At 30.6% G+C, this 144179-nt stretch overlaps 5 long non-coding RNA genes across 7 annotated transcripts; 3 read left to right on the top strand and 2 right to left on the bottom strand.

The window, feature by feature from the left end:
- Nucleotides 1-34110: 34110 nt before the first annotated feature.
- On the bottom strand, nt 34111-35046 carry LOC126927539 (uncharacterized). Its single transcript, XR_007715580.1, has 3 exons — nt 34972-35046; nt 34822-34911; nt 34111-34721 (listed from the first exon to the last, which is right to left on the bottom strand). It is a non-coding gene; the product is annotated as an uncharacterized LOC126927539 (long non-coding RNA).
- A 99-nt stretch (nt 35047-35145) lies between these two features.
- Nucleotides 35146-115105, bottom strand: LOC126927542 (uncharacterized). The gene is made up of 3 exons (XR_007715585.1): nt 114909-115105; nt 35303-35382; nt 35146-35230 (listed from the first exon to the last, which is right to left on the bottom strand). It is a non-coding gene; the product is annotated as an uncharacterized LOC126927542 (long non-coding RNA).
- On the top strand, nt 70962-79658 carry LOC126927540 (uncharacterized). Of its 2 annotated transcripts, none has more exons than XR_007715583.1 (4): nt 70962-71060; nt 78749-78850; nt 79012-79217; nt 79297-79658. It is a non-coding gene; the product is annotated as an uncharacterized LOC126927540 (long non-coding RNA). The 2 variants fall into 2 exon arrangements; XR_007715582.1 differs by lacking the exon at nt 70962-71060 and adding an exon at nt 78454-78678.
- Nucleotides 74901-75719, top strand: LOC126927541 (uncharacterized). The gene is made up of 2 exons (XR_007715584.1): nt 74901-74985; nt 75086-75719. It is a non-coding gene; the product is annotated as an uncharacterized LOC126927541 (long non-coding RNA).
- LOC126927543 (uncharacterized) lies at nt 106007-118010 on the top strand. Of its 2 annotated transcripts, none has more exons than XR_007715587.1 (3): nt 106007-106242; nt 106529-106611; nt 117952-118010. It is a non-coding gene; the product is annotated as an uncharacterized LOC126927543 (long non-coding RNA). The 2 variants fall into 2 exon arrangements; XR_007715586.1 differs by lacking the exon at nt 117952-118010 and adding an exon at nt 106898-106956.
- The last annotated feature ends 26169 nt before the right edge of the window (nt 118011-144179 follow it).

The following is a 144179-nucleotide window of genomic DNA, read 5'->3' as shown; positions in this document are numbered from 1 at the left end:
ATTTACAACGTTATATTGCATTACTATATGACGTATAACGTCATATACTGTTACGTTATAACGAATAACGATATATTGCACCACTATATGACGTATAACGTTATATACTATTACGTTATAACGTATGACGTTATATTGCATCACTATATCAAGTATAACGTTACGGAGTATTACGTTATAACGTATAACGACCTTATGCATTACTATGTGACGTATAACGTTATATACTATTACGTTATAACCTATAACGCTATATTGCATCTCTATATAACGTATAACGTATTATTGAATCACTGTATGACGTATAACGTTGATACTACTACGTTATTACTTATAACGTTATATTGCATCACGATATGACGTATAACTTTATATTGCACCACTATATGACTTATAACTTTATATTGCATCACTATATGATGTCTAGCGTTACATAATTTTACGTTATAACGTATAACGCTATATTGCATCACTATATGACGTATAACGTTATATACTATTACGTTATAGCGTATAACGATATATTGCACCACTATATGACGTATCACTTTATATTGCATCACTATATGACGTATAACGTTATATTGCATCACTATATCAAGTATAACGTTACGGGGTATTACGTTATAACGTATAACGACATTATGCATTACTATGTGACGTATAACGTTATGTACTATTACGTTATAACCTATAACGTTATATTGCATCTCTATATAACGTATAACGTATTATTGAATCACTGTATGACGTATAACGTTGATACTACTACGTTATAACTTATAACGTTATATTACATCACTATATGAAGTATAACCTTATATACTATTACGTTATAAAGCATAACGTTATATTGCATCACTATATCACTTACAACGATATATTGCATCACTATACTACGTATAACGTATACGTAGTATACTGTTACGTTATAACGTATAACGTTATATTGCATCACTATATCAAGTATAACGTTACGGAGTATTACGTTATAACGTATAACGACATTATGCATTACTATGTGACGTATTACGTTATAACCTATAACGTTATATTGCATCTCTATACAACGTATAACGTATTATTGAATCACTGTATGACGTATAACGTTGATACTACTACGTTATAACTTATAACGTTATATTGCATCACGATATGACGTATAACTTTATATTGCACCACTATATGACTTATTACTTTATATTGCACCACTATATGATGTCTAACGTTATATAATTTTACGTTATAGCGTATAACGCTATATTGCATCACTATATGACGTATAACGTTATATACTATTACGTTATAGCGTATAACGATATATTGCACCACTATATGACGTATCACTTTATATTGCATCACTATATGACGTATAACGTTATATACTATTACGATATAACGTATAACGATATATTGCATCACTATATGATGTCTAACGTTATATACTATTACGTTATAACGTATAACGCTACATTGCATAACTATATGACGTATAACGTATTATTGCATCACTATATGACGTATAACGTTGATACAATTACGTTATAACTTATAACGTTATATTGCATCACTATACGAATTATAACCTTATATAATATTACGCTATAACGTATAACGTTATATTGCATCACTATATGATGTCTAACGTTATATAATTTTACGTCATAACGTATAACGCTATATTGCATCACTATATGACGTATAACGTCATATACTGTTACGTTATAACGCATAACGATATATTGCGACACTATATGACGTATAACGTTATATACTATTACGTTATAGCGTATAACGATATATTGCACCACTATATGACTTATAACTTTATATTGCATCACTATATGATGTCTAACGTTATATAATTTTACGTTATAACGTATAACGCTATATTGCATCACTATATGACGTATAACGTGATATACTATTACGTTATAGCGTATAACGATATATTGCACCACTATATGACGTATCACTTTATATTGCATCACTATATGACGTATAACGTTATAATGCATCACTATATCAAGTATAACGTTACGGGGTATTACGTTATAACGTATAACGACATTATGCATTACTATGTGACGTATAACGTTATATACTATTACGTTATAACGTATAACGCTACATTGCATAACTATATGACGTATAACGTATTATTGCATCACTATATGACGTATAACGTTGATACATTTACGTTATAACTTATAACGTTATATTGCATCACTATACGAATTATAACCTTATATAATATTACGCTATAACGTATAACGTTATATTGCTTCACTATATGATGTCTAACGTTATATAATTTTACGTCATAACGTATAACGCTATATTGCATCACTATATGACGTATAACGTCATATACTGTTACGTTATAACGCATAACGATATATTGCGACACTATATGACGTATAACGTTATATACTATTACGTTATAGCGTATAACGATATATTGCACCACTATATGACGTATCACCTTATATTGCATCACTATATGACGTATAACGTTATATACTATTACGTTATAACGTATAACGTTATATTGCATCACTATATGATGTCTAACGTTATATAATTTTACGTTATAACGTACAACGCTATATTGCATTACTATATGACGTACAACGTTATATAATATTACGTTATAGCGTATAACGCTATATTGCATCACTATATGACGTATAACGTCATATACTGTTACGTTATAACGCATAACGATATATTGCACCACTATATGACGTATAACGTTATATACTATTACGTTATAACGTATAACGTTATATTGCATCACTATATGATGTCTAACGTTATATAATTTTGCGTTATAACGTATAACGCTATATTGCATCACTATATGATGTATCACGTATCACGTTATGGAGTATTATGTTATAACGTATAGCGTCACATTGCATTACTATGTGACGTATAACGTTATATACTATTACTTTATAACGTATAAAGATATATTGCACCACTATATGACGTACAACTTCATATTGCATCTCTATATGACGTATAACGTTATATACTATTACGTTATAATGTATAACGATATATTGTCCTAGTATATGACGAATCACTTTATATTGCATCACTATATGACGTATAACGTTATATACTATTACGTTATAACGTATAACGATATATTGCATCAGTATATGATGTCTAACGTAATATAATTTTACGTTATAACGTATAACACTATATTGCATCACCATATGACGTATAACGCTATATACTATTACGTTATAACGTATAACGATATATTGCCCCACTATATGACGTATCACTTTATATTGCATCACTATATGACGTATACCGTTATATACTGTTACGATATAATGTATAACGATATATTGCATCACTATATGATGTGTAACGTTATATACTATTATGTTATAACGTATAACGCTACATTGCATAACTATATGACGCATAACGTTATATTGCATCACCATATGACGTATAACGTCATATACTATTGCCTTATAATGCATAACGATATATTGCACCACTATATGACGTATAACCTTATATTGCATCTCTATATGACGTATAACTTTATATTGCATCTCTATATGACATATAACGTATTATTGCATCACAATATGATGACTAACGTTATATACTATTACGTTATAACGTATAACGCTATATTGCGACACTATATGACGTATAACGTTATATACTATTACGTTATAGCGTATAACGATATATTGCACCACTATATGACGTATCACTTTATATTGCATCACTATATGACGTATAACGTTATATACTATTACGTTATAACGTATAACGTTATATTGCATCACTATATGATGTCTAACGTTATATAATTTTACGTTATAACGTATAACGCTATATTGCATTACTATATGACGTACAACGTTATATAATATTACGTTATAGCGTATAACGCTATATTGCATCACTATATGACGTATAACGTCATATACTGTTACGTTATAACGCATAACGATATATTGCACCACTATATGACGTATAACGTTATATACTATTACGTTATAGCGTATAACGATATATTGCACCACTATATGACGTATCACTTTATATTGCATCACTATATGACGTATAACGTTATATACTATTACGTTATAACGTATAACGTTATATTGCATCACTATATGATGTCTACCGTTATATAATTTTACGTTATAACGTATAACGCTACATTGCATAACTATATGACGTATAACGTATTATTGCATCACTATGAGACGTATAACGTTGATGCTATTACGTTATAACTTATAACGTTATATTGCATCACTATACGAATTATAACCTTATATACTATTACGTTATAACGTATAACGTTATATTGCATCACTATATGATGTCTAACGTTATATAATTTTACGTTATAACGTATAACGCTATATTGCATCACTATATGACTTACAACGTTATATACTATTACGTTATAGCGTATAACGCTATATTGCATCACTATATGACGTATAACGTCATATACTGTTACGTTATAACGCATAACGATATATTGCACCACTATATGACGTATAACGTTATATACTATTACGTTATGACGCATAACGTTATATTGCATCACTATATGATGTCTAACGTTATATAATTTTACGTTATAACGTATAACGCTATATTGTATCACTATATGACGTATAACGTCATATACTGTTACGTTATAACGCATAACGATATATTGCACCACTATATGACGTATAACGTTATATACTATTACGTTATAGCGTATAACGATATATTGCACCACTATATGACGTATCATCTTATATTGCATCACTATATGACGTATAACGTTATATACTATTACGTTATAACGTATAACGTTATATTGCATCACTATATGATGTCTAACGTTATATAATTTTGCGTTATAACGTATAACGCTATATTGCATCACTATATGATGTATCACGTATAACGTTATGGAGTATTATGTTATAACGTATAGCATCATATTGCATTACTATGTGACGTATAACGTTATATACTATTACTTTATAACGTATAAAGGTATATTGCACCACTATATGACGTACAACTTCATATTGCATCTCTATATGACGTATAACGTTATATACTATTACGTTATAACGTATAACGATATATTGTCCTAGTATATGACGAATCACTTTATATTGCATCACTATATGACGTATAACGTTATATACTATTACGTTATAACGTATAACGATATATTGCATCAGTATATGATGTCTAACGTAATATAATTTCACGTTATAACGTATAACGCTATATTGCATCACCATATGACGTATAACGCTATATACTATTACGTTATAACGTATAACCATATATTGCCCCACTATATGACGTATCACTTTATATTGCATCACTATATGACGTATACCGTTATATACTATTACGTTATGACGCATAACGTTATATTGCATCACTATATGATGTCTAACGTTATATAATTTTCCGTTATAACGTATAACGCTATATTGCATCACTATATGATGTATCACGTATAACGTTATGGAGTATTATGTTATAACGTATAGCATCATATTGCATCACTATATGATGTTTAACGTTATATACTATTATGTTATAACGTATAACGCTACATTGCATAACTATATGACGCATAACGTTATATTGCATCACTATATGACGTATAACGTCATATACTATTGCCTTATAATGCATAACGATATATTGCACCACTATATGACGTATAACCTTATATTGCATCTCTATATGACGTATAACTTTATATTGCATCTCTATATGGCGTATAACGTATTATTGCATCACAATATGATGACTAACGTTATATACTATTACGTTATAACGTATAACGCTATATTGCATCACTATATGATGTATAACGGTATATTCCATCACTATGTGAATTATAACGATATAGACTATAACGTTATAACGTATACCGTTATATTGCATCTCTATATGACGTATAACGTTATATTGTGTCACTATATAACGTATAATGATATGGTGTATTACGTTATAACGTATAACGACAGAATACATTACTATGTGACGTATAACGTTATATACTATTGCGTTATAACGCATAACGATATATTGCACCACTATAAGACGTATAACGTTATATTCTATTACGTTATAACGTATAACGTTATATTGCATATCTATATGACGTATAACGTATTATTGCATCACTATATGACGTATAACGTTATATACTATTACGTTATAAGGTATAACGATATAGTGCATCACTATATCACTTATAACGTTATATTGCTTCTCCATATGACGCATAACGATATAGACTATTACGTTATAACGTATAAAATTATATTGCATCTCTATATGTCGTATAACGTTATATAGCATCACTATATGACGTATAACGTTATATACTATTACGTTATAACGTATAACGTTATATTGCATCACTATATCAAGTATAACGTTACGGAGTATTACGTTATAACGTATAACGACATTATGCATTACTATGTGACGTATAACGTTATATACTATTACGTTATAACCTATAACGTTATATTGCATCTCTATATAACGTATAACGTATTATTGAATCACTGTATGACGTATAACATTGATACTACTACGTTATTACTTATAACGTTATATTGCATCACGATATGACGTATAACTTTATATTGCACCACTATATGACTTATAACTTTATATTGCATCACTATATGATGTCTAACGTTATATAATTTTACGTTATAACGTATAACGTTATATTGCATCACTATATGACGTATAACGTTATATACTATTACGTTATAGCGTATAACGATATATTGCACCACTATATGACGTATCACTTTATATTGCATCACTATATGACGTATAACGTTATATTGCATCACTATATCAAGTATAACGTTACGGGGTATTACGTTATAACGTATAACGACATTATGCATTACTATGTGACGTATAACGTTATATACTATTACGTTATAACGTATAACGCTACATTGCATAACTATATGACGTATAACGTATTATTGCATCACTATATGACGTATAACGTTGATACAATTACGTTATAACTTATAACGTTATATTGCATCACTAAACGAATTATAACCTTATATAATATTACGCTATAACGTATAACGTTATATTGCTTCACTATATGATGTCTAACGTTATATAATTTTACGTCATAACGTATAACGCTATATTGCATCACTATATGACGTATAACGTCATATACTGTTACGTTATAACGCATAACGATATATTGCACCACTATATGACGTATAACGTTATATACTATTACGTTATAGCGTATAACGATATATTGCTCCACTATATGACGTATCCCTTTATATTGCATCACTATATGACGTATAACGTCATATACAGTTACGTTATAACGCATAACGATATATTGCACCACTATATGACGTATAACGTTATATACTATTACGTTATAACGTATAACGTTATATTGCATCACTATATCAAGTATAACGTTACGGGGTATTACGTTCTAACGTATAACGACATTATGCATTACTATGTGACGTATAACATTATATACTATTACGTTATAACGTATAACGTTATATTGCATCACTATATCAAGTATAACGTTACGGGGTATTACGTTCTAACGTATAACGACATTATGCATTACTATGTGACGTATAACATTATATACTATTACGTTATAACGTATAACGTTATATTGCATCACTATATGACGTATAACGTTATATACTATTACGTTATAACGTATAACGTTATATTGCATCACTATATGATGTCTACCGTTATATAATTTTACGTTATAACGTATAACGCTACATTGCATAACTATATGACGTATAACGTATTATTGCATCACTATGAGACGTATAACGTTGATGCTATTACGTTATAACTTATAACGTTATATTGCATCACTATACGAATTATAACCTTATATACTATTACGTTATAACGTATAACGTTATATTGCATCACTATATGATGTCTAACGTTATATAATTTTACGTTATAACGTATAACGCTATATTGCATCACTATATGACTTACAACGTTATATACTATTACGTTATAGCGTATAACGCTATATTGCATCACTATATGACGTATAACGTCATATACTGTTACGTTATAACGCATAACGATATATTGCACCACTATATGACGTATAACGTTATATACTATTACGTTATGACGCATAACGTTATATTGCATCACTATATGATGTCTAACGTTATATAATTTTACGTTATAACGTATAACGCTATATTGTATCACTATATGACGTATAACGTCATATACTGTTACGTTATAACGCATAACGATATATTGCACCACTATATGACGTATAACGTTATATACTATTACGTTATAGCGTATAACGATATATTGCACCACTATATGACGTATCATCTTATATTGCATCACTATATGACGTATAACGTTATATACTATTACGTTATAACGTATAACGTTATATTGCATCACTATATGATGTCTAACGTTATATAATTTTGCGTTATAACGTATAACGCTATATTGCATCACTATATGATGTATCACGTATAACGTTATGGAGTATTATGTTATAACGTATAGCATCATATTGCATTACTATGTGACGTATAACGTTATATACTATTACTTTATAACGTATAAAGGTATATTGCACCACTATATGACGTACAACTTCATATTGCATCTCTATATGACGTATAACGTTATATACTATTACGTTATAACGTATAACGATATATTGTCCTAGTATATGACGAATCACTTTATATTGCATCACTATATGACGTATAACGTTATATACTATTACGTTATAACGTATAACGATATATTGCATCAGTATATGATGTCTAACGTAATATAATTTCACGTTATAACGTATAACGCTATATTGCATCACCATATGACGTATAACGCTATATACTATTACGTTATAACGTATAACCATATATTGCCCCACTATATGACGTATCACTTTATATTGCATCACTATATGACGTATACCGTTATATACTATTACGTTATGACGCATAACGTTATATTGCATCACTATATGATGTCTAACGTTATATAATTTTCCGTTATAACGTATAACGCTATATTGCATCACTATATGATGTATCACGTATAACGTTATGGAGTATTATGTTATAACGTATAGCATCATATTGCATCACTATATGATGTTTAACGTTATATACTATTATGTTATAACGTATAACGCTACATTGCATAACTATATGACGCATAACGTTATATTGCATCACTATATGACGTATAACGTCATATACTATTGCCTTATAATGCATAACGATATATTGCACCACTATATGACGTATAACCTTATATTGCATCTCTATATGACGTATAACTTTATATTGCATCTCTATATGGCGTATAACGTATTATTGCATCACAATATGATGACTAACGTTATATACTATTACGTTATAACGTATAACGCTATATTGCATCACTATATGATGTATAACGGTATATTCCATCACTATGTGAATTATAACGATATAGACTATAACGTTATAACGTATACCGTTATATTGCATCTCTATATGACGTATAACGTTATATTGTGTCACTATATAACGTATAATGATATGGTGTATTACGTTATAACGTATAACGACAGAATACATTACTATGTGACGTATAACGTTATATACTATTGCGTTATAACGCATAACGATATATTGCACCACTATAAGACGTATAACGTTATATTCTATTACGTTATAACGTATAACGTTATATTGCATATCTATATGACGTATAACGTATTATTGCATCACTATATGACGTATAACGTTATATACTATTACGTTATAAGGTATAACGATATAGTGCATCACTATATCACTTATAACGTTATATTGCTTCTCCATATGACGCATAACGATATAGACTATTACGTTATAACGTATAAAATTATATTGCATCTCTATATGTCGTATAACGTTATATAGCATCACTATATGACGTATAACGTTATATACTATTACGTTATAACGTATAACGTTATATTGCATCACTATATCAAGTATAACGTTACGGAGTATTACGTTATAACGTATAACGACATTATGCATTACTATGTGACGTATAACGTTATATACTATTACGTTATAACCTATAACGTTATATTGCATCTCTATATAACGTATAACGTATTATTGAATCACTGTATGACGTATAACATTGATACTACTACGTTATTACTTATAACGTTATATTGCATCACGATATGACGTATAACTTTATATTGCACCACTATATGACTTATAACTTTATATTGCATCACTATATGATGTCTAACGTTATATAATTTTACGTTATAACGTATAACGTTATATTGCATCACTATATGACGTATAACGTTATATACTATTACGTTATAGCGTATAACGATATATTGCACCACTATATGACGTATCACTTTATATTGCATCACTATATGACGTATAACGTTATATTGCATCACTATATCAAGTATAACGTTACGGGGTATTACGTTATAACGTATAACGACATTATGCATTACTATGTGACGTATAACGTTATATACTATTACGTTATAACGTATAACGCTACATTGCATAACTATATGACGTATAACGTATTATTGCATCACTATATGACGTATAACGTTGATACAATTACGTTATAACTTATAACGTTATATTGCATCACTAAACGAATTATAACCTTATATAATATTACGCTATAACGTATAACGTTATATTGCTTCACTATATGATGTCTAACGTTATATAATTTTACGTCATAACGTATAACGCTATATTGCATCACTATATGACGTATAACGTCATATACTGTTACGTTATAACGCATAACGATATATTGCACCACTATATGACGTATAACGTTATATACTATTACGTTATAGCGTATAACGATATATTGCACCACTATATGACGTATCCCTTTATATTGCATCACTATATGACGTATAACGTCATATACAGTTACGTTATAACGCATAACGATATATTGCACCACTATATGACGTATAACGTTATATACTATTACGTTATAACGTATAACGTTATATTGCATCACTATATCAAGTATAACGTTACGGGGTATTACGTTCTAACGTATAACGACATTATGCATTACTATGTGACGTATAACATTATATACTATTACGTTATAACGTATAACGTTATATTGCATCACTATATCAAGTATAACGTTACGGGGTATTACGTTCTAACGTATAACGACATTATGCATTACTATGTGACGTATAACATTATATACTATTACGTTATAACGTATAACGTTATATTGCATCACTATATCAAGTATAACGTTACGGGGTATTACGTTATAACGTATAACGACATTATGCATTACTATGTGACGTATGACGTTATATACTATTACGTTATAACCTATAACGTTATACTGCATCACTATATGACGTATAACGTTATATACTATTACGTTATAACTTATAACGTTATATTGCATCACTATATCAAGTATAACGTTACGGGGTATTACGTTATAACCTATAACGTTATACTGCATCACTATATGACGTATAACGTTATATACTATTACGTTATAAGGTATAACGATGTATTGCATCACTATATGACGTATAACGTTATATACTATTACGTTATAACGTATAACGTTATATTGCATCACTATATCAAGTATAACGTTACGGGGTATTACGTTATAACGTATAACGACATTATGCATTACTATGTGACGTATAACGTTATATACTATTACGTTATAACGTATAACGTTATATTGCATCACTATATCAAGTATAACGTTACGGGGTATTACGTTATAACGTATAACGACATTATGCATTACTATGTGACGTATGACGTTATATACTATTACGTTATAACCTATAACGTTATACTGCATCACTATATGACGTATAACGTTATATACTATTACGTTATAGGGTATAACGGTGTATTGCATCACTATATCACTGATAACGTTATTTTTCATCACTATATGACGCATAACGTCATGTACTATTATGTTATAACTTATAACGTTATATTGCAACACGATATGACGTATAACTTTATATTGCACCACTATATGACTTATAACTTTATATTGCATCACTATATGATGTCTAACGTTATATAATTTTACGTTATAACGTATAACGCTATATTGCATCACTATATGACGTATAACGTTATATACTATTACGTTATAGCGTATAACGATATATTGCACCACTATATGACGTATCACTTTATATTGCATCACTATATGACGTATAACGTGATATACTGTTACGATATAACGTATAACGATATATTGCATCACTATATGACGTATAACGTTATATACTATTACGTTATAAGGTATAACGATATATTGCATCACTATATCACTTATAACGTTATATTGCTTCTCCATATGACGTATAACGATATAGACTATTACGTTATAACGTATAACATTATATTGCATCTCTATATGACGTATAACGTTATATAGCATCACTATATGACGCATAACGGTCTAGACTATTACGTTATTACCTATAACGTTATATTGCATCACTATATGACGTATAACGTTATATAGCATCACTATATGACGTATAACGTTATATACTATTACGTTATAACGTATAACGTTATATTGCATCACTATATCACTTACAACGTTATATTGCATTACTATATGACGTATAACGTCATATACAGTTACGTTATAACGCATAACGATATATTGCACCACTATATGACGTATAACGTTATATACTATTACGTTATAACGTATAACGTTATATTGCATCACTATATCAAGTATAACGTTACGGGGTATTACGTTATAACGTATAACGACATTATGCATTACTATGTGGCGTATGACGTTATATACTATTACGTCATAACCTATAACGTTATACTGCATCACTATATGACGTATAACGTTATATACTATTACGTTATAAGGTATAACGATGTATTGCATCACTATATCACTGATAACGTTATTTTTCATCACTATATGACGCATAACGTCATGTACTATTATGTTATAACTTATAACGTTATATTTCATCACGATATGACGTATAACTTTATATTGCACCACTATATGACTTATAACTTTATATTGCATCACTATATGATGTCTAACGTTATATAATTTTACGTTATAACGTATATCGCTATATTGCATCACTATATGACGTATAACGTTATATACTATTACGTTACAGCGTATAACGATATATTGCACCACTATATGACGTATCACTTTATATTGCATCACTATATGACGTATAACGTTATATACTATTACGATATAACGTATAACGATATATTGCATCACTATATGATGTCTAACGTTATATACTATTGCGTTGTAACGTAAAACGTTATATTGCATCACTATATGACGTATAACGTTATATAGCATCACTATATGACGTATAACGTTATAAACTATTACGTTATAACGTATAACGTTATATTGCATCACTATATGAAGTATAACCTCATATAATATTATGTTCTAACGCATAATCGTTACATTGCTTCACTATATCACTTACAGCGTTATATTGCATCACTATATGACGTATAACGTCATATACTGTTACGTTATAACGTATAACGTTATATTGCATCACTATATGACGTATAACGTTATATAGCATCACTATATGACGTATAACGTTATAAACTATTACGTTATAACGTATAACGTTATATTGCATCACTATATCACTTACAACGTTATATTGCATTACTATATGACGTATACCGTCATATACTGTTACGTTATAACGCATAACGTTATATTGCACCACTATATGACGTATAACGTTATATACTATTACGTTATAACGTATAACGTTATATTGCACCACTATATCAAGTATAACGTTACGGGGTATTACGTTATAACGTATAACGACATTATGCATTACTATGTGACGTATAACGTTATATACTATTACGTTATAACCTATAACGTTATATTGCATCTCTATATAACGTATAACATATTATTGAATCACTGTATGACGTATAACGTTGATACTACTACGTTATAACTTATAACGTTATATTGCATCACTATATGAAGTATAACCTTATATAATATTATGTCGTAACGCACAATCGTTATATTGCTTCACTATATCACTTACAACGATATATTGCATCACTATACTACGTATAACGTATGCGTAGTATACTGTTACGTTTAACGTATAACGTTATATTGCATCACTATATCAAGTATAACATTACGGAGTATTACGTTATAACGTATAACGATATTATGCATTACTATGTGACGTATTACGTTATAACCTATAACGTTATATTGCATCTCTATACAACGTATAACGTATTATTGAATCACTGTATGACGTATAATGTTGATACTACTACGTTATAACTTATAACGTTATATTGCATCACTATATGAAGTATAACCTTATATAATATTATGTCGTAACGCACAATCGTTATATTGCTTCACTATATCACTTACAACGTTATATTGCATCACTATATGACGTATAACGTCATATACTGTTACGTTATAACGTATAACGATATATTGCATCACTATATGATGTCTAACGTTATATACTATTACGTTGTAACGTATAACGCTACATTGCATAACTATATGACGTATAACGTATTATTGCATCACTATATGACGTATAACGTTTATACTATTACGTTATAACTTATAACGTTATATTGCATCACTATATGAAGTATAACCTTATATAATATTATGTTATAACGCATAATCGTTATATTGCTTCACTATATCACTTACAACGTTATATTGCATCACTATATGACGTATAACGTCATATACTGTTACGTTATAACGTATAACGTTATATTGCATCACTATATGACGTATAACGTTATATAGCATCACTATATGACGTATAACGTTATATACTATTACGTTATAACGTATAACGTTATATTGCATCACTATATCACTTACAACGTTATATTGCATTACTATATGACGTATAACGTCATATACTGTTACGTTATAACGCATAACGATATATTGCACCACTATATGACGTATAACGTTATATACTATTACGTTATAACGTATAACGTTATATTGCATCACTATATCAAGTATAACGTTACGGGGTATTACGTTATAACGTATAACGACATTATGCATTACTATGTGACGTATGACGTTATATACTATTACGTTATAACCTATAACGTTATACTGCATCACTATATGACGTATAACGTTATATACTATTACGTTATAAGGTATAACGATGTATTGCATCACTATATCACTGATAACGTTATTTTTCATCACTATATGACGCATAACGTCATGTACTATTATGCTATAACTTATAACGTTATATTGCATCACGATATGACGTATAACTTCATATTGCACCACTATATGACTTATAACTTTATATTGCATCACTATATGATGTCTAACGTTATATAATTTTACGTTATAACGTATAACGCTATATTCCATCACTATATGAGAGTATAACGTTATATACTACTACGTTATAACCTATAACGTTATACAGCATCACTATATGACGTAAAACGTCATATACTAATGCGTTTTAACGTATAACGATATATTGCATCACAACGTGACGTATAACGTTATATACTATTACGTATAATGCATAACGTTCTAATGCATCACTATATGACGTATAACGTTATATACAATTACGTTATAACGGATAACGATATATTTCATCACTATGTGAAGCATAAAGTTATATTCTATTACGTTATTACCTATAACGCTATACTGCATCACTATATGACGTATAACGTCATATACATTTATAACGTATAACGTTATATTACACTACTATATGACGTATAACGTTATATTACACTACTATATGACGTATAACGTTATGGAGTATTACGTTACAACCTATAACGTTATACTGCGTCACTATATGACGTATAACGTTATATACTATTACGTTATAACGCATAACGTTATACTGCATCACTATATCACTTATAACGTTACATTGCACCACTATATGACGTATAACGTCATATACTATAACGTTATAACCTATAACGTTGTACTGCATCACTATATGGCGTATAACGTTATATACTATTACGTTATATGGTATAACGTTATATCGCATCACTATATCACTTATAACGTTATACTGCATCACTATATGACGCATAACGTCATATACTATTACATTATAACGTATAACATTATAGAGTATTACGCTATAACGTATGACTACATATTGCATCGCTATTTGACAAATAACGCCATATACTGTTACGTAATAACGTACAACGTTATATTGCAGTACCATATGACGTATAACGTTGTGGAGCATTACGTTACAATGTATAACGACAAATTGCATTACTATGTGACGTATCACGTTATATGCTATTGCGTTATAACCTATAACGTTATACAGCATCACTATATGACGTATAACGTCATATACTAATGCGTTTTAACGTATAACGATATATTGCATCACTACGTGACGTATAACGTTATATACTATTACGTATAGTGCATAACGTTCTAATGCATCACTATATGACGTATAACGTTATATACAATTACGTTATAACGGATAACGATATATTTCATCACTATGTGAAGCATAAAGTTATATTCTATTACGTTATTACCTATAACGTTATACTGCATCACTAGATGACGTATAACGTCATATACTTTTATAACGTATAACGTTATATTACACTACTATATGACGTATAACGTTATGGAGTATTACGTTACAACCTATAACGTTATACTGCGTCACTATATGACGAATAACGTTATATACTATTACGTTAGAAGGTATAACGATATATTATATCACTATATGAAATATAACCTTATATACTATTACGTTATTAGGTATAACGATATATTGCACCACTATGTGACGGATGACGTCATGTACTGTTACGTTATAACGTATAACGTTAGATTGCATTACTATATGACGTATAACGTTATGGAGTATTACGTTATAACCTATAACGTTGTACTGCATCACTATATGACGTATAACGTTATATACTATTACGTTATAAGGTATAACGTTATATTGCATCACTATATCACTTATAACGTTATATTGCATCACTATATCACTTATAACGTTATATTGCATCACTATATGACGTATAACGTTATGGGGTATTACGTTACAACGTATAACGATATATTGCACTACTATGTGACGTATAACATTATATACTATTACGTTATAACCTATAACGTTATACTGCATCACCATGTGACGTATAACGTTATATACTATTACGTTCTTACCAATAACGTTATACTGCACCACTATGTGACGTATGACGTTATATACTTTTACGTTATAAGGTATAACGTTATATTGCATCACTATGTGACGTATAACGTTATATATTATTACGTTATAAAGCATAACGTTATATTGCGTCACTAAGGAACTTATAACGTTATATTGCACCACTATATGACGAATAACGTCATATACTGTTACGTTATAAGGTATAACGTTAGATTGCATTACTATATGACGTATAACGTTATGCAGCATTACGTTACAACGTATAACGACATATTGCATTACTATTTGACGTATAACGTTATATACTATTACGCTCTTACCAATAACGTTATACTTACCAATACACTGCACCACTATGGGACGTATGACCTTATATACTTTTACGTTTTAAGGTATAACGATGTATTGCATCACTATGTGACGTATAACGTTATATACTATTGCGTTATAATGCAAAACGTTATATTGCATCACTATATGACGTTTAACGTTATATACGATTACGTTATAACGCATAACGATATATTTCATCACTATGACGTTACATACTATTACGTTATTACCTATATCGTTATACTGCATCACTATGTCACTTATAACGTTACATTGCACCACTAAATTACGTATAACCTTTATACTATTACGTTATAACTTATAACTTTATATTGCACCACCTTATGACGTATAACGTCATATACTATTACGTTATAACCTATAACGTTGTACTGCACCACTATATGACGTATAAAGTTATATACTATTACGTTATAAGGTATAACGTTATATTGCATCACTATATCACTTATAACGTTATACAGCATCCCTATATGACGTATAACGTTATGAACTATTACGTTATAACGTATAGCGTTATAGAGTATTACCTTATATCGTATAACGATTTATACTATTACGTTATAACGCATAACGTTATATTGCATCACTATATCACTTATAACGTTATATTGCATCACTATATCACATATAACGTTATATTGCATCACTATATGAATTATATCGTTATATACTAGTAAGTTATAACGCATTACGTTATATTGCATCACTATATCACTTATAACGTCATATTGCATCACTAAATCACTTATAACGTTATATTGCATTACTATATGACGTATAACGTTATGTAGTATTACGTTATAAGGTATAACTATATATTCCATCACTATGTGAAGTATAACGTTATATACTATTACGTTATTCCTATAACGTTATACTGGATCACTATATGACGTATAAAGTTATGAAATATTACGTTATAACGTATAACGTTATAGAGTATTACGTTACAACGTATAACGACTTATACTATTACGTTATAACGCACAACGTTATATTGCATCATTATATCACTCATAACTTTATATTTCATCACTATATGACGTATAACGTCATATTCTGTTACGTTATAACGTATAACGTTATATTGCATCACTATATGAAGTATAACGTTATGAAGTATTACGATTTAACGTATAACGACATATTACATTACCATGTGACGTATAACGTTATATACTATTACGTTATAACGTATATCGTTATATTGCATCACTGTATGACGAATAACGTTATATGCTATTACGTTATAAGGTATAAAGATATATTGCATAACTATGTGAAGTATGACGTTATATAGCATACCTATATGACGTATAACGTTATGAACTATCACGTTATAACGTATAACGTTATAGGGTATTACGATATATCGTATGACGATTTATACTATTACGTTATAACGCATAACGTTAAATTGCATCACTATATAACGTATAACGTTATATTGCATTAATATATGACGTATAACGTTATGGAGTATTACGTTATAAGGTATAACTATATATTCCATCACTATGTGAAGTATAACGTTATATACTATTACCTTATTCCTATAACGTTCTACTGGATCACTATATGACGTATAAAGTTATGAACTATTACGTTATAACGTATAACGTTATAGAGTATTACGTTACAACGTATAGCGACTTATACTATTACGTTATAACGCACAACGTTATATTGCATCATTATATCACTTATAACTTTATATTTCATCACTATATGACGTATAACGTCATATTCTGTTACGTTATAACGTATAACATTATATTGCTTCACTATATCACTTATAATGTTATAATGCATTACTATATGACGTGTAACGTTATGGAGTATTACGTTACAAGGTATAACTATATATTCCATCACTATGTGACGTATAACGTTATATACTATTACGTTATATCCTATAACGTTATACTGGACCACTATATGACGTATAACGCTATATTCTATTACGTTATAAAGTATAACGATATATTGCATCACTATATGAAGTATAACCTTTTATACTATTACGTTATAACGGATAACGTTATATTGCATCATTGTACGACGTATAACGTTATATACTATTACATTATAACGTATAGCGTTATAGAGTATTACCTCATATCGTATAACGATTTATACTATTACGTTATAAGGTATAACGGTATATAGCATCACTATAAGAAGTATAACGTTATATACATGTAAGTTATAACGCATAACGTTATATTGCATCACTATATCACTTATAACGTTATATTGCATCACTATATGACGTATAACGTCACATTCTGTTACGTTATAACGTATAACGTTATATTGCATCACTACATGACGTATAACGTTATGGAGTATTACGTTATAAGGTATAACTAAATATTCCATCACTATGTGACGTATAACGTTATATACTATTACGTTATATCCTATAATGTTATACTGGACCACTATATGAAGTTTAACCTTATATAGTATTACGTTATATCGCATAACGTTTTATTGCATCACCGTATCACTTATAACGTTATACTGCATCACTACATGACGTATAACGTTATGGAGTATTACGTTATAAGGTATAACTAAATATTCCATCACTATGTGACGTATAACGTTATATACTATTACGTTATATCCTATAATGTTATACTGGACCACTATATGAAGTTTAACCTTATATAGTATTACGTTATATCGCATAACGTTTTATTGCATCACCGTATCACTTATAACGTTATACTGCATCACTATATGACGTATAACGTTATGGAGTATTACGTTATAAGGTATAACTAAATATTCCATCACTATGTGACGTATAACGTTATATACTATTACATTATATCCTATAACGTTATACTGGACCACTATATGACGTACAACGCTATATACTATTACGTTATAAAGTATAACGATATATTGCATCACTATATGAAGTATAACCTTATATACTATTACGTTATAACGGATAATGTTATATTGCATCATTGTACGACGTATAACCTTATATACTATTACGTTATAACGTATAGCGTTATAGAGTATTACCTCATATCGTATAACGATTTATACTATTACGTTATAAGGTATAACGGTATATAGCATCACTATATGAAGTATAACGTCATATACTAGTAAGTTATAACGCATAACGTTATATTGCATCACTATATCACTTATAACGTTATACTGCATCACTGTATGACGTATAACGTCACATTCTGTTACGTTATAACGTATAACGTTATATTGCATCACTATATGACGTATAACGTTATGGAGTATTACGTTATAAGGTATAACTATATATTCCATTACTATGTGACGTATAACGTTATATACTATTACGTTATATCCCATAACGTTATACTGGACCACTATATGAAGTATAACCTTATATACTATTACGTTATAACGCATAACGTTTTATTGCATCACTATATCACTTATAACGTTATATTGCATTACTATAGGACGCATAACGTTATGGAGCATTACGTTAAAACGTATAACGACATATTGCGTTACTATGTGACGTATAACGTTACAAACTATTACGTTATAATGCATAACGTTATATTGCACCACTATATGACGTATAACGGTATATACTACAACGTTATAACGGATAACGATATATTTCATCACTATGTGACGTATAACGTTATAAACTATTACGTTGTTACCTATAACGTTATACTGCATCACTATATGACGTATAACGTTATATACTATTACGTTATAACCTATAACGAGGTACTGCTTCACTATATGACTTATAACGTTATATTGCACCACTATATGACGTATAACGTTTATACTATTACGGTATAACTTATAACGTTATATTGCATTACAATATGACGTATAACGTTATGGAGTATTACCTTACAACCTATAACGTTATATTGCATTACTATATGACGTATAACGTTATACACTATTGCGTTATAACCTATAACGTTATACTGCATCACTATATGACGTATAACGTTATATACTATTACGTTATAACCTATAACGAGGTACTGCTTCACTATATGACTTATAACGTTATATTGCACCACTATATGACGTATAACGTTTATACTATTACGGTATAACTTATAACGTTATATTGCATTACAATATGTCGTATAACGTTATGGAGTATTACGTTGCAACGTATAACGATAAATTGCATCACTATTTGACGAATAACGTTATATGCTATTACGTTATAATGCATAACGTTATATTGCATCACTATATCACTTATAACGTTATATTGCACCACTATATGACGTATAACGTCATATACTATTACGTTATAACCTATAACGATGTACTGCATCACTATATGACGTATAACGTTATATACTATTACGTTATAACCTATAACGAGGTACTGCTTCACTATATGTCTTATAACGTTATATTGCACCACTATATGACGTATAACGTTTATACTATTACGGTATAACTTATAACGTTATATTGCATTACAATATGACGTATAACGTTATGGAGTATTACCTTACAACCTATAACGTTGTATTGCATTACTATATGACGTATAACGTTATACACTATTGCGTTATAACTTATAACGTTATACTGCATCACTATATGACGTATAACGTTATATACTATTACGTTATAATGTATAACGTTATATTGCATCACTATATGATGTATAACTTTTATACTATTACGTTATAACTTATAACGTTATATTGCATTACTATATGACGTTTAACGTTATGGAGTATTACATTTTAACGTATAACGTTATATTGCATCACTATATGACGTATAACGTTATATACTATTACGTTATAACGGATAACGATATATTTCATCACTATGTGACGTATAACGTTATATACTATTACGTTATTACCTATAACGTTATACTGCACCACTATATGACGTATAACGTTATGGAGTATTACCTTACAACCTATAACGTTATATTGCATTACTATATGACGTATAACGTTATACACTATTGCGTTATAACCTATAACGTTATACTGCATCACTATATGACGTATAACGTTATATACTATTACGTTATAATGTGTAACGTTATATTGCATCACTATATGATGTATAACTTTTATACTATTACGTTATAACTTATAACGTTATATTGCATTACTATATGACGTTTAACGTTATGGAGTATTACATTTTAACGTATAACGTTATATTGCATCACTATATGACGTATAACGTTATATACTATTACGTTATAACGTATAACGTTATATTGCATTACTATATGACGTATAACGTTATGGAGTATTATGTTATAACGTATTACGATATATTGCATCACTATGTGACGTATAACGTCATATACTATTACGTTATAAGGTATAACGATATAGTGCGTCACTATATGCAGTAGAACCTTATATACTATTACGTTATAAGGTATAACGATATATTGCATCACTATATGAAGTATAACATTATATACTATTACTATCATTGTACGACGTATAACGTTATATACTATTACGTTATAACGTATAGCGTTATAGTGTATTACCTCATATCGTATAACGATTTACACTATTACGTTATAAGGTATAACGGTATATAGCATCGCTATATGAAGTATAACGTTATATACATGTAAGTTAAAACGCATAACGTTATATTGCATCACTATATCACTTATAACGTTATATTGCATCACTATATGACGTATAACGTCACATTCTGTTACGTTATAACGTATAACGTTATATTGCATCACTACATGACGTATAACGTTATATACTATTACGTTATTCCTATAACGTTATACTGGATCACTATATGACGTATAAAGTTATGAACTATTACGTTATAACGTATAACGTTATAGAGTATTACGTTATAACGTATAACGACTTATACTATTACGTTATAACGCACAACGTTATATTGCATCATTATATCACTTATAACTTTATATTTCATCACTATATGACGTATAACGTCATATTCTGTTACGTTATAACGTATAACGTTATATATTGCTTCACTATATCACTTATAATGTTATAATGCATTACTATATGACATATAACGTTATGGATTATTACGTTACAAGGTATAACAATATATTCCATCACTATGTGACGTATAACGTTATATACTATTACGTTATATCCTATAACGTTATACTGGACCAATATATGACGTATAACGCTATATACTATTACGTTATAAAGTATAACGATATATTGCATCACTATATGAAGTATAACCTTTTATACTATTACGTTATAACGGATAACGTTATATTGCATCATTGTACGACGTGTAACGTTATATACTATTACGTTATAACGTATAGCGTTATAGAGTATTACCTCATACCGTATAACGATTTATACTATTACGTTATAAGGTATAACGGTATATAGCATCACTATATGAAGTATAACGTTATATACTTGTAAGTTATAACGCATAACGTTATATTGCATCACTATATGACGTATAACGTTATGGAGTATTACGTTTTAACGTATAACGACATTTTACATTACTATGTGATGGATAACGTTATATACTATTACGTTATAACCTGTAACGTTATACTGCATCACTATATGAGGTATAACGTCACATTCTGTTACGTTATAACGTATAACGTTATACTGCATCACTATATGACGTATAACGTTATGGAGTATTACGTTATAAGGTATAACTAAATATTCCATCACTATGTGACGTATAACGTTATATACTATTACGTTATATCCTATAATGTTATACTGGAACACTATATGAAGTTTAACCTTATATAGTATTACGTTATAACGCATAACGTTTTATTGCATCACCATATCACTTATAACGTTATATTGCATCACTATATGACGTATAGCGTCATATTCTGTTACGTTATATCGTATAACGTTATATTGCATCACTATATGACGTATAACGTTATGGAGTATTACGTTTTAACGTATAACGACATTTTACATTACTATGTGATGTATAACGTTATATACTATTACGTTATAACCTGTAACGTTATACTGCATCACTATATGACGTATGACGTCACATTCTGTTATGTTACAACGTATACGTTATATTGCATCACTATATGACGTATAACGTTATGGAGTATTACGTTATAAGGTATAACGGTATATAGCATCACTGTATGAAGTATAACGTTATATACTAGTAAGTATAACGCATAACGTTATATTGCATCACTATATCACTTATAACGTTATATTGCATCACTATATGACGTATAACGTCACATTCTGTTACGTTATAACGTATAACGTTATATTGCATCACTATATGACGTATAACGTCACAGTCTGTTACGTTATAACGTATAACGTTATATTGCATCACTATATGACGTATAACGTTATGGAGTATTACGTTATAAGGTATAACTATATGTTCCATAACTATGTGACGTATAACGTTATATACTATTACGTTATAACCTGTAACGTTATACTGCATCACTATATGACGTATAACGTCACATTCTGTTACGTTATAACGTATAACGTTATATTACATCACTATATCACTTATAAGGTTATATTGCACCACTATATGACGTATAACGTCATATACTATTACATTATAACCTATAACGTTGTACTGCATCACTATATGACGTATAACGTTATATACTATTACGTTATAAGGTATAACGTTATATGGCATCACTATATCGCTTATAACGTTATATTGCATCACTATATGAAGTATAACGTTATATACTAGAACGTTATAACGCATAACGTTATATTGCATCACTATATGAAGTATTACGTTATATTCTAGAACGTTATAACGCATTACGTTATATTGCATCACTATATCACTTATAACGTTATATTGCATTACTATATGACTCATAACGTTATGGAGCATTACGTTACAACGTATAACGACATATTGCAATACTATATTACGTATAACGATATGGAGTATTACGTTTTAACGTATAACGTTATATTCCATTACTATATGAAGTATAACGTTATGGAGTATTACGTTTCAACGTATAACGATATATTGCATCACTATGTGACGAATAACGTTATATGCTATTACGTTATAACGCATAACGATATATTGCATCACTATGTGACGAATAACGTTATATACTATTGTGTTATAACCTATAACGTTAAACTGCACCACTATATGACGTAAACGTCATATACTATTACGTTATAATGTATAACGTTATATTGCATTACTATATGACGCATAACGTTATGGAGTATTACGTTACAACGCATATCGATATATTGCATCACTATGTGACGTATAACGTTACAAACTACTACGTTATAATGCATAACGTTATATTGCACCACTATATGACGTATAACGTTATATACTACAACGTTATAACGGATAACGGTATATTTCATCACTATGTGACGTATAACGTTATAAACTATTACGTTGTTACCTATAACGTTATACTGCATCACTATATGGCGTATAACGTTATGGAGTATTACGTCCTAACGTATAACGTTATATTGCATTACTATATGACGCATAACGTTATGGAGTATTACGTTACAACGCATATCGATATATTGCATCACTATGTGACGTATAACGTTACAAACTACTACGTTATAATGCATAACGTTATATTGCACCACTATATGACGTATAACGTCATATACTATTACGTTATAACCTATAACGATGTACTGCATCACTATATGACGTATAACGTTATATACTATTACGTTATAACCTATAACGATGTACTGCTTCACTATATGACTTATAACGTTATATTGCACCACTATATGATGTATAACTTTTATACTATTACGTTATAACTTATAACGTTATATTGCATTACTATATGACGTTTAACGTTATGGAGTATTACCTTACAACCTATAACGTTATACTGCGTCACTATATGACGTATAACGTTATATACTATTACGTTATAAGGTAGAAAGATATATTGCATCACTATATAAGGTATAACCTTATATACTCGTACGTTATAAGGTATAACGATATATTGCATCACTATATGAAGTATAACCTTATATACTATTACGTTATAAGGTATAACGATATATTGCACCACTATATGACGTATAACGTCATATACTTTTATAACGTATAACGTTATATTGCATTACTATATGACGTTTAACGTTATGGAGTATTACATTTTAACGTATAACCTTATATTGCATTACTATATGACGTATAACGTTATACACTATTGCGTTATAACCTATAACGTTATACTGCACCACTATATGACGTATAACGTCATATACTGTTATAACGTATAACGTTATATTGCATTACTATATGACGTATAACGTTATGGAGTATTACGTTACAACGTATTACGATATATTGCATCACTATGTGACGTATAACGTTATATACTATTACTTTATAAGGTATAACGATATAATGCGTCACTATATGAAGTAGAACCTTATATACTATTACTTTATAAGGTATAACGATATATTGCATCACTATATGAAGTATAACATTATATACTATTACGTTACAAGGTATAACAATATATTGCACCACTATATGACGTATAACATCATATAATATGATATACTATTTATACGTTATAACCTATGACGTTGTACTGCATCACTATATGACGTATAACGTTACATACTAATACGTTATAAGGTATAACGTTATATTGCATCACTATATCACTTGTAACGTTATATAGCATCCCTATATGACGCATAACGTTATGAACTATTACGTTATAACGTATAGCGTTATAGAGTATTACCTTATACCGTATAACGATTTATACTATTACGTTATAACGCATATCGTTAGATTGCATCACTATATCACTTATAACGTTATATTGCATCACTGTATCACTTATACCGTTATACTGTATCACTATATCACTTATAACGTTATATTGCATCACTGTATGACGTATAACGTTATATACTATTACGTTATAACGTATAATGATATATTGCATCACTATATTAAGTATAACCTTATATACTATTACGTTATAAGGTAGAAAGATATATTCCATCACTATATAAAGTATAACGTCATATAGTATTACGTTATAACCTATAACGTTGTACTGCATCACTATATGACGTATAACGTTATATACTATTACGTTATAATGTATAACGTTGTACTGCATCACTATATGACGTATAACGTTATATACTATTACGTTATAATGTATAACGTTATATTGCATCACTATATGATGTATAACTTTTATACTATTACGTTATAACTTATAACGATATATTGCATTACTATATGACGTATAACGTTATGGAGTATTACGTTACAACGTATTACGATATATTGCATCACTATGTGACGTATAACGTTATATACTATTACTTTATAAGGTATAACGATATAATGCGTCACTATATGAAGTAGAACCTTATATACTATTACTTTATAAGGTATAACGATATATTGCATCACTATATGAAGTATAACATTATATACTATTACGTTACAAGGTATAAGAATATATTGCACCACTATATGACGTATAACATCATATAATATGATATACTATTTATACGTTCTAACCTATGACGTTGTACTGCATCACTGTATGACGTATAACGTTACATACTATTACGTTATAAGGTATAACGTTATATTGCATCACTATGTCACGTCCCGCGTTCCGCACGTGACGCCACGAACCAATAACTTATGAATAATTAAACACGACCAATAATAATAAATTAACTAATAACTAACCAATCAAAATAAAAAGAATTATACGACAGACAATCAAAATGAAATAAATGAATCAATAAGAAGAAACACTACAACCAATCAGCAATGACATATAAAATACAAATAAAATGAAATAATTAAATGAACCAATAAATAAAACAAGCCGCGATTCAAATGTATGAGATTTCTCTGCGAAAACACATGTATATACACACACGTGTATGCATATCTGTGTGTGTGACCTACTTCGTGAATCTGAATAATTGGTAATCTAATAAAATATAAAAGAAATAAAATATACTACACTACACCAGCATTCTAATAAAAGTGAAAATTGTATACAAGATTACTCTGCGACACACACATATATAGATATACACATGCGTACGCGTATCTTTGGGAAAAATTCATAATATATATATATATATATATGTATGTATACGTTATTAAACCATTAAAACGCAAAGAAATAAATATATAGATTTACATTTCTACGAACCTAGAGAATTGTATACGAAATCCACATTATGGAATATTCAACCAATTAACGATCCGAGAAACAATGAGAATAACAATACGCGCACATATACATATGCATATATATATTTTACATAATGGAAAATTACATTGTGAAATGTATATATATATATACACATATTATTATATCGAACAACTACTCATCTAATATACAAAACCACCTTGTAAAAATTACATTACTGAACATTCAACTAAACCAACTGAAGATTTAGTATAATAATATATAATAATATAATAATATATATATATACATAGATATGTGAAATAGCGTTGTATATAACCGGAAACAATACAAATGTCACACGACTTCTTCAACAACTTCGACTCTTCGTTCCTGCCGACAACACCTCACACGATGACTGCGTCTTCTAGGGCCACTTACGGATTCTTTACAATTCTTCTTCTTCTTGCACTGAAATATCATATGCAGTGAATAAAACACGAAAGAAGCAGGATGAACTAAATAAAAGAAATCATAACAAGATACACACCGAGACAATCCGCATGGGAACCTCTGACAAAGTATCTATCATTAAATGCATAATAATCAAGATGCACAAACCTCATCTGGAAGTCGACACCACTCACAGCGTGCCAATGCAAGGGAGGAAAACGAATGAAATTGTATTTCGTGAAGACGTTTCACCACTTTCCATAGATCAGAAACTGGAGTTACACAACTAATAACCTAATAACAAGAAGGTAATATAAAATATACACGATTTAATATATAGCAAATATGGACATATAAATCTACAAGGAGCAAAATATATCTCATATTGTCAAATAAAACCAAATTGTCAAAAGATCATCAGGACACGACGCCAACGAAGGTGCCACTGTGCCTATTTGGATGGAAAACCGCCACTTCAGCATCATCCCTCGCACATATTCACACACGCACGTCGATCACGTCATCTCGTACCATTCACATATCTTCTTCCTCTTGCGCTAAAACAAATTCACAAGTTTAAGGAAACAAACAACATGCGAAACGAGATAGAATACTAAAAACACATACTCACACAGTTCGCACAGGCGCGGACGCTTTTGTGTCCATCACTCAACATAACCTGTAATCATCAAAATCCACGTTCTCTCATGGAAACTCTAAAAATCTGCAGCATTGCGATTCCCACCGGAACGAACTGTCACGTGACTGTCATCCCATTGGGGATGTCATTATAAAAAGCGTAGCGACACAATTCAAATGAGAGTAATTGTTAGCGGGTCAGTTGAATAAAGGAATAGAAGAGAGTAATTGTTAGCGTTAGCGTTAGCGATTAATTGTTAGTGGTTCAGTTAGAACAATCAGAGTAATTGTGAAAAGAGAGTAACTGCCATTAGTTGGTTCAGTTAGAATATAGTCAGAGAAATTGTTAGCGTTCGGGAGAATTTAGCGAAAAATAAAGAAGAGTCAGATTAATTGTTAGCGTTAGCGTTAGCGATTAATTGTTAGTGGTTCAGTTAGAACAATCAGAGTGATTGTGAAAAGAGAGTAACTGCCATTAGTTGGTTCAGTTAGAATATAGTCAGAGAAATTGTTAGCGTTCGGGAGAATTTAACGAAATTAAAGAAGAGTAATTCAGTTAGAATAAAGAAATAGGATAGAGCAATTGTGATTAGTTGGTTCAGGAGAATTTAGCGAAAATAAGGAGAGTAATTGTTAGTCGTTCAATTGAATTTGAGTGAGTCTGATTTAAGTTGAGTTGATTTAAAAGAATTCGTTCAGTTGATTTAATTAGAATTTAAGTTAGGATTAGAGAATAATTGTTCGTTCCAGTTCGAGTTTAAGAATTACGAGATATAAATGTTATTAGTCAGTTCGAATTATAAAATAATTGTTATTAGTCAGTTAGAATCAAAACAATAGTTGGCTCAAGTTTTTGTGTTAGAATTTCGAATTGTTAAACACGTCCGGACACACTGTTGTTTACACTGTTCAAATTAAATAAAGATTAAAACGAAAAATTATAGAAGTGTCGATCTTTGTAAAACCGGAATCACCCCAGCGGCCTGCCCGTTCATCAGCGGAGACCAACGTCAGGTGAGTTAACTTTAATTATTATTAATAACTAATAATTAAAATAATAAATAATATCAATGATTAGTATAATTCGTCATTAATTCCGCCTGTAATAATTATTTATAATATAATTGTTTATTCCAAACAATCCTCTCCCGTGCTAGTATTCCTGCGCATAGCAGGTTAGCCGAAACGTGGAGATTGTTGACCAGTAGCCTAAACTCCGATCAACGCTACATAATCTAACAAGAAATATCTAATTGAAACAGTCCTTAGACTGTTTCTGGTGGCAGCGACTACTACATTGTTTAAAATTTCAAAATTTGGATAGCGAAACGTAACAATATATATATATATAGATAAAAATTTTGGTGGCAGCGGTGGGATACGCTCCACGGAGGATTACAGTTGGTATAAACAATAACATACGCTCATAGGTTTAAAGTTTTTTCAATTTATTAACTGAAACATATACATAAACATATACAAAAAGAAAGAAAAAAAAAACATGGCGGTCGCACGAGACTCACTAAGCGAGGACACGATTACGTTGTTGTCGGAAAAATTGAAAGCGTGGGACGAGAATTTTCGCGTACTAACCGACATTAATGCAAGTCTAAGCAGAGTGGAAGAAGACCTGCGTGCAAGTAGGGAATCGAGAGATACCGAAATTCCCACATCGACGCCGTTAATTCCGCGAGGAATAAGACCCATTAATGACAATTTTCAATCAATTAAACTAAAAGACGCGATCGAGTCAGTGCCAGTGTTCGACGGCCATCGACCACCGGTATTTCAATTTTTAAGGGCATGCGAACGAGCTCGAAGATTCGTGCCGCCGACGCAGAATCGTCCGACACCTCCGAATAACTATAATGGAAACAACACTCGTCCCCTATACGATAGTAACAACATCAGAAACAACCGCCAGGATCGAAGATTCGTGCCGCCAACGCAGAATCGTCCGACACCTCCGAATAATTATAATGGAAACAACACTCGTCCCCTATACGATAGTAACAACATCAGAAACCACCACCAGGATTGGAGATTTGTATCGCCGTCGTGGAATCGTCTAAGCGAGCCGGGAATAGAGAAAGATATTAGGAAAAGAGCAAGAGCAATAACCTGGAAAGAAAAATGCGTAGATAAACATCTCAAAGGAGATCCAAGTCAAAGGAGGGATGCTGATTATTTGAAACAACCAACCTTCCAATACAAACACTGTTCCGTTGCTGCGATAAAAGACGATGTTACTTTAAGTAGCAAGAGGACGCACGGCACCACAGACAAAATCATGAGTGAAAAATCTCCCGAATCCCCAGCCAAAATAAACAACACTAATATCAAAGAACTTTCAGAAGAGGCAGAAACTAGGAAATTGAACGACGAAACGAAAGGCGACGTTTATCCCCTGCCTAATATCACGGTTGACTCGGCAAGAATACAAAAGCAAGGTTCCACGAATTTTGTGAACGTTTCAAATATAATACGAAAAGAGATAGCGAGCGTATCACCCTCAAAAACTTCTATAAAACCATCAGGAAGTAACTTTATCGAACTCAAAGTCAAGCCATTAAATTCTAAGAAAACTCAGACTATAGAGAATAAAAGTATAGCCATCCCTAAACCCAAAACAGAATCTATAAGCAAAAAGGTTTGTAATAAAAATTCAAAGAATAATTCTAAATCTACTGAAAATATTCCTAAACGTCCCATACAAGTATCACCGAGTCGATATCCCGCACCCAAGAGATTTGAACTAGACACACTAACCGAAGACTCCCCCACATTTGAAGTTAAACCACGCGAACTATCGCAACACAATAGACCAGGAAAACAAGAAAAAATTTCCATTCGAAAACACGTCACCATAGAAGAAACACCCACAAAACATTTTGACCACGCATTAGCCGAAATCGACGTAAACACAGACGAGGAAACAATCACTCAAGAGATAACCGACATCGATAAAACGAATGAAGAAGAACCCCCTATAACAATTTCCGAACCAATTCAGCAACAAGGAAAGGACGCAATGCCTGCGGTACTTTCAGAGCTAAGAATCTTGGAAACGCGAGACTCGATTACGAGAGTAAACGACCATAGAATAATATTCGTCGATATACATGGCACTTCGATAGATAAAGGGGCCTTAGAAATGAAGGAAGCAGGAAAACTGCCGTATTATAGAGATTTAATGTTGGGAAGAGTAATATTGAATCAAGATTCCGGAAAATACATCGTGTCCCTACCCGTAAAGGAAGATCGAAACTCTCCAATAACGCCAGAAAATATATTGAACACATTGAAATCTTTACTGGATGTGGTAAAAGAAAACCAATTAACGTCCTTTAGCATCAGCAAAACAAACCTGGAAGGAATACCTTGGCGATATACAATCAGGAAACTGAAAGAAGTATTCGTGGGAGAAACCATAGCTATTACCATCTGTACCGGGGAAATAATTATCCCACCGGTGGAAGCGCGAAGCAACATAATACGAGAAAAGCACGAATCACCTGTAGCAGGACATAAGGGAGTAACAAAAACTTACCAAAGAGTACGACAATACTACTATTGGAAAACCATGAAGAAAGAAATCCAGGAATACGTGAGAACATGCAAAGAATGCCAATTGAAAAAGTTAACCAGAATAAAAACAAGGCAACCCATGGTGCTCACAGACACACCAGGTAAAGCGTTCGATAAAATTAGTATGGATATCGTCGGTCCATTACCACAGATACAAAAGGGAAATAAATACATATTAACCATCCAAGACTTACTGACAAAATATTCAATCGGGATACCGATGGCAGGAATCTCTTCGGCCGAGATAGCTAACGTTTTCGTAAAACAATTCATTTGCCGATTCGGTTCACCGAGGGCTATCCTTACTGATCGGGGAGCAAATTTTACATCCTCGCTGATGAAAAAAGTAGCAAAAAGATTTCGCATAAAAAGATATACCACGTCAGCATACCATCCATAAAGCAACGGCTCCATCGAAAGATCTCACCACGTATTAACTGAATACCTCAACCTGTACATCGAAAATTCCAGAAACTGGGACGAATGGGTGGAATTAGCCATGTTCTCCTACAATACCTCCGTACACGAAGGAACAAAATTCTCCCCACACGAACTAGTCTTTGGGCACTTAGCCAGAGAACCTACTGGCGAGATGATAACCGAGGAGAATATGGAACCAACATATGCAGAGTATCTCAGAGACCTGTTCGATAAAATCGTCACCGTTCAACAAATGGCAAGAGAAAATCTGATAAAATCCAAATTAAAGTCAAAAGAATACTATGACAGACGAATCAACCCGCAAAATTTCAAAATAGGAGATCTAGTATATCTATTAAAGGAACCCAGAAGAGGAAAATTTTCCGACCAATATTCGGGACCGCATAGAGTGTTAGAAATTTTAGAAAACCAAAACGTCATGATTGAAGTGAAAGGGATTCCGCGAACAGTGCACTTAAATAAGTTAAAATTAGCGCATAACCGAAATAAACAATAAACGAAACGTTTTCAGAAGGTAACACAGTACAGTAGTATGTAGTGTAGTGCTGCTCGTCGAATAATGCGGATAATGGAAACCTAAAAAGAAAAGGAAATTACTATGTACTTTCTAAACATTACTCAAATATAAAATGTATTGATTCAATAAAGTGATTAAAACGGTGAAAGTGAAAAGTACCTTGTGAACAATTAACTATTGTAAAAGGAAGTGTATATGCAAAGACATGCCATAAGCCCATATTCGTAAAACATAACGTATGACAGCCATCTGAAACAAATGGAAGAATTAACCTCAATTACCTTAATACAAAATATAATAGTACTAAACGATTATAACAATATCGTGGTTAAACCAAAGTAAGTGCGACACTGCTTGTCGAATAGTGCAGATAGTGGAAACCTAAAAACAAAAGAAAGATTACTATTTGCGTTCTATAAAACGTGTTAATTCAATAACATAATTAAAGACAGTGAAAGTAAAAAGTACCTAGTCCACAACTAATCATTGTAGAAGGAAGTGTACATGCAGGAATTCCGCAGAGATAAATTATGGATCCACTCCGTAGAACATAGAATACGACTGCCAGCTGAAACGAATGCAAGAACTGGCCTCAATTGCCTTGACATATATGAAAAGAAATAATACTATTAAAACTTACAACAAGATTGCCAATTACGTCGGGTAGGTGTCTTGCGTGAGCGACGTAGCGTGTAGACTTGGAGAATAAAGACGAAGTAACTATGAACATTAATAATATAGTGTGCAAGTTCTAATCTATAATACATGAATTAGTCTCGACTTACATTACAGGATTATTATTATACCTCACATATAGAAACAGATTTGTAATGCACAATAGCGGTCGCTCACACAATGCACTACGTGCATATTGAATTAATTAACTAAATGATATGTTTATACTCACAAATATAGGATGAATAAAGGTATCTGTAGTAAGTATTTTGAATATAATGAAAACCGGATGATGCCTTACACACGGTAACGCAGCATCGAAGGAATAGGATTTGAGAAACTACAAATGGTAATAATTCAATAAACAAGTTTTAACCAATAATACATAGATTAGCTCAAAAAATTATACTATACAAATATGAAATAATAATAAATCACTAATAGTAAATCACATAATTACTAAGTAACAACAGATTAATAGGGAAGATATAGAAATAGCTAATAAAATAGAAATAGGCTAGAAATTAATCAAGATAGATTAGCCGAGCATTAATAATCAAACATGATTAAAATTAGGAATTATCATATTGTGTTAAGCTATTACAGCATTACTATATTAAATTACGTATAAAGAAATAAGGTTATACTACACAGTGGTGACTGGTGACACTATGCACGCATTAGATTAAACCAATTAAACAAAAGCTACATAAATATAAACTACCTTATAATTAAACAGTGAAACGATTCTATTAGTAATTAATATTTTCGACAACGATATAATCCACACGCTATTACATTAAAATAACACACAGTATATATACACATATTACAACAAATACAAAACAATGTTAAATTAAACATACACATTACGACGAACACAAAACTAGACATTGACACTTCACTAGATCGGAGTTGAAACTAAGTAACAAAATAATTATTACAATATCAAACAAATTTACAAAACACCACACTCTTATTTAAGACGTACACAAACATCCATTTTGGAAATCCGTCGCGAGCGTGAAGCAGTTCTCACGCATGCGCAATGAACTACATGCAATAATCATACATACTAAAATAAATACAGAATAATATTATTCCCACTTCAATTATACGTCAACTGCTAAAATAAAGTCACAAATAATTAACAAATAAATAACAAAACCGCATGAATAAAATTCACCATATACTAGAGACATTCATGAACGGCCATCTTAGATTGTCACGAATAGGGAATAGTCCTTACGCTCGCGCAATGAAGCACATATACATAAGTAATATTAATTTTATTTGAATTACACGTCACCTACTAAAATAAAGTTAAAAATAATTAACAGATAGATAATTAATTCGATATTGGCAAAAGTCATCACATATTAGGGACATCCACCACCAATCAACGCATGTATGTAGTAACTTTAATACCTTACAAATAAATTATATTTCTAATAAAAAATAATAAAAAGACGGGTACGATAATCTAGACTTAGGCTATCGCGACCCATACGAAGACCCTCCAACACGTTTTTATGCACACAAATCCAAAGAGCGCGTTGTAGATTGTGTGAAATACAAATAACAAAACTCCAACCCGCGATATTTTGTCTGCAATGCATAAATGTCAATCTTAACACGACACAATAACCCCAAAGAAATCTTTTGATGTAAGGAATTGTAGTTCGCGCTGTTGCCCGTTAGGATGGACCAACAACCAATCGCAACTATATCTGCTACGATCAGTCAAATTTCCTTCGGAAATTTGAACGCCAAGGGCGGGGGTGTCACGTCCCGCGTTCCGCACGTGACGCCACGAACCAATAACTTATGAATAATTAAACAGGACCAATAATAATAAATTAACTAATAACTAACCAATCAAAATAAAAAGAATTATACGACAGACAATCAAAATGAAATAAATGAATCAATAAGAAGAAACACTACAACCAATCAGCAATGACATATAAAATACAAATAAAATGAAATAATTAAATGAACCAATAAATAAAACAAGCCGCGATTCAAATGTATGAGATTTCTCTGCGAAAACACATGTATATACACACACGTGTATGCATATCTGTGTGTGTTACCTACTTCGTGAATCTGAATAATTGGTAATCTAATAAAATATAAAAGAAATAAAATATACTACACTACATCAGCATTCTAATGAAAGTGAAAATTGTATACAAGATTACTCTGCGACACACACATATATAGATATACACATGCGTACGCGTATCTTTGGGAAAAATTCATAATATATATATATATATATATGTATGTATACGTTATTAAACCATTAAAACGCAAAGAAATAAATATATAGATTTACATTTCTACGAACCTAGAGAATTATATACGAAATCCACATTATGGAATATTCAACCAATTAACGATCCGAGAAACAATGAGAATAACAATACGCGCACATATACATATGCATATATATATTTTACATAATGGAAAATTACATTGTGAAATGTATATATATATATACACATATTATTATATCGAACAACTACTCATCTAATATACAAAACCACCTTGTAAAAATTACATTACTGAACATTCAACTAAACCAACTGAAGATTTAGTATAATAATATATAATAATATAATAATATATATATATACATAGATATGTGAAATAGCGTTGTATATAACCGGAAACAATACAAATGTCACACGACTTCTTCAACAACTTCGACTCTTCGTTCCTGCCGACAACACCTCACACGATGACTGCGTCTTCTAGGGCCACTTACGGATTCTTTACAATTCTTCTTCTTCTTTCACTGAAATATCATATGCAGTGAATAAAACACGAAAGAAGCAGGATGAACTAAATAAAAGAAATCATAACAAGATACACACCGAGACAATCCGCATGGGAACCTCTGACAAAGTATCTATCATTAAATGCATAATAATCAAGATGCACAAACCTCATCTGGAAGTCGACACCACTCACAGCGTGCCAATGCAAGGGAGGAAAACGAATGAAATTGTATTTCGTGAAGACGTTTCACCACTTTCCATAGATCAGAAACTGGAGTTACACAACTAATAACCTAATAACAAGAAGGTAATATAAAATATACACGATTTAATATATAGCAAATATGGACATATAAATCTACAAGGAGCAAAATATATCTCATATTGTCAAATAAAACCAAATTGTCAAAAGATCATCAGGACACGACGCCAACGAAGGTGCCACTGTGCCTATTTGGATGGAAAACCGCCACTTCAGCATCATCCCTCGCACATATTCACACACGCACGTCGATCACGTCATCTCGTACCATTCACATATCTTCTTCCTCTTGCGCTAAAACAAATTCACAAGTTTAAGGAAACAAACAACATGCGAAACGAGATAGAATACTAAAAACACATACTCATACAGTTCGCACAGGCGCGGACGCTTTTGTGTCCATCACTCAACATAACCTGTAATCATCAAAATCCACGTTCTCTCATGGAAACTCTAAAAACCTGCAGCATTGCGATTCCCACCGGAACGAACTGTCACGTGACTGTCATCCCATTGGGGATGTCATTATAAAAAGCGTAGCGACACAATACAAATCAGAGTAATTGTTAGCGGGTCAGTTGAATAAAGGAATAGAAGAGAGTAATTGTTAGCGTTCGGGAGAATTTAGCGAAAAATAAAGAAGAGTCAGATTAATTGTTAGCGTTAGCGTTAGCGATTAATTGTTAGTGGTTCAGTTAGAACAATCAGAGTAATTGTGAAAAGAGAGTAACTGCCATTAGTTGGTTCAGTTAGAATATAGTCAGAGAAATTGTTAGCGTTCGGGAGAATTTAGCGAAAAATAAAGAAGAGTCAGATTAATTGTTAGCGTTAGCGTTAGCGATTAATTGTTAGTGGTTCAGTTAGAACAATCAGAGTGATTGTGAAAAGAGAGTAACTGCCATTAGTTGGTTCAGTTAGAATATAGTCAGAGAAATTGTTAGCGTTCGGGAGAATTTAACGAAATTAAAGAAGAGTAATTCAGTTAGAATAAAGAAATAGGATAGAACAATTGTGATTAGTTGGTTCAGGAGAATTTAGCGAAAATAAGGAGAGTAATTGTTAGTCGTTCAATTGAATTTGAGTGAGTCTGATATCAGTTCGTTCAGTTGATTTAATTAGAATTTAAGTTAGGATTAGAGAATAATTGTTCGTTCCAGTTCGAGTTTAAGAATTACGAGATATAAATGTTATTAGTCAGTTCGAATTATAAAATAATTGTTATTAGTCAGTTAGAATCAAAACAATAGTTGGCTCAAGTTTTTGTGTTAGAATTTCGAATTGTTAAACACGTCCGGACACACTGTTGTTTACACTGTTCAAATTAAATAAAGATTAAAACGAAAAATTATAGAAGTGTCGATCTTTGTAAAACCGGAATCACCCCAGCGGCCTGCCCGTTCATCAGCGGAGACCAACGTCAGGTGAGTTAACTTTAATTATTATTAATAACTAATAATTAAAATAATAAATAATATCAATGATTAGTATAATTCGTCATTAATTCCGCCTGTAATAATTATTTATAATATAATTGTTTATTCCAAACAATCCTCTCCCGTGCTAGTATTCCTGCGCATAGCAGGTTAGCCGAAACGTGGAGATTGTTGACCAGTGGCCTAAACTCCGATCAACGCTACATAATCTAACAAGAAATATCTAATTGAAACAGTCCTTAGACTGTTTCTGGTGGCAGCGACTACTACATTGTTTAAAATTTCAAAATTTGGATAGCGAAACGTAACAACTATATCACTTGTAACGTTATATAGCATCCCTATATGACGTATAACGTTATGAACTATTACGTTATAACGTATAGCGTTATAGAGTATTACCTTATACCGTATAACGATTTATACTATTACGTTATAACGCATATCGTTAGATTGCATCACTATATCACTTATAACGTTATATTGCATCACTGTATCACTTATACCGTTATACTGTATCACTATATCACTTATAACGTTATACTACATCACTATATGACATATAACTTTATGGAGCAGTACGTTACAACGTATAACGACATATTGCATTACTTTGTGACGTATAACGTTATATACTATTATGTTATAACCTATAACGTTATACTGCATCACCATGTGACGTATAACGTTATGTACTATTACGTTCTTACCAATAACGTTATACTGCACCACTATGTGACGTATGACGTTATATACTTTTACGTTATAAGGTATAACGATATATTGCATCACTATGTGACATATAACGTTATATACTATTGCGTTATAATGCAAAACGTTACATTGCATCACTATATGACGTTTAGCGTTATATACGATTACGTTATAACGGATAACGATATATTTCATCACTATGTGACGTATAACGTTATATACTATTACGTTATTACATATAACGTTATACTGCATCACTATATCACTTATAACGTTATATTGCATCACTATATGATGTATAGCGTTTATACTATTACGTTATAACTTATAACGTTATATTGCATCACTATATGACGTATAACGTTATGGAGCATTACTTTACAACGTATAACGATATATTGCATTACTATGTGACGTATAACGTTATATACTATCACGTTATAACCTATAACGTTATACTGCATCACCATGTGACGCATAACGTTATATACTATTACGTTCTTGCCAATAACGTTATACTGCACCACTATGTGACGTATGACGTTATATACTTTTACGTTATAAGGTATAACGATATATTGCATCACTATGTGACATATAACGTTATATACTATTGCGTTATAATGCAAAACGTTACATTGCATCACTATATGACGTTTAGCGTTATATACGATTACGTTATAACGGATAACGATATATTTCATCACTATGTGACGTATAACGTTATATACTATTACGTTATTACATATAACGTTATACTGCATCACTATATCACTTATAACGTTATATTGCATCACTATATGATGTATAGCGTTTATACTACTACGTTATAACTTATAACGTTATATTGCATCACTATATGACGTATAACGTTATGCAGCATTACTTTACAACGTATAACGATATATTGCATTACTATGTGACGTATAACGTTATATACTATTACGTTATTACATATAACGTTATACTGCATCACTATATCACTTATAACGTTATATTGCATCACTATATGATGTATAGCGTTTATACTATTACGTTATAACTTATAACGTTATACTGCATCACTATATGACGTATAACGTTATATACTATTTCGTTAGAAGGTATAACGTTATATTGCATCACTATATCACTTATAACGTTATCTTGCATCACTATATGACGTATAACGTTATGGAATATCACGTTACAACGTATAACGATATATTGCATCACTATATTACGTATAACGTCATATACTATAACGTTATAAGCTATAACGTTGTACTGCATCACTATATGGCGTATAACGTTATATACTATTACGTTATAAGGCATAACGTTATATTGCATCACTATATCACTTATAACGTTATATTGCATTACTATATGACGCATAACATTATGGTGCATTACGTTACAACGTATAACGACATATTGCATTACTATGTGACGTGAAACGTTATATACTATTGCGATATAACCTATAACGTTAAACTGCATCACTATATGACGTATAACGTTACATGCTATTACGTTAATACGGATAACGATATATTTCATCACTATGTGACGTATAACGTTATATACTATTACGTTATTACCTATAACATTATACTGAATCACTAATTGACGTATAACATCATATACTTTTATAACGTATAACGTTATATTGCATTTCTATATGGCGTATAACGTAATGGAGTATTACGTTACAACCTATAACGTTATACTGCATCACTATGTGACGTATAACGTTATATACTATTACGTTATTACCTATAACGTTATACTGCATCACTATATGACGTATAACGTCATATACTATTACGTTATAACCTATAACGTTGTACCGCATCACTACATGACTTATAACGTTATATACTATTACGTTATAAGATATAACGTTATATTGCAACACTATATCACTTATAACGTTATATACTAGTACGTTATAACGCATAACGTTATATTGCATCACTATATCACTTATAACGTTATATTGCATCACTATATGAAGTATAACGTTATATACTAGTACGATATAACGCATAACGTTATATTGCATCACTATATCACTTATAACGTTATATTGCATCACTATGTGATGTATAACCTTATATACTATTACGTTATAACGCATATCGTTATATTGCATCATTATATCACTTATAACGTTATATTGCATCACTATGTGACGTATAACGTTATATACTATTGCGTTATAAGATATGACGATATATTGCATCACTATATGAAGTATAACCTTATATACTATTACGTTATAGCCTATAACGTTGTACTGTATCACTATATGACTTATAACGTTATATACTAGTACGTTATAACGTATAACGTTATACTGCACCACTGTGTGACGTATAACGTTATATACTTTTACGTTATAAGGTATAACGATATATTGCATCACTATGTGACGTATAACGTTATATACTATTACGTTATAATGCATAATGTTATATTGCACCACTATATGACCTATAACGTTATATACTACTACGTTATAACGGATAACGATATATTTCATCACTATGTGTCTTATAACGTTATATACTATTACGTTATTACCTATAACGTTATACTGCATCACTATATGACGTATAACGTTATATACTATTGCGTTATAAGATATGACGATATATTGCATCACTATATGAAGTATAACCTTATATACTATTACGCTATAAGGTATAACGATATATTGCGTCACTATAAGAAGTATAACCTTATATACTATTACGTTATAAGGTACAACGATATATTGCACCACTATATGGCGTATAACGTCATATACTATTACGTTATAGCCTATAACGTTGTACTGTATCACTATATGACTTATAACGTTATATACTAGTACGTTATAACGTATAACGTTATATTGCATCACTATATCACGCATAACGTTATATTGCATCTCTATATGACGTTTTACGTATTATTGAATCACTATATGACGTATAACGTTGATACTATTACGTTATAACTTATAACGTTATATTGCATCACTATATGAAGTATAACCTTACATACTATTACGTTATAACGCATTGCGTTATATTGCATCACTATATCACGTATAACGTTACGGAGTATTACGGTATAACGTATAACGACATAATGCATTACTATGTGACGTATAGCGTTATATACTATTACGTCATAAACTATAACGTTATACTGCATCACTATATGACGTATAACGATATAGACTATTACGTTATAACCTATAACGTTATACTGCATCACTATATGACGTATAACGTTATATACTACTACGTTATTAGGTATAACTATATACTCCATCACTATGTGAAGTATAACGTTATATAATATTACGTTATAACGTATAACAATATATTCCACCACTATATGACGTATAACGATATAGACTATTACGTTGTAACGTATAACGATATATTGCATCACTATAAGACGTATAACGTCATATACCGTTAAGTTATAACGTATAACGTTATATTGCATCTCTATATCATGTATAACGTTACGGAGTATTACGGTATAACGTATAACGACATAATGCATTACTATATGACGTATAACGATATAGACTATTACGTTATATCCTATAACGTTATACTGCATCACTATATGACGTATAACGTTATATACTACTACGTTATTAGGTATAACTATATACTCCATCACTATACGAAGTATAACGTTATATAATATTACGTTATAACGTATAACAATATATTCCACCACTATATGACATATAACGATATAGACTATTACGTTATAACGTATAACGATATATTGCATCTCTATATGACGTATAACGTTATGGAGTATTACGTTTTAACGTATAACGTTATATTGCATCACTATATCACATATAACGTTATATAGAATGCCTATATGACGTATAACGTTATGAACTATTACGTTATAACGTATAGCGTTATATTGCATCACTATATCACTTATAACGTTATATTGCATCACTATATGACGTATAACATTATATACTATTACGTTATAACGGATAACGATATATTTCATCACTATGTGACGTATAACGTTATATACAATTACGTTATAAGGTATAACGATATATTGCATCACTATATCACTTGTAACGTTATATTGCACCACTATATGACGTATCACGTCATATACTGTTACGTTATAACGTATAACGTTAGATTGCATTACTATATGACGTATAACGTTATCGAGCATTACGTTACAACGTATAACGACATATTGCACTACTATGTGACGTATAACATTATATACTATTACGATATAACCTATAACGTTGTACTGCATCACTATATGACGTATAACGTTATATACTATTACGTTCTTACCTATAACGTTATACTGCACCACTGTGTGACGTATAACGTTATATACTTTTACGTTATAAGGTATAACGATATATTGCATCACTATGTGACGTATAAAGTTATATACTATTGCGTTATAATGCAAAACGTTATATTGGATCACTATATGACGTTTAACGTTATATACTATTACGTTATAACGGATAACGATATATTTCATCACTATTTGACGTATAACGTTATATACTATTACGTTATTACCTATAACGTTATACTGCATCACTATATGACGTATAACGTTATGGAGCATTACTTTACAACGTATAACGATATATTGGATCACTATGTGACGTATACCGTTATATGCTATTACGTTATAACGCATAACGTTATATTGCATCACTATATCACTTATAACGTCACATTGCACCACTATATGACGTATAACCTTTATACTATTACGTTATAACTTATAACGTTATATTGCACCACCTTATGACGTATAACGTCATATACTATTACGTTATAACCGATAACGTTGTACTGCATCACTATATGACGTATAACGTTATATACAATTACGTTAGAAGGTATAACGTTATATTGCATCACTATATCACTTATAACGTTATATTGCATCACTATATGACGTATAACGTTATGGAATATTACGTTACAACGTATAACGATATATTGCATCACTATATTACGTATAACGTTATATACTATTACGTTATAACGGATATCGATATATTTCATCACTATGTGACGTATAACGATATATACTATTACTCTATAACGGATAACGATATATTTCATCACTATGTGACGTATAACGTTATATACTATTACGTTATTACCTATAACATTATACTGAATCACTAATTGACGTATAACATCATATACTTTTATAACGTATAACGTTATATTGCATTTCTATATGGCGTATAACGTAATGGTGTATTACGTTAAAACCTATAACGTTATACTGCATCACTATATGACGTATAACGTTATATACTATTACGTTATAACGGATATCGACACATTTCATCACTATGTGACGTATAACGATATATACTATTACTCTATAACGGATAACGATATATTTCCTCACTATGTGACGTATAACGTTATATACTATTACGTTATTACCTATAACGTTATACTGCATCACTATATGACGTATAACGTCATATACTATTACGTCATAACCTATAACGTTGTACCGCATCACTATATGACTTATAACGTTATATACTATTACGTTATAAGATATAACGTTATATTGCAACACTATATCACTTATAACGTTATATACTAGTACGTTATAACGCATAACGTTATATTGCATCACTATATCACTTATAACGTTATATTGCATCACTATATGAAGTATAACGTTATATACTAGTACGATATAACGCATAACGTTATATTGCATCACTATATCACTTATAACGCTATATTGCATCACTATGTGATGTATAACCTTATATACTATTACGTTATAACGCATATCGTTATATTGCATCACTATATCACTTATAACGTTATATTGCATCACTATGTGACGTATAACGTTATATACTATTACGTTATAATGCAAAATGTTATATTGCACCACTATATGACCTATAACGTTATATACTACTACGTTATAACGGATAACGATATATTTCATCACTATGTGTCTTATAACGTTATATACTATTACGTTGTTACCTATAACGTTATACTGCATCACTATATGACGTATAACGTTATATACTATTGCGTTATAAGATATGACGATATATTGCATCACTATATGAAGTATAACCTTATATACTATTACGCTATATGGTATAACGATATATTGCGTCACTATAAGAAGTATAACCTTATATACTATTACGTTATAATGTACAACGATATATTGCACCACTATATGGCGTATAACGTCATATACTATTACGTTATAGCCTATAACGTTGTACTGTATCACTATATGACTTATAACGTTATATACTAGTAAGTTATAACGTATAACGTTATATTGCATCACTATATCACGCATAACGTTATATTGCATCTCTATATGACGCATTACGTATTATTGAATCACTATATGACGTATAACGTTGATACTATTACGTTATAACTTATAACGTTATATTGCATCACTATATGAAGTATAACCTTACATACTATTACGTTATAACGCATAGCGTTATATTGCATCACTATATCACGTATAACGTTACGGAGTATTACGGTATAACGTATAACGACATAATGCATTACTATGTGACGTATAGCATTATATACTATTACGTCATAAACTATAACGTTATACTTCATCACTATATGACGTATAACGGTATAGACTATTACGTTATAACCTATAACGATGTACTGCATCACTATATGACGTACAACGTTATATACTATTACGTTATAAGGTAAAACGTTATATTGCACCACTATATCACTTATAACGTTATATTGTATCACTATATGACGCATAACGTCATATACTGTTATAACATATAACGATATATTGCATTACTATAGGACGCATAACGTTATGGAGCGTTACGTTACAACGTATAACGATATATTTCATCACTATGTGACGTATACCGTTGTATACTATTACGTTATAACCTATAACGATGTATTGCATCACTATATGACGTATAACGTTATATACTATTACGTTATAAGGTAAAACGTTATATTGCACCACTATATCACTTATAACGTTATATTGTATCACTATATGACGCATAACGTCATATACTGTTATAACATATAACGATATATTGCATTACTATAGGACGCATATCGTTATGGAGCGTTACGTTACAACGTATAACGATATATTTCATCACTATGTGACGTATAACGTTGTATACTATTACGCTATAACCTATAACCTTGTACTGCATCACTATATGACTTATAACGTTATATACTCTTACCTTATAAGGTATAACGATATATTGCATTACTATATGACGTATAACGTTATACACTATTGCGTTATAACCTATAACGTTATACTGCATCACTATAAGACGTATAACGTTATATACTATTACGTCATAACCTATAATGATGTACTGCATCACTATATGACTTACAACGATATATTGCATTACTATATGACGTATAACGTTATACACTATTGCGTTATAACCTGTAACGTTATACTGCGTCACTATATGACGTATAACGTTATATGCTATTACGCTATAACGCATAAGGTTACATTGCATCATTATATCACTTATAACGTTAGATTGCACCACTGTATGACGTATAACCTTTATACTATTACGTTATAACTTATATCGTTATATTGCACCACCTTATGACGTATAACGTCATATACTATTACGTTATAACCTATAACGTTGTACTGCATCACTATATGGCGTATAACGTTATATACTATTACGTTATATACTATTACGTTATAACGCATAACGTTATATTGCATCACTATATGACTTATAACGTTATATTGCATCACTATATCACTTATGACGTTATATTGCATCACTATATGACGTATCACGTCATATACTGTTACGTTATAACGTATAACGTTCGATTGCATTACTATATGACGTATAACGTTCTCGAGCATTACGTTACAACGTATAACGACATATTGCACTATTATGTGACGTATAACATTATATACTATTACGTTATAACCTATAACGTTGTACTGCATCACTATATGACGTATAACGTTATATACTATTACGTTATAAGGTATAACGTTATATTGCATCACTATATCACTTATAACGTTATATTGCATCACTATATGACGCATAACGTCATATACTATTACATTATAACGTATAACGTTATAGAGTAGTACGGTATAACGTATGACTACATATTGCATCGCTATATGGCAAATAACGTCATATACTGTTACGTTATAACGTATAACGTTATATTGCATTATTATATGACGTATAACGTTATGGAGCATTACGTTACAACGTATAACGATATATTGCATCACTATGTGACGTATAACGTTATATACTTTTACGTTATAAGGTATAACGATATATTGCATCACTATGTGACGTATAACGTTATATACTTTTACGCTATAATGCATAACGTTATATTGCATCACTATATGACGTATAACGTTATATACTATTAGGTTATAAGGCATATCGTTATATTGCACTACTATGGCACTTATAACGTTATATTGCACCACTATATGACGTATAATATCATATACTATTACGTTATAACCTATAACGTTGTACTGCATCACTATGTGACGTATAATGTCATATACTATTACGTTATAACCTATAACGTTGTACTGCATCACTATTTGACGTATAACGTTATGAACTATTACGTTATAACGTATAGCGTTATATTGCATCATTGTAAGACGTATAACATTATATACTATTACGTTATAATGTATAACGGTATATTACATCACTATGTGACGTATAACGTTATATTGCATTACTATATGACGTATAACGTTATGGAGTATTACGTTATAAGGTATAACTATATATTCCATCACTATGTGAAGTATAACCTTATATACTATTACGTTATTCCTATAACGTTATACTGTATCACTATATGACGTATAAAGTTATGAACTATTACGTTATAACGTATAACGTTATGGAGTATTACGTTACAAGGTATAACTATATATTCCATCACTATGTGACGTATAACGTTATATACTATTACGTTATATCCTATAATGTTATACTGGACCACTATATGAAGTTTAACCTTATATAGTATTACGTTATATCGCATAACGTTTTATTGCATCACCATATCACGTATAACGTTATACTGCATCACTATATGACGTATAACGTTATGGAGTATTACGTTATAAGGTATAACTAAATATTCCATCACTATGTGACGTATAACGTTATATACTATTACGTTATATCCTATAACGTTATACTGGACCACTATATGACGTATAACGCTATATACTATTACGTTATAAAGTATAACGATATATAGCATCACTATATCACTTATAACGTTATATTGCATCATTATATGACGTATAACGTCACATTCTGTTACGTTATAACGTATAACGTTATATTGCATCACTATATGACGTATAACGTTATATACTACTACGTTATAACGGATAACGATATATTTCATCACTATGTGACGTATGACGTTATAAACTATCACGTTGTTACCTATAACGTTATACTGCATCACTATATGACGTATAACGTTATATACTATTACGTTATAATGTATAACGTTATATTGCATTACTATATGACGCATAACGTTATGGAGTATTACGTTACAACGCATATCGATATATTTCATCACTATGTGACGTATGACGTTATAAACTATCACGTTGTTACCTATAACGTTATACTGCATCACTATATGACGTATAACGTTATATACTATTACGTTATAATGTATAACGTTATATTGCATTACTATATGACGCATAACGTTATGGAGCATTACGTTACAACATATAACGACATATTGCATTACTATAAGACGTGTAACGATATGGAGTATTACGTTTTAACGTATAACTTTATATTGCATTACTATATGACGTATAACGTAATGGGGTATTACGTTGCAACGTATAACGATATATTGCATCACTATGTGACGAATAACGTTATATGCTATTACGTTATAATGCATAAAGTTATATTGCATCACTGTATCACTTATAACGTTATATTGCACCACTATATGACGTATAACGTCATATACTATGACGTTATAACCTGTAACGATGTACTGCATCACTATATGACGTATAACGTTATATACTATTACGTTATAACCTATAACGATGTACTGCATCACTATATGACTTATAACGTTATATTGCACCACTATATGACGTATAACGTTTATACTATTACGTTATAACTTATAACGTTATAATGCATCACTATATCACTTATGACGTTATGTTGCATCACTGTATCGCTTATAACGTTATATTGCATCACTATATGATGTATAACGTTTATACTATTACGATATAACTTATAACGTTATATTACATCACTATATCACTTATGACGTTATGTTGCATCACTATATGGCTTATAACGTTATATTGCATCACTATATGATGTATAACGTTTATACTATTACGATATAACTTATAACGTTATATTACATCACTATATGACGTATAACGTTATGGAGTATTACGTCTTAACGTATAACGTTATATTACATCACTATATGACGTATAACGTTATGGAGTATTACGTTACAACGTATAACGACATATTGCATCACTAGGTGACGTATAACGATATATACTATTGCGTTATAACCTATAACGTTATAATGCATCACTTTATGACGTATAACGTTATATACTATTACGTTATAACTTATAACGTTATATTGCATTACTATATGACGTATAACGTTATGGAGTATTACGTTACAACCTATAACGTTATACTGCGTCACTATATGACGTATAGCGTTCTATACTATTACGTTATAAGGTATAACGATATATTGCAACACTATATGAAGTACAACATTATATACTATTACGTTATATGTTATAACGATATATTGCATCACTATATGGAGTATAACCTTATATACTCTTACGTTATAAGGTATAACGACATATTGCATCACTATATGAAGTATAACCTTATATACTATTACGATATAAGGTATAACGATATATTGCACCAATATATGATGTATAACGTCATATACTATTACGTTATAACCTATAACAATGTACTGCATCACTATGTGGCGTATAACGTTATATACTATTACGTTATAACCTATAACGATGTACTGCATCACTATATGACTTATAACGTTATATTGCACCACCATATGACGTATAACGTTTTTACTATTACGTTATAACTTCTAAAGTTATATTGCATTACTATATGACGTATAACATTATGGAGTATTACGTTACAACCTATAATGTTATACTGCGTCACTATATGACGTATAAAGTTATATACTATTACGTTATAAGGTATAACGATATAATGCATCACTATATGAAGTATAACCTTATACACTATCACGTAATAAGGTATAACGATATATTGCATCACTATATGAAATATAACCTTATATATTATTACATTATATGGTATAACGATATATTGCACCACTATATGATGTTTAACGTTTTATACTATTACCTTATAGTGCATAACGTTATATTGCATTACTATATGACGCATAACGTTATGGAGCATTACGTTACAACGTATAACGATATATTTCATCACTATGTGACTTATAACGTTATATACTATTACGTTACTACCTATCACGTTATACTGCGTCACTATATGACGTATAACGTTATATACTATTGCGTTATAAGGTATAAGGATATATTGCATCACTATGTGACGTATAATGTTATATACTATTACGTTATAACACATAACGTCATATTGCATCACTATATGACGTATAACGCTATATTGCATCACTATATCACATATAACGTTATATTGCATCACTATATGAATTATATCGTTATATACTAGTACGTTATAACGCATAACGTTATATTGCATCACTATATCACTCATAACGTCATATTGCATCACTATATCACTTATAACGTTATATTGCATCACTATATGACTCATAACGTCATATACTATTACATTATAACGTATAACGTTATAGAGTATTGCGCTATAACGTATGACTACATATTGCATCACTATATGACGAATAACGTCATATACTGTTACGTTATAACGTATAACGTTATATTGCATTACTATATGACGTATAACGTTATGGAGCACTACGTTACAACGTAAAACGACATATTGCATTACCATGTGACGTATAACGTTATATACTTTTACGTTATAAGGTATAACGATATATTGCATCACTATGTGACGTATAACGTTATATACTTTTACGCTATAATGCATAACGTTATATTGCATCACTATATGACGTATAACGTTATATACTATTAGGTTATAAGGCATATCGTTATATTGCACTACTATGGCACTTATAACGTTATATTGCACCACTATATGACGTATAATATCATATACTATTACGTTATAACCTATAACGTTGTACTGCATCACTATGTGACGTATAATGTCATATACTATTACGTTATAACCTATAACGTTGTACTGCATCACTATTTGACGTATAACGTTATGAACTATTACGTTATAACGTATAGCGTTATATTGCATCATTGTAAGACGTATAACATTATATACTATTACGTTATAATGTATAATGGTATATTACATCACTATGTGACGTATAACGTTATATTGCATTACTATATGACGTATAACGTTATGGAGTATTACGTTATAAGGTATAACTATATATTCCATCACTATGTGAAGTATAACCTTATATACTATTACGTTATTCCTATAACGTTATACTGTATCACTATATGACGTATAAAGTTATGAACTATTACGTTATAACGTATAACGTTATGGAGTATTACGTTACAAGGTATAACTATATATTCCATCACTATGTGACGTATAACGTTATATACTATTACGGTATATCCTATAATGTTATACTGGACCACTATATGAAGTTTAACCTTATATAGTATTACGTTATATCGCATAACGTTTTATTGCATCACCATATCACGTATAACGTTATACTGCATCACTATATGACGTATAACGTTATGGAGTATTACGTTATAAGGTATAACTAAATATTCCATCACTATGTGACGTATAACGTTATATACTATTACGTTATATCCTATAACGTTATACTGGACCACTATATGACGTATAACGCTATATACTATTACGTTATAAAGTATAACGATATATTGCATCACTATATGAAGTATAACCTTATATACTATTACGTTATAACGGATAATGTTATATTGCATCATTGTACGACGTATAACCTTATATACTATTACGTTATAACGTATAGCGTTATAGAGTATTACCTCATATCGTATAACGATTTATACTATTACGTTATAAGGTATAACGGTATATAGCATCACTATATCACTTATAACGTTATATTGCATCATTATATGACGTATAACGTCACATTCTGTTACGTTATAACGTATAACGTTATATTGCATCACTATATGACGTGTAACGTCATATTCTGTTACGCTATAACGTATAACGTTATATTGCATCACTATATGACGTATAACGTTATGGAGTATTACGTTATAAGGTATAACTATATGTTCCATCACTATGTGACGTATAACGTTATATACTATTACGTTATAACCTGTAACGTTATACTGCATCACTATATGACGTATAACGTCACATTCTGTTACGTTATAACGTATAACGTTATATTACATCACTATATCACTTATAAGGTTATATTGCGCCACTATATGACGTATAACGTCATATACTATTACATTATAACCTATAACGTTGTACTGCATCACTATATGACGTATGACGTTATATACTATTTCGTTATAAGGTATAACGTTATATGGCATCACTATATCGCTTATAACGTTATATTGCATCACTATATGACGTATAACGTTATATACTACTACGTTATAACGGATAACGATATATTTCATCACTATGTGACGTATGACGTTATAAACTATCACGTTGTTACCTATAACGTTATACTGCATCACTATATGACGTATAACGTTATATACTATTACGTTATAATGTATAACGTTATATTGCATTACTATATGACGCATAACGTTATGGAGTATTACGTTACAACGCATATCGATATATTGCATCACTATGTGACGTATAACGTTACAAACTACTACGTTATAATGCATAACGTTATATTGCACCACTATATGACGTATAACGTTATATACTACAACGTTATAACGGATATCGATATATTGCATCACTATGTGACGTATAACGTTATATACTATTACGTTATAATGTATAACGTTATATTGCATTACTATATGACGCATAACGTTATGGAGCATTACGTTACAACATATAACGACATATTGCATTACTATAAGACGTGTAACGATATGGAGTATTACGTTTTAACGTATAACTTTATATTGCATTACTATATGACGTATAACGTAATGGGGTATTACGTTGCAACGTATAACGATATATTGCATCACTATGTGACGAATAACGTTATATGCTATTACGTTATAATGCATAAAGTTATATTGCATCACTGTATCACTTATAACGTTATATTGCACCACTATATGACGTATAACGTCATATACTATGACGTTATAACCTGTAACGATGTACTGCATCACTATATGACGTATAACGTTATATACTATTACGTTATAACCTATAACGATGTACTGCATCACTATATGACTTATAACGTTATATTGCACCACTATATGACGTATAACGTTTATACTATTACGTTATAACTTATAACGTTATAATGCATCACTATATCACTTATGACGTTATGTTGCATCACTGTATCGCTTATAACGTTATATTGCATCACTATATGATGTATAACGTTTATACTATTACGATATAACTTATAACGTTATATTACGTCACTATATCACTTATGACGTTATGTTGCATCACTATATGGCTTATAACGTTATATTGCATCACTATATGATGTATAACGTTTATACTATTACGATATAACTTATAACGTTATATTACATCACTATATGACGTATAACGTTATGGAGTATTACGTCTTAACGTATAACGTTATATTACATCACTATATGACGTATAACGTTATGGAGTATTACGTTACAACGTATAACGACATATTGCATCACTAGGTGACGTATAACGATATATACTATTGCGTTATAACCTATAACGTTATAATGCACCACTATATGACGTATAACGTTTATACTATTACGTTATAACTTATAACGTTATAATGCATCACTATATCACTTATGACGTGATGTTGCATCACTGTATCGCTTATAACGTTATATTGCATCACTATATGATGTATAACGTTTATACTATTACGATATAACTTATAACGTTATATTACGTCACTATATCACTTATGACGTTATGTTGCATCACTATATGGCTTATAACGTTATATTGCATCACTATATGATGTATAACGTTTATACTATTACGATATAACTTATAACGTTATATTACGTCACTATATCACTTATGACGTTATGTTGCATCACTATATGGCTTATAACGTTATATTGCATCACTATATGATGTATAACGTTTATACTATTACGATATAACTTATAACGTTATATTGCATTACTATATGACGTATAACGTTATGGAGTATTACGTTACAACCTATAACGTTATACTGCGTCACTATATGACGTATAGCGTTCTATACTATTACGTTATAAGGTATAACGATATATTGCAACACTATATGAAGTACAACATTATATACTATTACGTTATATGTTATAACGATATATTGCATCACTATATGAAGTATAACCTTATATACTCTTACGTTATAAGGTATAACGACATATTGCATCACTATATGAAGTATAACCTTATATACTATTACGATATAAGGTATAACGATATATTGCACCAATATATGATGTATAACGTCATATACTATTACGTTATAACCTATAACAATGTACTGCATCACTATGTGGCGTATAACGTTATATACTATTACGTTATAACCTATAACGATGTACTGCATCACTATATGACTTATAACGTTATATTGCACCACCATATGACGTATAACGTTTTTACTATTACGTTATAACTTATAAAGTTATATTGCATTACTATATGACGTATAACATTATGGAGTATTACGTTACAACCTATAATGTTATACTGCGTCACTATATGACGTATAAAGTTATATACTATTACGTTATAAGGTATAACGATATAATGCATCACTATATGAAGTATAACCTTATATACTATCACGTAATAAGGTATAACGATATATTGCATCACTATATGAAATATAACCTTATATATTATTACATTATATGGTATAACGATATATTGCACCACTATATGATGTTTAACGTTTTACACTATTACCTTATAGTGCATAACGTTATATTGCATTACTATATGACGCATAACGTTATGGAGCATTACGTTACAACGTATAACGATATATTTCATCACTATGTGACTTATAACGTTATATACTATTACGTTACTACCTATCACGTTATACTGCGTCACTATATGACGTATAACGTTATATACTATTGCGTTATAAGGTATAAGGATATATTGCATCACTATATCACTTATAACGTTATATTGCATCACTATATGATGTATAACGTTTATACTATTACGTTATAACTTATAACATTATATTGCATCACTATATGACGTATAACGTTATATACTACTACGTTATAACGGATAACGATATATTTCATCACTATGTGACGTATAACGTTATAAACTATTACGTTGTTACCTATAACGTTATACTGCATCACTATATGACGTATAACGTTATGAACTATTACGTTATAACGCATAACGTTATATTGCATCATTATATCACTTATAACTTTATATTTCATCACTATATGATGTATAACGATATATACTACTACGTTATTACGTATAACGCTAGTTGCAACACTATATGACATATAACATTATATACTATTACGTTATAAGGTATAACGGTATATTGCATCACTATGTGACGTGTGACGTTATATACTCTTACGTTATAACGCATAACGTTATATTGCTCCACTATATGATGTATAACGTTGTATACTATTACGTTATAAGGTATAACGATATATTGCATCACTATATGATGTATAACGTTATATACTATTACGTTTTAAGGTATATCAATATATTGCATCACTATATGAAGTATAACCTTATATACTATTACGTTATTAGGTATAACGATATATTGCACCACTATATGCCGGATGACGTCATATACTATTAAGTTATAACATGTAACGTTGTACTGCACCACTATATGACGTATAACGTTATATACTATTACGTTATAAGGTATAACATTATATTGCATCACTATATCACTTATAACGTTATACAGCATCCCTATATGACGTATAACGTTATGAACTATTACGTTATAACGTATAGCGTTATAGGGTATTACCTTATATCGTATAACGATTTATACTATTACGTTATAACGCATAACGTTATATTGCATCACTATATCACTTATAACGTTATATTGCATCACTATATCACATATAACGTTATATTGCATCACTATATGAATTATATCGTTATATACTAGTACGTTATAACGCATAACGTTATATTGCATCACTATATCACTTATAACGTCATATTGCATCACTATATCACTTATAACGTTATATTGCATCACTATATGACTCATAACGTCATATACTATTACATTATAACGTATAACGTTATAGAGTATTGCGCTATAACGTATGACTACATATTGCATCACTATATGACGAATAACGTCATATACTGTTACGTTATAACGTATAACGTTATATTGCATTACTATATGACGTATAACGTTATGGAGCACTACGTTACAACGTAAAACGACATATTGCATTACCATGTGACGTATAACGTTATATACTTTTACGTTATAAGGTATAACGATATATTGCACCACTACATGAAGTATAACCTTATATACTATTGCGTTATAACCTATAACGATGTACTGCATCACTATATGACGTATAACGTTGTATACTATTACGTTATAAGGTATAACGATATATTGCACCACTACATGAAGTATAACCTTATATACTATTACGTTATAAGGTATAACGATATATTGCACCACTATATGACGTATAACGTCATATACTATTACGTTATAGCATATAACGATGTACTGCATCACTATATGACGTATAACGTTGTATACTATTACGTTATAAGGTATAACGATATATTGCACCACTACATGAAGTATAACCTTATATACTATTACGTTATAACCTATAACGATGTACTGCATCACTATATGACGTATAACGTTATATACTATTACGCTATAAGCCATAACGTTATTTAGCATCACTATATCACTTATGACGTTATATAGCATCCCTATATGACGTATAACGTCATATACTATTACGTAATAACAGATAACGATATATTGCATCACTATTTGACGTATAACGTTATATACTATTGCGTTAGAACCTATAACATTTTACTGCATCACTATATGACGTATAACGTTATATACTATTACGTTGTAACATATAACGATATATTGCGTCACTATGTGACGTATAACGTTATATACTATTACTTTATAATGTATAACGTTATATTGCATTACTATATGACGTATAACGTTATGGAGCATTACGTTACAACGTATAACGACATATTGCATTACTATATGACGTATAACGATATGGAGTATTACGTTTTAACGTATAACGTTATAATGCATTACTATATGACGTATAACGTAATGGAGTATTACGTTACAACGTATAACGATATATTGCATCACTATGTGACGAATAACGTTATATGCTATTACGTTATAACGCATAACGATATATTGCATCACTATGTGACGAATAACGTTATATACTATTGCGTTATAACCTATAACGTTAAACTGCACCACTATATGACGTATAACGTTATATACTATTACGTTATAACCTATAACGATGTACTGCATCACTATATGATGTATAACGTTATATACTATTACGTTATAAGGTAAAACGTTATATTACACCACGATATCACTTATAACGTTATATTGTAACACTATATGACGCATAACGTCATATACTATTACATTATAACGTATAACGTAATAGAGTATTACGCTATAACGTATGACTACATATTGCATCACTATATGACGAATAACGTCATATACTGTTACGTTATTACGTATAACGTTATGTTGCATTACTATATGACGAATAACGATATGTAGCATTACCTTACAACGTATAACGACATATTGCATTACTATGTGACGTATAACGTTACAAAACTACTACGTTATAATGCATAACGTTATATAGCACCACTATATGACGTATAACGTTATATACTACTACGTTATAACGGATAACGATATATTTCATCACTATGTGACGTATAACGTTATAAACTATTACGTTGTTACCTATAACGTTATACTGCATCACTATATGACGCATAACGTTATGAACTATTACGTTATAACGCATAACGTTATATTGCATCATTATATCACTTATAACTTTATATTTCATAACTATATGATGTATAACGATATATACTACTACGTTATTACGTATAACGCTAGGTGCAACACTATATGACATATAACATTATATACTATTACGTTATAAGGTATAACGGTATATTGCATCACTATGTGACGTGTGACGTTATATACTCTTACGTTATAACGCATAACGTTATATTGCTCCACTACATGATGTATAACGTTATATACTATTACGTTATAAGGTATAACGATATATTGCATCACTATATGATGTATAACGTTATATACTATTACGTTATAAGGTATAACAATATATTGCATCACTATATGAAGTTTAACCTTATATACTATTACGTTATAAGGTATAACGATATATTGCACCACTATATGACGGATGACGTCATATACTATTAAGTTATAACATATAACGTTGTACTGCACCACTATATGACGTATAACGTTATATACTATTACGTTATAAGGTATAACGTTATATTGCATCACTATATCACTTATAACGTTATACAGCATCCCTATATGACGTATAACGTTATGAACTATTACGTTATAACGTATAGCGTTATAGAGTATTACCTTATATCGTATAACGATTTATACTATTACGTTATAACGCATAACGTTATATTGCATCACTATGTGACGTGTGACGTTATATACTCTTACGTTATAACGCATAACGTTATATTGCTCCACTATATGATGTATAACGTTATATACTATTACGTTATAAGGTATAACGATATATTGCACCACTACATGAAGTATAACCTTATATACTATTACGTTATAAGGTATAACGATATATTGCACCACTATATGACGTATAACGTCATATACTATTACGTTATAGCATATAACGATGTACTGCATCACTATATGACTTATAACGTTGTATACTATTACGTTATAAGGTATAACGATATATTGCACCACTACATGAAGTATAACCTTATATACTATTACGTTATAAACCTATAACGATGTACTGCATCACTATATGACGTATAACGTAATATACTATTACGCTATAAGCCATAACGTTATTTAGCATCACTATATCACTTATGACGTTATATAGCATCCCTATATGACGTATAACGTCATATACTATTACGTAATAACAGATAACGATATATTGCATCACAATTTGACGTATAACATTATATACTATTGCGTTAGAACCTATAACGTTTTACTGCATCACTATATGACGTATAACGTTATATACTATTACGTTATAACATATAACGATATATTGCGTCACTATGTGACGTATAACGTTATATACTATTACTTTATAATGTATAACGTTATATTGCATTACTATATGACGTATAACGTTATGGAGCATTACGTTACAACGTATAACGACATATTGCATTACTATATGACGTATAACGATATGGAGTATTACGTTTTAACGTATAACGTTAAACTGCATCACTATATGACGTATAACGTTATATACTATTACGTTACAACGTATAACGATATATTGCATCACTATGTGACGTATAACGTTATATACTATTACTTTATAATGTATAACGTTATATTGCATTACTATATGACGCATAACGTTATGGAGCATTACGTTACAACGTATAACGACATATTGCATTACTATATGACGTATAACGATATGGAGTATTACGTTTTAACGTATAACGTTATAATGCATTACTATATGACGTATAACGTAATGGAGTATTACGTTACAACGTATAACGATATATTGCATCACTATGTGACGAATAACGTTATATGCTATTACGTTATAACGCATAACGATATATTGCATCACTATGTGACGAATAACGTTATATACTATTGCGTTATAACCTATAACGTTAAACTGCACCACTATATGACGTAAACGTCATATACTATTACGTTATAACCTATAACGACGTACTGCACCACTATATGACGTATAACGTTATATACTATTACGTTATAACCTATAACGATGTACTGCATCACTATATGATGTATAACGTTATATGCTATTACGTTATAAGGTAAAACGTTATATTACACCACGATATCACTTATAACGTTATATTGTATCACTATATGACGCATAACGTCATATACTATTACATTATAACGTATAACGTAATAGAGTATTACGCTATAACGTATGACTACATATTGCATCACTATATGACGAATAACGTCATATACTGTTACGTTATTAGGTATAACGTTATGTTGCATTACTATATGACGAATAACGATATGTAGCATTACCTTACAACGTATAACGACATATTGCATTACTATGTGACGTATAACGTTACAAACTACTACGTTATAATGCATAACGTTATATTGCACCACTATATGACGTATAACGTTATATACTACTACGTTATAACGGATAACGATATATTTCATCACTATGTGACGTATAACGTTATAAACTATTACGTTGTTACCTATAACGTTATACTGCATCACTATATGACGCATAACGTTATGAACTATTACGTTATAACGCATAACGTTATATTGCATCATTATATCACTTATAACTTTATATTTCATCACTATATGATGTATAACGATATATACTACTACGTTATTACGTATAACGCTAGCTGCAACACTATATGACATATAACATTATATACTATTTCGTTATAAGGTATAACGGTATATTGCATCACTATGTGACGTGTGACGTTATATACTCTTACGTTATAACGCATAACGTTATATTGCTCCACTATATGATGTATAACGTTATATACTATTACGTTATAAGGTATAACGATATATTGCATCACTATATGATGTATAACGTTATATACTATTACGGTATAAGGTATAACAATATATTGCATCACTATATGAAGTTTAACCTTATATACTACTACGTTACTGGTATAACGATATATTGCACCACTATATGACGGATGACGTCATATACTATTAAGTTATAACATATAACGTTGTACTGCACCACTATATGACGTATAACGTTATATACTATTACGTTATAAGGTATAACGTTATATTGCATCACTATATCACTTATAACGTTATACAGCATCCCTATATGACGTATAACGTTATGAACTATTACGTTATAACGTATAGCGTTATAGAGTATTACCTTATATCGTATAACGATTTATACTATTACGTTATAACGCATAACGTTATATTGCATCACTATGTGACGTGTGACGTTATATACTCTTACGTTATAACGCATAACGTTATATTGCTCCACTATATGATGTATAACGTTATATACTATTACGTTATAAGGTATAACGATATATTGCACCACTACATGAAGTATAACCTTATATACTATTACGTTATAAGGTATAACGATATATTGCACCACTATATGACGTATAACGTCATATACTATTACGTTATAGCATATAACGATGTACTGCATCACTATATGACGTATAACGTTGTATACTATTACGTTATAAGGTATAACGATATATTGCACCACTACATGAAGTATAACCTTATATACTATTACGTTATAACCTATAACGATGTACTGCATCACTAAATGACGTATAACGTTATATACTATTACGCTATAAGCCATAACGTTATTTAGCATCACTATATCACTTATGACGTTATATAGCATCCCTATATGACGTATAACGTCATATACTATTACGTAATAACAGATAACGATATATTGCATCACTATTTGACGTATAACATTATATACTATTGCGTTAGAACCTATAACGTTTTACTGCATCACTATATGACGTATAACGTTATATACTATTACGTTATAACATATAACGATATATTGCGTCACTATGTGACGTATAACGTTATATACTATTACTTTATAATGTATAACGTTATATTGCATTACTATATGACGTATAACGTTATGGAGCATTACGTTACAACGTATAACGACATATTGCATTACTATATGACGTATAACGATATGGAGTATTACGTTTTAACGTATAACGTTAAACTGCATCACTATATGACGTATAACGTTATATACTATTACGTTACAACGTATAACGATATATTGCATCACTATGTGACGTATAACGTTATATACTATTACTTTATAATGTATAACGTTATATTGCATTACTATATGACGCATAACGTTATGGAGCATTACGTTACAACGTATAACGACAAATTGCATTACTATATGACGTATAACGATATGGAGTATTACGTTTTAACGTATAACGTTATAATGCATTACTATATGACGTATAACGTAATGGAGTATTACGTTACAACGTATAACGATATATTGCATCGCTATGTGACGAATAACGTTATATGCTATTACGTTATAACGCATAACGATATATTGCATCACTATGTGACGAATAACGTTATATACTATTGCGTTATAACCTATAACGTTAAACTGGCACCACTATATGACGTAAACGTCATATACTATTACGTTATAACCTATAACGACGTACTGCACCACTATATGACGTATAACGTTATATACTATTACGTTATAACCTATAACGATGTACTGCATCACTATATGATGTATAACGTTATATGCCTATTACGTTATAAGGTAAAACGTTATATTACACCACGATATCACTTATAACGTTATATTGTATCACTATATGACGCATAACGTCATATACTATTACATTATAACGTATAACGTAATAGAGTATTACGCTATAACGTATGACTACATATTGCATCACTATATGACGAATAACGTCATATACTGTTACGTTATTAGGTATAACGTTATGTTGCATTACTATATGACGAATAACGATATGTAGCATTACCTTACAACGTATAACGACATATTGCATTACTATGTGACGTATAACGTTATAAACTATTACGTTGTTACCTATAACGTTATACTGCATCACTATATGACGCATAACGTTATGAACTATTACGTTATAACGCATAACGTTATATTGCATCATTATATCACTTATAACTTTATATTTCATCACTATATGATGTATAACGATATATACTACTACGTTATTACGTATAACGCTAGCTGCAACACTATATGACATATAACATTATATACTATTACGTTATAAGGTATAACGGTATATTGCATCACTATGTGACGTGTGACGTTATATACTCTTACGTTATAACGCATAACGTTATATTGCTCCACTATATGATGTATAACGTTATATACTATTACGTTATAAGGTATAACGATATATTGCATCACTATATGATGTATAACGTTATATACTATTACGGTATAAGGTATAACAATATATTGCATCACTATATGAAGTTTAACCTTATATACTATTACGTTATTAGGTATAACGATATATTGCACCACTATATGACGGATGACGTCATATACTATTAAGTTATAACATATAACGTTGTACTGCACCACTATATGACGTATAACGTTATATACTATTACGTTATAAGGTATAACGTTATATTGCATCACTATATCACTTATAACGTTATACAGCATCCCTATATGACGTATAACGTTATGAACTATTACGTTATAACGTATAGCGTTATAGAGTATTACCTTCTATCGTATAACGATTTATACTATTACGTTATAACGCATAACGTTATATTGCATCACTATATCACTTATAACGTTATATTGCATCACTATATCACATATAACGTTATATTGCATCACTATATGAATTATATCGTTATATACTAGTACGTTATAACGCATAACGTTATATTGCATCACTATATCACTTATAACGTCATATTGCATCACTATATCACTTATGACGTTATATTGCATCACTATATGACTCATAACGTCATATACTATTACATTATAACGTATAACGTTATAGAGTATTGCGCTATAACGTATGACTACATATTGCAATACTATATGACGAATAACGTCATATACTGTTACGTTATAACGTATAACGTTATATTGCATTATTATATGACGTATAACGTTATGGAGCATTACGTTACAACGTATAACGATATATTGCATCACTATGTGACGTATAACGTTATATACTTTTACGTTATAAGGTATAACGATATATTGCATCACTATGTGACGTATAACGTTATATACTTTTACGCTATAATGCATAACGTTATATTGCATCACTATATGACGTATAACGTTATATACTATTAGGTTATAAGGCATAACGTTATATTGCACTACTATGGCACTTATAACGTTATATTGCACCACTATATGACGTATAATATCATATACTATTACGTTATAACCTATAACGTTGTACTGCATCACTATGTGACGTATAATGTCATATACTATTACGTTATAACCTATAACGTTGTACTGCATCCCTATTTGACGTATAACGTTATGAACTATTGCGTTATTACGTATAGCGTTACATTGCATCATTGTAAGACGTATAACATTATATACTATTACGTTATAATGTATAACGGTTTATTACATCACTATGTGACGTATGACGTTATATGGCATCCCTATATGTCGTATAACGTTATGAACTATTACGTTATAACGTATAGTGTTTTATTGCATCACTATGTCACTTATAACATTATATTGCATCACTATATGACGTATAACGTCATATTCTGTTACGTTATAACGTATAACGTTATATTGCATCACTATATGAAGTATAACGTTATGAAGTATTACGATTTAACGTATAACGACATATTACATTACTATGTGACGTATAACGTTATATACTATTACGTTATAACGTATATCGTTATATTGCATCACTGTATGACGAATAACGTTATATACTATTACGTTATAAGGTATAAAGATATATTGCATCACTATGTGAAGTATGACGTTATATAGCATACCTATATGACGTATAACGTTATGAACTATTACGTTATAACGTATAACGTTATAGAGTATTACGTTATAACGTATGACGGTTTATACTATTACGTTATAACGCATAACGTTAAATTGCATCACTATGTGACGTATAATGTCATATACTATTACGTTATAACCTATAACGTTGTACTGCATCCCTATTTGACGTATAACGTTATGAACTATTACGTTATAACGTATAGCGTTATATTGCATCATTGTAAGACGTATAACATTATATACTATTACGTTATAATGTATAACGGTATATTACATCACTATGTGACGTATAACGTTATATTGCATTACTATATGACGTATAACGTTATGGAGTATTACGTTATAAGGTATAACTATATATTCCATCACTATGTGAAGTATAACTTTATATACTATTACGTTATTCCTATAACGTTATACTGTATCACTATATGACGTATAAAGTTATGAACTATTACGTTATAACGTATAACGTTATGGAGTATTACGTTACAAGGTATAACTATATATTCCATCACTATGTGACGTATAACGTTATATACTATTACGTTATAACCTATAACGATGTACTGCTTCACTATATGACTTATAACGTTATATTGCACCACCATATGACGTATAACGTTTTTACTATTACGTTATAACTTATAAAGTTATATTGCATTACTATATGACGTATAACATTATGTAGTATTACGTTACAACCTATAATGTTATACTGCGTCACTATATGACGTATAAAGTTATATACTATTACGTTATAAGGTATAACGATATAATGCATCACTATATGAAGTATAACCTTATATACTATCACGTAATAAGGTATAACGATATATTGCATCACTATATGAAATATAACCTTATATATTATTACATTATATGGTATAACGATATATTGCACCACTATATGACGTTTAACGTTTTATACTATTACCTTATAGTGCATAACGTTATATTGCATTACTATATGACGTATAACGTTATGGAGCACTACGTTACAACGTATAACGACATATTGCATTACTATGTCACGTATAACGTTATATACTATTGTGTTATAACCTATAACGTTATACTGCATCACTATATGACGTTTAACGTTAATTACTATTACTTTATAACGGATAACGATATATTTCATCACTATGTGACTTATAACGTTATATACTATTACGTTACTACCTATCACGTTATACTGCATCACTATATAACGTATAACGTCATATACTGTTACAACATATAACGTTATATTGCATTACTATATGACGTATAACGTTATGGAGTATTACGTTACCACCTATAACGTTATACTGCGTCACTATATGACGTATAACGTTATGAACTCTTACGTTATAACGTATAGCGTTATAGAGTATTACGTTATATCGTATTACGATTTAAACTATTACGTTATAACGCATAACGTTATATTGCATCACTATATCACTTATAACGTTGTACTGCATCACTATATGAAGTATAACGTTATATTCTAGAACGTTATAACGCATAACGTTATATTGCATCACTATATCACTTATAACGTTCTATTGCATCACTATATGACGCATACCGTCATATACTATTACATTATAACGTATAACGTTATAGAGAATTACGCTATAACGTATGACTACATACTGCATCAGTATATGACGAATAACGTCATATACTGTTACGTTATAACGTATAACGATATATTGCATCACTATATGACGTATAACGTCATATACTATTACGTTATAACGTATAACGATATATTGCATCTCTATATGAAGTATAACCTTATATACTATTACGTTATAAGGTATAACGATATATTGCATCACTATATGAGGTATAACCTTATATAGTATTACGTTATAAGGTATAGCGATATTTGCACCGCTATGTGACGTATAACGTCATATACTATTACGTTATTACCTATAACGTTATACTGCATCACTATATGACGTATAACGTCATATAATGTTATAACGTATAACGTTATATTGCATTACTATATGACGTATAACGTTATGGAGTATTACGTTACAACCTATAACATTCTGCGTCACTATATGACGTATAACGTTATATACTATTACGTTATAAGGTATAACGATATAGTGCATCACTATATGAAGTATATCCTTATATACTGTTGCGTTATAAGGTATAACGATATATTGCATCACTATATGAAGTATAACCTTATATAGTATTACGTTATAATGTATAACGAGATATTGCACCACTATATGACTTTTAACGTCATATACTGTTACGTTATAACCTATAACGTTGTACTGCGTCACTATATGACGTACAACGTTATATACTATTACGCTATAAGGTATAATGTTATATTGCATCACTATATCACTTATAACGCTATATAGCATCCCTATATGACGTATAATGTTATGAACTATTACGTTATAACCTATAGTGTTATAGAGTATTACCTTATTTTGTATAACGATTTCTACTATTACTTATAACGCATACCGCTATATTGCATCACTATATCACTTATAACGTTATATTGCATTACAATATGACGTATAACGTTATATACTATTACGTTATAACGGATAACGATATATTTCATCACTATGTGACGTATAACGTTATATACTATTACGTTATTACCTATAACTTTATACTGCACCACTATATGACGTATAACGTCATATACTATTACGTTATAAGGTATAACAATATATTGCACCACTATATGACGTATAACGTCATATACTATTACGTTATAACCTATAACGTTATATTGCATCACTATATGACGTATAACGTTATGGAGTATGACGTTTTAACGTATAACGTTATATTGCATTACTATATGACGTATAAATTTATGGAGTATTACCTTACAACGTTTAACGATATATTGCATTGTTACGTTTCGCTATCCAAATTTTGAAATTTTAAACAATGTAGTAGTCGCTGCCACCAGAAACAGTCGAAGGACTGTTTCAATTAGATATTTCTTGTTAGATTATGTAGCGTTGATCGGAGGTTAGGCCACTGGTCAAGAATCTCCACGTTTCGGCTAACCTGCTATGCGCAGGAATACTAGCACGGGAGAGGATTGTTTGGAATAAACAATTATATTATAAATAACTATTACTGGCGGAATTAATGACGAATTATACTAATCATTGATATTATTTATTATTTTAATTATTAATTATTAATAATAATTAAAGTTGACTCACCTGACGTTGTCCTCCGCTGATGTACGGGCAGGCCGCTGGGGTGATTCCGGTTTTACAAAGTTCGACACATCTATAATTTTTCGTTTTAATCTTTATTTAATTTGAACAGTGTAAACAACAGTGTGTCCGGACGTGTTTAACAATTCGAAATTCTAACACAAAAACTTGAGCCAACTATTGTTTTAATTCTAACTGACTAATAACAATTATTTTATAATTCGAACTGACTAATAACATTTATATCTCGTAATTCTGAAACTCGAACTGGAACGAACAATTATTCTCTAATCCTAACTTAAATTCTAATTAAATCAACTGAACGAACTGATATCAGACTCACTCAAATTCAATTGAACGACTAACAATTACTCTCCTTATTTTCGCTAAATTCTCCTGAACCAACTAATCACAATTGCTCTATCCTATTTCTTTATTCTAACTGAATTACTCTTCTTTAATTTCGTTAAATTCTCCCGAACCGCTAACAATTACTCTCTTACTCTTTTATTCAACTGGTAACGATTACTCCCTTTTATTCTAACTGGTAACGATTACTCCCTTTTATTCTAACTGGTAACGATAACTCCCTTTTATTCTAACTGGTAACGATTACTCCGATTTGAATTGTGTCGCTACGCTTTTTATAATGACATCCCCAATGGGATGACAGTCACGTGACAGTTCGTTCCGGTGGGAATCGCAGTGTTGCAGGTTTTTAGAGTTTCCATGAGAGAACGTGGATTTTGATGATTACAGGTTATGTTGAGTGATGGACACAAAAGCGTCCGCGCCTGTGCGAACTGTGTGAGTATGTGTTTTTAGTATTCTATCTCGTTTCGCATGTTGTTTGTTTCCTTAAACTTGTGAATTTGTTTTAGCGCAAGAGGAAGAAGATATGTGAATGGTACGAGATGACGTGATCGACGTGCGTGTGTGAATATGTGCGAGGGATGATGCTGAAGTGGCGGTTTTCCATCCAAATAGGCACAGTGGCACCTTCGTTGGGTCGTGTCCTGATGATCTTTTGACAATTTGGTTTTATTTGACAATATGAGATATATTTTGCTCCTTGTAGATTTATATGTCCATATTTGCTATATATTAAATCGTGTATATTTTATATTACTTTCTTGTTATTAGGTTATTAGTTGTGTAACTCCAGTTTCTGATCTATGGAAAGTGGTGAAACGTCTTCACGAAATGCAATTTCATTCGTTTTCCTCCCTTGCATTGGCACGCTGTGAGTGGTGTCGACTTCCAGATGAGGTTTGTGCATCTTGAATATTATGCATTTAATGATAGATACTTTGTCAGAGGTTCCCATGCGGATTGTCTCGGTGTGTATCTTGTTATGATTTCTTTTATTTAGTTCATCCTGCTTCTTTCGTGTTTTATTCACTGCATATGATATTTCAGTGCAAGAAGAAGAAGAATTGTAAAGAATCCGTAAGTGGCCCTAGAAGACGCAGTCATCGTGTGAGGTGTTGTCGGCAGGAACGAAGAGTCGAAGTTGTTGAAGAAGTCGTGTGACATTTGTATTGTTTCCGGTTATATACAACGCTATTTCACATATCTATGTATATATATATTATTATATTATTATATATTATTATACTAAATCTTCAGTTGGTTTAGTTGAATGTTCAGTAATGTAATTTTTACAAGGTGGTTTTGTATATTAGATGAGTAGTTGTTCGATATAATAATATGTGTATATATATATATACATTTCACAATGTAATTTTCCATTATGTAAAATATATATATGCATATGTATATGTGCGCGTATTGTTATTCTCATTGTTTCTCGGATCGTTAATTGGTTGAATATTCCATAATGTGGATTTCGTATATAATTCTCTAGGTTCGTAGAAATGTAAATCTATATATTTATTTCTTTGCGTTTTAATGGTTTAATAACGTATACATACATATATATATATATATATATTATGAATTTTTCCCAAAGATACGCGTACGCATGTGTATATCTATATATGTGTGTGTCGCAGAGTAATCTTGTATACAATTTTCACTTTCATTAGAATGCTGATGTAGTGTAGTATATTTTATTTCTTTTATATTTTATTAGATTACCAATTATTCAGATTCACGAAGTAGGTAACACACACAGATATGCATACACGTGTGTGTATATACATGTGTTTTCGCAGAGAAATCTCATACATTTGAATCGCGGCTTGTTTTATTTATTGGTTCATTTAATTATTTCATTTTATTTGTATTTTATATGTCATTGCTGATTGGTTGTAGTGTTTCTTCTTATTGATTCATTTATTTCATTTTGATTGTCTGTCGTATAATTCTTTTTATTTTGATTGGTTAGTTATTAGTTAATTTATTATTATTGGTCCTGTTTAATTATTCATAAGTTATTGGTTCGTGGCGTCACGTGCGGAACGCGGGACGTGACACCCCCGCCCTTGGCGTTCAAATTTCCGAAGGAAATTTGACTGATCGTAGCAGATATAGTTGCGATTGGTTGTTGGTCCATCCTAACGGGCAACAGCGCGAACTACAATTCCTTACATCAAAAGATTTCTTTGGGGTTATTGTGTCGTGTTAAGATTGACATTTATGCATTGCAGACAAAATATCGCGGGTTGGAGTTTTGTTATTTGTATTTCACACAATCTACAACGCGCTCTTTGGATTTGTGTGCATAAAAACGTGTTGGAGGGTCTTCGTATGGGTCGCGATAGCCTAAGTCTAGATTATCGTACCCGTCTTTTTATTATTTTTTATTAGAAATATAATTTATTTGTAAGGTATTAAAGTTACTACATACATGCGTTGATTGGTGGTGGATGTCCCTAATATGTGATGACTTTTGCCAATATCGAATTAATTATCTATCTGTTAATTATTTTTAACTTTATTTTAGTAGGTGACGTGTAATTCAAATAAAATTAATATTACTTATGTATATGTGCTTCATTGCGCGAGCGTAAGGACTATTCCCTATTCGTGACAATCTAAGATGGCCGTTCATGAATGTCTCTAGTATATGGTGAATTTTATTCATGCGGTTTTGTTATTTATTTGTTAATTATTTGTGACTTTATTTTAGCAGTTGACGTATAATTGAAGTGGGAATAATATTATTCTGTATTTATTTTAGTATGTATGATTATTGCATGTAGTTCATTGCGCATGCGTGAGAACTGCTTCACGCTCGCGACGGATTTCCAAAATGGATGTTTGTGTACGTCTTAAATAAGAGTGTGGTGTTTTGTAAATTTGTTTGATATTGTAATAATTATTTTGTTACTTAGTTTCAACTCCGATCTAGTGAAGTGTCAATGTCTAGTTTTGTGTTCGTCGTAATGTGTATGTTTAATTTAACATTGTTTTGTATTTGTTGTAATATGTGTATATATACTGTGTGTTATTTTAATGTAATAGCGTGTGGATTATATCGTTGTCGAAAATATTAATTACTAATAGAATCGTTTCACTGTTTAATTATAAGGAAGTTTATATTTATGTAGCTTTTGTTTAATTGGTTTAATCTAATGCGTGCATAGTGTCACCAGTCACCACTGTGTAGTATAACCTTATTTCTTTATACGTAATTTAATATAGTAATGCTGTAATAGCTTAACACAATATGATAATTCCTAATTTTAATCATGTTTGATTATTAATGCTCGGCTAATCTATCTTGATTAATTTCTAGCCTATTTCTATTTTATTAGCTATTTCTATATCTTCCCTATTAATCTGTTGTTACTTAGTAATTATGTGATTTATTATTAGTGATTTATTATTATTTCATATTTGTATAGTATAATTTTTTGAGCTAATGTATGTATTATTGGTTAAAACTTGTTTATTGAATTATTACCGTTTGTAGTTTCTCAAATCCTATTCCTTCGATGCTGCGTTACCGTGTGTAAGGCATCATCCGGTTTTCATTATATTCAAAATACTTACTACAGATACCTTTATTCATCCTATATTTGTGAGTATAAACATATCATTTAGTTAATTAATTCAATATGTACGTAGTGCATTGTGTGAGCGACCGCTATTGTGCATTACAAATCTGTTTCTATATGTGAGGTATAATAATAATCATGTAATGTAAGTCGAGACTAATTCATGTATTATAGATTAGAACTTGTACACTATATTATTACTGTTCATAGTTACATCGTCTTTATTCTGCAAGTCTACACGCTACGTCGCTCACGCAAGACACCTACCCGACGTAATTGGCAATCTTGTTGTAAGTTTTAATAGTATTATTTCTTTTCATATATGTCAAGGCAATTGAGGCCAGTTCTTGCATTCGTTTCAGCTGGCAGTCGTATTCTATGTTCTACGGAGTGGATCCATAATTTATCTCTGCGGAATTCCTGCATGTACACTTCCTTCTACAATGATTAGTTGTGGACTAGGTACTTTTTACTTTCACTGTCTTTAATTATGTTATTGAATTAACACGTTTTATAGAACGCAAATAGTAATCTTTCTTTTGTTTTTAGGTTTCCACTATCTGCACTATTCGACAAGCAGTGTCGCACTTACTTTGGTTTAACCACGATATTGTTATAATCGTTTAGTACTATTATATTTTGTATTAAGGTAATTGAGGTTAATTCTTCCATTTGTTTCAGATGGCTGTCATACGTTATGTTTTACGAATATGGGCTTATGGCATGTCTTTGCATATACACTTCCTTTTACAATAGTTAATTGTTCACAAGGTACTTTTCACTTTCACCGTTTTAATCACTTTATTGAATCAATACATTTTATATTTGAGTAATGTTTAGAAAGTACATAGTAATTTCCTTTTCTTTTTAGGTTTCCATTATCCGCATTATTCGACGAGCAGCACTACACTACATACTACTGTACTGTGTTACCTTCTGAAAACGTTTCGTTTATTGTTTATTTCGGTTATGCGCTAATTTTAACTTATTTAAGTGCACTGTTCGCGGAATCCCTTTCACTTCAATCATGACGTTTTGGTTTTCTAAAATTTCTAACACTCTATGCGGTCCCGAATATTGGTCGGAAAATTTTCCTCTTCTGGGTTCCTTTAATAGATATACTAGATCTCCTATTTTGAAATTTTGCGGGTTGATTCGTCTGTCATAGTATTCTTTTGACTTTAATTTGGATTTTATCAGATTTTCTCTTGCCATTTGTTGAACGGTGACGATTTTATCGAACAGGTCTCTGAGATACTCTGCATATGTTGGTTCCATATTCTCCTCGGTTATCATCTCGCCAGTAGGTTCTCTGGCTAAGTGCCCAAAGACTAGTTCGTGTGGGGAGAATTTTATTCTTTCGTGTAAATCTCGAATCGTTAGTATATATCCATTTTCCTTGCGAACTAATAACCTTTGTTGCATTGGGTTCAAGACTACCATGTATCTAATTACTACTTTCTTCCTTTTTTTCATTTTGGTTTTTATTTTGCGCCAAGACGCAAGTTTACTATCACCGAACCAATTATCAAGTTGTTCGCCAATAGCATTCAAAATACGAAGTCTTGTAAATGCCATAGCTATATTAAACCATAAATATTTTGGATATAGTATAGTATGATACCATCTATAGTTTCCAAGAGGAATCATTAGATCAGCATTTTTGCTGGCTACATCAGACACTAGGTATTGTAACCAATGAAGTATTTTTACTCCAATTGTAATCCAATGGCTAGCGTATTTACTCAAGGTTTCATATGCGCCTTCGACTGGTGATTCTCTATTTTCTTCTTTTCGATTTCCTTGAGCCCGTTTAACTCGTGTTTTTCCAGCCAGAATATGTTTAGAATTCTTTTCCTCGGTCACCCTTTTTCCTTCTTTATTTATTTTATTCACAACCTGTTGAGTTTTCTCTACTTTTTTAGAATGAATAGGTTCACTGGAAGTGCTTATTATATGTAATTTATTAATTACTTGTATGGGACGTTTAGGAATATTTTCAGTAAATTTAGAATTATTCTTTGAATTTTTATTACAAACCCTTTTGCTTATAGATTCTGTTTTGGGTTTAGGGATGGTTATACTTTTATTCTCTATACTCTGAGTTTTCTTAGAATTTAATGGCTTGACTTTGAGTTCGATAAAGTTACTTTCTGATGGTTTTATAGAAGTTTTTGAGGGTGATACGCTCGCTATCTCTTTTCGTATTATATTTGAAACGTTCACAAAATTCGTGGAACCTTGCTTTTGTATTCTTGCCGAGTCAACCGTGATATTAGGCAGGGGATAAACGTCGCCTTTCGTTTCGTCGTTCAATTTCCTAGTTTCTGCCTCTTCTGAAAGTTCTTTGATATTTGTGTTGTTTATTTTGGCTGGGGATTCGGGAGATTTTTCACTCATGATTTCGTCTGTGGTGCCGTGCGTCCTCTTGCTACTTAAAGTAACATCGTCTTTTATCGCAGCAACGGAACAGTGTTTGTATTGGAAGGTTGGTTGTTTCAAATAATCAGCATCCCTCCTTGGACTTGGATCTCTTTTGAGATGTTTATCTACGCATTTTTCTTTCCAGGTTATTGCTCTTGCTCTTTTCCTAATATCTTTCTCTATTCCCGGGTCGCTTAGACGATTCCACGACGGCGATACAAATCTCCAATCCTGGTGGTGGTTTCTGATGTTGTTACTATCGTATAGGGGACGAGTGTTGTTTCCATTATAATTATTCGGAGGTGTCGGACGATTCTGCGTCGGCGGCACGAATCTTCGAGCTCGTTCGCATGCCCTTAAAAATTGAAATACCGGTGGTCGATGGCCGTCGAACACTGGCACTGACTTGATCGTGTCTTTTAGTTTAATTGGTTGAAAATTATCATTAATGGGTCTTATTCCTCGCGGAATTAACGGCGTCGATGTGGGAATTTCGGTATCTCTCGATTCCCTACTTGCACGCAGGGCTTCTTCCACTCTGCTTAGACTTGCATTAATGTCGGTTAGTACGCGAAAATTCTCGTCCCACGCTTTCAATTTTTCCGACAACAACGTAATCGTGTCCTCGTTTAGTGAGTCTCGTGCGACCGCCATGTTTTTTTTTCTTCCTTTTTGTATATGTTTATGTGTATGTTTCAGTTAATAAATTGAAAAAACTTTAAACCTATGAACGTATATTATTGTTTATACCAACTGTAATCCTCCGTGGAGCGTATCCCACCGCTGCCACCAAAATTTTTATCTATATATATATATATATATATATTGTTACGTTTCGCTATCCAAATTTTGAAATTTTAAACAATGTAGTAGTCGCTGCCACCAGAAACAGTCGAAGGACTGTTTCAATTAGATATTTCTTGTTAGATTATGTAGCGTTGATCGGAGTTTAGGCCACTGGTCAACAATCTCCACGTTTCGGCTAACCTGCTATGCGCAGGAATACTAGCACGGGAGAGGATTGTTTGGAATAAACAATTATATTATAAATAACTATTACTGGCGGAATTAATGACGAATTATACTAATCATTGATATTATTTATTATTTTAATTATTAATTATTAAAAATAATTAAAGTTGACTCACCTGACGTTGGTCTCCGCTGATGAACGGGCAGGCCGCTGGGGTGATTCCGGTTTTACAAAGATCGACACTTCTATAATTTTTCGTTTTAATCTTTATTTAGTTTGAACAGTGTAAACAACAGTGTGTCCGGACGTGTTTAACAATTCGAAATTCTAACACAAAAACTTGAGCCAACTATTGTTTTAATTCTAACTGACTAATAACAATTATTTTATAATTCGAACTGACTAATAACATTTATATCTCGTAATTCTTAAACTCGAACTGGAACGAACAATTATTCTCTAATCCTAACTTAAATTCTAATTAAGTCAACTGAACGAACTGATATCAGACTCACTCAAATTCAATTGAACGACTAACAATTACTCTCCTTATTTTCGCTAAATTCTCCTGAACCAACTAATCACAATTGCTCTATCCTATTTCTTTATTCTAACTGAATTACTCTTCTTTAATTTCGTTAAATTCTCCCGAACGCTAACAATTTCTCTGACTATATTCTAACTGAACCAACTAATGGCAGCTACTCTCTTTTCACAATTACTCTGATTGTTCTAACTGAACCACTAACAATTAATCGCTAACGCTAACGCTAACAATTAATCTGACTCTTCTTTATTTTTCGCTAAATTCTCCCGAACGCTAACAATTACTCTCTTCTATTCCTTTATTCAACTGACCCGCTAACAATTACTCTCATTTGAATTGTGTCGCTACGCTTTTTATAATGACATCCCCAATGGGATGACAGTCACGTGACAGTTCGTTCCGGTGGGAATCGCAATGCTGCAGGTTTTTAGAGTTTCCATGAGAGAACGTGGATTTTGATGATTACAGGTTATGTTGAGTGATGGACACAAAAGCGTCCGCGCCTGTGCGAACTGTGTGAGTATGTGTTTTTAGTATTCTATCTCGTTTCGCATGTTGTTTGTTTCCTTAAACTTGTGAATTTGTTTTAGCGCAAGAGGAGGAAGATATGTGAATGGTACGAGATGACGTGATCGACGTGCGTGTGTGAATATGTGCGAAGGATGATATTGAAGGGGCGGTTTTCCACCCAAGTAGGCACAGTGGCACCTTCGTTGGCGTCGTGTCCTGGTGAACTTTTGACAATTTGGTTTTATTTGACAATATGAGATATATTTTGCTCCTTGTAGATTTATATGTCCATATTTGCTATATATTAAATCGTGTATACTTTATATTACTTTCTTGTTATTAGGTTATTAGTTGTGTAACTCCAGTTTCTGATCTATGGAAAGTGGTGAAACGTCTTCACGAAATACAATTTCATTCGTTTTCCTCCCTTGCATTGGCACGCTGTGAGTGGTGTCGACTTCCAAATGAGGTTTGTGCATCTTGATTATTATGCGTTTAATGATAGATACGGAGGTATCTTTGTCAGAAGTTCCCATGCGGACTGTCTCGGTGTGTATTTTGTTATGATTTCTTTTATTTAGTTCATCCTGCTTCTTTCGTGTTTTATTCACTGCATATGATATTTCAGTGCAAGAAGAAGAAGAATTGTAAAGAATCCGTAAGTGGCCCTAGAAGACGCAGTCATCGTGTGAGGTGTTGTCGGCAGGAACGAAGAGTCGAGGTTGTTGAAGAAGTCGTGTGACATTTGTATTGTTTCCGGTTATATACAACGCTATTTCACATATCTATGTATATATATATTATTATATTATTATATATTATTATACTAAATCTTCAGTTGGTTTAGTTGAATGTTCAGTAATGTAATTTTTACAAGGTGGTTTTGTATATTAGATGAGTAGTTGTTCGATATAATAATATGTGTATATATATATATATACATTTCACAATGTAATTTTCCATTATGTAAAATATATATATGCATATGTATATGTGCGCGGATTGTTATTCTCATTGTTTCTCGGATCGTTAATTGGTTGAATATTCCATAATGTGGATTTCGTATACAATTCTCTAGGTTCGTAGAAATGTAAATCTATATATTTATTTCTTTGCGTTTTAATGGTTTAATAACGTATACATACATATATATATATATATATTATGAATTTTTCCCAAAGATACGCGTACGCATGTGTATATCTATATATGTGTGTGTCGCAGAGTAATCTTGTATACAATTTTCACTTTCATTATAATGCTGATGTAGTGTAGTATATTTTATTTCTTTTATATTTTATTAGATTACCAATTATTCAGATTCACGGAGTAGGTAACACACACAGATATGCATACACGTGTGTGTATATACATGTGTTTTCGCAGAGAAATCTCATACATTTGAATCGCGGCTTGTTTTATTTATTGGTTCATTTAATTATTTCATTTTATTTGTATTATATATGTCATTGCTGATTGGTTGTAGTGTTTCTTCTTATTGATTCATTTATTTCATTTTGAGTGTCTGTCGTATAATTCTTTTTATTTTTATTGGTTAGTTATTAGTTAATTTATTATTATTGGCCCTGGTTAATTATTCATAAGTTATTGGTTCGTGGCGTCACGTGCGGAACGCGGGACGTATCAACGTTACAACCTATAACGATATACTGCTTCACTATATGACGTATAACGTTATATACTATTACGTTATAAGGTATAACGATATATTGCATCACTATATGAAGTATAACCTTATATACTATTACGTTGTAAGGTATAACGGTATATTGCTTTACTATATGAAGTATAACCTTATATACATTATAAGGAATAACGATATATTGCACCACTATATGACGTATAACGTGATATACTATTACTTTATAACCTATAACGTTGTACTGCATCACTATATAACGTATAACGTTATATACTATTACATTATAAGGTATAACGTTATATTGCCTTACTATATCACTTATAACGTTATATTGCTTCACTATATGAAGCATAACGTTATATACCAGTACGTTATAACGCATAACGTTATATTGCATCACTATATGACGTATAACGTTATGGAGTATTACGTTTTAACGTATAACGTTATATTGCATCACTATATGACGTATAACGTTATATACTATTACGTTATAACTGATAACGATATACTTCATCATTATGTGACGTATAAAGTTATATACTATTACGTTATTACCTATAACGTTATACTGCACCACTATATGACGTATAACGTCATATACTGTTATAACGTATAACGTTTTATTGCATTACGATATCACTTATAACGTTATATTGCTTCACTATATGAAGCATAACGTTATATACTAGTACGTTATAACGCATAACGTTATATTGCATCACTATATGACGTATAACGTTATGCAGTATTACGTTTTAACGTATAACGTTATATTGCTTCACTATATGAAGCATAACGTTATATACTAGTACGTTATAACCTATAACGTTGTACTGCATCACTATATGACGTATAACGTTATATACTATTACATTATAAGGTATAACGTTATATTGACTTACTATATCACTTATAACGTTATATCGCTTCACTATATGAAGCATAACGTTATATACTAGTACGTTATAACGCATAACGTTATATTGCATCACTATATGACGTATAACGTTATGGAGTATTACGTTTTAACGTATAACGTTATATTGCTTCACTATATGAAGCATAACGTTATATACTAGTAAGTTATAACGCATAACGTTATATCGCATCACTATATGACGTGTTAACGATATGGAGTATTACGTTTTAACGTATAACGTTATATTGCGCCATTATATGACGTATAACGTCATATACTATTACGTTATAACCTATAACGTTGTACTGCATCATTATGTGACGTGTAACGTTATATACTATTGCGTTATAAGGTATAACGTTATATTGCATCACTATATCACTTATAACGTTATATTGCTCCACTATATGACGTATAACGTCATATACTATTACGTTATAACCTATAACGTTGTACTGCATCACTATATGACGTATAACGATATATACTATTACGTTATAAGGTATAACGATATACTGCATCACTATATCACTTATAACGTCATATTGCATCACTATATCGTTTATATCGTTATACTGTATCACTATGTCACTTATAACGTTATATTGCATCACTGTATGACGTATAACGTTATGGAGTATTACGCTTTAACGTATAACGTTATATTGCATCTCTATATGACGTATAACGTATTAATGCATCACTAAATGACGTATAACGTTATATACTATTACGTTATAACGTATAACGATATATTGCACCACTATATGACGTAGAACGTTATATACTATTACGTTATAAGGTATCACTATATATTCAATTACTATGTGAAGTATAACGTTATATACTACTACGTTATAAGGTATAACTATATATTCCATCACTATGTGAAGTATAACGTTCTATAATATTACGTTATAACGTATAACGATATATTGCACAACTATATGACGTATAACGATATATTCCGTCAATATGTGAAGTATAACGATATAGACTATTACGTTATAACGTACAACGTTACATTGCTTCTCTATATGACGTATAACGTTATATACTATTACGTTATAACGTATAGCTACATATTGCATTACTATGTGACGTATAACGTTATATACTATTACGTTATAACCAATAACGTTATACTGCGTCACTATATAACGTATAGCGTTATATACTATTACGTTATAAGGTATAAGATATATTGCATCACTATATGAAGTATAACCTTATATTCTCTTACGTTATAAGGTATAACGATATATTGCAACACTATATGAAGTGTAACATTATATACTATTACGTTGTACGTTATAACGATATATTGCACCAATATATGATGTATAACGTCATATACTATTACGGTATAACCTATAACGATGTACTGCATCACAGTGTGACGTATAACGATATATACTATTACGTTATAACCTATAACGATGTACTGCATCACTATATGACTTATAACGTTATAATTGCACCACTATATGACGTATAACGTTTTTACTATTACGTTATAACTTATAACGTTATATTGCATTACTATATGACGTATAACATTATGGAGTATTACGTTACAACCTATAACGTTATACTGCATCACTATATGACGTATAGCGTTATATACTATTACGTTATAAGGTATAACGATATATTGCATCACTATATGAAGTATAACATTATATACTCTTACGTTATAAGGTATAACGATATATTGCATCACTATATGAAGTATAACCTTATATACTATTACGTTATAAGGTATAACGATATATTGCACCACTATATGACGTATAACGTCATATACTGTAACGTTATAACCTATAACGATGTACTGCATCACTATATGACGTATAACGTTATATATGATTACGTTTTAACGGATAACGATATATTTCCTCACTATGTAACGTATAACGTTATATACTATTACGTTATTCCCTATAACGTTATAATGCATCACTAATTGACGTATAACGTCATATACTTTTATAACGTATAACGTTATATTGCATTACTATATGACATATAACGTTATGGAGTATTACGTTACAACCTATTACGTTATACTGCGTCACTATATGACGTATAACGTTATATACTATGAGGTTATAAGGTATAACGATATATTGCGCCACTATATGACGTATAACGTCATATACCATTACGTTATATCCTATAACGTTGTACTGCATCACGATATGACGTATAACGTTTATACTATTACGTTATAACTTATAACGTTATATTGCATCATTATATGACGTATAACGTTATGGAGTATTACGATTTAACGTATAACGTTATATTGCATTACTATATGACGTATAACGTTATGGAGTATTACGTTACAACGTATAACGATATATTTCATCACTATGTGACGTATAACGTTATATACTATTACGTTATTCCCTATAACGTTATAATGCATCACTAATTGACGTATAACGTCATATACTTTTATAACGCATAACGTTATATTGCATCACTATATCACTTATAACGTTATGTTGCATCACTATATCACTTATAACGTTACAATGCATCACTATATGATGTATAACGTTACATGCTATTAGGTTATAAGGTATAACGATATATTCCATCACTATATGAAGTATAACCTTATATACTATTACGTTATAAGGTATAACGTTATATTGCATCACTATATCATTTATAACGTTATAATGCATCACTATATGATGTATAACGTTTATACTATTACGTTATAATTTATAACGTTATATTGCATCACTATATGACGTATAACGTTCATACTATTACGTTATAATTTGTAACGTTATATTGCATCACTATATGACGTATAACGTTATGGAGTGTAACGTTTTAACGTATAACGATATATTGCATTACTATATGACGTATAACGTTATATACTATTACGTTATAACGAATAACGTTATATTGCATCACTATATCACTTATAACGTTATGTTGCAGCACTATATCACTTATAACGTTATAATGCATCACTATAGCATGTATAACGTTTATACTATTACGTTATAATTTATAACGTTATATTGCATCACTATATGGCGTATAACGTTATGGAGTATTATGTTTTAACGTATAACGTTATATTGCATAACTATATGACGTATAACGTTATGGAGTATTACGTTACAACGTATAACGATATATTGCATCACTATGTGACGTATAACGTTATATACTATTACGCTATAACGCATAACGTTATATTGCATCACTATATCACTTATAACGTTATATTGCACCACTATATGACGTATAACGTCATATACTATTACATTATAACCTATAACGTTGTACTGCATCACTATATGACGTATAACGTTATATACTATTACGTTAAAGGTATAACGTTATATAGCATCACCATATCGCTTATAACGTTATATTGCATCACTATATGACGCATAACGTCATATATTATTACATTATAACGTATATCGATATAGAGTATTACGCCGTAACGTATGCCTACATATTGCATCACTATATGACGAATAACGTCATATACTGTTACGTTATAACGTATAACGTTATATTGCATTACTATAGAACGCATAACGTTATGGAGCATTATGTTACAACGTATAACGACTTATTGCATTACTATGTGACGTATAACGTTACAAACTATTACGTTATAATGCATAACGTTATATTGCACAACTATATGACGTATAACGTTATATACTATTACATTATAACCTATAACGTTGTACTGCATCACTATATGACGTATAACGTTATATACTATTACGTTATAAGGTATAACGTTATATTGCACCACTATATCACTTATAACGTTATATAGCATCCCTATATGAAGTATAACGTTATGAACTATTACGTTATAGCGTATAGCGTTATAGAGTATTACCTTATATCGTACAACGATTTATACTATTACGTTGTAACGCATAACGTTATATTCCATCGCTATATCACTTATAACGTTATGTTGCATCACTATATCGCTTATAACGTTATATTGCATCACTGTATGATGTATAACGTTAATACTATTACGATATAACTTATAACGTTATATTACATCACTATATGACGTATAACGTTATGGAGTATTACGTTACAACGTATAACGATATATTGCATCACTATGTGACGTAAAACGTTATTTACTATTACGTTGTAACGCATAACGTTATATTGCATCACTATATGACGTATAACGTTATGGAGTATTACGTTTTAACCTATAACGTTATATTGCATTACCATATGACGTATAACGTTATGGAGTATTACGTTACAACGTATAACGACATATTGCATCACTATGTGACGTATAACGATATATACTATTGCGTTATAACCTATAACGTTATACTGCATCACTATATGACGTATAACTTTATATACTATAACGTTATAACTTATAACGTTATATTGTATTACTATATGACGTATATCGTTATGGAGTATTACGTTACAACCTATAACGTTATACTGCGTCACTATATGACGTGTAACGTTATATTGCACCACTATATGACGTATAACGTTTATACTATTACGTTATAACCTATAACGATGTACTGCATCACTATATGACGTATAACGTTATACACTATTACGTTATAACCTATAACGATGTACTGCACCACTATATGACTTATAACGTTATATTGCACCACTATATGACGTATAATGTTTATACTATTACTTTATAACTTATAACGTTATATTGCATCACTATTTCACTTATAACGTTATGTTGCATCACTATATCGCTTATAACGTTATATTGCATCACTATATGATGTATAACGTTTATACTATTACGATATAACTTATAACGTTATATTACATCACTACATGACGTATAACGTTATGGAGTATTACGTTTTAACGTATAACGTTATATTGCATTACTATATGGCGTATAACGTTATGGAGTATTACGTTACAACGTATAACGATATATTGCATCAATATGTGACGTATAACGATATATACTATTACGTTGTAACGCATAACGTTATATTGCATCACTATATGACTTATAACGTTATATTGCACAACTATATGACGTATAACGTTTATACTATTACGTTATAATTTATAACGTTATATTGCACCACTATATGACGTATAGCGTTATATACTATTACGTTATAAGGTATAACGATATATTGCATCACTATATGAAGTATAACCTTATATTCTCTTACGTTATAAGGTATAACGATATATTGCAACACTATATGAAGTATAACATTATATACTCTTACGTTATAAGGTATAACGATATATTGCATCACTATATGAAGTATAACCTTATATACTATTAGGTTATAAGGTATAACGATATATTGCACCACTATATGACGTATAACGTCATATACTGTAACGTTATAACCTATAACGATGTACTGCATCACTATATGACGTATAACGTTATATACTATTACGTTTTAACGGATAACGATATATTTCCTCACTATGTAACGTATAACGTTATATACTTTTACGTTATTCCCTATAACGTTATAATGCATCACTAATTGACGTATAATGTCATATACTTTTATAACGTATAATGTTATATTGCATTACAATATGACATATAACGTTATGGAGTATTACGTTACAACCTATAACGTTATACTGCGTCACTATATGACGTATAACGTTATATACTATGAGGTTATAAGGTATAACGATATATTGCACCACTATATGACGTATAACGTCATATACCATTACGTTATAACCTATAACGTTGTACTGCATCACGATATGACGAACAACGTTTATACTATTACGTTATAATTTATAACGTTATATTGCATCACTAAATGACGTATAACGTTATGGAGTATTACGTTTTAACGTATAACGTTATATTGCATTACTATGTGACGTATAACGTTATATACTACTACGTTATAACGCATAACGTTATATTGCATCACTATTCCACTTATAACGTTATATTGCACCACTATATGACGTATAACATCATATACTATTACATTATAACCTATAACGTTGTACTGCATCACTATATGACGTATAACGTTATATGCTGTTACCTTATAAGGTATAACGTTATATAGCATCACTATATCGCTTATAACGTTATATTGCATCACTATATGAATTATAAAGTTATATTCCAGAACGTTATAACGCATAACGTTATATTGCATCACTATATGACTTATAACGTTATATTGCACCACTATGTGTCGTATAACGTTTATACTATTACGTTATAATTTATAACGTTATATTGCAATCACTATATGACGTATAACGTTATGGAGTATTACGTTTTAACCTATAACGTTATATTGCATTACTATATGACGTATAACGTTATGGAGTATTACGTTACAACGTATAACGATATATTGCATCAATATGTGACGTATAACGTTATATACTATTACGTTGTAACGCATAACGTTATATTTCATCACTATATGACTTATAACGTTATATTGCACCACTATATGTCGTATAACGTTTATACTATTACGTTATAATTTATAACGTTATATTGCACCACTATATGACGTATAACGTTTATACCATTACGTTATAATTTATAACGTTATATTGCATCACTATATGACGTATAACGTTATGGAGTATTACGTTTTAACCTATAACGTTATATTGCATTACTATATGACGTATAACGTTATGGAGTATTACGATACAACGTATAACGACATATTGCATCACTATGGCACGTATAACGTTATATACTATTACGTTATAACCTATAACGATGTACTGCATCACTATATGAAGTATAACCTTATATACTATTACGTTATAAGGCATAACGTCATATTGCATCACTATATCGCTTATAACGTTATATTGCATCACTATATGATGTATAACGTATTTACTATCACGTTATAACTTATAAAGTTATATTGCATTACTATATGACGTATAACATTATGGAGCATTACGTTACAACCTATAACGTTATACTGCGTCACTATATGACGTATAACGTTATATACTATGAGGTTATAAGGTATAACGATATATTGCACCAATATATGAAGTATAACCTTATATTCTCTTACGTTATAAGGTATAACGATATATTGCAACACTATATGAAGTATAACATTATATACTCTTACGTTATAAGGTATAACGATATATTGCATCACTATATGAAGTATAACCTTATATACTATTACGTTATAAGGTATAACGTTATATTGCATCACTATATCACTTATAACGTTATGTTGCATCACTATATCACTTATAACGTTATAATGCATCACTATATGATGTATAACGTTATATGCTATTAGGTTATAAGGTATAACGATATATTCCATCACTATATGAAGTATAACCTTATATACTATTACGTTATAAGGTATAACGTTATATTGCATCACTATATCATTTATAACGTTATAATGCATCACTATATGATGTATAACGTTTATACTATTACGTTATAATTTATAACGTTATATTGCATCACGATATGACGTATAACGTTTATACTATTACGTTATAATTTATAACGTTATATTGCATCACTAAATGACGTATATCGTTATGGAGTATTACGTTTTAACGTATAACGTTATATTGCATTACTATATGACGTATAACGTTATGGAGTATTACGTTACAACGTATAACGATATATTGCATCACTATGTGACGTATAACGATATATACTATTACGTTATAACGCATAACGTTATATTGCATCACTATATCACTTATAACGTTATATTGCACCACTATAACGTATAACATCATATACTATTACATTATAACCTATAACGTTGTACTGCATCACTATATGATGAATAACGTTATATACTATTACGTTATAAGGTATAACTTTATATAGCATCACTATATCGCTTATAACGTTATATTGCATCACTATATGAAGTATAACGTTATATTCCAGAACGTTATAACGCATAACGTTATATTGCATCACTATATGAAGTATAACGTTATATTCTAGAACGTTATAACGCATAACGTTATATTGCATCACTATATGACGCATAACGTCATATACTATTACATTATAACGTATAACGTTATAGAGTATTACGCCATAACGTATGACTACATATTGCATCACTATATGCCGAATAACGTCATATACTGTTACGTTATAAGGTATAACGTTATATAGCATCACTATGTCGCTTATAACGTTATATTGCACCACTATATGACGTATAACGTCATATACTATTACATTATAACCTATAACGTTGTACTGCATCACTATATGACGTATAACGTTATATACTATTACGTTAAAGGTATAACGTTATATAGCATCACCATATCGCTTATAACGTTATATTGCATCACTATATGACGCATAACGTCATATATTATTACATTATAACGTATATCGATATAGAGTATTACGCCGTAACGTATGCCTACATATTGCATCACTATATGACGAATAACGTCATATACTGTTACGTTATAACGTATAACGTTATATTGCATTACTATAGAACGCATAACGTTATGGAGCATTATGTTACAACGTATAACGACTTATTGCATTACTATGTGACGTATAACGTTACAAACTATTACGTTATAATGCATAACGTTATATTGCACAACTATATGACGTATAACGTTATATACTATTACGTTATAACCTATAACGTTGTACTGCATCACTATATGACGTATAACGTTATATACATTTACGTTATAAGGTATAACGTTATATTGCACCACTATATCACTTATAACGTTATATAGCATCCCTATATGAAGTATAACGTTATGAACTATTACGTTATAGCGTATAGCGTTATAGAGTATTACCTTATATCGTACAACGATTTATACTATTACGTTGTAACGCATAACGTTATATTCCATCGCTATATCACTTATAACGTTATGTTGCATCACTATATCGCTTATAACGTTATATTGCATCACTGTATGATGTATAACGTTAATACTATTACGATATAACTTATAACGTTATATTACATCACTATATGACGTATAACGTTATGGAGTATTACGTTACAACGTATAACGATATATTGCATCACTATGTGACGTAAAACGTTATTTACTATTACGTTGTAACGCATAACGTTATATTGCATCACTATATGACGTATAACGTTATGGAGTATTACGTTTTAACCTATAACGTTATATTGCATTATCATATGACGTATAACGTTATGGAGTATTACGTTACAACGTATAACGACATATTGCATCACTATGTGACGTATAACGATATATACTATTGCGTTATAACCTATAACGTTATACTGCATCACTATATGACGTATAACTTTATATACTATAACGTTATAACTTATAACGTTATATTGTATTACTATATGACGTATATCGTTATGGAGTATTACGTTACAACCTATAACGTTATACTGCGTCACTATATGACGTATAACGTTATATTGCACCACTATATGACGTATAACGTTTATACTATTACGTTATAACCTATAACGATGTACTGCATCACTATATGACGTATAACGTTATACACTATTACGTTATAACCTATAACGATGTACTGCATCACTATATGAAGTATAACCTTATATACTATTACGTTATAAGGCATAACGTCATATTGCATCACTATATCGCTTATAACGTTATATTGCATCACTATATGATGTATAACGTATTTACTATCACGTTATAACTTATAAAGTTATATTGCATTACTATATGACGTATAACATTATGGAGCATTACGTTACAACCTATAACGTTATACTGCGTCACTATATGACGTATAACGTTATATACTATGAGGTTATAAGGTATAACGATATATTGCACCAATATATGAAGTATAACCTTATATTCTCTTACGTTATAAGGTATAACGATATATTGCAACACTATATGAAGTATAACATTATATACTCTTACGTTATAAGGTATAACGATATATTGCATCACTATATGAAGTATAACCTTATATACTATTACGTTATAAGGTATAACGTTATATTGCATCACTATATCACTTATAACGTTATGTTGCATCACTATATCACTTATAACGTTATAATGCATCACTATATGATGTATAACGTTATATGCTATTAGGTTATAAGGTATAACGATATATTCCATCACTATATGAAGTATAACCTTATATACTATTACGTTATAAGGTATAACGTTATATTGCATCACTATATCATTTATAACGTTATAATGCATCACTATATGATGTATAACGTTTATACTATTACGTTATAATTTATAACGTTATATTGCATCACGATATGACGTATAACGTTTATACTATTACGTTATAATTTATAACGTTATATTGCATCACTAAATGACGTATATCGTTATGGAGTATTACGTTTTAACGTATAACGTTATATTGCATTACTATATGACGTATAACGTTATGGAGTATTACGTTACAACGTATAACGATATATTGCATCACTATGTGACGTATAACGATATATACTATTACGTTATAACGCATAACGTTATATTGCATCACTATATCACTTATAACGTTATATTGCACCACTATAACGTATAACATCATATACTATTACATTATAACCTATAACGTTGTACTGCATCACTATATGATGAATAACGTTATATACTATTACGTTATAAGGTATAACTTTATATAGCATCACTATATCGCTTATAACGTTATATTGCATCACTATATGAAGTATAACGTTATATTCCAGAACGTTATAACGCATAACGTTATATTGCATCACTATATGAAGTATAACGTTATATTCTAGAACGTTATAACGCATAACGTTATATTGCATCACTATATGACGCATAACGTCATATACTATTACATTATAACGTATAACGTTATAGAGTATTACGCCATAACGTATGACTACATATTGCATCACTATATGCCGAATAACGTCATATACTGTTACGTTATAAGGTATAACGTTATATAGCATCACTATGTCGCTTATAACGTTATATTGCACCACTATATGACGTATAACGTCATATACTATTACATTATAACCTATAACGTTGTACTGCATCACTATATGACGTATAACGTTATATACTATTACGTTAAAGGTATAACGTTATATAGCATCACCATATCGCTTATAACGTTATATTGCATCACTATATGACGCATAACGTCATATATTATTACATTATAACGTATATCGATATAGAGTATTACGCCGTAACGTATGCCTACATATTGCATCACTATATGACGAATAACGTCATATACTGTTACGTTATAACGTATAACGTTATATTGCATTACTATAGAACGCATAACGTTATGGAGCATTATGTTACAACGTATAACGACTTATTGCATTACTATGTGACGTATAACGTTACAAACTATTACGTTATAATGCATAACGTTATATTGCACAACTATATGACGTATAACGTTATATACTATTACGTTATAACCTATAACGTTGTACTGCATCACTATATGACGTATAACGTTATATACATTTACGTTATAAGGTATAACGTTATATTGCACCACTATATCACTTATAACGTTATATAGCATCCCTATATGAAGTATAACGTTATGAACTATTACGTTATAGCGTATAGCGTTATAGAGTATTACCTTATATCGTACAACGATTTATACTATTACGTTGTAACGCATAACGTTATATTCCATCGCTATATCACTTATAACGTTATGTTGCATCACTATATCGCTTATAACGTTATATTGCATCACTGTATGATGTATAACGTTAATACTATTACGATATAACTTATAACGTTATATTACATCACTATATGACGTATAACGTTATGGAGTATTACGTTACAACGTATAACGATATATTGCATCACTATGTGACGTAAAACGTTATTTACTATTACGTTGTAACGCATAACGTTATATTGCATCACTATATGACGTATAACGTTATGGAGTATTACGTTTTAACCTATAACGTTATATTGCATTATCATATGACGTATAACGTTATGGAGTATTACGTTACAACGTATAACGACATATTGCATCACTATGTGACGTATAACGATATATACTATTGCGTTATAACCTATAACGTTATACTGCATCACTATATGACGTATAACTTTATATACTATAACGTTATAACTTATAACGTTATATTGTATTACTATATGACGTATATCGTTATGGAGTATTACGTTACAACCTATAACGTTATACTGCGTCACTATATGACGTATAACGTTATATTGCACCACTATATGACGTATAACGTTTATACTATTACGTTATAACCTATAACGATGTACTGCATCACTATATGACGTATAACGTTATACACTATTACGTTATAACCTATAACGATGTACTGCACCACTATATGACTTATAACGTTATATTGCACCGCTATATGACGTATAATGTTTATACTATTACTTTATAACTTATAACGTTATATTGCATCACTATTTCACTTATAACGTTATGTTGCATCACTATATCGCTTATAACGTTATATTGCATCACTATATGATGTATAACGTTTATACTATTACGATATAACTTATAACGTTATATTACATCACTACATGACGTATAACGTTATGGAGTATTACGTTTTAACGTATAACGTTATATTGCATTACTATATGGCGTATAACGTTATGGAGTATTACGTTACAACGTATAACGATATATTGCATCAATATGTGACGTATAACGATATATACTATTACGTTGTAACGCATAACGTTATATTGCATCACTATATGACTTATAACGTTATATTGCACAACTATATGACGTATAACGTTTATACTATTACGTTATAATTTATAACGTTATATTGCACCACTATATGACGTATAGCGTTATATACTATTACGTTATAAGGTATAACGATATATTGCATCACTATATGAAGTATAACCTTATATTCTCTTACGTTATAAGGTATAACGATATATTGCAACACTATATGAAGTATAACATTATATACTCTTACGTTATAAGGTATAACGATATATTGCATCACTATATGAAGTATAACCTTATATACTATTAGGTTATAAGGTATAACGATATATTGCACCACTATATGACGTATAACGTCATATACTGTAACGTTATAACCTATAACGATGTACTGCATCACTATATGACGTATAACGTTATATACTATTACGTTTTAACGGATAACGATATATTTCCTCACTATGTAACGTATAACGTTATATACTTTTACGTTATTCCCTATAACGTTATAATGCATCACTAATTGACGTATAATGTCATATACTTTTATAACGTATAATGTTATATTGCATTACAATATGACATATAACGTTATGGAGTATTACGTTACAACCTATAACGTTATACTGCGTCACTATATGACGTATAACGTTATATACTATGAGGTTATAAGGTATAACGATATATTGCACCACTATATGACGTATAACGTCATATACCATTACGTTATAACCTATAACGTTGTACTGCATCACGATATGACGAACAACGTTTATACTATTACGTTATAATTTATAACGTTATATTGCATCACTAAATGACGTATAACGTTATGGAGTATTACGTTTTAACGTATAACGTTATATTGCATTACTATGTGACGTATAACGTTATATACTACTACGTTATAACGCATAACGTTATATTGCATCACTATTCCACTTATAACGTTATATTGCACCACTATATGACGTATAACATCATATACTATTACATTATAACCTATAACGTTGTACTGCATCACTATATGACGTATAACGTTATATACTGTTACCTTATAAGGTATAACGTTATATAGCATCACTATATCGCTTATAACGTTATATTGCATCACTATATGAATTATAAAGTTATATTCCAGAACGTTATAACGCATAACGTTATATTGCATCACTATATGACTTATAACGTTATATTGCACCACTATGTGTCGTATAACGTTTATACTATTACGTTATAATTTATAACGTTATATTGCATCACTATATGACGTATAACGTTATGGAGTATTACGTTTTAACCTATAACGTTATATTGCATTACTATATGACGTATAACGTTATGGAGTATTACGTTACAACGTATAACGATATATTGCATCAATATGTGACGTATAACGTTATATACTATTACGTTGTAACGCATAACGTTATATTTCATCACTATATGACTTATAACGTTATATTGCACCACTATATGTCGTATAACGTTTATACTATTACGTTATAATTTATAACGTTATATTGCACCACTATATGACGTATAACGTTTATACCATTACGTTATAATTTATAACGTTATATTGCATCACTATATGACGTATAACGTTATGGAGTATTACGTTTTAACCTATAACGTTATATTGCATTACTATATGACGTATAACGTTATGGAGTATTACGATACAACGTATAACGACATATTGCATCACTATGGCACGTATAACGTTATATACTATTACGTTATAACCTATAACGATGTACTGCATCACTATATGAAGTATAACCTTATATACTATTACGTTATAAGGCATAACGTCATATTGCATCACTATATCGCTTATAACGTTATATTGCATCACTATATGATGTATAACGTATTTACTATCACGTTATAACTTATAAAGTTATATTGCATTACTATATGACGTATAACATTATGGAGCATTACGTTACAACCTATAACGTTATACTGCGTCACTATATGACGTATAACGTTATATACTATGAGGTTATAAGGTATAACGATATATTGCACCAATATATGAAGTATAACCTTATATTCTCTTACGTTATAAGGTATAACGATATATTGCAACACTATATGAAGTATAACATTATATACTCTTACGTTATAAGGTATAACGATATATTGCATCACTATATGAAGTATAACCTTATATACTATTACGTTATAAGGTATAACGTTATATTGCATCACTATATCACTTATAACGTTATGTTGCATCACTATATCACTTATAACGTTATAATGCATCACTATATGATGTATAACGTTATATGCTATTAGGTTATAAGGTATAACGATATATTCCATCACTATATGAAGTATAACCTTATATACTATTACGTTATAAGGTATAACGTTATATTGCATCACTATATCATTTATAACGTTATAATGCATCACTATATGATGTATAACGTTTATACTATTACGTTATAATTTATAACGTTATATTGCATCACGATATGACGTATAACGTTTATACTATTACGTTATAATTTATAACGTTATATTGCATCACTAAATGACGTATATCGTTATGGAGTATTACGTTTTAACGTATAACGTTATATTGCATTACTATATGACGTATAACGTTATGGAGTATTACGTTACAACGTATAACGATATATTGCATCACTATGTGACGTATAACGATATATACTATTACGTTATAACGCATAACGTTATATTGCATCACTATATCACTTATAACGTTATATTGCACCACTATAACGTATAACATCATATACTATTACATTATAACCTATAACGTTGTACTGCATCACTATATGATGAATAACGTTATATACTATTACGTTATAAGGTATAACTTTATATAGCATCACTATATCGCTTATAACGTTATATTGCATCACTATATGAAGTATAACGTTATATTCCAGAACGTTATAACGCATAACGTTATATTGCATCACTATATGAAGTATAACGTTATATTCTAGAACGTTATAACGCATAACGTTATATTGCATCACTATATGACGCATAACGTCATATACTATTACATTATAACGTATAACGTTATAGAGTATTACGCCATAACGTATGACTACATATTGCATCACTATATGCCGAATAACGTCATATACTGTTACGTTATAAGGTATAACGTTATATAGCATCACTATGTCGCTTATAACGTTATATTGCATTACTATAGGACGCATAACGTTATGGAGTATTACGTTACAACCTATAACGTTGTACTGCATCACTATATGACGTATAACGTTATATACTATTACGTTATAAGGCATAACGTCATATTGCATCACTATATCGCTTATAACGTTATATTGCATCACTATATGATGTATAACGTTTATACTATTACGATATAACTTATAACGTTATATTGCATCACTATATGACGTATAACGTTATGGAGTATTACGTTTTAACGTATAACGTTATATTGCATTACTATATGTCGTATAACGTTATGGAGTATTACGTTACAACGTATAACGATATATTGCATCACTATGTGACGTATAACGTTATAAACTATTACGTTATAACGCATAACGTTATTTTGCATCACTATATGTCTTATAACGTTATATTGCACCACTATATGACGTATAACGTTTATACTATTACGTTATAACTTATAACGTTATATTGCATCACTATATCACTTATAACGTTATAATGCATCACTATATCACTTATAACGTTATAATGCATCACTATATGATGTATAACGTTATATGCTATTAGGTTATAAGGTATAACGATATATTCCATCACTATATGAAGTATAACCTTATATACTATTACGTTATAAGGTATAACGTTATATTGCATCACTATATCACTTATAACGTTATGTTGCATCACTATATCACTTATAACGTTATAATGCATCACTATATGATGTATAACGTTATATGCTATTAGGTTATAAGGTATAACGATATATTCCATCACTATATGAAGTATAACCTTATATACTATTACGTTATAAGGTATAACGTTATATTGCATCACTATATCATTTATAACGTTATAATGCATCACTATATGATGTATAACGTTTATACTATTACGTTATAATTTATAACGTTATATTGCATCACTGTATGACGTATAACATTTATACTATTACGTTATAATTTGTAACGTTATATTGCATCACTATATGACGTATAACGTTATGGAGTATAACGTTTTAACGTATAACGATATATTGCATTACTATATGACGTATAACGTTATGGAGTATTACCTTACAACGTATAACGATATATTACATCACTATGTGACGTATAACGTTATATACTATTACGTTATAGTTTATAACGTTATATTGCATCACTATATGGCGTATAACGTTATGGAGTATTATGTTTTAACGTATAACGTTATATTGCATAACTATATGACGTATAACGTTATGGAGTATTACGTTACAACGTATAACGATATATTGCATCACTATGTGACGTATAACGTTATATACTATTACGCTATAACGCATAACGTTATATTGCATCACTATATCACTCATAACGTTATATTGCACCACTATATGACGTATAACGTCATATACTATTACATTATAACCTATTACGTTGTACTGCATCACTATATGACGTATAACGTTATATACTATTACGTTAAAGGTATAACGTTATATATCATCACTATATCGCTTATAACGTTATATTGCATCACTATATGACGCATAACGTCATATATTATTACATTATAACGTATATCGATATAGAGTATTACGCCGTAACGTATGCCTACATATTGCATCACTATATGACGAATAACGTCATATACTGTTACGTTATAACGTATAACGTTATATTGCATTACTATAGAACGCATAACGTTATGGAGCATTATGTTACAACGTATAACGACTTATTGCATTACTATGTGACGTATAACGTTACAAACTATTACGTTATAATGCATAAAGTTATATTGCACCACTATATGACGTATAACGTTATATAATATTACGTTATAACCTATAACGTTGTACTGCATCACTATATGACGTATAACGTTATATACTATTACGTTATAAGGTATAACGTTATATTGCATCACTATATCACTTATAACGTTATATAGCATCCCTATATGAAGTATAACGTTATGAACTATTACGTTATAACGTATAACGTTATAGAGTATTACCTTATATCGTACAACGATTTATACTATTACGTTGTAACGCATAACGTTATATTCCATCGCTATATCACTTATAACGTTATGTTGCATCACTATATCGCTTATAACGTTATATTGCATCACTGTATGATGTATAACGTTAATACTATTACGATATAACTTATAACGTTATATTACATCACTATATGACGTATAACGTTATGGAGTATTACGTTACAACGTATAACGATATATTGCATCACTATGTGACGTAAAACGTTATTTACTATTACGTTGTAACGCATAACGTTATATTGCATCACTATATGACGTATAACGTTATGGAGTATTACGTTTTAACCTATAACGTTATATTGCATTACCATATGACGTATAACGTTATGGAGTATTACGTTACAACGTATAACGACATATTGCATCACTATGTGACGTATAACGATATATACTATTGCGTTATAACCTATAACGTTATACTGCATCACTATATGACGTATAACTTTATATACTATAACGTTATAACTTATAACGTTATATTGTATTACAATATGACGTATATCGTTATGGAGTATTACGTTACAACCTATAACGTTATACTGCGTCACTATATGACGTATAACGTTATATTGCACCACTATATGACGTATAACTTTTATACTATTACGTTATAACCTATAACGATGTACTGCATCACCATATGACGTATAACGTTATATACTATTACGTTATGACCTATAACGATGTACTGCACCACTATATGACTTATAACGTTATATTGCACCACTATATGACGTATAATGTTTATACTATTACTTTATAACTTATAACGTTATATTGCATCACTATTTCACTTATAACGTTATGTTGCATCACTATATCGCTTATAACGTTATATTGCATCACTATATGATGTATAACGTTTATACTATTACGATATAACTTATAATGTTATATTACATCACTACATGACGTATAACGTTATGGAGTATTACGTTTTAACGTATAACGTTATATTGCATTACTATATGGCGTATAACGTTATGGAGTATTACGTTACAACGTATAACGATATATTGCATCAATATGTGACGTATAACGTTATATACTATTACGTTGTAACGCATAACGTTATATTGCATCACTATATGACTCATAACGTTATATTGCACAACTATATGACGTATAACGTTTATACTATTACGTTATAATTTATAACGTTATATTGCACCACTATATGACGTATAACGTTTATACCATTACGTTATAATTTATAACGTTATATTGCATCACTATATGACGTATAACGTTATGGAGTATTACGATACAACGTATAACGACATATTGCATCACTATGTGACGTATAACGTTATATACTATTACGTTATAACCTATAACGATGTACTGCGTCACTATATGACTTATAACGTTATATTGCACCACTATATGACGTATAACGCTTATACTATTACGTTATAACTTATAACGTTATATTGCATTACTATATGTCGTATAAAGTTATGGAGTATTACGTTACAACCTATAACGTTATACTGCGTCACTATATGACGAATAGCGTTATATACTATTACGTTATAAGGTATAACGATATATTGCATCACTATATGAAGTATAACCTTATATTCTCTTACGTTATAAGGTATAACGATATATTGCAACACTATATGAAGTATAACCTTATATACTATTAGGTTATAAGGTATAACGATATATTGCACCACTATATGACGTATAACGTCATATACTGTCACGTTATAACCTATAACGATGTACTGCATCACTATATGACGTATAACGTTATATACTATTACGTTTTAACGGATAACGATATATTTCCTCACTATGTAACGTATAACGTTATATTCTATTACGTTATTCCCTATAACGTTATAATGCATCACTAATTGACGTATAATGTCATATACTTTTATAACGTATAACGTTATATTGCATTACAATATGACATATAACGTTATGGAGTATTACGTTACAACCTATAACGTTATACTGCGTCACTATATGACGTATAACGTTATATACTATGAGGTTATAAGGTATAACGATATATTGCACCACTATATGACGTGTAACGTCATATACCATTACGTTATAATCTATAACGTTGTACTGCATCACGATATGACGAACAACGTTTATACTATTACGTTATAATTTATAACGTTATATTGCATCACTAAATGACGTATAACGTTACGGAGTATTACGTTTTAACGTATAACGTTATATTGCATTACTATGTGACGTATAACGTTATATACTACTACGTTATAACGCATAACGTTATATTGCATCACTATATCACTTATAACGTTATATTGCACCACTATATGACGTATAACCTCATATACTATTACATTATAACCTATAACGTTGTACTGCATCACTATATGACGTATAACGTTATATACTGTTACCTTATAAGGTAAAACGTTATATAGCATCAGTATATCGCTTATAACGTTATATTGCTTCACTATATGAATTATAAAGTTATATTCCAGAACGTTATAACGCATAACGTTATATTGCATCACTATATGACTTATAACGTTATATTGCACCACTATGTGTCGTATAACGTTTATACTATTACGATATAATTTATAACGTTATATTGCATCACTATATGACGTATAACGTTGTGGAGTATTACGTTTTAACCTATAACGTTATATTGCATTACTATATGACGTAAAACGTTATGGAGTATTACGATACAACGTATAACGACATATTGCATCACTATGTGACGTATAACGTTATATACTATTACGTTATAACCTATAACGATGTACTGCATCACTATATGACTTATAACGTTATATGGCACCACTATATGACGTATAACGTTTATACTATGACGTTATAACTTATAACGTTATATTGCATTACTATATGACGTATAACGTTATGGAGTATTACGTTACAACATATAACGTTATACTACGTCACTATAAGACGTATAGCGTTATATACTATTACGTTATAAGGTATAACGATATATTGCAACACTATATGAAGTATAACCTTATATTCTCTTACGTTATAAGGTATAACGATATATTGCAACACTATATGAAGTATAACATTATATACTCTTACGTTATAAGGTATAACGATATATTGCATCACTATATGAAGTATAACCTTATATACTATTACGTTATAAGGTATAACGATATATTGCACCACTATATGACGTATAACGTCATATACTGTAAGGTTATAACCTATAACGATGTACTGCATCACTATATGACGTATAACGTTATATACTATTACGTTTTAACGGATAACGATATATTTCCTCACTAAGTCACGTATAACGTTATATACTATTACGTTATTCCCTATAACGTTATAATGCATCACTAATTGATGTATAATGTCATATACTTTTATAACGTATAACGTTATATTGCATTACAATATGACATATAACGTTATGGAGTATTACGTTACAACCTATAACGTTATACTGCGTCACTATATGACGTATAACGTTATATACTATGAGGTTATAAGGTATAACGATATATTGCATCACTAAATGACGTATAACGTTATGGAGTATTACGTTTTAACGCATAACGTTATATTGCATCACTATATGACGCATAACGTCATATACTATTACATTATAACGTATAACGTTATAGAGTATTACGCCATAACGTATGACTACATATTGCATCACTATATGCCGAATAACGTCATATACTGTTACGTTATAAGGTATAACGTTATATAGCATCACTATGTCGCTTATAACGTTATATTGCATTACTATAGGACGCATAACGTTATGGAGTATTACGTTACAACCTATAACGATGTACTGCATCACTATATGACGTATAACGTTATATACTATTACGTTATAAGGCATAACGTCATATTGCATCACTATATCGCTTATAACGTTATATTGCATCACTATATGATGTATAACGTTTATACTATTACGATATAACTTATAACGTTATATTCCATCACCAGATGACGTATAACGTTATGGAGTATTACGTTTTAACGTATAACGTTATATTGCATTACTATATGTCGTATAACGTTATGGAGTATTACGTTACAACGTATAACGATATATTGCATCACTATGTGACGTATAACGTTATAAACTATTACGTTATAACGCATAACGTTATTTTATATCACTATATGACTTATAACGTTATATTGCACCACTATATGACGTATAACGTTTATACTATTACGTTATAACTTATAACGTTATATTGCATCACTATATCACTTATAACGTTATAATGCATCACTATATCGCTTATAACGTTATATTGCCTCACTATATGATGTATAACGTTTATACTATTACGATATAACTTATAAAGTTATATTACATCACTATATGACGTATAACGTTATGGAGTATTACGTTACAACGTATAACGATACATTGCATCACTATGTGACGTATAACGTTATATACTACTACGCTATAACGCATAACGATATATTGCATCACTATACCACTTATAACGTTATATTGCACCACTATATGACGTATAACATCATATACTATTACATTATTGCCTATAACGTTGTACTGCATCACTATATGACGTATTACGTTATATACTGTTACGTTATAAGGTATAACGTTATATAGCATCACTATATCGCTTATAATGTTATATTGCATCACTATATGAATTATAACTTTATATTCCAGAACGTTATAACGCATAACGTTATACTGCATCACTATATGACTTATAACGTTATATTGCACCACAGTATGTCGTATAACGTTTATACTATTACGTTATAATTTATAACGTTATATTGCATCACTATATGACGTATAACGTTATGGAGTATTACATTTTAACCTATAACGTTATATTGCATTACTATATGACGTATAACGTTATGGAGTATTACGATACAACGTATAACGACATATTGCATCACTATGTGACGTATAACGTTATATACTATTACGTTATAACCTATAACGATGTACTGCATCACTATATGACTTATAACGTTATATTGCACCACTATATGACGTATAACGTTTATACAATTACGTTATAACTTATAACGTTATATTGCATTACTATATGACGTATTGTCACGTCCCGCGTTCCGCACGTGACGCCACGAACCAATAACTTATGAATAATTAAACACGACCAATAATAATAAATTAACTAATAACTAACCAATCAAAATAAAAAGAATTATACGACAGACAATCAAAATGAAATAAATGAATCAATAAGAAGAAACACTACAACCAATCAGCAATGACATATAAAATACAAATAAAATGAAATAATTAAATGAACCAATAAATAAAACAAGCCGCGATTCAAATGTATGAGATTTCTCTGCGAAAACACATGTATATACACACACGTGTATGCATATCTGTGTGTGTGACCTACTTCGTGAATCTAAATAATTGGTAATCTAATAAAATATAAAAGAAATAAAATATACTACACTACATCAGCATTCTAATAAAAGTGAAAATTGTATACAAGATTACTCTGCGACACACACATATATAGATATACACATGCGTACGCGTATCTTTGGGAAAAATTCATAATATATATATATATGTATGTATACGTTATTAAACCATTAAAACGCAAAGAAATAAATATATAGATTTACATTTCTACGAACCTAGAGAATTATATACGAAATCCACATTATGGAATATTCAACCAATTAACGATCCGAGAAACAATGAGAATAACAATACGCGCACATATACATATGCATATATATATTTTACATAATGGAAAATTGCATTGTGAAATGTATATATATATATACACATATTATTATATCGAACAACTACTCATCTAATATACAAAACCACCTTCTAAAAATTACATTACTGAACATTCAACTAAATCAACTGAAGATTTAGTATAATAATATATAATAATATAATAATATATATATATATAGATATGTGAAATAGCGTTGTATATAACCGGAAACAATACAAATGTCACACGACTTCTTCAACAACTTCGACTCTTCGTTCCTGCCGACAACACCTCACACGATGACTGCGTCTTCTAGGGCCACTTACGGATTCTTTACAATTCTTCTTCTTCTTGCACTGAAATATCATATGCAGTGAATAAAACACGAAAGAAGCAGGATGAACTAAATAAAAGAAATCATAACAAGATACACACCGAGACAATCCGCATGGGAACCTCTGACAAAGTATCTATCATTAAATGCATAATAATCAAGATGCACAAACCTCATCTGGAAGTCGACACCACTCACAGCGTGCCAATGCAAGGGAGGAAAACGAATGAAATTGTATTTCGTGAAGACGTTTCACCACTTTCCATAGATCAGAAACTGGAGTTACACAACTAATAACCTAATAACAAGAAAGTAATATAAAATATACACGATTTAATATATAGCAAATATGGACATATAAATCTACAAGGAGCAAAATATATCTCATATTGTCAAATAAAACCAAATTGTCAAAAGATCATCAGGACACGACGCCAACGAAGGTGCCACTGTGCCTATTTGGATGGAAAACCGCCACTTCAGCATCATCCCTCGCACATATTCACACACGCACGTCGATCACGTCATCTCGTACCATTCACATATCTTCTTCCTCTTGCGCTAAAACAAATGCACAAGTTTAAGGAAACAAACAACATGCGAAACGAGATAGAATACTAAAAACACATACTCATACAGTTCGCACAGGCGCGGACGCTTTTGTGTCCATCACTCAACATAACCTGTAATCATCAAAATCCACGTTCTCTCATGGAAACTCTAAAAACCTGCAGCATTGCGATTCCCACCGGAACGAACTGTCACGTGACTGTCATCCCATTGGGGATGTCATTATAAAAAGCGTAGCGACACAATTCAAATGAGAGTAATTGTTAGCGGGTCAGTTGAATAAAGGAATAGAAGAGAGTAATTGTTAGCGTTCGGGAGAATTTAGCGAAAAATAAAGAAGAGTCAGATTAATTGTTAGCGTTAGCGTTAGCGATTAATTGTTAGTGGTTCAGTTAGAACAATCAGAGTAATTGTGAAAAGAGAGTAACTGCCATTAGTTGGTTCAGTTAGAATATAGTCAGAGAAATTGTTAGCGTTCGGGAGAATTTAACGAAATTAAAGAAGAGTAATTCAGTTAGAATAAAGAAATAGGATAGAGCAATTGTGATTAGTTGGTTCAGGAGAATTTAGCGAAAATAAGGAGAGTAATTGTTAGCGGGTCAGTTGAATAAAGGAATAGAAGGGAGTAATTGTTAGCGGGTCAGTTGAATAAAGGAATAGAAGAGAGTAATTGTTAGCGTTCGGGAGAATTTAGCGAAAAATAAAGAAGAGTCAGATTAATTGTTAGCGTTAGCGTTAGCGATTAATTGTTAGTGGTTCAGTTAGAACAATCAGAGTAATTGTGAAAAGAGAGTAACTGCCATTAGTTGGTTCAGTTAGAATATAGTCAGAGAAATTGTTAGCGTTCGGGAGAATTTAACGAAATTAAAGGAGAGTAATTCAGTTAGAATAAAGAAATAGGATAGAGCAATTGTGATTAGTTGGTTCAGGAGAATTTAGCGAAAATAAGGAGTGTAATTGTTAGCGGGTCAGTTGAATAAAGGAATAGAAGGGAGTAATCGTTACCAGTTGAATAAAAGTGTAAGAGAGTAAGTGTTAGCGGTTCGAGAGAATTTAGCGAAAAATAAGGAAGAGTCAGATTAATTGTTAGCGTTAGCGTTAGCGATTAATTGTTAGTGGTTCAGTTAGAACAATCAGAGTAATTGTGAAAAGAGAGTAACTGCCATTAGTTGGTTCAGTTAGAATATAGTCAGAGAAATTGTTAGCGTTCGGGAGAATTTATCGAAATTAAAGAAGAGTAATTCAGTTAGAATAAAGAAATAGGATAGAGCAATTGTGATTAGTTGGTTCAGGAGAATTTAGCGAAAATAAGGAGAGTAATTGTTAGTCGTTCAATTGAATTTGAGTGAGTCTGATATCAGTTCGTTCAGTTGATTTAATTAGAATTTAAGTTAGGATTAGAGAATAATTGTTCGTTCCAGTTCGAGTTTAAGAATTAGGAGATATAAATGTTATTAGTCAGTTCGAATTATAAAATAATTGTTATTAGTCAGTTAGAATCAAAACAATAGTTGGCTCAAGTTTTTGTGTTAGAATTTCGAATTGTTAAACACGTCCGGACACACTGTTGTTTACACTGTTCAAATTAAATAAAGATTAAAACGAAAAATTATAGAAGTGTCTATCTTTGTAAAACCGGAATCACCCCAGCGGCCTGCCCGTTCATCAACGGAGACCAACGTCAGGTGAGTTAACTTTAATTATTATTAATAACTAATAATTAAAATAATAAATAATATCAATGATTAGTATAATTCGTCATTAATTCCGCCTGTAATAATTATTTATAATATAATTGTTTATTCCAAACAATCCTCTCCCGTGCTAGTATTCCTGCGCATAGCAGGTTAGCCGAAACGTGGAGATTGTTGACCAGTGGCCTAAACTCCGATCAACGCTACATAATCTAACAAGAAATATCTAATTGAAACAGTCCTTAGACTGTTTCTGGTGGCAGCGACTACTACATTGTTTAAAATTTCAAAATTTGGATAGCGAAACGTAACAATATATATATATATAGATAAAATTTTGGTGGCAGCGGTGGGATACGCTCCACGGAGGATTACAGTTGGTATAAACAATAACATACGCTCATAGGTTTAAAGTTTTTTCAATTTATTAACTGAAACATACACATAAACATATACAAAAAGAAAGGAAAAAAAACATGGCGGTCGCACGAGACTCACTAAACGAGGACACGATTACGTTGTTGTCGGAAAAATTGAAAGCGTGGGACGAGAATTTTCGCGTACTAACCGACATTAATGCAAGTCTAAGCAGAGTGGAAGAAGACCTGCGTGCAAGTAGGGAATCGAGAGATACCGAAATTCCCACATCGACGCCGTTAATTCCGCGAGGAATAAGACCCATTAATGATAATTTTCAACCAATTAAACTAAAAGACACGATCAAGTCAGTGCCAGTGTTCGACGGCCATCGACCACCGGTATTTCAATTTTTAAGGGCATGCGAACGAGCTCGAAGATTCGTGCCGCCGACGCAGAATCGTCCGACACCTCCGAATAATTATAATGGAAACAACACTCGTCCCCTATACGATAGTAACAACATCAGAAACAACCGCCAGGATCGAAGATTCGTGCCGCCGACGCAGAATCGTCCGACGCCTCCGAATAATTATAATGGAAACAACACTCGTCCCCTATACGATAGTAACAACATCAGAAACCACCACCAGGATTGGAGATTTGTATCGCCGTCGTGGAATCGTCTAAGCGACCCGGGAATAGAGAAAGATATTAGGAAAAGAGCAAGAGCAATAACCTGGAAAGAAAAATGCGTAGATAAACATCTCAAAAGAGATCCAAGTCAAAGGAGGGATGCTGATTATTTGAAACAACCAACCTTCCAATACAAACACTGTTCCGTTGCTGCGATAAAAGACGATGTTACTTTAAGTAGCAAGAGGACGCACGGCACCACAGACGAAATCATGAGTGAAAAATCTCCCGAATCCCCAGCCAAAATAAACAACACTAATATCAAAGAACTTTCAGAAGAGGCAGAAACTAGGAAATTGAACGACGAAACGAAAGGCGACGTTTATCCCCTGCCTAATATCACGGTTGACTCGGCAAGAATACAAAAGCAAGGTTCCACGAATTTTGTGAACGTTTCAAATATAATACGAAAAGAGATAGCGAGCGTATCACCCTCAAAAACTTCTATAAAACCATCAGAAAGTAACTTTATCGAACTCAAAGTCAAGCCATTAAATTCTAAGAAAACTCAGACTATAGAGAATAAAAGTATAGCCATCCCTAAACTCAAAACAGAATCTATAAGCAAAAAGGTTTGTAATAAAAATTCAAAGAATAATTCTAAATCTACTGAAAATATTCCTAAACGTCCCATACAAGTATCACCGGGTGTTGGACTCAGATTCGGACGTCGACCTTTCCGGATGGTTTCAATAGAAATAAAAGAAACCTCAAATACTCCTACCGCGAGAATAGTCTCCCCGGATTTGAACACGAAGGCGAACCTACTGCTAGACTCCGGATCAGAAATTAATATTATCAAGAAACCTGCCTTACCCGAGTCAGCGATCATCAACGAGCAAGAGATAATTGAAGTTCGAGGAATTACGGCAACGAGCCTGGTCACCCTAGGGCAGACAATAATACAGGTTGCGGGCCACCCCGTTACTTTCCATGTAGTTGATGATTCCCTGCTGATCAATCAAGACGGAATCTTAGGTTCCGAATTTTTTGCAAAATACAGAGCCCGTTTGGATTACGGGCAAAAACATATCAAATGGGGGGATATCTACATCCCGTTTGATACAAAAGAAAAGATAATTGTGCCGAAACGAAGTTCGGTACCCTGTACCATAAATATCGCAAATCCGGAGGAAAATGAGGGATTCATCCCCAAAATCGAACCGATTAAGGGAGTCTATTTCGGAAATGCGGTCGTGAAAAACCATAAGGGACGTGGTTATTTAAGAATAATTAATACCACCTCGAGGGATTACGAATTTACCGTACCCACAATAGTAATAAAAAAATTTGCAACTCCTACTTCGCCCTCTCATACTACGTGCAACGCCGTTTCAGCATCTGAGGGAAATAGGTTCGACAAAATAATGGAATTATTGCGACTAGAGCATTTAAATGAAGAAGAAAAGAGGAACGTCGAAGCGCTAATACGGAAGAATCAAGATAGATTTCATCTCCCAGGGGAGACACTAGAAGGAACAGACGTTTTACAACACGAAATTGCTACCACAGATGAGATACCGATCAATGTTAAACAATACCGGTATCCTCCCGTACATCGGGAAGAAATAAACCGCCAGATTCAAGAACTACTAGAAACGGACGTTGTGGAATCATCGACATCTCCGTATAACTCCCCATTATGGATCGTGCCGAAGAAACCGGACTCTCAAGGTAACAAACGATGGAGAATGGTTATTGATTACAGGAAATTAAATGACAAAACAATAGGCGATGCCTATCCACTACCCAATATCACTGAAATATTGGACCAATTGGGAAGTGCGAAATACTTTTCCACGTTCGATCTAGCATCTGGGTTCCACCAAATTCGTATGTCATCGAAGGATGCCCACAAAACTGCATTCTCGACGCCATATGGTCATTTTCAGTTCAAACGAATGCCTTTCGGACTGAAAAATGCACCAGCAACGTTCCAGCGGTTGATGAATTCGATACTGTCAGGGTTGCAAGGAATAGAGCTGTTCGTTTATCTGGATGATATAGTAATTTATTCCACATCCATTCACGAACATGAGATTAAATTTAATCGACTTATGGACAGACTACGGAGAGCTAAATTGCAACTGCAACCGGACAAGTGCGAATTCTTACGGCACGAAGTAAAATATTTGGGACATGTAATCAGTGAGAATGGAGTTAAACCTGACCCAAAGAAAATCGAGGCAGTTTCAAATTTTCCACGGCCAAGGAAATCAAAAAATGTTAAACAATTTTTGGGATTAGCTGGATATTACCGAAGGTTCATACCCAATTTCTCCAAGGTTGCGAAACCATTGACGCAATTACTAAAAAAGGACGTTGCGTTCAAGTGGACGGAAAACCAAGAAGATGCATTCAACACCTTGAAAACAGCCCTTATAACAGAACCCATTTTGCAGTACCCGGACTTCTCTCAACCATTCAATCTCACGACAGACGCATCTGGATATGCCGTGGGCGGCGTACTAAGCCAAGGACCTATCGGAAAAGACCTACCGATCGCATACGCCTCAAGATTATTGAACCCCGCCGAACAAAATTATTCCACGATAGAAAAGGAATGCCTAGCGATCGTTTACAGCGCAATGCACTTCCGACCGTATTTGTACGGGAGAAAATTCACCATTATAACCGATCATAAACCTCTGGTGTGGATGCATTCTATCAAAGATCCTACTTCAAGAATTTGGAAGTGGAAACTAAAATTGGCGGATTTCGAATTCGACATTATACACAAAGAAGGTAAGGCAAACGCGAATGCAGACGCCTTATCTAGAAACCCCCCTGAGGTTTGTTTGCCAATCAGGAAAAGAGAGGAAGATTCACCGAGTCGATATCCCGCACCCAAGAGATTTGAACTAGACACACTAACCGAAGACTCCCCCACATTTGAAGCTAAACCACGCGAACTATCGCAACACAATAGACCAGGAAAACAAGAAAAAATTTCCATTCGAAGACACGTCACCATAGAAGAAACACCCACAAAACATTTTGACCACGCATTAGCCGAAATCGACGTAAACAGAGACGAGGAAACAATCACTCAAGAGATAACCGACATCGATAAAACGAATGAAGAAGAACCCCCTATAACAATTTCCGAACCAATTCAGCAACAAGGAAAGGACGCAATGCCTGCGGTACTTTCAGAGCTAAGAATCTTGGAAACGCGAGACTCGATTACGAGAGTAAACGACCATAGAATAATATTCGTCGATATACATGGCACTCCGATAGATAAAGGGGCCTTAGAAATGAAGGAAGCAGGAAAACTGCCGTATTATAGAGATTTAATGTTGGGAAGAGTAATATTGAATCAAGATTCCGGAAAATACATCGTGTCCCTACCCGTAAAGGAAGATCGAAACTCTCCAATAACGCCAGAAAATATACTGAACTCATTGAAATCTTTACTGGATGTGGTAAAAGAAAACCAATTAACGTCCTTTAGCATCAGCAAAACAAACCTGGAAGAAATATCTTGGCGATATACAATCAGGAAACTGAAAGAAGTATTCATGGGAGAAACCATAGCTATTACCATCTGTACCGGGGAAATAATTATCCCACCGGTGGAAGCGCGAAGCAACATAATACGAGAAAAGCACGAATCACCTGTAGCAGGACATAAGGGAGTAACAAAAACTTACCAAAGAGTACGACAATACTACTATTGGAAAACCATGAAGAAAGAAATCCAGGAATACGTGAGAACATGCAAAGAATGCCAATTGAAAAAGTTAACCAGAATAAAAACAAGGCAACCCATGGTGCTCACAGACACACCAGGTAAAGCGTTCGATAAAATTAGTATGGATATCGTCGGTCCATTACCACAGACACAAAAGGGAAATAAATACATATTAACTATCCAAGACTTACTGACAAAATATTCAATCGAGATCCCGATGGCAGGAATCTCTTCGGCCGAGATAGCTGACGTTTTCGTAAAACAATTCATTTGCCGATTCGGTTCACCGAGGGCTATCCTTACTGATCAGGGAGCAAATTTTACATTCTCGCTGATGAAAAAGGTAGCAAAAAGATTTCGCATAAAAAGGTATACCACGTCAGCATACCATCCACAAAGCAACGGCTCCATCAAAAGATCTCACCACGTATTAACTGAATACCTCAACCTGTACATCGAAAATTCCAGAAACTGGGACGAATGGGTGGAATTAGCCATGTTCTCCTACAATACCTCCGTACACGAAGGAACAAAATTCTCCCCACACGAACTAGTCTTTGGACACTTAGCCAGAGAACCTACTGGCGAGATGATAACCGAGGAGAATATGGAACCAACATATGCAAAGTATCTCAGAGACCTGTTCGATAAAATCGTCACCGTTCAACAAATGGCAAGAGAAAATCTGATAAAATCCAAATTAAAGTCAAAAGAATACTATGACAGACGAATCAACCCGCAAAATTTCAAAATAGGAGATCTAGTATATCTATTAAAGGAACCCAGAAGAGGAAAATTTTCCGACCAATATTCGGGACCGCATAGAGTGTTAGAAATTTTAGAAAACCAAAACGTCATGATTGAAGTGAAAGGGATTCCGCGAACAGTGCACTTAAATAAGTTAAAATTAGCGCATAACCGAAATAAACAATAAACGAAACGTTTTCAGAAGGTAACACAGTACAGTAGTATGTAGTGCAGTGCTGCTCGTCGAATAATGCGGATAATGGAAACCTAAAAAGAAAAGGAAATTACTATGTACTTTCTAAACATTACTCAAATATAAAATGTATTAATTCAATAAAGTGATTAAAACGGTGAAAGTGAAAAGTACCTTGTGAACAATTAACTATTGTAAAAGGAAGTGTATATGCAAAGACATGCCATAAGCCCATATTCGTAAAACATAACGTATGACAGCCATCTGAAACAAATGGAAGAATTAACCTCAATTACCTTAATACAAAATATAATAGTACTAAACGATTATAACAATATCGTGGTTAAACCAAAGTAAGTGCGACACTGCTTGTCGAATAGTGCAGATAGTGGAAACCTAAAAACAAAAGAAAGATTACTATTTGCGTTCTATAAAACGTGTTAATTCAATAACATAATTAAAGGCAGTGAAAGTAAAAAGTACCTAGTCCACAACTAATCATTGTAGAAGGAAGTGTACATGCAGGAATTCCGCAGAGATAAATTATGGATCCACTCCGTAGAACATAGAATACGACTGCCAGCTGAAACGAATGCAAGAACTGGCCTCAATTGCCTTGACATATATGAAAAGAAATAATACTATTAAAACTTACAACAAGATTGCCAATTACGTCGGGCAGCTGTCTTGCGTGAGCGACGTAGCGTGTAGACTTGGAGAATAAAGACGAAGTAACTATGAACAGTAATAATATAGTGTACAAGTTCTAATCTATAATACATGAATTAGTCTCGACTTACATTACACGATTATTATTATACCTCACATATAGAAACAGATTTGTAATGCACAATAGCGGTCGCTCACACAATGCACTACGTGCATATTGAATTAATTAACTAAATGATATGTTTATACTCACAAATATAGGATGAATAAAGGTATCTGTAGTAAGTATTTTGAATATAATGAAAACCGGATGATGCCTTACACACGGTAACGCAGCATCGAAGGAATAGGATTTGAGAAACTACAAACGGTAATAATTCAATAAACAAGTTTTAACCAATAATACATAGATTAGCTCAAAAAATTATACTATACAAATATGAAATAATAATAAATCACTAATAATAAATCACATAATTACTAAGTAACAACAGATTAATAGGGAAGATATAGAAATAGCTAATAAAATAGAAATAGGCTAGAAATTAATCAAGATAGATTAGCCGAGCATTAATAATCAAACATGATTAAAATTAGGAATTATCATATTGTGTTAAGCTATTACAGCATTACTATATTAAATTACGTATAAAGAAATAAGGTTATACTACACAGTGGTGACTGGTGACACTATGCACGCATTAGATTAAACCAATTAAACAAAAGCTACATAAATATAAACTACCTTATAATTAAACAGTGAAACGATTCTATTAGTAATTAATATTTTCGACAACGATATAATCCACACGCTATTACATTAAAATAACACACAGTATATATACACATATTACAACAAATACAAAACAATGTTAAATTAAACATACACATTACGACGAACACAAAACTAGACGTTGACACTTCACTAGAACGGAGTTGAAACTAAGTAACAAAACAATTATTACAATATCAAACAAATTTACAAAACACCACACTCTTATTTAAGACGTACACAAACATCCATTTTGGAAATCCGTCGCGAGCGTGAAGCAGTTCTCACGCATGCGCAATGAACTACATGCAATAATTACACACACTAAAATAAATACAGAATAATATTATTCCACTTCAATTATACGTCAACTGCTAAAATAAAGTCACAAATAATTAACAAATAAATAACAAAACCGCATGAATAAAATTCACCATATACTAGAGACATTTATGAACGGCCATCTTAGATTGTCACGAATAGGGAATAGACCTTACGCACGCGCAATGAAACACATATACATAAATAATATTAATTTTATTTGAATTACACGTCACCTACTAAAATAAAGTTAAAAACAATTAACAGATAGATAATTAATTCGATATTGGCAAAAGTCACCACATATTAGGGACATCCACCACCAATCAACGCATGAATGTAGTAACTTTAATACCTTACAAATAAATTATATTTCTAATAAAAAAATAATAAAAAGACGGGTACGATAATCTAGACTTAGGCTATCGCGACCCATACGAAGACCCTCCAACACGTTTTTATGCACACAAATTCAAAGAGCGCGTTGTAGATTGTGTGAAATACAAATAACAAAACTCCAACCCGCGATATTTTGTCTGCAATGCATAAATGTCAATCTTAACATGACACAATAACCCCAAAGAAATCTTTTGATGTAAGGAATTGTAGTTCGCGCTGTTGCCCGTTAGGATGGACCAACAACCAATCGCAACTACATCTGCTACGATCAGTCAAATTTCCTTCGGAAATTTGAACACCAAGGGCGGGGGTGTCACGTCCCGCGTTCCGCACGTGACGCCACGAACCAATAACTTATGAATAATTAAACACGACCAATAATAATAAATTAACTAATAACTAACCAATCAAAATAAAAAGAATTATACGACAGACAATCAAAATGAAATAAATGAATCAATAAGTAGAAACACTACAACCAATCAGCAATGACATATAAAATACAAATAAAATGAAATAATTAAATGAACCAATAAATAAAACAAGCCGCGATTCAAATGTATGAGATTTCTCTGCGAAAACACATGTATATACACACACGTGTATGCATATCTGTGTGTGTGACCTACTTCGTGAATCTGAATAATTGGTAATCTAATAAAATATAAAAGAAATAAAATATACTACACTACACCAGCATTCTAATAAAAGTGAAAATTGTATACAAGATTACTCTGCGACACACACATATATAGATATACACATGCGTACGCGTATCTTAGGGAAAAATTCATAATATATATATATATATGTATGTATACGTTATTAAACCATTAAAACGCAAAGAAATAAATATATAGATTTACATTTCTACGAACCTAGAGAATTATATACGAAATCCACATTATGGAATATTCAACCAATTAACGATCCGAGAAACAATGAGAATAACAATACGCGCACATATACATATGCATATATATATTTTACATAATGGAAAATTGCATTGTGAAATGTATATATATATATACACATATTATTATATCGAACAACTACTCATCTAATATACAAAACCACCTTGTAAAAATTACATTACTGAACATTCAACTAAATCAACTGAAGATTTAGTATAATAATATATAATAATATAATAATATATATATATATACATAGATATGTGAAATAGCGTTGTATATAACCGGAAACAATACAAATGTCACACGACTTCTTCAACAACTTCGACTCTTCGTTCCTGCCGACAACACCTCACACGATGACTGCGTCTTCTAGGGCCACTTACGGATTCTTTACAATTCTTCTTCTTCTTGCACTGAAATATCATATGCAGTGAATAAAACACGAAAGAAGCAGGATGAACTAAATAAAAGAAATCATAACAAGATACACACCGAGACAATCCGCATGGGAACCTCTGACAAAGTATCTATCATTAAATGCATAATAATCAAGATGCACAAACCTCATCTGGAAGTCGACACCACTCACAGCGTGCCAATGCAAGGGAGGAAAACGAATGAAATTGTATTTCGTGAAGACGTTTCACCACTTTCCATAGATCAGAAACTGGAGTTACACAACTAATAACCTAATAACAAGAAAGTAATATAAAATATACACGATTTAATATATAGCAAATATGGACATATAAATCTACAAGGAGCAAAATATATCTCATATTGTCAAATAAAACCAAATTGTCAAAAGATCATCAGGACACGACGCCAACGAAGGTGCCACTGTGCCTATTTGGATGGAAAACCGCCACTTCAGCATCATCCCTCGCACATATTCACACACGCACGTCGATCACGTCATCTCGTACCATTCACATATCTTCTTCCTCTTGCGCTAAAACAAATTCACAAGTTTAAGGAAACAAACAACATGCGAAACGAGATAGAATACTAAAAACACATACTCATACAGTTCGCACAGGCGCGGACGCTTTTGTGTCCATCACTCAACATAACCTGTAATCATCAAAATCCACGTTCTCTCATGGAAACTCTAAAAACCTGCAGCATTGCGATTCCCACCGGAACGAACTGTCACGTGACTGTCATCCCATTGGGGATGTCATTATAAAAAGCGTAGCGACACAATTCAAAGGAGAGTAATTGTTAGCGGGTCAGTTGAATAAAGGAATAGAAGAGAGTAATTGTTAGCGTTCGGGAGAATTTAGCGAAAAATAAAGAAGAGTCAGATTAATTGTTAGCGTTAGCGTTAGCGATTAATTGTTAGTGGTTCAGTTAGAACAATCAGAGTAATTGTGAAAAGAGAGTAACTGCCATTAGTTGGTTCAGTTAGAATATAGTCAGAGAAATTGTTAGCGTTTGGGAGAATTTAACGAAATTAAAGAAGAGTAATTCAGTTAGAATAAAGAAATAGGATAGAGCAATTGTGATTAGTTGGTTCAGGAGAATTTAGCCAAAATAAGGAGAGTAATTGTTAGCGGGTCAGTTGAATAAAGGAATAGAAGGGAGTAATCGTTACCAGTTGAATAAAAGAGTAAGAGAGTAATTGTTAGCGGTTCGGGACAATTTAGCGAAAAATAAGGAAGAGTCAGATTAATTGTTAGCGTTAGCGTTAGCGATTAATTGTTAGTGGTTCAGTTAGAACAATCAGAGTAATTGTGAAAAGAGAGTAACTGCCATTAGTTGGTTCAGTTAGAATATAGTCAGAGAAATTGTTAGCGTTCGGAAGAATTTAACGAAATTAAAGAAGAGTAATTCAGTTAGAATAAAGAAATAGGATAGAGCAATTGTGATTAGTTGGTTCAGGAGAATTTAGCGAAAATAAGGAGAGTAATTGTTAGTCGTTCAATTGAATTTGAGTGAGTCTGATATCAGTTCGTTCAGTTGATTTAATTAGAATTTAAGTTAGGATTAGAGAATAATTGTTCGTTCCAGTTCGAGTTTAAGAATTACGAGATATAAATGTTATTAGTCAGTTCGAATTATAAAATAATTGTTATTAGTCAGTTAGAATCAAAACAATAGTTGGCTCAAGTTTTTGTGTTAGAATTTCGAATTGTTAAACACGTCCGGACACACTGTTGTTTACACTGTTCAAATTAAATAAAGATTAAAACGAAAAATTATAGAAGTGTCGATCTTTGTAAAACCGGAATCACCCCAGCGGCCTGCCCGTTCATCAACGGAGACCAACGTCAGGTGAGTTAACTTTAATTATTATTAATAACTAATAATTAAAATAATAAATAATATCAATGATTAGTATAATTCGTCATTAATTCCGCCTGTAATAATTATTTATAATATAATTGTTTATTCCAAACAATCCTCTCCCGTGCTAGTATTCCTGCGCATAGCAGGTTAGCCGAAACGTGGAGATTGTTGACCAGTGGCCTAAACTCCGATCAACGCTACATAATCTAACAAGAAATATCTAATTGAAACAGTCCTTAGACTGTTTCTGGTGGCAGCGACTACTACATTGTTTAAAATTTCAAAATTTGGATAGCGAAACGTAACAGTATAACGTTATGGAGTATTACGTTACAACCTACAACGTTATACTGCGTCACTATATGACGTATAGCGTTATATACTATTACGTTATAAGGTATAACGATATATTGCATCACTATATGAAGTATAACCTTATATTCTCTTATGTTATAAGGTATAACGATATATTGCAACACTATATGAAGTATAACATTATATACTATTACGTTATATGTTATAACAATATATTGCATCACTATATGAAGTATAACCTTATATACTCTTACGTTATAAGGTATAACGATATATTGCATCACTATATGAAGTATAACCTTATATACTATTACGTTATAAGTTATAACGATATATTGCACCAATATATGATTTATAACGTCATATACTATTACGTTATAACCAATAACGATGTACTGCATCACTATATGACGTATAACGTTATATACTATTACGTTTTAACGGATAACGATATATTTCCTCACTATGTAACGTATAACGTTATATACTATTACGTTATTCCCTATAACGTTATAATGCATCAGTAATTGACGTATAATGTCATATACTTTTATAACGTATAACGTTATATTGCATTACAATATGACATATAACGTTATGGAGTATTACGTTACAACCTATAACGTTATACTGCGTCACTATATGACGTATAACGTTATATACTATGAGGTTATAATTTATAACGTTATATTGCATCACTAAATGACGTATAACGTTATGGAGTATTACGTGTTAACGTATAACGTTATATTGCATTACTATGTGACGTATAACGTTATATACTACTACGTTATAACGCATAACGTTATATTGCACCACTATATGACGTATAACATCATATACTATTACATTATAACCTATAACGTTGTACTGCATCACTATATGACGTATAACGTTATATACTGTTACGTTATAAGGTATAACGTTACATAGCATCACTATATCGCTTATAACGTTATATTGCATCACTATATGAATTATAAAGTTATATTCCAGAACGTTATAACGCATAACGTTATATTGCATCACTATATGACTTATAACGTTATATTGCACCACTATGTGTCGTATAACGTTTATACTATTACGTTATAATTTATAACGTTATATTGCATCACTATATGACGTGTAACGTTATGTAGTATTACGTTTTAACCTATAACGTTATATTGCATTACTATATGACTTATAACGTTATGGAGTATTACGATACAACGTATAACGACATATTGCATCACTATGTGACGTATAACGTTAGATACTATTACGATATAACCTATAACGATGTACTGCATCACTATATGACTTATAACGTTATATTGCACCACTATATGACGTATAACGCTTATACTATTACGTTATAACTTATAACGTTATATTGCATTACTATATGTCGTATAAAGTTATGGAGTATTACGTTACAACCAATAACGTTATACTGCGTCACTATATGACGTATACCGTTATATACTATTACGTTATAAGGTATAACGATATATTGCATCACTATATGAAGTATAACCTTGTATTCTCTTACGTTATAAGGTATAACGATATATTGCAACACTATATGAAGTATAACATTATATACTCTTACGTTATAAGGTATAACGATATATTGCATCACTATATGAAGTATAACCTCATATACTATTAGGTTATAAGGTATAACGATATATGGCACCACTATATGACGTATAACGTCATATACTGTAACGTTATAACCTATAACGATGTACTGCATCACTATATGACGTATAACGTTATATACTATTACGTTTTAACGGATAACGATATATTTCTTCACTATGTAACGTATAACGTTATATACTATTACGTTATTCCCTATAACGTTATAATGCATCACTAATTGACGTATAACGTCATACACTTTTATAACGTATAACGTTATATTGCATTACTATATGACTTATAACGTTATATTGCACCACTATGTGTCGTATAACGTTTATACTATTACGTTATAATTTATAACGTTATATTGCATCACTATATGACGTATAACGTTATGGAGTATTACGTTTTAACCTATAACGTTATATTGCATTACTATATGACGTATAACGTTATGTAGTATTACTATATGACGTATAACGTTATGTAGTATTACGTTACAACGTATAACGATATATTGCATCACTATGTGACATAGCGTTATATGCTATTGCGTTATAAGGTATAACGATATATTGCATCATTATATCACTTGTAACGTTATATTGCACCACTATATGACGTATAACGTCATATACTATTACGTTATAACGTATAACGATGTACTGAATCACTATATGACGTATAACGTTTATACCATTACGTTATAACATATAACGATATATTGCTTCACTATATGAGGTATAACCTTATACATTATTACGTTATAACGCATAACGCTATTGCATCACTATATCACTAATAACGTTGTATTGCATCACTATATGACGTATAACGTCATATTCTGTTACGTTATAACGTATAACGTTATATTGCATCACTATATGATGTATAACGTTTATACTATTAGGTTATAACTTATAACATTATATTGCATCACTATGTGAAGTATAACCTTATAAACTATTACGTTATAACGCATAACGTTATATTGCATCACTATATCACTTATAACGTTGTATTGCATTACTATGTGGCGTATAACGTTGTATGCTATTACGTTATAACCTATAACATTGTACTGCATCACTATATGAAGTATAACCTTATATACTATTACGTTTTAACGTATAACGTTATATTGCATTACTATATGACGTATAACGTTATGGAGTATTACGTTACAACGTATAACGATATATTGCATCACTATGTGTCGTATAACGTTATATACTATTACGTTATAACGCACAACGTTATATTGCATCACTATATCACTTATAACGTTATATAGCATCACTATATGACGTATAACGATATAGACTATTACGTTATAACGCAGAACGTTATATTGCATCACTACATCACTTATAACGGTATATTGCATTACTATATGACGTATAACGTCATGAGCTATTACGTTATAACGTATAGCGTTATAGAGTATTACCTTATATCTTATAACGATTTATACTATTACGTTATAACGCATAACGTTATATTGCATCACCATATCACTTATAACGGTATATTGCATCACTCTATCAGATATAACGTTATATTGCATCATTATATGACGCATAACGTCATATACTATTACATTATAACGTATAACGTTATAGACTATTACGCTATAACGTATGATTACATATTGCATCACTATATGACGAATAACGTCCTATACTGTTACGTTATAACGTATAACGTTATATTGCATTACTATATGACGTACAACGTTATGGAGCATTACGTTACAACGTATAACGACATATTGCATTACTATGTGACGTATAACGTTATGGAGTATTACGTTTTAACGTATAACGTTATATTGCATTACTATATGACGTATAACGTTATGGAGTATTACGTTACAACGTATAACGATATATTGCATCACTATGTGTCGTATAACGTTATATACTATTACGTTATAACGCATAACGTTATAGTGCATCACTATGGCACTTATAACGTTATATTGCACCACTATATGACGTATAATGTCATATACTATTACGTTATAACCTATAACGTTGTACTGCATCACTATATGACGTATAACGTTATATACTATTACGTTATAAGGTATAACGATATATTGCATCACTATATCACTTATAACGTTATATAGCATCCCTATATGACGTATAACATTATGAACTATTACGTTATAACGTATAGTTTTATAGAGTATTACCTTATATCGTATAACGATTTATACTATTACGTTATAACCTATAACGTTATACTGCATCACTATATGATGTATAATGTTATAAACTGTTATAACGTATAACGTTATGTTGCTTTACTATATGACGTATAACGTTATGGAGTATTACGTATTAACGCATAACGTTATATTGCATCAGTATATCACTTATAACGTTATATTGCATCACTATATGAAGTATAACCTTATATACTATTACATTATAAGGTATAACGATATATTGCGTCACTATATGACGTATAACGTCATATACTATTACGTTATATCCTATAACGTTGTACTGCATCACTATATGACGCATAACGTTATATACTATTACGTTATAACCTATAACGTTGTACTGCATCACTATATGACGTATAACCTTATATACTATTACATTATAAGGTATAACGTTATATTGCATCACTATATCACTTATAACGATATATAGCATCACTATATGAAGTATAACGTTATATACTTTTACATTATAACTTATAACGTTATAGAGTATTACGTATATATAACGCTATAACGTATGACTACATATTGCATCACTATATGACGTATAACGTTATATACTCTTACGTTATAACGTATAACGATATATTGCATCACTATTTGACGTATAACGTTATATACTATTACGTTATGATGCATAACGTTATATTGCATCACTATATGACGTATAACGTGATATACTATTACGTTATAACGCATAACGATATATTTCATCACTATGTGACGTGTAACGTTATATACTATTACGTTATAACCTATAACGTTGTACTGCATCTCTATATGACGTATAACGATATATACAATTACGATATAAGGTATAACGTTATATTGCATCACTATATCACTTATAACGTTATATTGCATCACTATATGAAGTATAACGTTATATACTAGTACGTTATAACGCATAACGTTATATTGCATCACTATATGACGCATAACGTCATATACTATTGCATTATAACTTATAACGTTATACAGTATTACGCTATAACGTATGACTACATATTGCATCACTATATGACGAATAACGTTACATACTATTACGTTATAATGCATACCGTTATATTGCACCACTATATGACGTATAACGTTATATACCATTACGTTATAACGGAAAGCGATATATTTCATCACTATGTGACGTATAACGTTATATACTATTATGTTATTACCTATAACGTTATACTGCATCACTATATGACGTATAACGTTATAATGCATTACTATATGACGTATAACCTTGTGGGGTATTACGTTACAACCTATAACGTTATACTGCGTCACTATATGACGTATAACGTTATATACTATTACGTTATAAGGTATCACGGTATATTGCGTCACTATATGAAGTATAACCCTATATACTCTTACGTTATAAGGTATAACGATATATTGCATCACTATATGAAGTACAGCCTTATGTACTATTACGATATATCCTATAACGTTGTACTGCATCACTATATGACGTATAACGTCATATACTATTACGTTATTACCTGTAACGCTATACTGCATTACTATATGACGTACAACGTTATATACTATTAAGTTGTAAGGTATAACGATATATTGCATCACTATATGAAGTATAACCTTATATTCTATTACGTTATAAGGCATAACGATATATTGCATCACTACATGAAGTATAACCTTATATACTATTACATAATAAGGTATAACGATATATTGCACCACTATATGACGTATAACGTTATATACTATTACGTTATAACCTATAACGTTGTACTGCATCACTATATGACGTATAACGTTATAAACTATTACGTTATATGGTATAACGTTATATTGCATCACTATATCACTTATAACGTTATATTGCATCACTATATCACTTATAACGTTATATTGCATCACTATATCGCTTATAACGTTATATTGCATCACTATATCGCTTATAACGTTATATTGTACCACTATATCACTTATAACGTTATATTGCATCACTATATGACGAATAACGTCATATACTGTTACGTTACAACGTATAACGGTATATTGTATTACTATATGACGCATAACGTTATGGAGCATTACGATACAACGTATAACGACATATTGCATGACTATGTGACGTATAACGTTATATACTATTGCGTTATAACCTATAACGTTATACTGCATCACTATATGACGTATAACGTTATATACTATTACGTTATAAGGTATAACGATATATTGCATTACTATATGAAGTATAACCTTATATACTATTAAATTATATGGTATATCGATATATTGCTCCACTATATGACGTATAACGTCATATACTATTACGTTATAACCTATAACGTTATACTGCATCACTATATGACGTATAACGTCGTATAATATTACGTTATAACCTATAACGTTGTATCGCTTCACTATATGACGTATAACGTTATATACTATTACGTAATAAGGTATAACGTTATATTGCATCACTGTATCACTTATAACGTTATATTGCATCACTATATGACGTATAACGTTATATACTATTACGTTATAAGGTATAACGTTATATTGCATCACTATATCACTTATAACGTTATATTGCTTCACTATATGAAGCGTAACGTTATATACTAGTACGTTATAACGCATAACGTTATATTGCAACACTACATGACGTATAACGTTATGGAGTATTACGTTTTAACGTATAACGTTATACACTATTACGTTATAACGCATAACGTTATATTGCATCACTATATCACTTATAACGTTATATTGCACCACTATATGACGTATAACATCATATACTATTACGTTAGAACCTATAACGTTATGCTGCGTCACTGTATGACGTATAACGATATATACTATTACGTTATAAGGTATAACGATATAGTGCATCATTATGTGACGTATAACGTTATATACCATTACGTTATAATGCATAATGTTATATTGCATCACTATATGACGTATAACGTTATATACTATTACGTTATAACGTATAGCGATATATTTCATCACTATATCATAACTATGTGACACTATGTGACGGATAACGTTATATACTATTACGTTATTACATATAACGTTATACTGCATCACTATATGACGTATAACGTCATATACTGTTATAACGTATAACGTTATATTGCATGACTATATGACGTATAACGTTATGGAGTATTACGTTACAACGTATAACGATATATTGCATCACTATGTGACATATATCGTTATATGCTATTACGTTATAAGGTATAACGTTATATTGCATCACTATATCACTTATAACGTTATATTGCACCACTATATGGCGTATAACGTCGTATAATATTACGTTATAACCTATAACGTTGTATCGCTTCACTATATGACGTATAACGTTATATACTATTACGTAATAAGGCATAACGTTATATTGCATCACTGTATCACTTATAACGTTATATTGCACCACTATATGGCGTATAACGTCATATACTATTACGTTATAACCTATAACGATGTACTGCATCACTATATGACGTATAACGTTATATACTATTACGTTATAAGGTATAACGTTATATTGCATCACTATATAACTTATAACGTTATATAGCATCCCTATATGAAGTATAACGTTATGAACTATTACGTTATAACCTATAGTGTTATAGAGTATTACCTTATATCGTATAACGATTTTCACTATTACTTATAACGCATAACGCTATATTGCATCACTATATGAAGTATAACCTTATATACTATTACGTTATAAGGTATAACGATATATTGCTTCACTATATGAAGTATTACGCTATATACTATTACGTTATAAGGTATAACGATATATTTCACCACTATATGACGTATAACGTCATATTCTATTACGTTATAGCCAATAACGTTATACTGCATCACTATATGACGTATAACGTTATATACTATTACGTTATAAGGTATAACGTTATATTGCATCATTATGTAACGTATAACGTTATATACTATTACGTTATAAGGAATAACGTTATATTGCATCACTATATGACGTATAACGTTATATACAATTACGTTATAAGGTATAACGTTATATTGCATCACTATATGACGTATAACGTTATGGAGTATTACGTTTCAACGTATAACGTTATATACTATTACGGTATAACGGATAACGATATATTTATCACTATGTGACGTATAACGTTATATACTATTACGTTAGAACCTATAACGTTATACTGCGTCACTGTATGACGTATAACGTTATATACTATTACGTTATAAGGAATAACGATATATTGCATTATTATATGAAGTATAACCTTATATACTACTACGTCATAAGGTATAACGATATATTGCATTACTATATGAAGTATAAGGTTATATACTATTACATTATATGGTATAACGATATATTGCTCCACTATACGACGTATAACGTCATATACTATTACGTTATAACCTATAACGTTATACTGCATCACTATATGACGTATAACGTTATATACTATTACGTCATAAGGTATAACGATATATTGCATCACTATATGAAGTATAACCTTATATACTTTTACATTATAAGGTATAACGATATATTGCAACACTATATGACGTATAACGTCATATACTATTACGCTATAACCTATAACGTTATACTGCATCACTATATGACGTATAACGTTATATACTATTACGTTATAACGTATAACGATATATTGCATCGCTATATGAAGTATAACCTTATACACTATTACGTTATAACGCATAACGTTATATTGCATCACTGTGTCACTTATAACGTTATATTGCATCACTATATGACGTATAACGTTATATACTATTACGTTATAAGGTATAACGTTATATTGCATCACTACATCACTTATAACGTTATATTTCTTCACTATATGAAGCATAACGTTATATACTAGTACGTTATAACGCATAACGATATATTGCATCACTATATGACGTATAACGTTATGGAATATTACGTTTTAACGTATAACGTTATATACTATTACGTTATAACGGATAACGATATATTTCATCACTATGTGACGTATAACGTTATATTGCATTACCATATGACGTATAACGTTATGGAGTATTACGTTTTAACGTATAACGTTATATACTATTACGTTATAACGGATAACGATATATTTCATCACTATGTGACGTATAACGTTATATACTATTACGTTAGAACCTATAACGTTATACTGCGTCTCTATATGACGTATAACGTTATATACTATTACGTTATAAGGTAATATGTTATATTGCATCACTATATCACTTATAACGTTATATAGCATCCCCATATGACGTATAACGTTATGAACTATTACGTTATAACCTATAACGTTGTACCGCATCACTATATGACGTATAACGTTATATACTATTACGTTATAAGGTAATACGTTATATTGCATCACTATATCACTTATAACGTTATATAGCATCCCCATATGACGTGTAACGTTATGAACTATTACGTTATAACCTATAACGTTGTACCGCATCACTATATGACCTATAACGTTATATACTATTACGTTATAAGGTAATACGTTATATTGCATCACTATATCACTTATAACGTTATATAGCATCCCCATATGACGTATAACGTTATGAACTATTACGTTATAACCTATAACGTTGTACCGCATCACTATATGACGTATAACGTTATATACTATTACGTTATAAGGTAATACGTTATATTGCATCACTATATCACTTATAACGTTATATTGCATCACCATATGACGTATAACGTTATGGAGTATTACGTTTTAACCTATAACGTTATATACTATTACGTTATAACGGATAACGATATATTTCATCACTATGTGTCGTATAACGTTATGTACTATTACGTTATTACCTATAACGTTATACTGCATCACTATATGATGTATAACGTCATATACTGTTATAACGTATAACGTTATATTGCATTACTATATGACGTATACCGTTCTGGATTATTACGTTACAACCTATAACGTTATACTGCGTCACTATATGACGTACAACGTTATATACTATTACGTTATAACGGATAACGATATATTTCATCACTATGTGACATATAACGTTATATACTATTACGTTATAACCTATAACGTCATGCTGCGTCACTATATGACGTATGACGATATATACTATTACGTTATAAGGTATAACGATATACTTCATCACTTAGTGACGTATAACGTTATGTACTATTACGTTATAAGGTATAACGATATAATGCATCACTATATGTAGTATAACCTTATATACTACTACGTTATAAGGTATAACAATATATTGCACCTCTATATGACGTATAACGTTATGGAGTATTACGTTTTAACGTATAACGTTATATACTATTACGTTATAAGGTATAACGTTATATTGCTTCACTATATCACTTATAACGTTATATTGCTTCACTTTATGAAGCGTAACGTTATATACTAGTACGTTATAACGTATAACGTTATATTCCATCACTATTTGACGTATAACGGTATATACTATTACGTTAAAACGTTTAACGATATATTGCATCACTATATGACGTATAACGTTATATACTATTACGTTATAAGATATAACGTTATATTGCATCACTATATCACTTATAACGTTATATAGCATCCCTATATGACGTATAACGTTATGAACTGTTACGTTATAACGTATAGCGTTATTTTGCATCACTATATGACGTATAACGTTATGGAGTATTACGTTACAACGTATAGCGTTGTAGAGTATTACCTTATATCGTATAACGATTTAAACTATTACGTTATAACGCATAACCTTATATTGCGTCACTATATCACTTATAACGTTATATTGCATCACTATATCGCTTATAACGTTATATTGTACCACTATATCACTTATAACGTTATATTGCATCACTGTATGACGCATAACGTCATGTACTATTACATTATAACTTATAACGTTATAGAGTATTTCGCTGTAACGTATGACTACATATTGCATCACTATATGACGAATAACGTCATATACTGTTACGTTATAACGTATAACGGTATATTGTATTACTATATGACGCATAACGTTATGGAGCATTACGTTACAACTTATAACGACATATTGCATGACTATGTGACGTATAACGTTATATACTATTGCGTTATAACCTATAACGTTATACTGCATCACTATATGACGTATAACGTTATATACTATTACGTTATAAGGTATAACGATATATTGCATTACTATATGAAGTATAACCTTATATACTATAACATTATATGGTATAACGATATATTGCTCCACTATATGACGTATAACGTCATATACTATTACGTTATAACCTATAACGTTATACTGCATCACTATATGACGTATAACGTTATATACTATTACGTTATAGCGTATAGCGATATATTTCATCACTATATCATAACTATGTGACACTATGTGACGGATAACGTTATATACTATTACGTTATTACATATAACGTTATACTGCATCACTATATGACGTATAACGTCATATACTGTTATAACGTATAACGTTATATTGCATGACTATATGACGTATAACGTTATGGAGTATTACGTTACAACGTATAACGATATATTGCATCACTATGTGACATATAACGTTATATGCTATTACGTTATAAGGTATAACGTTATATTGCATCACTATATCACTTATAACGTTATATTGCACCACTATATGGCGTATAACGTCATATACTATTACGTTATAACCTATAACGATGTACTGCATCACTATATGACGTATAACGTTATATACTATTACGTTATAAGGTATAACGTTATATTGCATCACTATATAACTTCTAACGTTATATAGCATCCCTATATGAAGTATAACGTTGTGAACTATTACGTTATACCCTATAGTGTTATAGAGTATTACCTTATATCGTATAACGATTTTCACTATTACTTATAACGCATAACGCTATATTGCATCACTATATGAAGTATAACCTTATATACTATTACGTTATAAGGTATAACGATATATTGCTTCACTATATGAAGTATTACGCTATATACTATTACGTTATAAGGTATAACGATATATTTCACCACTATATGACGTATAACGTCATATTCTATTACGTTATAGCCAATAACGTTATACTGCATCACTATATGACGTATAACGTTATATACTATTACGTTATAAGGTATAACGTTATATTGCATCATTATGTGACGTATAACGTTATATACTATTACGTTATAAGGAATAACGTTATATTGCATCACTATATGACGTATAACGTTATATACAATTACGTTATAAGGTATAACGTTATATTGCATCACTATATGACGTATAACGTTATAGAGTATTACGTTTCAACGTATAACGTTATATACTATTACGGTATAACGGATAACGATATATTTATCACTATGTGACGTATAACGTTATATACTATTACGTTAGAACCTATACCGTTATACTGCGTCACTGTATGACGTATAACGTTATATACTATTACGTTATAAGGTATAACGATATATTGCATTATTATATGAAGTATAACATTATATACTACTACGTTATCAGGTATAACGATATATTGCTTGACTATATGAAGTATAACATTATATACTATTACATTATAAGGTATAACGATATATTGCTCCACTATATGTCGTATAGCGTCCCATACTATTACGGTATAACCTATAACGTTGTACTGCATCACTATATGACGTATAACGTTATATACTATTACGCTATAAGGTATAACGTTATATTGCAACACTATATCACTTATAACGTTATATTGCATCACTATATGATGTATAAAGTTATTGAGTATTACGTTTTAACGTATAACGTTATGTTGCATTACTATATGTCGTATAACGTTTTGGAGTATTACGTTACAACGTTTAACGATATATTGCATCACTATGTGACGTATAACGTTATATACTATTACGTTATATCCTATAACGTTGTACTGCATCACTATATGACGTATAACGTTATATACTATTACGCTATAAGGTATAACGTTATATTGCAACACTGTATCACTTATAACGTTATATTGCATCACTATATGACGTATAACGTTATATACTATTACGTTATAACGTATAACGATATATTGCATCACTATTTGACGTATAACGTTATATACTATTACGTTATAATGCATAACGTTATATTGCATCACTCTATGACGTATAACGTTATATACTATTACGTTATAAGGTATAACGATATATTGCATTACTATATGCAGTATAACGTTATATACTATTACATTATATGGTATAACGATATATTGCTCCACTATATGACGTATAACGTCATATACTATTACGTTATAACCTATAACGTTATACTGCATCACTATATGACGTATAACGTTATATACTATTACGTCATAAGGTATAACGATATATTGCATCACTATATGAAGTATAACCTTATATACTATTACATTATAAGGTATAACGATATATTGCAACACTATATGACGTATAACGTCATATACTATTACGCTATAACCTATAACGTTATACTGCATCACTATATGACGTATAACGTTATATACTATTACGTTATAACGTATAACGATATATTGCATCACTATATGACGTATAACGTTATACACTATTACGTTATAAGGTATAACGTTATATTGCATCACTATATCACTTATAACGTTATATTGCTTCACTATATGAAGCGTAACGTTATATACTAGTACGTTATAACGCATAACGTTATATTGCATCACTATATGACGTATAACGTTATGGAGTATTACGTTTTAACGTATAACGTTATATACTATTACGTTATAACGGATAACGATATATTTCATCACTATGTGACGTATAACGTTATGTACTATTACGTTATAAGGTATAACGATATAATGCATCACTATATGAAGTATAACCTTATATACTATTACGTTATAAGGTATAACAATATATTGCACCACTATATGACGTATAACGTTATGGAGTATTCCGTTTTAACGTAGAACGTTATATGCTATTACGTTATAAGGTATAACGATATATTGCATCACTATATGAAGTATAACCTTATATACTATTACATTATAAGGTATAACGATATATTGCACAACTATATGACGTATAACGTCGTATAATATTACGTTATAACCTATAACGTTGTACCGCTTCACTATATGACGTATAACGTTATATACTATTACGTAATAAGGTATAACGTTATATTGCATCACTATATCACTTATAACGTTATATAGCATCCCTATATGACGTATAACGTTATGAACTATTACGTTATAACGTATAGCGTTGTAGAGTATTACCTTATATCGTATAACGATTTAAACTATTACGTTATAACGCATAACGTTATATTGCATCACTATATCACTTATAACGTTATATTGCATCACTATATCACTTATAACGTTATATTGTATCACTATATCAGTTATAACGTTATATTGCATCACTATATCACATATAACGTTATATTGCACCGCTATATGACGTACAACGTCATATACTATTACGTTAGAACCTATAACGTTATACTGCGTCACTATATGACGTATAACGATATATACTATTACGTTATAAGGTATAACGATAGAATGCATCACTATATGAAGTATAACCTTATATACTATTACGCTATAAGGTATAACAATATATTGCACCACTATATGACGTATAACGTTATGGAGTATTCCGTTTTAACGTATAACGTTATATGCTATACGTTATAAAGGTATAACGATATATTGCATCTCTATATGAAGTATAACCTTATATACTATTACATTATAAGGTATAACGATATATTGCACAACTATATGACGTATAACGTCGTATAATATTACGTTATAACCTATAACGTTGTACCGCTTCACTATATGACGTATAACGTTATATACTATTACGTAATAAGGTATAACGTTATATTGCATCACTATATCACTTATAACGTTATATAGCATCCCTATATGACGTATAACGTTATGAACTATTACGTTATAACGTATAGCGTTGTAGAGTATTACCTTATATCGTATAACGATTTAAACTATTACGTTATAACGCATAACGTTATATTGCATCACTATATCACTTATAACGTTATATTGCATTACTATATCACTTATAACGTTATATTGTATCACTATATCAGTTATAACGTTATATTGCATCACTATATCACATATAACGTTATATTGCACCGCTATATGACGTATAACGTCATATACTATTACGTTAGAACCTATAACGTTATACTGCGTCACTATATGACGTATAACGATATATACTATTACGTTATAAGGTATAACGATATAATGCATCTCTATATGAAGTATAACCTTATATACTATTACGCTATAAGGTATAACAATATATTGCACCACTATATGACGTATAACGTCGTATAATATAACGTTATAACCTATAACGTTGTACTGCATCACTATATGACGTTTAACGTTATAAACTATTACGTTATAAGGCATAACGTCATATTGCATCACTATATCACTTATAACGATATATTGCACCAGTATATGACGTATAGCGTCATATACTATTACGCTAGAACCTATAACGTCATGCTGCGTCACTATATGACGTATAACGATATATACTATTACGTTATAAGGTATAACGATATATTTCATCACTTAGTGACGTATAACGTTATGTACTATTACGTTATAAGGTATAACGATATAATTCATCACTATATGTAGTATAACCTTATATACTACTACGTTATAAGGTATAACAATATATTGCACCTCTATATGACGTATAACGTTATGGAGCATTACGTTACAACTTATAACGACATATTGCATGACTATGTGACGTATAACGTTATATACTATTGCGTTATAACCTATAACGTTATACTGCATCACTATATGACGTATAACGTTATATACTATTACGTTATAAGGTATAACGATATATTGCATTACTATATGAAGTATAACCTTATATACTATAACATTATATGGTATAACGATATATTGCTCCACTATATGACGTATAACGTCATATACTATTACGTTATAACCTATAACGTTATACTGCATCACTATATGACGTATAACGTTATATACTATTACGTTATAGCGTATAGCGATATATTTCATCACTATATCATAACTATGTGACACTATGTGACGGATAACGTTATATACTATTACGTTATTACATATAACGTTATACTGCATCACTATATGACGTATAACGTCATATACTGTTATAACGTATAACGTTATATTGCATGACTATATGACGTATAACGTTATGGAGTATTACGTTACAACGTATAACGATATATTGCATCACTATGTGACATATAACGTTATATGCTATTACGTTATAAGGTATAACGTTATATTGCATCACTATATCACTTATAACGTTATATTGCACCACTATATGGCGTATAACGTCATATACTATTACGTTATAACCTATAACGATGTACTGCATCACTATATGACGTATAACGTTATATACTATTACGTTATAAGGTATAACGTTATATTGCATCACTATATAACTTCTAACGTTATATAGCATCCCTATATGAAGTATAACGTTGTGAACTATTACGTTATACCCTATAGTGTTATAGAGTATTACCTTATATCGTATAACGATTTTCACTATTACTTATAACGCATAACGCTATATTGCATCACTATATGAAGTATAACCTTATATACTATTACGTTATAAGGTATAACGATATATTGCTTCACTATATGAAGTATTACGCTATATACTATTACGTTATAAGGTATAACGATATATTTCACCACTATATGACGTATAACGTCATATTCTATTACGTTATAGCCAATAACGTTATACTGCATCACTATATGACGTATAACGTTATATACTATTACGTTATAAGGTATAACGTTATATTGCATCATTATGTGACGTATAACGTTATATACTATTACGTTATAAGGAATAACGTTATATTGCATCACTATATGACGTATAACGTTATATACAATTACGTTATAAGGTATAACGTTATATTGCATCACTATATGACGTATAACGTTATAGAGTATTACGTTTCAACGTATAACGTTATATACTATTACGGTATAACGGATAACGATATATTTATCACTATGTGACGTATAACGTTATATACTATTACGTTAGAACCTATACCGTTATACTGCGTCACTGTATGACGTATAACGTTATATACTATTACGTTATAAGGTATAACGATATATTGCATTATTATATGAAGTATAACATTATATACTACTACGTTATCAGGTATAACGATATATTGCTTGACTATATGAAGTATAACATTATATACTATTACATTATAAGGTATAACGATATATTGCTCCACTATATGTCGTATAGCGTCCCATACTATTACGGTATAACCTATAACGTTGTACTGCATCACTATATGACGTATAACGTTATATACTATTACGCTATAAGGTATAACGTTATATTGCAACACTATATCACTTATAACGTTATATTGCATCACTATATGATGTATAAAGTTATTGAGTATTACGTTTTAACGTATAACGTTATGTTGCATTACTATATGTCGTATAACGTTTTGGAGTATTACGTTACAACGTTTAACGATATATTGCATCACTATGTGACGTATAACGTTATATACTATTACGTTATATCCTATAACGTTGTACTGCATCACTATATGACGTATAACGTTATATACTATTACGCTATAAGGTATAACGTTATATTGCAACACTGTATCACTTATAACGTTATATTGCATCACTATATGACGTATAACGTTATATACTATTACGTTATAACGTATAACGATATATTGCATCACTATTTGACGTATAACGTTATATACTATTACGTTATAATGCATAACGTTATATTGCATCACTCTATGACGTATAACGTTATATACTATTACGTTATAAGGTATAACGATATATTGCATTACTATATGCAGTATAACGTTATATACTATTACATTATATGGTATAACGATATATTGCTCCACTATATGACGTATAACGTCATATACTATTACGTTATAACCTATAACGTTATACTGCATCACTATATGACGTATAACGTTATATACTATTACGTCATAAGGTATAACGATATATTGCATCACTATATGAAGTATAACCTTATATACTATTACATTATAAGGTATAACGATATATTGCAACACTATATGACGTATAACGTCATATACTATTACGCTATAACCTATAACGTTATACTGCATCACTATATGACGTATAACGTTATATACTATTACGTTATAACGTATAACGATATATTGCATCACTATATGACGTATAACGTTATACACTATTACGTTATAAGGTATAACGTTATATTGCATCACTATATCACTTATAACGTTATATTGCTTCACTATATGAAGCGTAACGTTATATACTAGTACGTTATAACGCATAACGTTATATTGCATCACTATATGACGTATAACGTTATGGAGTATTACGTTTTAACGTATAACGTTATATACTATTACGTTATAACGGATAACGATATATTTCATCACTATGTGACGTATAACGTTATGTACTATTACGTTATAAGGTATAACGATATAATGCATCACTATATGAAGTATAACCTTATATACTATTACGTTATAAGGTATAACAATATATTGCACCACTATATGACGTATAACGTTATGGAGTATTCCGTTTTAACGTAGAACGTTATATGCTATTACGTTATAAGGTATAACGATATATTGCATCACTATATGAAGTATAACCTTATATACTATTACATTATAAGGTATAACGATATATTGCACAACTATATGACGTATAACGTCGTATAATATTACGTTATAACCTATAACGTTGTACCGCTTCACTATATGACGTATAACGTTATATACTATTACGTAATAAGGTATAACGTTATATTGCATCACTATATCACTTATAACGTTATATAGCATCCCTATATGACGTATAACGTTATGAACTATTACGTTATAACGTATAGCGTTGTAGAGTATTACCTTATATCGTATAACGATTTAAACTATTACGTTATAACGCATAACGTTATATTGCATCACTATATCACTTATAACGTTATATTGCATCACTATATCACTTATAACGTTATATTGTATCACTATATCAGTTATAACGTTATATTGCATCACTATATCACATATAACGTTATATTGCACCGCTATATGACGTACAACGTCATATACTATTACGTTAGAACCTATAACGTTATACTGCGTCACTATATGACGTATAACGATATATACTATTACGTTATAAGGTATAACGATAGAATGCATCACTATATGAAGTATAACCTTATATACTATTACGCTATAAGGTATAACAATATATTGCACCACTATATGACGTATAACGTTATGGAGTATTCCGTTTTAACGTATAACGTTATATGCTATTACGTTATAAGGTATAACGATATATTGCATCTCTATATGAAGTATAACCTTATATACTATTACATTATAAGGTATAACGATATATTGCACAACTATATGACGTATAACGTCGTATAATATTACGTTATAACCTATAACGTTGTACCGCTTCACTATATGACGTATAACGTTATATACTATTACGTAATAAGGTATAACGTTATATTGCATCACTATATCACTTATAACGTTATATAGCATCCCTATATGACGTATAACGTTATGAACTATTACGTTATAACGTATAGCGTTGTAGAGTATTACCTTATATCGTATAACGATTTAAACTATTACGTTATAACGCATAACGTTATATTGCATCACTATATCACTTATAACGTTATATTGCATCACTATATCACTTATAACGTTATATTGTATCACTATATCAGTTATAACGTTATATTGCATCACTATATCACATATAACGTTATATTGCACCGCTATATGACGTATAACGTCATATACTATTACGTTAGAACCTATAACGTTATACTGCGTCACTATATGACGTATAACGATATATACTATTACGTTATAAGGTATAACGATATAATGCATCTCTATATGAAGTATAACCTTATATACTATTACGCTATAAGGTATAACAATATATTGCACCACTATATGACGTATAACGTCGTATAATATAACGTTATAACCTATAACGTTGTACTGCATCACTATATGACGTTTAACGTTATAAACTATTACGTTATAAGGCATAACGTCATATTGCATCACTATATCACTTATAACGATATATTGCACCAGTATATGACGTATAGCGTCATATACTATTACGCTAGAACCTATAACGTCATGCTGCGTCACTATATGACGTATAACGATATATACTATTACGTTATAAGGTATAACGATATATTTCATCACTTAGTGACGTATAACGTTATGTACTATTACGTTATAAGGTATAACGATATAATTCATCACTATATGTAGTATAACCTTATATACTACTACGTTATAAGGTATAACAATATATTGCACCTCTATATGACGTATAACGTTATGGAGTATTACGTTCTAACGTATAACGTTATATACTATTACGTTATAACGCATAACATTATATTGCATCACTATATCACTTATAACGTTATATTGCACAACTATTTGACGTATAACGTCGTATAATATTACGTTATAACCTATAACGTTGTACCGCATCACTATATGACGTATAACGTTATATACTATTACGTTATAAGGTATAACGTTATATTGCATCACTATATCACTTATAACGTTATATAGCATCCCTATATGACGTATAACGTTATGAACTATTACGTTATAACGTATAGTGTTGTAGAGTATTACCTTATATCGTATAACGATTTAAACTATTACGTTATAACGCAGAACGTTATATTGCATCACTATGTCACTTATAACGTTATATTGCATCACTATATCACTTATAACGTTATATTGTACCACTATATCAGTTATAACGTTATATTGCATCACTATATCACTTATAACGATATATTGCACCACTATATGAGGTATAACGTCATATACTATTACGTTAGAACCTATAACGTTATACTGCGTCACTATATGACGTATAACGATATATACTATTGCATTATAAGGTATAACGATATATGGCATCACTATATGAAGTATAACCTTATATAATATTACGCTATAAGGTATAACAATATATTGCACCACTATACGACGTATAACGTCGTATACTATTACGTTAGAACCTATAACGTTATACTGCGTCACTATATGACGTATAGCGATATATACTATTGCATTATAAGGTATAACGATATTTTGCATCAGTATATGACGAATAACATCATATACTCTTACGTTATAACGGATAACGTTATATTGTATCTCTATATGACGTATAACGTTATATACTATTACCCTATAAGGTATAACGTTATATTGCAACACTATATCACTTATAACGTTATATTGCATCACTATATCACTTATAACGATATATTGCACCACTATATGAGGTATAACGTCATATACTATTACGTTATAACCTATAACGTTGTACTGCGTCACAATATGACGCATAACGACATATACTGTTATAACGTATAACGTTATATTGCATTACTATATGACGTATAACGTTATGGAGTATTACGTTACAACCTATAACGTTATACTGCGTCACTATATGACGTATAACGTTATATACTATTACGTTATATGGTATAACAATATATTGCATCACTATATGAAGTATAACATTATATACTATTACGTTATAACCTATAACGTCGTACTGCATCACTATATGACGTGTAACGTCATATACTATTACATTATAACGTATAACGTTATGGAGTATTACCTTATAACTTATAACAATTTACAATATTATGTTATAACGCATAACGCTATATTGCATCACTATATCACTTATAACGTTATATTGCATCACTATATGAAGTATAACCTTATATACTATTACGTTATAAGGTATAACGATATATTGCATCACTATATGAAGTATAACCTTATATACTATTACGTTATAAGGTATAACGATATATTGCACCACTTTATGACGTATAACGTCATATACTATTACGTTACAACCAATAACGTTGTACTGCGTCACTATATGACGTATAACGTTATATACTATTACGTTATAAGGTATAACGTTATATTGCATCACTATATCACTTGTACCGTTATATAGCATCCCAATATGACGTATAACGTTATGAACTATTACGTTATAACGTACAGCGTTATATTGCATCACTATATCACTTACAACGTTGTATTGCATCACTATATCACTTATAACGTTATATGGCATTACTATATAACGTATAACGTTATATTGCATCACTATATCACTTATAACGTTATATTGCATCACTATGTGATGTATAACCTTTATACTATTACGTTATAACTTATAACGGTATATTGCAACACTATATGACGTATAACGTTATTGAGTATTATGTTTTAACGTATAACATTATATTGCATTTCTATATGGCGTATAACGTTATGGAGTATTACGTTGTAACGTATAACGATATATTGCATCACTATGTGACGTATAACGTTATATACTATTACGTTATAACGCATAACGTTATATTGCATCACTATATCACTTATAACGTTATATTGCACCACTATATGACGTATAGCGTCATATACTGTTACGTTATAACCGATAACGTTGTACTGCATCACTATATGACGTATAACGTTATATACTATTACGTTATAAGGTATAACGTTATATTGCATCACTACATCACTTATAACGTTATATTGCTTCACTATATGAAGCATAACGTTATATACTAGTACGTTATAACGCATAACGATATATTGCATCACTATATGACGTATAACGTTATGGAGTATTACGTTTTAACGTATAACGTTATATACCATTACGTTATAACGGATAATGATATATTTCATCACTATGTGACGTATAACGTTATATTGCATTACTATATGACGTATAACGTTATGGAGTATTACGTTTTAACGTATAACGTTATATACTATTACGTTATAGCGGATAACGATATATTTCATCACTATGTGACGTATAACGTTATATACTATTACGTTAGAACCTATAACGTTATACTGCGTCTCTGTATGACGTATAACGATATATACTATTACGATATAAGGTATAACGATATAATGCATCACTATATGAAGTATAACCTTATATATTATTACGTTAGAAGGTATAACAATATATTGCACCACTATATGACGTCTAACGTCATATACTATTACGTTATAACCTAAAACGTTGTACCGCATCACTATATGACGTATAACGTTATATACTATTACGTTATAAGGTAATACGTTATATTGCATCACTATATCACTTATAACGTTATATAGCATCCCCATATGACGTATAACGTTATGAACTATTACGTTATAACCTATAACGTTGTACTGCATCACTATATGACGTATAACGATATATACTATTACGTTATAAGATATAACGTTATATTGCATCACTATATCACTTATAGCGTTATATTGCATCACTATATGACGTATAGCGTCATATACTATTACGTTATAACCAATAACGTTGTACTGCATCACTATATGACGTATAACGTTATATACTATTACGTTATAAGGTATAACGTTATATAGCATCACTACCTCACTTATAACGTTATATTGCTTCACTATATCACTTATAACGTTATATTGCATCACTATATGATGTATAACCTTTATACTATTACGTTATAACTTATAACGGTATATTGCAACACTATATGACGTACAACGTTATGGAGTATTATGTTTTAACGTATAACATTATATTGCATTTCTATATGGCGTACAACGTTATGGAGTATTACGTTGTAACGTATAACGATATATTCCATCACTATGTGACGTATAACGTTATATACTATTACGTTATAACGCATAACGTTATATTGCATCACTATATCACTTATAACGTTATATTGCACCACTATATGACGTATAGCGTCATATACTATTACGCTAGAACCTATAACGTCATGCTGCGTCACTATATGACGTATAACGATATATACTATTACGTATAAGGTATAACGATATATTTCATCACTAGTGACGTATAACGTTATGTACTATTACGTTATAAGGTATAACGATATAATGCATCACTATATGTAGTATAACCTTATATACTACTACGTTATAAGGTATAACAATATATTGCACCTCTATATGACGTATAACGTTATGGAGTATTACGTTCTAACGTATAACGTTATATACTATTACGTTATAACGCATAACATTATATTGCATCACTATATCACTTATAACGTTATATTGCACAACTATTTGACGTATAACGTCGTATAATATTACGTTATAACTATAACGTTGTACCGCATCACTATATGACGTATAACGTTATATACTATTACGTTATAAGGTATAACGTTATATTGCATCACTATATCACTTATAACGTTATATAGCATCCCTATATGACGTATAACGTTATATACTATTACGTTATATGGTATAACAATATATTGCATCACTATATGAAGTATAACATTATATACTATTACCTTATAACCTGTAACGTCGTACTGCATCACTATATGACGTGTAGCGTCATATACTATTACATTATAACGTATAACGTTATGGAGTATTACCTTATAACTTATAACAATTTATAATATTATGTTATAACGCATAACGCTATATTGCATCACTATATCACTTATAACGTTATATTGCATCACTATATGAAGTATAACCTTATATACTATTACGTTATAAGGTATAACGATATATTGCATCACTATATGAAGTATAACCTTATATACTATTACGTTATAAGGTATAACGATATATTGCACCACTTATGACGTATAACGTCATATACTATTACGTTACAACCAATAACGTTATACTGCGTCACTATATGACGTATAACGTTATATACTATTACGTTATAAGGTATAACGTTATATTGCATCACTATATCACTTGTACCGTTATATAGCATCCCAATATGACGTATAAACGTTATGAACTATTACGTTATAACGTACAGCGTTATATTGCATCACTATATCACTTACAACGTTGTATTGCATCACTATATCACTTATAACGTTATATGGCATTACTATATAACGTATAACGTTATATTGCATCACTATA

The sequence above is a fragment of the Bombus affinis genome, unplaced genomic scaffold (assembly GCF_024516045.1).
Source record: "Bombus affinis isolate iyBomAffi1 unplaced genomic scaffold, iyBomAffi1.2 ctg00000135.1, whole genome shotgun sequence".
In the NCBI taxonomy this organism is placed as follows: Eukaryota; Metazoa; Arthropoda; class Insecta; order Hymenoptera; family Apidae; genus Bombus; species Bombus affinis.
This window is presented reverse-complemented; position numbering and strand designations above follow the sequence as displayed.